This window comes from Rhinolophus sinicus, chromosome 9, assembly GCF_057876585.1.
Source record: "Rhinolophus sinicus isolate RSI-liver-muscle chromosome 9, RSI-T2T, whole genome shotgun sequence".
Classification (NCBI taxonomy): domain Eukaryota; kingdom Metazoa; phylum Chordata; class Mammalia; order Chiroptera; family Rhinolophidae; genus Rhinolophus; species Rhinolophus sinicus.
In genome coordinates this window covers 6532187-6676365 of record NC_142509.1, presented here as the reverse complement: position 1 = coordinate 6676365, position 144179 = coordinate 6532187, and the positions used below count along the sequence as shown (strand labels likewise).

General features: G+C 45.4%; 1 protein-coding gene across 9 annotated transcripts; it reads right to left on the bottom strand.

Annotated features, from left to right (window-relative positions):
• Window positions 1–54239: 54239 nt before the first annotated feature.
• On the bottom strand, window positions 54240–111739 carry IGSF9B (immunoglobulin superfamily member 9B). Of its 9 annotated transcripts, none has more exons than XR_012492722.2 (22): window positions 111218–111737; window positions 100367–100564; window positions 98419–98565; window positions 93089–93240; window positions 92693–92810; window positions 91219–91360; window positions 90759–90904; window positions 88008–88150; window positions 87548–87688; window positions 87349–87465; window positions 86917–87067; window positions 85684–85807; window positions 83210–83385; window positions 81907–82133; window positions 80953–81037; window positions 78654–78815; window positions 78234–78279; window positions 75979–77622; window positions 75256–75345; window positions 74439–74484; window positions 68175–68546; window positions 65503–65528 (listed from the first exon to the last, which is right to left on the bottom strand). XR_012492722.2 is itself a non-coding variant. In XM_019719071.3 (22 exons), exons 1-20 carry the CDS (start codon window positions 111279–111281, stop codon window positions 74439–74441), a joined length of 4119 nt encoding a protein of 1372 aa, XP_019574630.1. In that variant the 5' UTR covers window positions 111282–111737; the 3' UTR covers window positions 68175–68296; window positions 68510–68546. The 9 variants fall into 9 exon arrangements, 7 of the variants coding, with proteins under 7 accessions (XP_019574626.1, XP_019574627.1, XP_019574630.1 ...); XM_019719071.3 differs by lacking the exon at window positions 65503–65528 and having other exon boundaries at window positions 68175–68296; window positions 68510–68546; XR_012492723.2 differs by lacking the exon at window positions 75256–75345 and having other exon boundaries at window positions 111218–111735.
• Window positions 111740–144179: the final 32440 nt, after the last annotated feature.

Here is a 144179-nt window from a genome sequence, read left to right as displayed (position 1 = left end):
ATCTATGTAATTTTACTAACAATTGTCACCCCAATAAATTTAATAAAATAAAAATTAAAAAAAAAATTATTCCTAGGTATTTTATTCTTTTTGCTGCAAATGCAAAAGGAATTATTGCTTTTATTTCTTTTTCTGGTATTTCATTGTTAGTATATAGGAATGCAATGGACTTTTGTATGTTGATTTTGTAGCCAGCAACTTTACTGTATTCGTTGATTGTTTCTAGTCGCTTTTTGATGGAGTCCTTAGGGTTTTCTATATGTAGCATTATGTCATCTGCAAAGAGTGACAATTTAACTTCTTCATTCCTAATTTGGATGCCTTTTATATCTTTCTCTTGCCTGATTGCTCTGGCGAGGACTTCCAACACTATGTTGAAAAGCAGAGGTGATAGGGGACAGCCCTGTCGTGTTCCTGAACATAGAGCAAAGGGCTTCAGTTTTTCACCATTAATTATGAGATTAGCTGAGGGCTAGTCATATATGGCCTTTATTATGTTTAGGTATTTTCCTTCTATACCTATTTTAATAAGTGTTTTATTAAGTGTTTTTGTTAAGTGTTTTAATGATAAATGGATGTTGTATCTTGTCAAATGCTTTTTCTGCATCAATTGATATAATCATATGATTTTTGTCCTTTTTCTTTTTTTTTAATTTTTATTTATTTATTTATTTTTTAATTAGTTTCAGGTGCACAAGAAAAAGCAAAACTTAGACGTTTATCATTTATATCCCTCACACTGTGTGAAACCCCCTCCCCCCATCCACTATCCCTCTGTACGTTCCCAAAACTTCTCACCTTCCCCTTATCCCCACCCCCCCGCCCCTCTAGCAACCCTCTGTTTTTCCTCCATGTTTCCAAAACTGTTTCTGATTAGTTCATTCACTTATTCTTTTCTTTAGATTCCGCATATAAGTGAGATCATATGGTATTTGTCTTTCTCTTTCTCACTTATTTCACTTAACATAATGTTCTCTAGGTCCATCCATGTTGTTGCAAATGGTAAGATTTCTTTCTTCTTTATGGCTGCGTAATACTCCATTGTATAAATGTACCACAGTTTCTTAATCCAGTCATCTACTGATGGGCATTTCGGTTGTTTCCAGGTCTTGGCTATTGTGTATAGTGCTGCAATAAACATAGGCGTGCATAAAGATTTTTGAATTGGAGTTTTGGATTTCTCTGGATAGATACCTAGGAGTGGGATTGCTGGATCATAAGGTAGTTCCATTTTCAGATTTTTGAGATACCTCCAAACTGTTTTCCATAGTGGCTGCACCACTCTGCATTCCCACCAACAGTGCACCAGCGTTCCCTTTTCTCCGCATCCACGCCAGCACTTGTTGTTTGTTGATTTATTGATGATAGCCATCCTGACTGGAGTGAGGTGGTATCTCATTGTGTTTTTTATTTGCATTTCTCTAATGGTTAGTGAGGTTGAACATTTCTTCATATGTCTGTTTGCCATCTGTGTGTCCTTTTTAGAAAAATGTCTCTTCATGTCCTCTGCCCATTTTTTAATTGGGTTGTTCGTTTTTTTGGAGTTGAGTTGAGTGAGTTTTTTATAAATTTGTGATATTAACCCCTTATCAGATATATCATTGGCAAATATCTTTTCCCAATCAGTAAGATCCCTTTTTGTTTTATTGATGGCTTCCTTTGCTGTGAAAAAGCTTTTTAGTTTGATGTAATCTCATGTGTTTATTTTTTCTCTTACTTCCCTCGCGCGAGGGGATATATCAGTAAAAATCTTACTCCGGGTAATGTCTGTGAAGTTTCTTCCTATATTTTCTTCTAGGAATTTTATGGTTTCAGATCTTACATTTAAATCTTTAAGCCATTTTGAATTTATTTTTGTATGTGGTGTAAGGAGGTGATCCATCTTCATCTTTTTGCATGTGTCTGTCCAAGTTTCCCAGCACCATTTATTGAATAGACTGTCTTTACCCCACCGTACATTCTTGCTTCCATTGTCATAGATTAAATGGCCATATAGGCATGGATTTATTTCTGGACTCTCTATTCTGTTCCATTGATCTATGGGTCTGTTTTTATGCCAGTACCATGCTGTTTTGATTACTGTAGCCTTGTAGTATAATTTGAAGTCAGGTATTGTTATACCTCCCACTTTGTTCTTATTTCTCAACATTGCTGAGGCTATCCGGGGTCTTTTGTTATCCCATATAAATTTTAGGATTATATGTTCTATTTCTGTGAAAAATGTCGTTGGTAGTTTGATAGGAATTGCGTTGAATATATATATTGCCTTAGGCAGTATGGACATTTTAACTATATTAATTCTTCCTATCCATGAACATGGTATGTGTTTCCATCTATTTGTATCTTCTTTCATTTCTTTCTTCAGTGTCTTATAATTTTCTGAGTACAGATCTTTTACTTCTTTGGTTAAATTTATTCCCAGGTATTTTATAGTCTTTGGAGCAATTGTAAATGGGATTGCTTTTTTAATTTCTCCTTCTGATGTTTTATTATTGGTATATACAAATGCAACTGATTTCTGAATATTAATTTTGTATCCTGCTACTTTACTAAATTCATCTATCAGCTCTAATAGTTTCTTGGTGGAGTCTTTAGGGTTCTCTATATATAGTATCATATCATCTGCATAAAATGACAGTTTTACTTCCTCCTTACCGATTTGGATGCCTTTCATTTCTTTTTCTTGTCTGATTGCTGTGGCTAGAACTTCCAGCACTATGTTGAATAGAAGTGGAGAAAGTGGGCAACCTTGCCTTGTTCCTGATTTTAAGGGGAATGGTTTTAGCTTTTCCCCATTGAGTATGATGTTAGCTGTGGGTCTATCATATATGGCCTTTATTATGTTGAGATATGATCCCTCTATTCCCACTTTCTTAAGGGTTTTTATCATGAATGGCTGCTGAATTTTATCAAATGCTTTTTCTGCGTCAATTGATATGATCATATGATTTTTTTTTTTAATTAAATTTATTGGGGTGACAATTGTTAGTAAAATTACATAGATTTCAGGTGTACAATTCTGTATTACATCATCTATAAATCCCATTGTATGTTCATCACCCAGAGTCAGTTCTTCCATCACCATATATTCGATCCCCCTTACCCTCACCTCCCCCCCCACCCCCCTTACCCTCTGGCAACCACTAAACTATTGTCCGTGTCTATGAGTTTCTGTTTCTCATTTGTTTGTCTTGTTCTTTTGTTGTTTTTGGTTTATATACCACATATCAGTGAAATCACATGGTTCTCTGCTTTTTCTGTCTGACTTGTTTCGCTCAGCATTACTCTCTCAAGATCCATCCATGTTGTCACAAATGTTCCTATATCATCTTTTCTCACTGCTGAATAGTATTCCATTGTGTATATGTACCACAACTTCTTTATCCATTCATCTATCGAAGGACATTTTGGTTGTTTCCATGTCTTGGCCACCATAAATAAAGCTGCAATGAACATTGGAGCACACGTGTTTTTATGGATACATGTTTTCAGATTTTTGGGGTAGATACCCAGGAGAGGGATTGCTGGGTCATATGGTAATTCTTTTCGTAATTTTTTTGAGGAACCTCCACACTGCCTTCCATAGCGGCTGCACCAGTCTGCATTCCCACCAACAGTGCATGAGGGTTCCTTTTTCTCCACAGCCTCTCCAACACTTGTTACTATTTGTCTTGTTGATGATAGCCATTCTGACTGGGGTGAGGTGATATCTCATTGTTGTTTTTATTTGCATTTCTCTGATGATTAGTGAAGTTGAGCATTTTTTCATGTCTATTTGCCATTTGTATGTCCTCTTTGGAGAAATGTCTCTTCAGGTCCTCTGCCCATTTTTCAATCGGGTTGTTTGGTTTTTTGTTGTTGAGTTGCATGAGTTCCTTTGATTTTTATTTTTCGTTTTGTTAATGTGGTGTATCACATTAATTGATTTGCGGATGTTGAACCACCCTTGCATACCAGGGATGAATCCCACTTGATCATGGTGTATAATCTTTTTAATATATTGCTGAATTCTGTTTGCTAGTATTTTGTTGAGGATTTTTGCATCTATGTTCATTAGCGATATCGGCCTGTAGTTTTCTTTTTTTGTGGTGTCTTTGTCTGATTTTGGGATCAGGGTGATAGTGGCTTCGTAAAAAGTGTTTGGGAGTCTTCCCTCCCTCTGGATTTTTTGGAAGAGTTTGAGGAGAATAGGTGACAATTCTTTTTTGAACGTTCTGTAAAATTCACCTGTAAAGCCATCTGGTCCAGGACTTTTGTTTGTTGGGAGATTGTTGATTACTGATTCAATTTCCTTGGTGGTAATCAGTCTATTCAGGTTTTCTGTCTCCTCTTGAGTTAGCCTTGGGAGGTTGTATGCATCTAGGAAATTGTCCATTTCTTCCAGGTTGTCAAATTTGTTGGCATACAGTTGCTCATAGTAATTTCTTAGGATTTTTTGTATCTCTGCGGTATCTGTTGTCACTTCTCCTCTTTCATTACTGATTTTATTAATTTGGGTCCTCTCTCTCTTTTTTTTAATGAGTCTGGCTAAAGGTTTGTCAATTTTGTTTATCTTCTCTAAGAACCAACTCTTGGATTCATTGATCTTTTGTATTGTTTTTCTGGTTTCTATTTCATTTCTTTCCGCTCTGATCTTTATTATCTCCTTCCTTGTACTCCCTTTGGGCTTATTTTGTTGTTCTTTTTCCAGATCCCTTAAGTGTGAAGATAAACTGTTGATTAGTGATGTTTCTTGTTTCTTTAGGTAGGCCTGCAGTGCTATGAACTTCCCTCTTAGGACTGCTTTCGTGGCATCCCATAGATTTTGGGTCATTGTATTTTCATTTTCGTTTGTCTCGAGATATCTTTTGATTTCTTCCTTGATCTCCTGTTTGACCCATTCATTATTTAGTAACATATTATTCAGCCTCCATGAATTTGTGTGTCTTCCAGTCTTTTTCCTGTAGTTCATTTCTAATTTCATAGCACTGTGGTCAGAGAAGACAATTGGTATGATTTCAATTTTCTTAAATTTATTCAAACTTGCTTTGTGGCCTAACATATGGTCTATCTTGGAGAATGTTGCATGTGCGCTTCAGAAGAACGTGTATTCTGCAGCATTGGGGTGGAATGCTCTGAAAATATCGGTTAAATCCACGTGGTCCAATGTGTCATTTAAGGCTGTTGTTTCCGTATTGATTTTCTGTCTGGAAGACCTGTCCCTTGTTGTCAGAGGTGTGTTGAAGTCCCCTACTATGATAGTGTTACTGTTGATCTCCATCTTTATGTCAGTCAATATCTGTTTTATATATTTAGGTGCTCCTATGTTGGGTGCATAGATGTTTACTAGGGTTATATTCTCTTGTCGAATTGATCCCTTTATTATTATATAGTGTCCATCTTTGTCTTTTAATATTTTCTTCATTTTAAAGTCTATTTTGTCAGAGATAAGTATTGCAACTCCAGCTTTTTTCTCATTTCCATTTGCATGGCATATCTTACTCCAACCCTTCACTTTTAGCCTGTGTGTGTCTTTTGATCTGAGGTGAGTCTCTTGTATACAGCATATACAAGGGTCTTGCTTTCTTATCCATTCAGCCACCCTATGTCTCTTGATTGGAGCATTTAAACCATTTACATTTAAAGTGATTATTGATAAGTACATAGTTATTGCCATTTTTAAATTTGTGGTTAGATTGTTTTCATCTTTCTTCTATTTACAGAAGTCCTTTTAGTATTTCTTGCAATGCTGGCCTGGTGGTAATGAATTCCTTTAGCTTATTCTTTTCTGGGAAGCTCTTTATCTCCCCGTCAATTTTAAATGATAGCCTTGCTGGATAAAGCAACCTAGGTTGTAGGCCTTTGTTTTCCATCACTTTGAGTATCTCCTGCCACTCCCTCCTGGCCTTCAATGTTTCTGCAGAAAAGTCATTTGATAGTCTTATGGGAGTTCCCTTGTATGTAACCCTCTGTCTTTCTCTTGCTGCTTTTAGGATTCTCTCTTTGTCTTTAATCTTTGCCATTTTAACTATAATGTGTCTTGGAGTGGACCTGTTTGGGTTTATCCTGGTTGGAACTCTCTGCACTTCCTGGACTTGTATGTTGGTTTCCTTCATCAGGTTAGGGAAGTTTTCAGACATTATTACTTCAAATATGTTCTCAATCCCTTGCTCCCTCTCTTCACCTTCTGGTATTCCTATGATGCGCATGTTGTTGCGCTTGATGTTATCCCATAGGTCTCTTAAACCATCTTCATTGTTTTTTATTCTTTTTTCTTTCTGTTGTTCTGTTTGGGTGATCTCTACTAACTTGTCTTCTAAGTCGCTGATTCGATCCTCTGCTTCATCTAACCTGCTGTTAATTCCTTCAAGTGAGTTCTTTATTTCGGTAACTGTGTTCTTTAGTTCTAACTGGTTGTTCGTTATGATTTCTACATCCTTCTTGATGTCCTCTCTAAGTTCCTTAAACATTCTTATCATCAGTATTCTGAACTCTGTCTCTGACAGTTTGGTTACCTCTGCTTCATTTAGTTCCATTTCTGAAGGTTTCTTCTGTTCTTTTATTTGGGATATGTTTCTTTGTTTCCTCATTCTGGCTGACTCTCTGTGTTTGCTTCGATGTATTAGGTAGATGCCCTGGAGTTCTTAGTTCTTGCTGGATTAGTATATAATAAATGTCCTTTATATTTGACTTGCACTACTTCGTTCTTCTCCCCTGCGTGTGCTCTAAAAGTGACTCTTGTGTTGTGTATATTGTCCTGTTAAAGAAGATCCTTAATTGCTTTTCACTTGTGAGTAGGTGGAGTTAACTCCTAGGCTGACTAGTTGTGAGACTTGGCTTTGCCCACGCAGGGTATTCTGCTGCGTGAGGGTTGACCGCTTAGATGTGGTTTGCCCTTTGGCCTCTATGTGCCTGTAAAGAATCCCCTCTGAGTGTGTCACTTGTAGGTCAAACCTGGTAGTACTCTGGCTTGGTCTGGAGTTGGCGGCTGGGTATGTTGAATCTTGTGCCTCTTAAGCTGGGCACTGGTAGGGCAATTACAGAACAAAGCAAATCACCAAGCACAACAATAACAACAAGGAAAAAGTCAAATACATTCACATGTAAAAAAACAATCGACAACCCCCACTCGACACAGGCAAAGATGTCAGAAATATAAAGACAAATCAAAACAGAACAAAAAAAAAACAGCGCCAGTTGTGGCTTAATCCCACCAAGTAATCTCCAGGTTGTTCTCTGCTGCACTCAACACAGGCAAAGATGTCAAAAATATAAAGACAAGGACTTCCGGAAAAATGGCGGCGTGAGGTGAGCCTCTGTAAAGCTCCCCCGGAATTTACAAAGAATCGAACAACAAAAACTCCACAAAGGACTCCCTGCACAGCAGACAGGCAACATGAAGAGGCCCACTACCGACTGAAATCACCTACAGGTGGGAGATTCGCGCGAGTGGAGGGAGGAGGAGGAAAGGGAGAAGTGCGCGGAGACGGAGCCGCGCGGGCGCAGGACGCAGACCTATCTCAGTGCGCCGAGCTCGCTGCTTCCCGGAACTACCGCAGCTGCGGGAGAGGGAAGAACTCGGACTGCTAGGGCTCCGCCAGGGCTCCACAGGGCTGAGGGGACAGCATATACCACGGCTGAACCCAACGCTCACGGCAGAGACCTCGGAGAAAAGACTGAGGGAAAAAGGCTGAAAACGGTGGTTTAAGCCCGCACTGCCGAGCAGAGAACGGAGCCTTAGGCACTGAGACTAGCCGCCCCCTCCCTCCCCTCCCAGAGCTCGCCCCGCCCCCACCTGCCCGGTGCTAAAAGCGAAACAGTAGCAGTGTCAGATCAAAACAACAGAAAATTTGCTGTTTTGAGATCTGTGGACCGCAAACACAAATTCAAAGCCCAACTAGTTCCAGCAAAGGGGAGACACCTGTGGAAGCAGGACCGGCTGTGGTGGTGGTCGCCGCCATTGCTCTGGGCCACCTCTCACAACTCACCCCGCCCCTGACCCTACCTATCTGGGCGGATCCCTGCAGGAGTAAACAGAACTGCTGAAATATACGGGCTCTGAATCAGCAGCTGGAAGAGCTTCCGAACATCAAAAGCTCTCCGCATACCCACCGGGACACTGCGCCCTGTGACCTAGACGAACTATTAACAGAGGAGAAGCCCGTCTCCCAGGGAATCCCCCCTTTGTGTGAGAAGTTGGAATAGTGCAGAGAAAACATAGCATTACTGTGTGGGAGAAGAAAAATAAGTTGCAGTTGGAGAAATAATAAAACATTCTACCAACAAGTACTGGCAAACAAAAGAAAGACCGCTTTCTATCAACCTGTTGCAGAAGTCACTCCTGTAGATGTCTAGGAAGAGAAATAGTAAACCAGTAATCACCATGAATAACCAAGGCAACAAGATAGCTCAGAAAGAAAGTGAAAAATCTCCAGAGAAGGCACTTAAAGATACAGAAATATGTGACTTAAATGACAGAGAATTCAAGATTGCAGTTCTGAAAAAACTCAACGAGATACAAGAAAACACAGATAGGCAGTTAAAGGAACTCAGAAACTCAATCAAAGAACAGCATGAGCATTTTACGAAAGAGATTGAAATCTTAAAAAAGAACCAAATAGAATTTCTGGAGATTAAGAACTCAATAGAAGAAATTAAGAATGAAATAACCAGCTTAGGTAGTAGAGTTGACCAGATGGAGCAAACAATCAGTGACATCGAAGACAGAAACCTGGAAATGACACAAACTGAAGAAGAAAGAGACTTGAGACTTAAAAGAAATGAAAGAACTCTACAAGAACTTTCTGACTCCATCAGAAAGAGCAATATAAGAATAATGGGCATACCAGAAGGAGAAGAAAGAGAGAAGGGAACAGAGAATATATTCAAACAAATTGTCGATGAGAACTTCCCAAATTTGTGGACAGAACTGGACCATCGAATCCAAGAAGCAAACAGAACACCTAGTTACCTCAATCCCAACAGACCTTCTCCAAGGCACATTGTATTGAAGCTGTCTAAAATCAACGACAAAGAAAGAATCCTCAAGGCAGCCAGGGAAAAGAAGACGGTAACTTACAAAGGAAAGCCCATTAGATTATCATCAGATTTTTCAGCAGAAACTCTACAAGCCAGGAGGGAGTGGAACCAAATATTCAAACTATTGAAAGAGAGAAACCATGAGCCAAGAATAATATATCCAGCAAAGATATCCTTTAGATATGAAGGAGGAATAAAGACCTTTCCAGACATACAGAAGCTGAGGGAATTTTCTAATACACGACCTGCACTACAAGAAATACTAAAGGAGGCTATTCGACCACCATCAACAGGGACAATTTGTGGCAACCACAACTCAAAAAGGGGGAGAGTAAAGGCCTGAACCGGAATATGGGAATGGAGAAAGTAAGCGTGCTGAAGAAAATGGAATACTCTAAATATCAAACTTTCTTTTACATAAACTTAAGGGTAACCACTCAAAATAAATCCAGAATTGAAATATATACTGAAATAAAAGAAGAAACAGAGGGAAACATCCAACAAAAAGGCAAAGAAACAATGGAGACACAACCTTACCAGAAAACTAAGGATAGAATGACAGGAAATCCTCACATATCAATAATCACCCTAAATGTAAATGGACTGAACTCACCAATAAAAAGGCACAGAGTAGCAGACTGGATCAAAAAACTAAACCCAACCATATGCTGTCTCCAAGAGACACATCTCAGCTACAAGGACAAGCATAGACTCAAAGTGAAAGGGTGGAAATTGACACTCCAAGCAAATGGTACCCAGAGAAAATCAGGTGTAGCCATAATGATATCAGATGAAACAGACTTCAAGGTGAAAAAGATAACAAGAGACAAAGATGGACATTTCATAATGGTGAAGGGGACTGTACAACAAGAAGACATAACAGTCATCAATATTTATGCCCCCAATCAGGGAGCACCAAAATACACCAAGCAACTACTAACAGAACTAAAGGGAGAAATTGACCAAAACACAATTATACTAGGGGACTTAAATACATCATTGACAGCTATGGATAGATCATCCAAACAGAAAATAAATAACGAAATAGTAGCCCTAAATGACACATTAGATGAAATGGACATAATTGACATTTATAGAGCACTTCATCCTAAAACATCAGACTATACATTCTTTTCTAGTGTACATGGAACATTCTCAAGGATAGACCATATATTGGGACATAAAATCAGTCTCAACAAATTTAAGAAGATTGAAATCATACCAAGCATATTCTCTGATCACAAGGCTTTGAAATTGGATATCAACTGTAAAAAGAAAGCGGGAAAAAACACAAATACATGGAGATTAAATAACATACTTTTAAAGAAGGACTGGGTCAGAGAAGAAATTAGAGGAGAGATCAAAAGATACATAGAAACAAATGACAATGAAAATACATCCTACCAAAATTTTTGGGATGCAGCAAAAGCAGTTTTAAGAGGGAAATTTATCTCACTTCAGGCCTATCTCAAGAAACAAGAAAACTCCCAAATAAATAACCTCATGTTACACCTTAAAGAACTAGAAAAAGAAGAACAAGTAAAACCCAAGGTCAGCAGAAGAAAGGAAATAACAAAAATTAGAGCAGAAATAAATGAAATAGAGAACAAAAAGACAAAAGAAAAAATTAATATGACAAAGAGCTGGTTCTTTGAAAAGATTAACAAAATTGACAAACCCTTGGCTAGACTTACTAAGATAAAAAGAGAGAAGACACTGATTAACAAAATCAGAAACGTAAAAGGGGAAGTTATCACGGACACCACAGAAATACAAAGGATCATCCAAGAATACTATGAAGGACTATATGCCACCAAATTCAACAACCTAGAAGAAATGGACAAGTTCTTAGAAACATATAGCCTTCCAAGGCTGAACCATGAAGAACTGGAAAATCTAAACAGACCGATCACCAGTAACGAAATGGAATCAGTCATCCAAAACCTTCCCAAAAGCAAAAGTCCGGGACCAGATGGCTTCACTAGTGAATTCTACCAAACCTTCAAAGAGGATCTAATACCAATTCTGCACAAACTCTTCCAAAAAATTGAAGAAGAGACAGTACTCCCTAACTCATTCTATGAGGCCAACATTATCCTGATACCAAAACCTGGTAAGGATCACACAAAAAAAGAAAACTACAGACCAATATCTCTAATGAATACCGATGCAAAAATCCTAAATAAAATTCTAGCGAATCGAATACAACAATGCATTAAAAAGATTATTCATCACGACCAAGTGGGGTTCATCCCCGGGGCACAAGGATGGTTCAACATACGTAAATCCATCAATGTGATACATCACATGAACAAAATAAAGGACAAAAATCATATGATTATATCAATTGATGCAGAAAAAGCATTTGACAAGATACAACATCCATTTATGATTAAAACACTTAATAAAATGGGTATAGAAGGAAAATACCTTAACATAATAAAGGCCATATATGACAAACCCTCTGCTAATCTCATAATTAATGGAGAAAAACTGAAGTCCTTTGCTCTACGTTCAGGAACACGACAGGGATGTCCCCTATCACCTCTGCTTTTCAACATAGTGTTGGAAGTCCTTGCCAGAGCAATCAGGCAAGAGAAAGAAATAAAAGGCATCCAAATTGGGAATGAAGAAGTTAAATTATCACTCTTTGCAGATGACATGATGCTATATATAGAAAACCCTAAAGACTCCACCAAAAAGCTATTAGAAACAATCAACGAATACAGTAAAGTTGCCGGCTACAAAATCAACGCACAAAAGTCCATTGCCTTCCTATATACTAACAATGAAATCTCAGAAAAAGAAATCCAAAAAACAATTCCTTTTGCAATTGCAGCAGAAAGAATAAAATACCTAGGAATAAACTTAACCAAGGATGTGAAAGACCTATATGCTGAAAACTATAAGACATTTTTGAAAGAAATTGAAGAAGACACAAAGAAATGGAAAGACATTCCGTGCTCATGGATTGGAAGAATCAACATAGTTAAAATGGCCATATTACCCAAAGCAATATACAGATTCAATGCAATCCCCATCAAAATCCCAATGGCATATTTTAAAGAAATAGAACAAAAAATCATCAGATTTGTTTGGAACCACAAAAGACCCCGAATAGCCAAAGCAATCTTAAGGAAAAAGAATAATAATGGAGGTATCACACTTCCTGACTTTGGCTTGTACTACAGGGCTACAATAATCAAAACAGCATGGTATTGGCAGAAAAACAGACACATAGACCAATGGAATAGAATTGAGAACCCAGAAATAAAACCACATAAATATGGACAGATAATTTTTGACAAAGAAGCTAAAAACATACAATGGAGCAAAGACAGCCTCTTCAATAAATGGTGCTGGGAGAATTGGATAGCCACGTGCAAAAGAAAGAAACTGGACTGCTATTTGTCACCATGTACCAAAGTTAATTCAAAATGGATCAAAGACTTAAGCATAAGACCTGACACAATAAACTGCATAGAAGAAAACATAGGTACTAAACTTATGGACCTTGGGTTCAAAGAGCATTTTATGAACTTGACTCCAAAGGCAATGGAAGTAAAAGCTAAAATAAACAAATGGGACTATATGAAACTTAAAAGCTTCTGCACAGCAAAAGAAACCATTGACAAAATAAAGAGGCCACCAACTGAATGGGAGAAGATTTTTGCAAACAGTGCCTCCGATAAAGGGCTAGTATCCAGAATATACAAGGAACTCATGCAACTCAACAACAAAAAAACAAACAACCCAATTGAAAAATGGGCAGAGGACTTGAAGAGACATTTCTCCAAAGAGGACATACAAATGGCAAATAGACATATGAAAAAATGCTCAACATCACTAATCATCAGAGAAATGCAAATCAAAACCACAATGAGATATCACCTCACCCCAGTCAGAATGGCTATCATCAACAAGACAAATAGCAACAAATGTTGGAGAGGCTGTGGAGAAAAAGGAACTCTCATACACTGTTGGTGGGAATGCAGACTGGTACAGCCGTTATGGAAGGCAGTGTGGAGGTTTCTCAAAGAATTACGAATAGAATTGCCATATGACCCAGCAATCCCTCTTCTGGGTATCTACCCAAAAAATCTGAAAACATTTAGAGATAAAGACACATGTGCTCCAATGTTCATTGCAGCTTTGTTTACGGTGGCCAAGACATGGAAACAACCAAAATGTCCTTCGATAGATGAATGGATAAAGAAGTTGTGGTATATATACACCATGGAATACTATTCGGCTGTAAGAAAAGATGATATAGGAACATTTGTGACAACATGGATGGATCTTGAGAGAGTAATGCTGAGCGAAACAAGTCAGACAGAAAAAGCAGAGAACCATGCGATTTCACTGATATGTGGTATATAAATCAAAAACAACAAAAGAACAAGACAAACAAATGAGAAACAGAAACTCATAGACACAGACAATAGTTTAGTGGTTGCCAGAGGGTAAGGGGGGCAGGGGCTGGGGGGTGGGAGATGAGGGTAAGGGGGATCGAATATATGGTGATGGAAGGAGAACTGACTCTGGGTGATGAACACACAATGGGATTTATAGATGATGTAATACAGAATTGTACACCTGAAATCTATGTAATTTTACTAACAATTGTCACCCCAATAAATTTAATTAAAAAATATATATATATATATAAAGACAAATCAAAACAGAAAAAAAAAAAAAAGACAGCGCCAGTTGTGGCTTAAGCCCACCAAGTAATCACCAGGTTGTTCTCTGCTGTAGCACAGAGTCCCCTGCATATTGTGCAGGTAGAGCCGGTCACCTGGTGCCCAGAGTGACTCTGAGGCTGCAGCTTTAGATGTGTGGGGCTGAGGGGTCTGGACAGTAGGTTTTACAAAGTCAGTGCAGTTTCTGCCCTTGCCGGCACATATGCACACCGAGAATAGCACCACCAGCCCTGTGTCCAGCTCTCCTGAGTCTTAGGGCACCTCTTCCCTGTGTGTGTGTGTGGCCGGCCGGGAATTCCTCAGCTGCTGAAAGCTGAGTGCTGTATCTGCCACTTACTGCTGATCCCTGGGAGTGCTTCCGCCGATGTAATTGCCCCGCCCTAGGCAGGCCAGAAAGGGTGGGGGCTGGGGATGGAAAGAGGGGTCTTCTCTTTCCCAGCCCAGCTGTGTCACACCCCACCCACAGGCCAGAAACGGTGGTATCTGGGGGTGGATGAGTCTCCTGTCTCCTAGTCCAGGGCAAACCACACTCTTCTCAGCCTCTTCCCTGGGCCAGAGCCAGCGGCCAGTCTTCCCATAGCCCAAACCCCAAGGCTCCTCTGTAATCTGACACTGCTCTTCAGATCAGGAGCCAGTTCAAGTCTCTGGAAGGGTGGGGGTAGGATTGGAAGAGCGGGGGGAGGGGCCCAGGTATGGAGTTTAATAGCCTCAAATGCTAGATATCCTCCCTCTGCGGGGGGGAGAGGTCGGCTGTGGGACGCAAAGTAGAGTCCGCCACCTGGCTTTTGTGTTCTCTCTTTTGTCCTGGGAACCCCTGCGTCTCTGCAGCTGGGGATGTGGTTGCCCCGCTCTAGGCTGGCTAGAAAGGGTGGGGGCTGGGGATGGAAGGAGGGGTCTTCTCTTTCCCAGCCCCGCTGTCTTAACACTCTTCCCGCAGGCCAGAAAAGGTGGTGGCTGGGGGCGGAAGATTCCCAGCTCCTAGCCTCCTCCCTGGGCCCGCCTGTCTTCCCGGAGCCCGGGCTCCAAGGCGCCTCTGTAATCTGCCGCTGCTCCTTAGTGCAGGGGCTAGATCAAGTCTCTAGAAAGGCGGGGGTAGGGTCGGAAGAGCGGGGGAAGGTGCCCAGGCATGGAGTCTGTGTTCCTTGTCCAGCCCAAGGACCAACTGAGGTTATTAGCTGAAGTTAATGCTAGATATGCTGCCCCTGCAGCGGGAGAGGTCCGCTGTGGGACGCAGGGCACAACGCCCACCTCCTGGCTTCCGGGCTCTCCTCCATCCTGGGATATCCTGCGTATCTGTAGCCGTGGGTGTGGGCTGGAATTTCACAGGCACAGGTGCGGAGCAGATTTCCACAACCCAAGGGTGGGGGCCGAATTTCTACCGCCACAGGTGTGGACCGCGTTTCCAACCCGCGTTCCCACTGCCACCGCAGGTGCGGCGTGTCTCCACTCCGCTCCCTTCCTTCTTCCCCTGCTCACCCAATTTTTCCCCACCTGCAAGAAATCCCTGCGCGAGTCTCTTCGCTGTTCTGCGTGATGAGCAGAGAGTCCTTTGATGGGTTATAAGCTTCCCGTTTCTGATAAGATCCCACGGAGAACTCAAAAAGTGCGCCCCGCTGCCGCCATTCCTATGACGTAACCTCTGTCCTTTATTTTCTTGCTGTGATGTAACACATTGATGGATTTGCGGATGTTGAACCATCGCTGTGCCCCGGGGATGAACCCCATTTGGTCGTCATGAATAATCTTTTGAATGCATTGTTGCATTTGATTTGTTAGAATTTTCTTTAAGATTTTTGCATCTGTATTCATCAGAGATATTAGTCTGTAGTTTTCTTTTTTTGTGCTGTCCTCACCAGGTTTTGGTATTAGGGTAATGTTGGCCTCATAAAATGAGTTAAGGAGTACTGTCTCTTCATCAATTTTCTGGAAGAATTTGAGCAGGATTTGTATTAGATCCTCTTTGAAGGTTTGGTAGAATTCACTAGTGGAGCCATCTGGTCCCGAACTTTTGCTTTTGGGAAGGTCTTGGATGATTGATTCAATTTCCTTACTGGTGATCAGTCTGTTTAGATTTTCCAGTTCTTCATGGTTCAGCCTTGGAAGGCTATATGTTTCTAAGAACTTGTCCATTTCTTCTAGGTTATTGTATTTGGTGGCATATAGTCCTTCATAGTATTCTTGGATGATTCTTTGTATTTCTGTAGCATCTGTGAAAACTAACCCGTTTTCATTTCTGATTTTGTTTATTAGTGTCTTCTCTCTTTTTATCATCCTGAGTCTAGACAAGGATTTGTCAATTTTGTTAATCTTTTCAAAGAACCAGCTTTTTATCACATTTTTTTTCAATTGTCTTTTTGTTCTCTGTTTCATTTACTTCTGTTCTGATTTTTGTTATTTCCTTTCTTCTGCTGACCTTGGGTTTCATTTGTTCTTGTTTTTCTTGGTCTTTAAGGTGTAATGTGAGGTTATTTATTTGGGATTTTTCTTGTTTCTTGAGATAGGCCTATAATGATATAAATTTCCCTCTTAAAACTGCTTTCGCTGCATCCCAAAAGTTTTGGTACGATGTATTTTCATTCTCATTTCTTTCTATGTATCTTTTGATTTCTCTTCTAACTTCTTTGACCCGGTCGTTCTTTAAGAGTATATTGTTTAGTCTCCATGTATTTGTGGTTTTTCCTGCATTCTTTCTGCAGTTGATATCCAATTTCAAAGCCTTGTGATCAGAGAATATGCTTGGTATGATTCAATCTTCTTAAATTTGCTGAGGCTAGTTTTATGTCCCAATATATGGTCTATCATTGAGAATGTTCCACGTGCACTAGAAAAAAATGTATAGTCTGATGTTTTAGGATGAAGTGCTCTATAAATGTCAATTATGTCCATTTCATCTAATGTGTCATTTAGGGCTGCTATTTCGTTATTTATTTTCTGTCTGGATGATCTATCCATAGCTGTCAATGATGTATTTAGGTCCCCTAGTATAATTGAGTTTGGTCAATTTCTCCCTTTAGTTTTGTTAGTAGTTGTGTAGTATATTTCGGTGTTCCCTGATTGGGGGCATAAATATTGATGACTGTTATGTCTTCTTGCTGTATAGTCCCCTTCACCATTATGAAATGTCCATCATTGTCTCTTGTTACCTTTTTCACCCTGAAGTCTGTTTCATCTGATATCAGTATGAATACACATGATTTTCTCTGGATACCATTTACTTGGAGTGTCAATTTCCACCCTTTCACTTTGAGTCTATGCTTGTCCTTGTAGCTGAGATGCGTCTCTTGGAGACAGCATATAGTTGGGTTTAGTTTTTTGATCCAATCTGCTACTCTGTGACTGTATTGGTGAGTTCAGTCCATCTACATTTAGGGTGATTAATGACATGTGAGGATTTCCTATCATTCTGTCTTTAGTTTTCTTGTAAGACTGTGTCTCCATTGTTTCTTTGCCTTTTTGTTATTGTCTATTATTTCTGTGTAGTGGTATTCTATGATGTTTCCCACTGTTTCTTCTTTTATTTCAGTATATATTTCAGTTCTGGATTTTTTTTGAGTGGTTACCCTTAAGTTTATGTAAAAGAAAGTTTGATATTTAGAGTATTCCATTTTCTTCAGCATGCTTACTTTCTCCATTCCCAAGTTTCGGTTCAGACCTTTACTTTCCCTGTTTTTATGCTTTGGTTGCCACAAATTGTTCCTTTTGATGGTGGTCGAATAGCTTTCTTTAGTATTTCTTGTAGTGCAGGTCGTGTATTAGTATATAAACCAAAAACAACAAAAGAACAAGACAAACAAATGAGAAACAGAAACTCATAGACACAAACAATAGTTTAGTGGTTGCCAGAGGGTAAGGCGGGTGGGGGGTGGGGGGTGGGAGATGAGGGTAAGGGGGATCGAATATATGGTGATGGAAGGAGAACTGACTCTGGGTGATGAACACACAATGGGATTTATAGATGATGTAATACAGAATTGTACACCTGAAATCTATGTAATTTTACTAACAATTGTCACCCCAATAAATTTAATGAAAAAAAAAAAAAAAGAAAATTCCCTCAGCTTTTGTATGTCTGGAAAGGTCTTTTTTCCTCCTTCATATCTAAAGGATATGTTTGCTGGGTATATTATTTTTGGCTCATAATTTCTCTCTTTCAATAGTTTGAATATTTGGTTCCACTCCCTCCTGGCTTGTAGAGTGTCTGCTGTAAAATCTGATGATGATCTAATGCGCTTTCCTTTGTAGGTTACCGTCTTCTTTTCCCTGGCTGCCTGGAGGATTCTTCTTTGTCATTGATTTTTGACAGCTTCCATACAATGTGCTTTGGATAAGGCCTGTTGTGGTTTAGGTAATTAGGTTTTCTATTTGCTTCTTGGATTTGAGGATCCAGTTCTTTGCACAAGTTTGGGAAATTCTCCTTGACTATTTGTTTGAATGTACTCTCTGTTCCCTTCTCCCTTTCTTCCCCTTCTGGTATGCCCATTATTCTTATATTGCTCTTTCTGATGGAGCCAGAAAGTTTTTGTAAAGTTCTTTCACTTCTTTTAAGCCTCAAGGCTCTTTCTTCTACTGTCTGTGTCATTTCCTGGGTTCTATCTTCGTTGTCACTGATTCCTTCCTCCATCTAGTCAACTCTACTACCTAAGCTGGTTATTTCATTCTTAATTTCTTCTATTGACTTCTTAATCTCAAGAAACTCCATTTGGTTCTTTTTTGAAATTTCAATGTCTTTGGTAAAATGTTCATGTTGTTCTTTGATTGTGTTTCTAAGTTCATTAAACTGCCTTTCTGTTTTTTCTTGCATCTCCTTGAATGTTTTCAGAACTGCAATCTTGAATTCTCTGTCATTTAGGTCATATATTTCCATATCTTTAAGTTCATTTTCTGGAGACTTTTCACTTTCTTTTTGAGCTTTCTTGCTGCCTTGGTTCTTCATGGCAATTACTGATTTATTATTTCTCTTCCTAGACATCTACAGGAGGGGGTTCTGCAACAGGTTGACAGGAACAGGTCTTTCTTTTGTTTTCCAGTACGTGTTGGTAGAGTGTTTTATTTTCTCTCCAACTGCAGCCTTTTTTTTCTCTCTCACACTGTAGTGTTATGTTTTCTCTGCACTATTCCTGCCATTCACACAGTGGGGGCATTCCCTGGAAGGCTGGCTTCTCCTCTGTTAACAGTTCACCTAGGTATAGGGTGCCACATCCGTGTGGGGATGCGGAGAGCTTTTGAAGTTCCAAAGCTCTTTCTGCACCAGATTCAGAGCCTGTGTGTTTCAGCAATTCTGTTTTCTTCTGCAGGGATCTGCCCAGATATGTGGGGACAGGGGAGGGGTGGGTAGTGACAGGTGGCCCAGAGCAATGGCAGCGACCACCACCACAGCCGGTGCTGCTTCCTCGGCTCCCTCCCCTTTGCCGGAATTAGTTCGGCTGTGAATCTTTGTCTGCAGACCACTGTTCTCAGAACTACAAATATTCTGTTATTTTGATCTGACACTGCTACTGTTCTGCTTCTAGCACTAGGCAGGTGGGGGTGGGGCCTCCTCTGGGAGTTAAGGGAGGGGGCGGCTAATCTCAGTGCCTAAGGCTTCCATTCTCTGTGGCAGTGAGGGCTTAAACCACCATTTTCAGCCTTCTTTCCTCAGTCTTTGCTCCAAGGTCTCTGCTACGAGCATTGGGTTCAGCCGTGTTATATGCTGTCCCCTCAGCCCTGTGGGCCATAAACGGAGCCCTAGCAGTCTGAGTTCTTCCCTCTCCCACAGCTGTGGTAGTTCCAGCATGCAGCGAGCTCGGAGCACTGAGCTAGGTCTGTGTCCTGCGCCCGTGAGGCTCCGTCTCGGCACTTCTCCCTTCCCTCCTCCCCTGCTCGTGCAATTTGCCCACCTTTAGGTGAATTCAGTAGTGAGCCTTTTTATCTTCCCTGTCTGCTGTGCAGGGAGTCCTTTGTTGAATAATAGCTGTTTAATTTGTTGTAAATTCCAGGGGAGATTTCCAGAGGCTCACCTCATGCTGCCATTTTGATGACATCTCTCCTACCCATTTGTTTTAAACTCTATTTTGTCTAAATATCACTATTTGAGGGAACTTTCACCTTTCTGTTCATTTCTGTTTGCATGGAATATCTTTTTCCATCCCTCCACTTTCAGTCTGTGTACCTTTTGATCTGAAGTGAGTCTCTTATAGGCAGCATATGTGTGGGTCTTGTTTTTTATCCATTCAGGCACCCTATGTTTTTTTTTTTTTTTAATGGAGAATTTAGTCTATTTACATTAAAGTAATTATTGGTATGTATGTACTTATTATTTTGTTTTCATACTGGCTTTACAAGTGCTTGGTCTACTACCTTTATTATATTTGCCTTTACTAATGATATTTGTTTCATATATTTTCTTATTTCTAGTTTTGGCCTTTTATTTTTTGCTTAAAGAATTCCCTTTAACAGTCCTTGTAATGATGGTTTTGTAGTGATGAACGCTTTTACCTTTTGCTTGTCTGGGATACATAGACTTTCATATTTACCCACATATTTACTTTTTCTATGACTGTTCATTTCTTCATTGGATGTAAGTTACCATAAATTATCATTCCTGTTAGTATGAAGGAATTCCTTTAATGTTTCTTTTAATGCAAGCATGATAGCAACAAATTTTCTGTCTTTTTTTAATATGGAAATATCTTTATTTCACCTTTTATAAGGATAGCTTTGTCAAATATATGCATAAAATTCATGGATGACTGTTTTTCTTTCATAACTTTCAATATGTCACTTTACTGCCTTCTGATCGCCATTATTTCTGATCAGAAGTCAGCTGTTAATTGTTGCTGTTCCCCTTGTGAAAACCTATTTTTCTCTTGTTCCTTGTGATGGTTAATTTTATATATTAATTAGTCTGAGTTATAGTTTGCAGTTATTTTGGTGAAACACTAGTCTAGATGTTGCTGTGAAGATATTTTTTAGATATGATTAACATATACCATCAGTTATTTCTAAGTAAAGCAGATTACCCTCCATGATGTAGGTAGAACTCATCCATTCTGTTGAAGGCTTTCAGAGCAAAACCTAAGGTTCCCCAAAGAAGAATGAATTCTACTTCAAGAATGCATAGCAAAAATTCTGCCTGAATTTCCAAACTACTGGCCTGTCCTGAAAACTTTGGACTTTCCAGCACCCACAATCACATAAGTCAATTCCTTAAAATAAATTCCTCTCTCCCAAGAAACAGACAGATAGATGATAGATGATAGAAGATAGATAGATAGATAGATAGATAGATAGATAGATAGATAGATAGATAGATGATAGATAGATAGAGATAGATGATAGATGATAGAAAGGTTATATAGATGTCCTATTGATTCTGCTTATCTAGAGAAATCTGAATAAGGTACAGATTTCAGTACCAAGAGTAGTTCTAGAAGAACAATATCTTAAGAATGAGTTTTCTAGACGTCATCAAAATGGCGGCCTGAGGTGAGCCTCTGTAAAGCTCCCCTGGAATTTACAACTAATTGAACAATAAATACAACAATAATTCCACAAAGGACTCCCTGCACAGCAGACAGGCAAGACGAAGAGGCCCACTACTCATTTCACCTAAAGGTGGGCGAATCTCGCCAGCAGGGGAGGAAGGAAGAGAGAAGTGCGGAGACAGAGACGCGCAAGAGCAAGACGCAGACCTAGCTCAGGGCTCAGAGCTCACTGCATCCCAGAACTACTGCAGCTGCGGAAGAAGGAAGAACTCGGACTGCTAGAGCTCCGCATGTGGACCACAGGGCTGAGGAGGCAGCATATAACATGGCTGAACCGAACGCTCACGGCACAGACCTCGGAGCAAAGACTGAGGGAAGAAGGCTGAAAACGATGGTTTAAGCCCTCACTGCCGAGCAGAGAATGGAAGCTTAGGCACTGAGACTAACCGCCCCCTCCCTAACCTCTCAGAGCTCACCCCACCCCCACCTCCTTGGTGCTAGAAGCAGAACAGTAGCAGCGTCAGATCAAAAGAACAGAATATTTGCTGTTCTGAGAACTGTGGACCTCAGACACAAATTCGAAGCCCAACTAGTTCCAGCAAAGGGGAGGGAGCTGAGGAAGCAGGAACGGCTGTGGTGGTGTTCGCTGCCATTGATCTGGTCCACCTCTCACAACTCACTCGCCCCAGGCCCCACCTATCTGGGCGGATTCCTGTAAAAGTAAACAGAACTGCTGAAACATACCAGCTCTGAATCTGGTGCAGGAAGAGCTTTGGAACTTCAGAAGCTCTCTGCATAGACACACGGACACTGTGCCCTGTGACCCAGGCAAACTATTAACAGAAAAGGCCATCTCCCAGGGAATACCCCCTTGTGTGAGAAGCTGCAATAGTGCAGAGAAAACATAGCACTACCATGTGAGTGAGAAAAAAAGGTTGCAGTTGGAGAGAAAATAAAACACTCTACCAACAAGTACTGGAAAACAAAAGAAAGACCTCTTCCTATCAACCTGCTACAGAAGCCACTCCTGTAGATGTCTAGAAGAGAAATAATAAATCAATTGCCATGAATAACCAAGGCAACAAGACAGCTCAAAAAGAAAGTGAAAAGTCTCCAGAAAAGGAACTTAAAGATATGGAAATATGTGACTTCAATGACCGAGAATTCAAGATTGCAGTTCTGAAAAAACTCAACGAGATGCAAGAAAACACAGAAAGGCAGTTTAATGAACTCAGAAACACAATCAAAGAACAATATAAGCATTTTATGAAAGAGATTGAATTTTTAAAAAAGAACCAAATAGAATTTCTGGAGATTAAGAACTCAGTAGAAGAAATTAATTATGAAATAACCAGCTTAGGTAGTAGAGTTGACCAGATGGAGGAAAGAATCAGTGACATCGAACATAGAAACCTGGAAATTACACAGATGGAAGAAGAAAGAGACTTGAGACTTAAAAGAAATGAAAGAACTCTACAAGAACTTTCTGACTCCATCAGAAAGAGCAATATAAGAATAATGGACATACCAGAAGGAGAAGAAAGAGAGAATGGAACAGAAAATATATTCAAACAAATTGTTGATGAGTCCTTCCCAAACTTGTGGACAGAATTGGATCCTCGAATCCAAGAAGCAAATAGAACACCTAATTACCTCAATCCCAGCAGGCCTTCTCCAAGGCAAATATTGCAGTTGTCTAAAATCAATGACAAAGAAAGAATCCTCAAGGCAGCCAGGGAAAAGAAGACGGTAACCTACAAAGGAAAGTGCATTAGATCATCATAAGATTTTTCAGCAGAAACTCTACAAGCCAGGAGGGAGTGGAACCAAATATTCAAACTATTGAAAGAGAGAAATTATGAGCCAAGAATAATATATCTAGCAAAGATATCCTTTAGATATGAAGGAGGAATAAAGACTTTCCAGACATAAAGAAGCTGAGGGAATTTTCTAATATATGACCTGCACTACAAGAAATACTAAACGACTCTATTTGACCACCATCAACAGAGACAATTTGTGGCAACCAAAACATAAAAAGTGGGAGGGTAAAGGTCTGAACTGGAATATGGGAATGGAGAAAGTAAGTGTGCTGAAGAAAATGGAATACTCTAAATATCAAACTTTCTTTTACATAAACTTAAGGGTAAACACTCAAAAAACATCCAGAACTGAAATATATACTGTAATAAAAGAAGAAACAGAGGGAAATATCATAGAATACCACCACACAGAAATAATAGACAACAACAAAAAGGCAAAGAAACAATGGAGACACAGCCTTACCAGAAAACTAAATATAGAATGACAGGAAATCCTGACATATTAATAATCACCCTAAATGTAGATGGACTGAACTCACCAATAAAAAGGCACAGAGTAGCAGATTGGATCAAAAAATTAAACCCAACCATATGCTGTCTCCAAGAGACACATCTCAGCTACAAGGACAAGCATAGACTCAAAGTGAAAGCGTGGGAATTGACACTCCAAGCAAATGGTACCCAGAGAAAATCAGGTGTAGCCATAATGATATCAGATGAAACAGACTTCAAGGTGAAAAAGATAACAAGAGACAAAGATGGACATTTCATAATGGTGAAGGGGACTATACAACAAGAAGACATAAGAGTCATCAATATTTATGCCCCCAATCAGGGAGCACCAAAATGTACCAAGCAACTACTAACAGAACTAAAGGGAGAAATTGACCAAAACACAATTCTACTAGGGCACTTAAATACATCATTGACAGCTATGGATAGATCATCCAAACAGAAAATATATAACGAAATAGCAGCCCTAAATGACACATTAGATGAAACGGACATAATTGACATATATAGAGCATTTCATCCTAAAACATCAGACTATACATTCTTTTCTAGTGTACATGGAACAGTCTCAAGGATAGACCATATATTGGGACATAAAATCAGCCTCAGGAAATTTAAGAAGATTGAAATCATACCAAGCATATTTTCTGATCACAAGGCTTTGAAATTAGGTATCAACTGCAAAAAGAAAGCAGGAAAAAAACACAAATACATGAGATTAAACAACATACTTTTAAAGAATGACTGGGTCAATGAAGAAATTAGAGGAGAGATCAAAAGATACATAGAAACAAATGACAATGAAAATACATCATACCAAAATTTTCGGGATGCAGCGAAAGCAGTTTTTGAGGGAAATTTGTATCATTACAGGCCTATCTCAAGAAACAAGAAAAATCCCAAATAAATAAGCTCATGTTACACATTAAAGAACTAGAAAAAGAAGAACAAGTGAAACCCAAGATCAACAGAAGAAAGGAAATAACAAAAATCAGAGCAGAAATAAATGAAATAGAGAACAAAAAGACAAAAGAAAAAAATTAATGTGACAAAGAGCTGGTTCTTTGAAAAGATTAACAAAATTGACAAATCCTTGGCTAGACTCACTAAGATAAAAAGAGAGAAGACACTAATTAACAAAATCAGAAATGAAAAACAGGAGGTTTTCACGGACACCACAGAAATACAAAGGTTCATCCAAGAATACTATGAAGGACTATATGCCAACAAATTCAATAACCTAGAAGAAATGGACAACTTCTTAGAAACATATAGCCTTCCAAGGCTGAACCATGAAGAAATGGAAAATCTAAACAGACCGATCACCAGTTAGGAAACTGAATCAGTCATCAAAACCTTCCCAAAAGCAAAAGTCTGGGAACAGATGGCTCCACTAGTGAATTCTACCAAACCTTCAAAGAGGATCTAATACCAATCCTGCTCAAACTCTTCCAAAAAATTGAAGAAGAGACAGTACTCCCTAACTCATTTTATGGGGCCAACATTACCCTGATACCAAAACCTGGTAAGGACAACACAAAAGAAGAAAACTACAGACCAATATCTCTGATGAATACAGATGCAAAAATCCTAAACAAAATTCTAGCAAATCGAATACAACAATGAATTCAAAAGATTATTCATCCCGACCAAGTGGGGTTCATCCCCGAGGCACAAGGATGGTTCAACATCCGCAAATCCATCAATGTGACACATCACATAAACGAAATAAAGGACAAAAATTATATGATTATATCAATTGATGCAGAAAAAGCATTTGACAAGATATAACATTCATTTATGATTAAAACACTTAATAAAATAGGTATAGAAGAAAAACACCTTAACATAATAAAGACCTTATATGACAAGCGCTCAGCTAATCTCATAATTAATGGTGAAAAACTGAAGCCCTTTGCTCTACGTTCAGGAACACGACAGGCTGTCCCCTATTACCTCTGCTTTTCAACATAATGTTGGAAGTCCTTGCTGGAACAATCAGGCAAGAGAAAGAAATAAAAGGCATCCAAATTGGGAATGAAGAAGTTAAATTGTCACTCTTTGCAGATGACATGATGCTATACATAGAAAACCCTAAAGACTCCACCAAAAAGCAACTAGAAACAATCAACGAATACAGTAAAGTTGCTGGATACAAAATCAACGTACAAAAGTCCATTGCATTCCTATATACTAACAATGAAATCTCAGAAAAAGAAATATAAAAAAAATTCCTTTTGCAATTGCAGCAAAAAGAATAAAATACCTAGGAATAAACTTAACCAAGGATGTGAAAGACCTATATGCTGAGAACTATAAGATATTTTGGAAAGAAATTGAAGAAGACACAAAGAAATGGAAAGATATTCCATGCTCATGGATTGGAAGAATCAACATAGTTAAAATAGCCATATTACCCAAAGCAATATACAGATTTATTGCAATCCCCATCAAAATCCCAATAACATTTTTTAAAGAAATAGAACAAAAAATCATCAGATTTGTTTGGAACCACAAAAGACCCCTAATAGCCAAAGCAATCTTAAGAGAAAAGAATAATGCTGGAGCTGTCACTGTCCCTGATTTTAGCTTGTACTACAGGGCTACAATAATCAAAACAGCATGGTATTGGCAGAAAAACAGACACATAGACCAATGGAATAGAATTGAGAACCCAGAAGTAAAACCACATAAATATGGACAGATAATTTTTGACAAAGAAGCTAAAAACATACAACAGAGGAAAGACAGCCTCTTCAATAAATGTTGCTGGGAGAATTGGATAGTCACGTGCAAAAGAATGAAACTGGACTGCTATCTGTCACCATGTCCCAAAATTAATTCAAAATGGATCAAAGACTTAAGCATAAGACCTGACACAATAAACTGCATAGAAGAAAACATAGGTACCAAACTTATGGACCTTGGGTTCAAAGAGCATTTTATGAATTTGACTCCAAAGGCACTGGAAGTAAAAGCTAAAATAAACGAATGGGACTATATGAAAGTTAAAAGCGTCTGCACAGCAAAAGAAACCACTGACAAAATAAAGAGGCAGCCAACTGAGTGGGACAAGATTTTTGCAAACAGTGCCTCCGATAAGGGGCTAATATCCAGAATATACAAGGAACTCATGCAACTCAACAACAAAAAACCAAACAACCCGATTGAAAAATGGGCAGAGGACCTGAAGAGACATTTCTCCAAAGAGGACATACAAATGGCAAATAGACATGAAAAAATGCTCAACTTCACTAATCATCAGAGAAATGCAAATAAAAACAACAATGAGATATCACCTCACCCCAGTCAGAATGGCTATCATCAACAAGACAAATAGTAACAAGTGTTGGAGAGGCTGTGGAGAAAAAGGAACCCTCATGCACTGTTGGTGGGAATGCAGACTGGTGCAGCCGCTATGGAAGGCAGTGTGGAGGTTCCTCAAAAAAATTACGAAAAGAATTACCATATGACCCAGCAATCCCTCTCCTGGGTATCTACCCCAAAAATCTGAAAACATGTATCCATAAAAACACGTGTGCTCCAATGTTCATTGCAGCTTTATTTATGGTGGCCAAGACATGGAAACAACCAAAATGTCCTTCGATAGATGAATGGATAAAGAAGTTGTGGTATATATACACAATGGAATACTATTCGGTGGTAAGAAAAGATGAAATAGGATCATTTGTGACAACATGGATGGATCTTGAGAGTATAATGCTAAGTGAAATAAGTCAGACAGAAAAAGCAGAGAACCATATGATTTCACTGATATGTGGTATATAAACCAAAAACAACAAAAGAACAAGACAAACAAATGAGAAACAAAAACTCATAGACACAGACAATAGTTTAGTGGTTACCAAAGGGTAAGGGGAGTGGCGGTGGGATATGAGGGTAAGGGGGATCAAATATATGGTGATGGAAAGAGAACTGACTCTGGGTGGTGAACACACAATGGGATTTATAGATGATGTAATACAGAATTGTACACCTGAAATCTATGTAATTTTACTAACAATTGTCACCCCAATAAATCTAAAAAAAATAAAATAAAAAAATAATGAGTTTTCTAAATTGACTCTGGGATTTCTGGAATCATTTCTCCAGTAGTAAAGAGAGCATTCATAGTCCATGACATGATGTGGCAATAGAGATATGCAAGATACAACCATTGGATATTGCTAATTAAATCCTTATAAGAGGCTAGGTTCTGTGTGACCTTGTATTTGGTACTTTAGAACAGCTTTGTCAAATTAACAAGTATAATGAGTTTGGTTGGCTGCTCCTAATTACACTAGAGGAAATGGGGAAAGAAAAGGAGGAATAGAGATATGCCCACATTAAGCACTGCATAAATGACCTGAGAGTTTCTATGTCTGCCCTGAAAGCAACTTTTGTCTCCTATAGCCACAGTGCTGAGATTTTTTTAAGCAAAACTCAGAGTCTTTTCCTGAAAATGGCTGAATTACAACACAAATTGAATTTCAAACCTCACAAGGTGTCTACTGCTAATGTATCAATTTGAAGGTATTGATTGAGAAGTAATGGGATCCTGAAAATTGGTATGGGGACATATGGAAAGATCCTGATGAAGCTGGGGACATTGAACTCCTAAATACTTCTTAGCCTTCTTTGCCAATAGAAGCAGTCCTTCTGTTCTGTCTGAAGAGATTAACCCTGCTTTCTCTGAGGAAACTATACTGGCCTACCCCAAGGTTGCCTTGCAAGACCCTGCTTATTCTCCTCAGAATCCGTCCCCATACCCATCTTTGCTTGTAGATTTATAACTGCACTCAAGTCCCAGCCGTCCCTAACTGGTCGGGTACAAAGTGTGACCAATGAGGAGTTGCACTACACTTCAAAATAACATGATTCTTCCAACTTATACTAACACAAATTTGGGAACACGTGTACGGATGAATATTAAGGGTACAAGATAATGGTGGAAGAATCATAAAGTTGGATCTGGCCAAATTTATTGATATGGGCCTACTAAGCGGAGATTCTGCGTTTAATATTGCAGCTCGGAGAGTTAGAAAGGGCTCTAACAGTTTGGTTGTTTGGCTGAGACATGTATCAAAAGGTGACCTACACTAGATCAGTTTGAAATACCAGAACTGCCTTGGAATACTATAGAGCAAAATATTCACAAGTTTAGAGAGATTGGAATGCTAGAGTGTATTTATCATGTAAGGCATGCTCACCTACCACTGGAGGTTTGAGGGGACACAATATTCACCATGACACTGAGAAACAAATTTGTGAGGGGAACCCCAGCATCCTTGAAGAGCTGGGGTATCTGGGGTAACTCTTCTCTATAGATCAGAAATTGCAGGGGAAACTGCTGCCATTGAATTTGGGAATGTGAATGCAATGAGAATATTTAGGTTCTGGGAAGCAGGGACCAAGGGGCAACACTTAGTCACCAAAGTCAACGTGGGCATGGTTACTGTAATGGAGAGCAGAATCAAAACAGTAATAAGTAGAGCATAACTTGTAGAAACCTATGGTGTTGGCTAGTTGTCCATGGTGTCCTTAGAAGTGAAAGAGATGGGCTCTCTACTAAATTCTTGTTTGATCTATATAAGTGGAAGAATTCTAGGTCAAGTGAAAAGAACTCGAACTCACATCAAAAATCAGTCATGGCCTTTCTACCAATTCCAACTTGAACCAGAACAGAACGTCTTGAATGAAAGAGAGGCCAAATCCCCTTGAAGAAGGACCCTGCTACAACTACCAAAAATGTATATACTGTTAATCTTTTTCCCATCCTTACTCAAAGAGAGTTACAGCCTTTTACATGGTAACTGTGCATTGAGGGAAAGAAAGTAGACTTTTCAGGGATTGCTGGACACTTGTTTAGAACTAATACTAACTCTAGGAGACCCAAAAGTTACTGTGGTCCACAAGTCAAAGTAGGTACTTATGGCGGTTAAGTAATCAATAGAGTTTTAGCTCATGTCCACCTCACTGTGGGTCCAGTGAATCCTTTAATCCATTCAATGGTTATTTCTCTACTGCCAGAATGCATAATTGTTATAGGCATACTCAGCAACTGGTACAATTCGCACATTGCTTCCCTAATCTGTAAAGACTGTTATGGTAGGAAGGGCCAAGTAGAAGCCACTAGAACGGCCCTTTCAGAGGAAAACAGTAAACCAAAAGCAATACCACATTCCTCAAGGGTTGCAGAAATTAGTGCCACCATAAAGGACCTAAAATTGCAGAGGTGGTGGTTCCATTCATCTTGCTTCTTTGGTCTGTGCAGAAGACCGATGGATCTTGTCAAATGGAAGTGGATTATTGTAAACTTAACCAAGTGGTAACTCCAACTGCAGTTGCTGTTCCAGATGTGATTTCATTGCTTGAGCAAATTAGCACATTCCCTTATACCTGGTATATGGAAATATATCTGGCAAATGCATTTTTCTCAATACCTATTAGTGAAAACCACTAGAACTAGAACCAGTTCTGCTACTTGGGCCGTATGATCCAGCAGGTTCGATGATATTTGTTTGAAGTGGCAGTGACAGATGGAGATGCTATTTGGAAGCTTTGGCAGGCATCTATAAGTGAATCACAGTGGGAACCATTAGGATTTTGGAGCAAAGGTTTGCCATCCTCTGTGGATAATACTCTCCTTTTGTTATACAGCTTTTTGTTTGCTACTGTGCCCTAGTAGAGACTGAATGTTGAACCATGGACCACCAAGTTACCATGCAATCTGAGCTGCCCTTCATGAACTGAGTGTTGTCTGAGCAACCAAGCCATAAAGTTGCATGTACAAAGAATCACTCCATCATCAAATGGCAGTGGTATAGTTGAGATCAGGCAGAAGCAGGCCCTGAAGGCACAAAAGAGTTACATAAGGAAGTGGCCCAAATGTCCACGGTCCCTACTCTGGCCACTACTTCCTTTCCCCCAGAGCACACCTATGGCCTCATGGGGAGTTTCCAACAATCAGTTTCCAAAACAGAGGAAGAGAAAACTCAGGCCTGATTAACAGATTATTCCACACAATGTGTCAGCACAACCTGTAGTCCAGTGCAGCACTACAGCCCCTTTCTGGGACATTCCTGAAGGGCAACAGTGAAGAGAAATCCTCCCAGTGGGCAGAACTTTGATCAGTGCACCTACTTGTTCATTTTGCTTGGAAAAAGATAGCCAAACCTGTGATTGTATACTAATTCATGATCAGTGGCTAATGATTTGGCTTGATGGTGAGGGACCTAGAAAGAACATGATTGAAAAATTGGTGACAAGGAGGTCTGGGGAAGAGGTATGTGGATATGCCTCTTTCAATGTGCAAAAAAATGTAAAGATATTTGTGTTCCATATGAATGTTCACCAAACATGAGTTTAGCAGGGGAGGATTTTATTAATCAAGTGGATAATATGGCCTGTTCTGTGGATACTAGTCAGTCTCTTTCCCGATACCTCTGTCATCACCCAATGAGCTCATGAACAAAGTGGCCATGATGGAAGGGATGGAAGTTATGCATGGGTTTAGCAACATGGACTTCCACTCACCATGGCCACCCTGGCTACAGCCACTGCTAAGTGCCCAATATTCCAGCAGGAGAGACCAGCACTGAGTCTCTGCCATGGCGCCATTTCCTGGGGTGATCAGCCAACTACCAAATAGCGGGTTGATTACACTGGCCTATTTCTATTATGTAAGGGACAATGTTTTGTTCTTACTGGAACAGACACTCTGTCTGGATATGGATTTGCCTTCCCTGCACACAATGCTTCTGCCAAGACTACAATCAGTGGACCTACAGAATGCCTTATCTAATATAGTAGTCTACACAGCATCGCCTCTGATCATGGGTCTTCATAGCAAATTGAAGTGCAGCAATTGGCCTGTTCTCATGGTATTCACTCACCTTACCATGTTCCCTACCATCCAGTAGCAGCTGGCTTGATATAACAGTGGAATGGTCTTTTGAAGATTCAATTACAGCACCAGCTAGGTGGCAATACCTTGCAGAGCTGGGGCACTGTTCTCCATGAAGTGGCACATGTTCTATTATAAATCAGTATCCAATGTATTGTGCTTTTTCTCCCACAGCTGGGGTTCACAGGTTCAGGAATCAAGGCATGGAAATTGCAGTGGTATAGTCAATTACCCTGAGTTATCCACTAGAAAAACTTTTTCTTCATGTCCCCATGACCTAATGCTCTGCTGGTCTAGAAACCTTAGCACCAATGGATGGAATGCTACCACTGGGAGACAGCATGATTCCATTGAACTGATAGTTAAGACTACCACCAAGCCACTTTGAGTTCCTCATGCCTCTGTGTCAACAGACCAAGAAGGGAGTTACCTTACTGGCTGGGGTGATTGATCCTAATTACCAAGAGGAAATTGAACTGCTACTTCAAAATGGATATATATATATAAGACAAAATATGTATGGAATATAGGAGATCCACTAGAGTGTCACTTAGTGCTTCCATGGCCTGTGATTAAATAAAGTCCACGGAAAACTACTGCTCAATTCAAGCAGAACTATTAATCGCCTAGACACTTTTATCAATTTATCATTTTTCCCTTTATATTATACTTTCGTTTCATGCTTAATAACCCCTACCCAAAATTCATGAAGACATTCTCTTCTTTTTTCTAGAAGCTATATTGTTTTAGAAGCTTTTACACTTAGATCTATAGTTCATGTGAAATTAATTTTGTGTTGCAAGATGAGTTATGGATCAAGATTTGTTTTCTTTTCCATTCAGATAATCCCTATCCCACTGAATTGTAGTGGTGCCTTTGTCATAAACAGATGGCAGTATATGCGTAGAGCTATTTCTTTTCTTTTTTTTTAATTAAAGTTTATCGGGGTGACAATTGTTAGTAAAGTTACATAGATTTCAAGTGTACAATTCTGTATTACATCATCTGTAAATCCCATTGTGTGTTCACCACCCAGAGTCAGTTCTCCTTCCATCACCATATATTCGATCCCCCTTACCCTCATCTCCCACCCCCCTCCCCTCTTACCCTCTGGTAACCACTAAACTATTGTCTGTGCGTAGAGCTATTTCTAGGTTCTCTTTTCTATTTTATTGATCTATCTCTTTTTTTCATTAGTAGCACTCTTCCTTAATTTTTACTTTATCATTGGCCTTGATACATGATAGTGTAAATCCTTCTGCTTTTTTGTTCTTCATGATTACCTTAATTATGCTAGATCTTTTGCATTTCCATATACAGTGTATTTAAAATCAAACTGTCAATTACCACAAAAAAACTTCTAGAATTTTCATTAGTATTTTATTGAATCTGTAGCTTAAATTGGAGAGAAATTACAGTTTTAAAAAGTGAGATTTCTACCATTGAACATGCTATATCCTTTCATTTATTTGTCTTTAATTTTGTCAATGCTATTTTATAGTTTTCAGTAGAAGATTTGCATAGCTCACACTAGATTTGATATTTTAGTGCTATTTTCAATTGTGTTTCTTATTTCAGTTCAGTTCTATCTCAATTATTTGTTGGCAGTAAACAGAATTTTTTAAATTGTCCCTGTATCCAGTAACCTTATGATATTTAGTTATTTTTTAAACATATTTGTGTTTTTTCGATTTTTGCTTTTTTTAAGGAGGGAGCAGCTCACAGTGGCCCATGCAGGATCGAACCGGCAACCTTGGTGTTATCAGCACCACACTCTAACCAACTGAGCTAACTGCCCACCCTGATGTTTACTTATTAACCGTGATTGTTTATAGATTCTCTCGGATTTCCTACATTTGCAGTCATGCTACATGTGAATAATATTTTTTCTTTCTTACTGGTTATTATAGTGTTTCTTTCTTTTGCTTGCCCTTTGGTCCTAACTAGTATCTTCAGAAAAATGTCGAATAGAAGTGATAAAAACAATATTTACTTTGTTTTTAATCTTAGATGAAAAGTATTCACTATTTTACAATTAAATATTATGCTAGGTTTTTGGTAGATTTCTGTCATCAAACTAAATATAGATCCTTCTATTCCTAGCTTGCTGAGAGTTGAAAAGATATTGAATTTTACCCATCATTTTCTGCATCTGTTGACATTATAAGATGTATATGCTCCTATAAATGGCATATAATTGTGGTTTTTCGTCCAGTCTGACAATGTTTATCTATTCATTGGATTGTTTAGTCCATTTAAAGTCAATGTAATTACTAATATACTTTAGATAGTTTTAATATTAATATCTTATTTTTTCTATTTGTGTCATATGTTCTCTGTTATCCTTTCCTTATTTTATTTTAGATTGAATATTTTTATTCCATTGTGTACTGAATTATAGTTTGGCTGTTCCTTTCAGCACTTCAAAGATATTTCCATTGTCTTCTGTCTTCCTTTGTTTACGTTGCAAAGATTCTCTTTAATCTTATTGTTGTTCTTTTTAAGATAATGGGTTTTTTTTCTGAATCTTTTAATATTTTTCTTTTTTATCTTTGGTTTTTCAACAGGTTGACTATGATGTGCCTGGTGTTTTTTTCCCTTTATGTTTATCTTCCTAGTGATTCATCGAGCATCTTGAATCTGTGGCATATCTTTCACCATAGAAAGTTTCTCAGACGTTATCTCTTCCAATATTGCTTCTGCCCATTCATTCTCTCATCTCTGTCTGGGGCTCCAATTTTCCAATTAGATGTATATTAAATCTTTTAGTTTGTGTTCCATGTGTCTCTTTTGCTTCTTTCCTTTCTTTCCCCTTTCTTTTCTCTGCACTTCAGTTTGGATATTTCTTATTATCTTCGTTTCCAGTTCCCTAGCCCTGTCTCTGCCATGTCCAGTCTCCTTTCATTTATTTATTTTTAATTAAAGTTTATTGGGATGACAATTGTTAGTAAAGTTACATGGATTTCAGGTGTACAATTCTGTATTACATCTTCTATGTATCACATTGTGTGTTCACCACCCAGATTCAGTTCTCTTTCATCACCATATATTTGATCCTGTTTACCCTCGTCTACCACCCCCCACCCCCCTGACCCTCTGGTAACCGCTAAACTATTGTCTGTGTCTATGAGTTTCTGTTTCTTCATTTATTCATCCAGTTTCCTTTTAAATACATTGTTTTTGCTAGAATTCAGTTGTGCCCTTTGACGATTTTAAGTTTAGTTCATTAGGCTCCTGCCACCGTGCAGTTTCAAAATCTGGGAAATAACTTGAGGAAAAGGCAGGCTGTATACTTGAGGAGGCCTCTCTCTCTAGCAGGACGTAGTCCCCTTAGCACCACGAGATTATAGAATATTTTACTCTCCTTTTCCCAAGTGGTTGGCCTAGTTCCCCAGCTTCCTATACACAGCCCCAATCTCAGAAAAATATCCTATGGGATAAACTTACCATACATTTGGAGTTCCTTGAGTTTCCAATCTGTCTCACCAGCTCTGCGTGATTCCTAAGGCTTCTGTTTCCCCAGTAGAGTCCCTCTGATGGGGGACCAAGACTAAACATAAGGCTAGGCACAGAATCAATAAATGCCTCCAGAGAAGAAAATCACTGGCAACGATCAGCTTCCCTCAGAAGGACTCCACTCTCTCTGGAATTCCAATTCTTTTCTTTCTTATTATTTACATGATCTCCAAAGTCTATTAAAATACACTTTTATAATTTATCTGGCTTATTAAATCTGAGCTGCTGTCATTCAACCAAGAAGCAGAAATTCTAAAATCTATTCTTACTTTCCCTTCTTTCTTACTCAGAAAGTGTACACATATATACACCACACACACACACACACACACACACGCATGCATGCACGCACGCACACATGTGCTCCAACCTTGAAAGGCCCTTCCTTTCACTAAGATTCCCGCCTTCTGGTATTTACGCCAGTCTCCTCCCACTTTGAATATGACTGAACTCTATGAACATAAGCCTAGTTTATAAATGACATTGCAGGTGCTGGCCCAGTGGCTCAGGAGGTTGGAGCTCCGGGCTCCTTACTCCAAAGGCTGCTGGTTCAATTCCCACATGGGCCAGTGGGCTCAACCACAAGGTTGCTGGTTCAACTCTTCGAGTCCCACAAGGGATGGTGGGCTCTGCCCCCTGCAACTAAGTTTGAACATGGCACCTTGAGCTGAGCCGCCACTGAGCTCCCAGATGGCTCAGTTGGTTGGAGCACGTCTTCTCAACCACAAGGTTGCCCGTTCGATTCCTGCAAGGATTGTGGGCTGCGCCCCCTGCAACTAGCAATGGCAACTGGACCTGGAGCTGAGCTGCACCCTCCACAACTAAGATTGAAAGGATAACAACTTGATTTGGGGGGGAAAAAGTCCTGGAAGTACACACTGTTCCCCCACACTGTTCCCCAATAAAGTCCTGTTCCCCTTCCTCAATAAAAAATCTTAAAAAAAAAAAAAAAAGACATTGCAGCCTCTACTCTGCAATCTTTTCAGTTGTTTGATTTTAGGGAAGTTGAAGAACATCTAAGCAGTCCCGTGGACAAGTCTACATGAAAAGTTACAGGCCGTCCACCAACAGCCAGTGTCAATTTGCCCACCATGTTGAAAGCAAACCTTTCAGACCCAGGAAAGCCATCATGACTAACATTTTGGCTGCAACTCCATGAGAGACCCTAATCCAGAACCACGCAGTTAAGCTGTTCCCAAATTCCTGACTCACATAGAAGCAAAGAATAGAACAGTGGATACCAAAGGAGGAGGGAAAAGGAAAATGAGAAGTTGTTGTTTCATTGGCATGGAGTTTCAGGTACGCAAGATGGGATCTACTGTACAGTATAGGTCCTATAGTTAACACTCCTGTATTGTACACTCAAAACTTTGTTAAGAGGCTAGATCTCATGTTAGTGTTCTTACCACAAAAACAAATAAAAAGGACACAAGGAAACTTTTAGAGGTGATGGATTCACAGGTATATGCATATGTCCAAACTCATCAAATTGTATACATTAAGTATGTGCAGTTGTTTGTATATCAATTATACCTCAATAGTTGTCTTAAAAAACTGAGATAATAGATATTTCTTGTTGCCTAAAGCCAATAAGTTTAGTAGTAATTTGTTATGAAATATAAATACATATATATGTATATACATATATATATTTAGTGTATCATATTCTTTGCATCTTTTTCAAATTTAACAATATATGCTAGAAATCATTCCACATGATTTCATAAAAATCTTCCTCATTCTTTGTACAGCTTATAAACACTACATTGTTTAGTCCATTGAACCAGTTTCTTCTGAATGTGCACTTCCAATATTTTGCTTTTAGAAATAATACCCAGTTAATAACCCTGTGCATATTTGTTGTTGTTGTTAGAGATGTAGCTTCAGGGTAGATCCATAGAGGTAAGATTGCTGCTTCAGTGTGTAATATATTTGTAGTTTTATTAGGTATTGCTAGATTTCACTCCACAAGGTTGTACCATTTTTACTCCCACTGGCAATGTATGAGCACACCTATTTCCCCAGGGCCTCACCAACAGACTGTCTTATCAAGTTTTTGAACTTTTCCCAGTCTGATTAATGAGAAATGGTATCTGTGTAGTTTAATTTGCCTTTCTGTAATTATGAGGGAAAATAGCGTCTATTCATTTATTTAAAAGTCATTTATATTTTTGTGAACTCTTCATATGTTTTACCCATTTATCTATGGAATGTTTAATTCTTTTACTTTGATTCTTGAGAGTTCTTTAAACATTAGATATATTAGCCCTCTGTCTATGATATATATTGAAAATATTTCCTCCCAGTTTAACATTTTTAACTTTGACCTTGCTTGTACACTTTATTTTATTTTTGGCTATGCTTTACATGGCCTTTCTGCCATGTAAAAATTTTCTTGATTTTTATGTAGACAAATTTATTAATTTTTTAAATTGCGTCTAGATTTTGAGTCATAGTATAAAAAGGCTTTTTCATACCCCAAATTATATAGGAATTTATCTATGTTTTCATCTAGGACTTGTGAGGGTTAAATTTTTACATTTAAGTCTTTAACACTTGGGGAGTTTATTAAGAATATCAGTTTACCCTGTGCATCAGATATTGATTGCCTCAATAATGCTAGATTAAAAATCAATTATAAAATGTCAGTGGCATATAGAAATAATTGTTCATTCCTTATCTATTTGGAATCAGTTAGGTGTCAGCTATGGATCTCACCTGACCTTGGCTAGGCTCACCCATGTGTCTGGGAGTCAGCTGATCTACCCTGCTTCTAATAAAGACTGACTCCAACTGGAGCAATGTGGTTCTGCTCCATGTCTCACTATCTTCAAGCAGGCTACCATGGTCATGTTCTCACAGTGATGGCAGAAACGCAATAGAACAATCCCTAAAGCGCATGCTCATTTGAGCTTTTGCTTGTGTACCATCTGCCAACATCCCACTGGCCAAAGCAAAATACCTGATCAGGTCTAAGTCAGAGAAGGAAGACACTAAAAAGCTACATGGCAGAGGGTTTGACTACAAGAAGGGGTAAAGAATTGAGAGCATCTACTGCATCCTGCCGTTTCCTGAATCTAGTTCATCCTAGATCTCTCATCATCTTGAGCTTCTTTATCGCTCTCTATCCCTATTTCCTCATCTCTCCTTTAACCCAATCCACTGCATTGTGGCTTCTCCTCATCTTTCGACTTCCCAACAAGGTTGCCAATGGGCTGTGAATTCATAAATCCAACATGCATATTTTGGTTCTTATTTTATGTGACAGAACATGGTAGTTGAGTATAAAGTTCCAAATTCTGTAGACAGGTCATGTTTGTGCCAGATATCTTCTAATTGCCCATCAAGATCCATTTCCTACCCCTCTCTTCCTTGCTCTTCCACTATGTGGGTTACATCAGTGGATTCCTGTACCCTCTCTGGCTTCTAGTTGGCTTCAGCCTGGGGGAATTCTTGTCAGGCAATTGGAAGGAGAAAGGAGAATGAGATCATGGTATTTATTCCCTTGGTTCTTGTGGTTATCTGGGGCTGACTGTATCCCTTGTCACTGCTCCTCTCAAGGTGGTCTACTCTATGTGACTCCTTCTCCATTTCAATTATGGTGACCTTGCCTTCCCTGCTTGCCTTCAGGCCTAGGATGATATCAGTCAGCCACTAACTGCCCTGGTTCCTGCACTATCTATGTGGTCTTTCTACACTCCTCCCACACCTAGGAAAATAGTCCCTTTGTAAATAAACCTTTCTCTAATTATCTGTTTCCTGTTAGAACTCTAACTGATATAGTGTGGCATCATTCATTACTCCGCTCTTTGTCTCAATGTATCCATTTACTTTTAGGATTTGGATGCTGCTCTTTCTAATCACATCCAATAATTTATGTTGAGGTGGAGAGGGAGAAAGTGAGTGATTCCCTGATTGCTCCCCTTTGAGATTCTAGGAATTGAGGTATCTTCACAGGAAACAAAAATAAGCCCATAAAAAAGGGACCATAAGAGATGTACTAAAAACCACTGTGTGAAGAAAAGTAAGGTAAGTACAGAGAAATGACTATATGTTTGGGCTGCAGAAAAGGTAGGTAACTGATGATGTTGACAAGGGCAGGCTCAGTAGAACAGTGGGCACAGAATTCCAGTTGGAGTGGGCCACGAAAGTCAAGACAGTGACTATTGACTAATATAGGTCTAGAAGGCAGAAGGAAAATTCTGATAACATGGGGGAATTAGCTGACCACTGAGTGGAAGTTTCCCAGGACATTGCTTAAGAGTTTAGGAACAGAGTAGGTGTTATAGTGCCCCACCCAGATCCCCTGTACTGGACAGGTGCATCTATCCCCCAGATTCTTTAATTGTTGGTAGCTAATGGCTCACAGGGTCTCCATCACTAGAGTAGTGCCCTTGACTGACACGAGTCTCCTTGCCAAGAAGTTATAGACCAACCCAAGGTGACCCACAGCTAACAGCCAATAAGGAACAAAAAAGTCCAGCCCCTTGCCTTAAGGGGGTGGGGGCACTTCTATGGTGATACCATCCATGGATCAGGCCAAGGTTAGAGTTCACCTGAGATCTCATCCTTCTTTCTGCAGTCCTATCTAGCTTTCCCTGCTGCCTTACATATTTTTTCTTGAAGCGTATTCCCACCATATAACACACACACCAAAATGCCTGCCTGAGGCACTGCATATAGGGAACTCACTCTAAGACCTGCTGTCGAGAGATTATAAGAATGGTGGATGGAATGCTGGAATTGGGTCACTAGCCAACTCGCTGGCAGCAGGATTCCATCATGGTGGTAGGTACAGAGTTAACAGTCCCCAACATGTGTTAACAGTGCAATTGCTGACATATCACCTATGCTGACCTGAGCCAAGTACAGGTGAAGCGATATACAGGTGCATAGAATATCTTGTATTTGAGAGATACTAAAGAAAGAGTAGTACATATAAGAGCTGTTGAATTGAGTGGCTGTTGCAGAATGCCATTGATGATTTAAAGAGAAAATACAGGATCAGAACAATTAATCAGCGATTTAAAGCAAAAGGTGAGTCAAAATGTCTCCTTGGGAAATCCAAAACTCCAATTCAAAAATCTTTATGCACTCCTATGTTTATTGCAGCACTATATACAATAGCCAAGACCTGGAAACAACCGAAATGCCCATCGGTAGATGACTGGATTAAGAAACTGTGGTACATTTATACAATGGAGTATTACGCAGCCATAAAGAAGAAAGAAATCTTACCATTTGCAACAACATGGATGGACCTAGAGAACATTATGTTAAGTGAAATAAGTCAGAAAGAGAAAGACAAATACCATATGATCTCACTTATATGCGGAATCTAAAGAAAAGAATAAGTGAATGAACTAATCAGAAACAGTTTTGGAAAAATGGAGGAAAAACTGAGGGTTGCTAGATGGGCAGGGGGGTGGGGATAAGGGGAAGGTGAGAGGTTTTGGGAACGTACAGAGGGATAGTGGATGGGGGGAGGGGGGTTCACACAGTGTGAGGGATATAAATGATAAATGTCTAAGTTTTGCTTTGTCTTGTGCACCTGAAACTAATTAATAAAAAAAAAAAAAAAAAAAAATGTCTCCTTGGCAGCTTTAAATAGACCTCATTTCCTGTAGCAGAAGGGCAGACAAAGCTGAAGACCAGACCCAGGATTTAATTTTAAGAGTGTCAGAATTTTGGAGAAGGCTGAATTTCAGGCTGATGAGTGTCCCATGCCTAAGCCATGACTCTGATAGGGAAGGAGTGAAACCCTGTGATCTGGGGTGGAAAAGTATATATGAATGTGCTGGAAGACCTTGAACTTCCAGATTCCTCTGAAACCTCTGGTCCTGCAGAAATGGCCATTCCCCCTTGCTGAAAGTTAGAAACCTTTCCTTGCTTGAAGATAATGCAGATGCCTCAAATGAGGCATGTGTCTTACTAGAAATTCTTGACTTCCTCAGCAGCTGCCTCATTTTTCCCTTCTTATCACCAGACAAATAATGAGTCAAACCTCAGTGTGACCCTACTGGGCAACTGTTGAGTCTGCCAAGAAGATGGGGATTTCACCAAGGAGTTGCAGGACCTGGCTAACGTGTACTGAGCAGGGACTGGAAGAAGATGCCTGGGACTGGATCCTGTGCATGATGTATCAAGGGAGTCAGAATACAAAACTCTCTATGGGAGAACTGGTTAGTGACACAGGATTTTGCCATTTTTCAAGGGTCCTGGAAGGTGATTCTAGTAGCTGCTGGAATGGTTCTTGAAAGCTTGATGAAAGTGATGGCTCACATTAAATGAGATAGATATGTCAGAACTCCATTGCAGACTGTGGAAGAAGGGATCCAAAGCCTTAGCGAAGCTGGCATGCTGGAATGGATCTACTAGTACATAAAACCAGAAAACCCACCAGCTGACTGTGTTTTTTAATTGGGTTGGAGGACTCTCATTTTACCCAGGAGATAAGGGATATGTATGTGAGAAGGGGCCCAGCATGGGTGAAAAGCTCAGCAGCAGTGGCTGTCTACTATAGTCTGGGACGGGTGACTGAACGTGCTGTTACAGAACTGAACGTCTACCAGAAACCTTGCTTTTCCTCCCCTTTCATGTCTCCTCTTGCTTCAGTCTTCTCATCCTCAGTCACTTGGCTCAGAAACTTAGGAGTCATTCTCAATTCCTCTCTTGCCTTTACTTCTCACATCAACTATTTCAGCAAGACTGCCAACTCTCTGTTACATACGTATCACATTCTGGCCTCCTGTACTATGACTGCCCTAATCTGAAAAACCGTCTTCTCAACTTTGGGCTACATTAGTGGTCTTTCCCTAGTCTCCCTGCTTCTGCTCTTACCCTCCTGTAACCCATTCTCCACCAGAAGTTGGAGGGATCTTTTTAAAATATAAATTAGATCATGCCTTTTCCCAGCCTAGAACTCTCCAATGACTTTCTATCACCTGAACATAAAATCTAACTCCTAATTTTGGTATACAAAGCCCTGACTTAGCACTCCAGCCTTATATTCTGCCACTCTCTGCCACTCCTTCTCTGCACTGCACATCTCACTGCTTTTTCTGTTCTTCAAACATACCAAACTCATTCCTGCCCTAGGGTCTTTGCATTAACTGCACCTTCTACCTCCCACAGTCTTCTCTGCCGATCTTTACCTGGCTGGTCCCTTTTTATCACCAATGTGACAAGGCTTATATGTTACCTTGGAGAGGTCTTCCCTACCTACCCAATCTAAAGCCACCAATCAGTCACTTTCTTGACATGATGCCTATACAATTATTGATGGATTGATTGATTAAGTGGTTGATTGATTGGTTGGTTCCCTACAGCAGAATGTAGGCTGTGGTAAATCAAATTATTCTATCTGCTGGTTTCAGACCATTTATCTCCCCTTATACATGTTCCTTTGAGACTCATGCCTTTCAAATCTACCACCTCCTCACACTCCTTGTTGCTGACATATCCTGTCCTCAAGACTCTGTTTCATTCATTCAAGATTTTAATTCCTGCCTCATAGTTTGCTCTCCTCCCAATTCTGCCATCATCCTCAGTGATGACCTACCTAGGTGATCTATCCACCACTCTGACCTCCTAGTTCTTTGAGTTCCTCATCGTCAGTGAACTTTCCTCTCACCCTACCTGAGCCATCAATTCCCATAGTCATACCATGGACCTGGCCATTAATAGAATTTCTTCTTTCTTTAAATTATGAACACAAGCTCCTATTCTTCAACCACAGTGGCTCAACATTGCTGCACCCCTGCAAAATAAAGGTAGTAATCAAGACTGCTGGGGGCCGACGGGTGGCTCAGTTGGTCAGAGAGCGAGATCTGGGCAACGGGGCTGCTGGTTCAATTCCCACATGGGCCAGCAAGCTGTGCCCTCTGCAACTAGAATGAAGTCAATGAACTGCTGCTCAGCTCCCGGGTGGCCAGATGGCTTAGTTGGTTGGAGCGTGATCTCTCAACCACAAGGTTGCCGGTTTGACTCCCGCAGGGGATAGTGGGCTGCACCCCCTGCAACTAAGATTGAACATAGCACTTTGAGCTGAGCTGCCAGCTGAGCTCCCAGATGGCTCAGTTGGTTGGAGCATGGGCTCTCAACTACAAGGTTACTGGTTTGACTCCCACAGGGGATGGTGGGTTGCACTCCCTGCAACTAACAACAGCAACTGGACCTGGAGCTGAGCTGCACCCTCCACAGCTAAGATTGAAAGGACACAACAACTTGATTTGGAAAAGTCCCAGAAGTACACACTGTTCCCCAGTAAAGTCCTGTTTCCCTTCCCCAATAAACAAACAAACAAAAAATCTTTAAAAAAAAGTAAGAGTTGTTTTTTTTAAAGACTCCAAACCATTGGGCCCATCACCTTATTTGTGTTTATCAGTCTTGTTCTACCTTATTTACTTATTGACTTTAGATTCCGTGGTTTATTATGATTATCTTATAGTCTCCCACAACTACCTTTTTCTCTCCCTCCCTCATACTTTTCTAGAAAATCCTCAAATCTGGGTAAATCACAACGTGTCACCAACCTCAAATTAACACACAAAACAGCCCAGCAATTCTTAGCATTTCTCTAGTAGTTTTTCATATTTTTCCCACCACCACTATGACCCCAATGAACTCTCTGCTGATAACCTTGTCTCTCACATCATAAGAAAACAGAAGTCATCAAATGAGAACTCTGTTCTATTCCCATGACATCATGGCATCTTCTTGGTTCTTGTCCCAAAGGGTAAAATACTCGTATCGCACATTTTCTCAAAATTCAATTCATCCATGTGAGGACGAGATCTCCTTTACTTTATCAAGGACTTTGATACTTTCATAAATAGTTTTCTCTCTGGTACTATCAATCTCTTCCTCTATTGGTTCATTCCAACAGCATTAAAAAATATTTTAATTTCTCCCAACTTAAAACAAATAAAGCCCATCCTTGTGTCTTCATGCCCTCACTGGCTACCATCCCATCTCTCTGCTCCCCTTTGCTATGAGGCATATTAATCCTGTCTTTTATTTTCTGTACTCTGATGCTTCAACATCTGTGGCCTTGCTGACCCTGGAGGGAGTGCCCTTCCAGGGCTAACTGATTCCTAGAGGTAGTAGATAATTTGCCCACAAGTACACTTTTGAAATACAAACCAACCAACCCAAAGCTCACACTCCCAACCACCTCCTTTATCTCACACTCAGAGACACTATCCACCTGCCCTGATCACCCCAGGGCCTAGTACTAGACAACTAGAGACAGCCTCTACATCCTGGAGCCTATGGAAATTATCCAAACTACCCAATTCAAAAGCTGCTTCCCTTTCCTCACACATTCCTTCCCATGGAAACAACAATAAGGACTCTTGTCTGAACGGTCATCAAAATGGCGGTGTGAGGTGAGCCTCTAAATCTCCACTGGAATTTACAACTAATCAAACAACTATAACGCCACAAAGGACTCCCTGCACAGCAGACAGGCAAGACGAAAGGGCCACTACTGATTTCACCTAAAGGTGGGTGAATTGCGCCAGTGGGGGAGGAGGGAAGGGAGAAGTGTGGAGACGGAGCCACGCGGGCTCAGGACGCAACCTAGCTCAGTGCGCCGAACTCGCTGCATCCCAGAACTACCGCAGCTGCGGGAGAGGGAAGAACTCGGACTGCTAGGACTCCGTTTATGGACCACAGGGCTGAGGGGACAGCATATAACACGGCTGAACCCAACGCTCACAGCAGAGACCTCGGAGAAAAGACTGAGGGAGGAAGGCTCAAAACGGTGGTTTAAGCCCTCACTGCCGAGCAGAGAACAGAAGCCTTAGGCACTGAGACTAGCCGCCCCCTCCCTACCCTCCCAGAGCTCGCCCCACCCCCACCTGCCCGGTGCTAGAAGCGGAACAGTAGCAGTGTCTGATCAAAAGAACAGAATATTTGCTGTTCTGAGTACTGTGGACCACAGACACAGATTCGCAGCCCAAATAGTTCCGGCAAAGGGGAGGAAGCTGTGGAAACAGGATCAGGCCTGGTGGTGGTTGCTGCCATTGCTCTGGGCCACCTCTCACAAATCAACCCGCCACTGGCCCCACCTATCTTGGCGGATCCCTGCAGGAGTAAACAGAACTGCTGAAATATATGGGCTCTCTGCATACCCACACGGACACTACGCCCTGTGACCCAGGCTAACTATTAACAGAGGAGAAGCCCGTCTCCCAGGGAAACCCCCATTGTGTGAGAACTTGGGGTAGTGCAGAGAAAACATACCACTACCATGTGAGAGAGAAAAAAAGGCTGCAGTCAGAGAGAAAATAAAACATTCTACCAAAAAGTACTGGAAAACAAAAGAAAGACCTCTTCCTATCAACCTGCTGCAGAAGCCACTCCTGTAGATGTCTAGAAGAGAAATAATAAATCAGTATTTGCCATCAATAACCAAGGCAACAAGACAGCTCAGAAAGAAAGTGAAAAGTCTCCAGAAAAGGAACTTAAAGATATGGAAATATGTGACTTAAATGATGGAGAATTCAAGATTGCAGTTCTAAAAAAAACTCAATGAGATGCAAGAAAACACAGAAAGGCAGTTTAATGAACTCAGAAACACAGTCAAAGAACAAAATGAACATTTTACAAAAGAGATTGAAATTTTAAAAAAGATCCAAATAGAATCTCTGGAGATTAAGAACTCAATAGAAGAAATTAAGAATGAAATAACCAGCTTAGGTAGTATAGTTCACCAGATGGAGGAAAGAATCATTGACATCGAAGATAGAAACCTGGAAATGACACAGATGGAAGAAGAAATAGACTTGAGACTTAAAAGAAATGAGAGAACTCTACAAGAACTTTCTAACTCCATCAGAAAGAGCAATATAAGAATAATGGGCATACCAGAAGGAGAAGAAAGAGAGAAGGGAACAGACAATAAATTCAAATAAACTGTTGATGACAACTTCCCAAACTTGTGGACAGAACTGGATCCTCAAATCCAAGAAGAAAATAGAAAACCCAATTACTTCAATCCCAACAGCCTTCTCCAAGGCACATTGTATTGAAGCTGTCTAAAATCAACAACAAAGAAAGAATCCTCAAGGCAGCCAGGGGAAAGAAGACGGTAACCTACAAAGGAAAGCCCATTGGAGAATCATCAGATTTTTTTTTTTTCTTTAAATTTATTGGGGTGACAATTGTTAGTAAAATTACATAGATTTCAGGTGTACAATTCTGTATTACATCATCTATAAATCCCATTGTGTGTTCATCACCCAGAGTCAGTTCTCCTTCCATCACTATATATTCGATCCCCCTTACCCTCATCTCCCACCCTCCACCTCCCACCCCCCTTACCCTCTGGCAGATTTTTCAGCAGAAACTCTACAAGCCAGGAGGGAGTGGACCCAAATATTCAAACTATTGAAAGAGAGAAATTATGAGCCAAGAATAATATATCCAGCAAAGATATCCTTTACATATATGAAGGAGGAATAAAGACCTTTCCAGACATACAGAAGCTGAGGGAATTTTCTAATACACGACCTGTACTACAAGAAATACTAAAGGAGGCTATTTGACCACCATCAACAGGGACAATTTGTGGCAACCAAAACATAAAAAGCGGGAGAGTAAAGGCCTGAACCGGAATATGGGAATAGAGAAAGTAAGCGTGCTGAAGAAAATGGAATACTCTAAATATCAAACTTTCTTTTACATAAACTTAAGGGTAACCACTCAAAAAAAATCCAGAACTGAAATATATACTGTAGTAAAAGAAGAAACAGAGGGAAACATCATAGAAACCACCACACAGAAATAATAGACAGAAACAAAAAGGCAAAGAAACAATGGAGACACAGACTTACCAGAAAACTAAAGATAAAATGACAGGAAATCCTCACATATCAATAATCACCCTAAACGTAAATCGACTGAACTCACCAATAAAAAGGCACAGAGTAGCAGATTGGACCAAAAAACTAAACCCAACCATATGCTGTCTCCAAGAGACATATCTCAGCTACAAGGACAAGCATAGACCCAAAGTGAAAGGTGGAAATTGACACTCCAAGCAAATGGTACCCAGAGAAAATCAGGTGTAGACATAATGATATCAGATGAAACAGACTTCAGGGTGAAAAAGATAACAAGAGACAAAGGTGGACATTTCATAATGGTAAAGGGGACTATACAACAAGAAGACATAAGAGTCATCAATAGTTATGCCCCCAATCAGGGAGCACCGAAATATACCAAGCAATTACTAAGAGAGCTAAAGGGAGAAATTGACCAAAACACAATTCTACTAGGGGACTTAAATACATCATTGACAGCTATGGATAGATTATCCAAACAGAAAATAAATCACGAAATAGCAGCCCTAAATGACACATTAGATGAAATGGACATAAGTGATGTATATAGAGCACTTCATCCTAAAACATCAGACTATACATTCTTTTCTAGTGTACACGGAACATTCTCAAGGATAGACCATATATCGGGACATAAAATCAGCCTCAGCAAATTTAAGAAGATTGAAATCATACCAAGCATATTCTATGATCACAAGGCTTTGAAATTGGATATCAACTGAAAAAAGAAAGCAGGAAAAAACACAAATACATGGAGATTAAACAACATACTTTTAAAGAACGACTGGGTCAAAGAAGAAATTAGAGGAGAGATCAAAAGATACAAAGAAACAAATGACAATGAAAATACAACCTACCAAAATTTTGGGGATGCAGCGAAAGCAGTTTTAAGAGGGAAATTTATATCATTACAGGCTTATCTCAAGAGAAGAAGTTAAATTATCACTCTTTGCAGATGACATGATGCTCTATATATAGTAAAACCTAAAGACTCCACCAAAATGCTATTAGAAACAATCAACGAATACAGTCAAGTTGCTGGCTACAAATCAACATACAAAAGTCCATTGCATTCCTATATACTAACAATGAAATCTCAGAAAAAGAAATACAAAAAATAATTCCTTTTGCAATTGCAGCAAAAAGAATAGAATACCTAGGAATAAACTTAACCAAGGATGTGAAAGACCTATATGATGAAAACTATAAGACATTTCTTAAAGGAGTTGAAGAAGACACAAAGAAATGGAAAGACATTCCGTGCTCATGGATTGGAAGAATCAACATAATTAAAATGGCCATATTACCCAAAGCAATATACAGATTTAATGCAATCCCCATCAAAATCCCAATGGCACTTTTTTAAAGAAATAGAACAAAAAATCATCAGATTTGTTTGGAACCATAAAAGACCCCGAAGAGCCAAAGCAATCTTAAGAAAAAAGAACAATACTGGAGGTGTCACACTCCCTGACTTTAGCTTGTACTACAGGGCTACAATAATCAAAACAGCATGGTATTGGCAGAAAAACAGACCAGTGGAATAGAATTGAGAAGCCAGAAATAAAACCACATAATTATGGACAAGACTCTTGTCCACAGTTCCCGCCACCTCACTTCTGTCTCCAGACCAACACTGGTCGTTACTCACGTGGCCCCTTCTGGCATAGAATGTCCTGTCCTCTTGGAAACTGTGAGTAACAAATGATCTTTTCAATGGTAATTGCCTCCTGATCTGTGGACCTTACTATACCTCAAATTTTCTATTAATACTGTACATTTTTAAAACACTAGACTTCTTAAAAGTGTTGTCTATAGACTTCGTCTCTAACTGCTCATTTCCCATGCCTGAGCTAACTGCAGTCTGTCTTCTATTCCCATCATTCTGCTGAAGCTATGCTTACCAAGATTACCAACGGCCTCCAAATTAAGTTATGCCAAATAAAATGGGCATTTTATGAACAGTCATCCATTCTTTCAATAAGTTTAAATCTCTCTTTTGTGAGGGACACCTGGGCTCCAGTGAACAGGATAGATAGGGCCCAACCTCCAAGGAGCTTGCACATGAGTGAGGCAGACACACAAAGAGTAAGTGTGACAAAGTGTCAAAGGGCACTTAGCAGAAAATAAACCCGCTATCTTCAAACTGGCAGCAAAGGCCCCAAACTGAGGAAAACAGGAGCTAAGTACCTCTCGTTCTCAACAGGGCCAGTTACCTCCTATCAAGAGGCAGGTTGCTGACACCAGCAGCACCCCACCTTGCCTCTGCAGCTGGTAAGACAGAGGTGGGGGGGGAAGAGAAAAGGGAAGACTGCAGTCCAGAGTCGCTGCCTATACAGAGTGCCTGTATGAGCCCAGAGGTTTGTCCCTCTTCTCCTATGTGGGCAGAAATGGTGTGCTTCCCCCTCAACGCCAAATAGAATAAGAGCTCCAAAAGAATCTGTCATAGGGATTAAGGCTGCCAGTAAGAAGGAATGTCTTTTCTCTCCTTGGAATGGCTGCTGGCTGAGCTACTAAACCTTGTGGCTTAACTTGGTGCTGCTAAGGGGGTCCCTGAGAGAGCTTGATCAGCGCCCCCTGCCCTTGGAGAGTACAGAAAATGTATACATAGAGAATGTTTGAATGTGTACACAGAAAATGGATGCCTCCTACCCAATGCTTCTGGAGGAGGGAAGCTGGCAAGAGTAGCACCCTCAGAAAAGTTAAGTGATTTTCCCAAGTTCATCAGTTTGTAAATGGCAGAACCAAATAAGGATTTCTTCCCCAGGTGGCAGGGGGTGTGGGAAGAGAGAGGAAACTACTGTAAGTAGAGATGGTTTATAGACCGGGGCTAAGGAGTAAAAGAGAAAAGCAGTTTCTCAAGAGCAGAGTAGTCTACAGTCTGGGAATTTATGGTCCTGGGGAAAGGATCCTGCCCACCTCCCTTAACTGATGAAGAAACTAAAGCATCCTGAAATCCTTCTTTAACACCATGTTTGTACACAGAAGGGTACGAGGCCTCTGATCACAGAGGAAAAGGGTTCAATGGATATAGGGGAAAGGGCCTAAAAGGGGGAGGCTGGGGACACAAAAGGAAATGGGCTAGTTTACAGGTCTGACCTGAGCTGTCTCTGCACCATGTGATCTACATGATGATGAACAGCCCTGTACTGCCCTAGGACCAGCCCGCTTTCTCTCCCAAACCTAAAAGCAAAGGGCCTTGACCTCTGAAATCAGCAATGTCTTGCGGTTTATAAAGACTACGAAGCTTGTCACTTGGGCTCTCCCCTACCATTCTTTGTCACTGTAATTTACTAAATTTCCTCTAAGAAATGTATCGTCATTGCTCGACTGGTTCCAAAGTCTCATTTGCCAGACTCAAGGGGCTATATGACCTCACGTGGGGAACACAAACCTGGGACTGGGTTGTGTCCATCTGAAAGGAAGCCTAAGGGGATAAGTACTGGACTAGGATTAAAACCTGAGGCTTCGTTTTATTTTCTAGGCAACTTCTTGCTGCCTAAAAGCCTTTGTGGAACAAAGAAGGGTATGGAAAAAAGGAAAGGCTGGAATGCGGGGAGGGCGGTGGAAAGAGGAAGGGACGGGAAAAGGAAAGGAACATTGGTTGATTGGCTCACGCCCCTCCCCAATTCCTCTTTCTCAAAAAGACACCAACACCACTTATTTCACTTAACCCATAATATTACTGGGAGCACCAAATGAAATACATGTGAAAGAAATTTTTAAAGCATGGAGCACTGGGTCAACATGAATTTAGGGCCAATTTAAAAAACAGATTAAAGTCCCTTAAATAACATCATTTAACACAGAGAAAGGCCTCTTGACACTAACTGGTTTTTTTTTTCCTCACCACTTAATTTCTTTTTTACCTTAGTTTTGCCACAGAGCTGACAAATCTGCAGGGAAAAAAAAAAGGTCTTTTTTCGGTCCACAATCTCTTCCATGAGAGGCTTCAGGGGACTGTTCTTGGTTCACAGCCTAATGTGGAAGAGTTTGAAGAACTGGTCTTCGCAGAGTGGGTTTGGTAATGTAGGCCACACTCAGTTATATGTAAACAGGAGACTACAATACACTCCATGTATCTGCCTTCAAAAATTAAGACCAAAATGTATAAGCAATACCAAAATATTTTCATTATGGCATGTTAAGAAAAAGGGAAGGCAGAAGAAAGAGAAAATGGAAACTAGGTAGGGATGAGAATTGTGAGAGATAATTTAGAGAAAAGAAAGCTATACAGACACTAGAAGGCTCTCCTGGCGTAACAGCCCATCTTGTGGCTTTTAAAAGGGAATTTTATAGAGAGACTTCTTATACTACGGCAGATGTATTCAAGTTTGTAGATGGACCTATTTTTGTTTTTGTTTGGCTAGTGGGTTGACCGATTTCTTCACTTGGAACTATAGACATAAACAGGAATACCATATTTTGGTATTTGCCGTCCACCTAGAGACTAAATGAAATTGAAAATAAGCATAGAAGGAGTTGATAAGATAACCAGAGTGGATAAGATAACCAAAGATAGAACAGAAGGAAGAAAGGATTTCAAGAAACAAGATGATGTGATAAGGGAAAGAAAGTATGCTAATTTAGGCAGTTAAATCCACCCAATCAACCCTGGAGATGATAGCATAAGATATGGATGCCTGATAACCCCTTCTAGTCAAAGGAAAGGTAAAAATTCTGTCATAGAAGAGTCATTGCGTATCTGTAGCAATCTTGTGGTTACCACTGTGCTTTCTAATCCCCTCACCTTCCCCCTTATCTCCACCCACCCCTCCCATCTAGCAGCCCTCAGTTTTTCCTCTCTGTCTCTGAGACTGTTGCTGATTAGTTCATTCACTTATGCTTTTCTTTAGAGTGTGAGGGATATAAATGATAAATGTCTAACTATTACATTGTTTTGTGCACCTGAAACTAATAAAAAGAAGTTTAAAAAAAAAACAGAGCCATTGCCCCAGATTCTTGTATGTGAAATTTTGCCTAGGGCCAACCTCTGTTAGAGTCGGGGGGCCTCATTTACACAAAATAGAATCAAACCAAAAAACTATCTTCACCACATAATTGAAGAGTCAGTTTATCTTCTCCTAGTTCTTGAAGGTTTCAGGAATTGGAAAAAAATCTACAGCAGTAGACACTGAGATAAGCAACTCCCCTTTCGGTTTTTTGCTCACGTTATCCTCTCAGTGAGGCCCACTCTGAGCACTTTAGTTTAAACTGTGACCTTCTGCACTTCAGATGCCCCTTATCCTTCTCTATTTTTTTTCCCAAAAAGCACTTATCACCGTATTATATTCTATGTAATTTTCTTATTGCAATAATTGCTTATTGTATGAGGTGTGATCAAAAAATACGGTGAATGCTGCTGCTGAGTGCCATCCAATGAAAAGGCAGGGATCTTCAATACAGGAAGCAGCACGTCAAACCTTAGTAACAGTGTGTGACAAGTTCCAACTTGTTCGATGCAGTCAGTCGGGTGTGAGCTACGTTTGAGAAAAGGTGTGTTTTAAAGTGTGCCATAAATCATCCTCCATCATGACAACGCTCCGTGTCACACATCGCTTCTGGTATGTAGCAATTTCTGTCAAATAAAAACATTACTGTGTCCACATCCCCCTTATTCACCCGATCTGGCACAGTGCGACTTCTAGTTCCTCCACAGAGTCAAAATGACTTAGGACATCGAGGCAGCCACGACAGCACAACTAAAAATACTCACGAAAAAGGACTTCCAGAACTGCTTCAGAAAGTGGCAAGAATGATGGGATAAGTGTGTTCAAAGCGAGGGGGAGTATTTTGAGGGGGATTAATGGCAATGTGTCTTTTACTGTAATAAAATTTTTTTAAATTTAAACATTCACAGTATTGTTTGATCATACCTCATATGTCTCCCTCCAACTAGAATATAAGCTCTAGAAAAGCAGGAATCTTAATCAATTTTGTTCACTGATGGGTCCCAAGTGAATGGAACAATGACTAACACATATTATACCTTCAATATATATTTGCTCAATGAATGAAAAGTAGTTCCTTAATCTCCAAGCCTCAAGTCCTTTCAGAATCATTTTGAGCCATGACTTTAAATGGGTTGATTAGGGAGACCTAAGCCAGATATGAGATTAGATGACATCAGAAAATATTCCTACGTATAAATAAAAATTAGAAGTGAACTTTTTTAGCAAATGTTTATTTATATCAAAATACAAAACATTTCTGAAGCAAAGTAATGTTACATGAGACACAATTAAATACTAAACTTCTTTTAATCAGTTTAACTTGCAACACTCCCAGGATACCTTCAGGGGCTACACATCTTGTCATGTGATGTGCCTATTTTCCTCTTTTTGTTTGTTTGCTTATGTATGTGTTCTCTTGTTTTGATTTTTAACACACTATATGAACATGCAGTGTTACTGGTGATGAGTTGGTTAGTAGCCGGCAAGCCTGAAAATACCAGTGAGTGGAGCCTGGCCTGGCAGCCTGAACCACAGTAGGCCACAGATTCATTCTTTCCCTAATTGAGTTTGGGGTGTCACTCAGTTTTTAACTGGCAAGAGTGTAAGGCCAAAGGAGTCACTGTGCTCGGCAGCCAGGGCGGGCATTATTGCTTAGGGCCACAGATCAGGCCTGGCTCGGGGGTCATCTCCAGTCAGGTCTCCTTTGTGAATTGGGAGGAGTGGGGGGACTGCCAACCAGAGCCCACTTGGCGGGGTGGCAGCTGGCACAGGCCCAGAACCAGGGCCACAGGACCCTGCAAGAGGAACCCCCTTTTCCAAGACAGAGCTGAGGAGAGCTTCCTCCCTGTCTTGGAAGTCTGATTTGGTGGTTGGAGATGCCTGCCTCTTGGACGGGCCCTTTATAAATGCTTAGAGTTTGCAGACTTTGAAGAAAAAGCACCTGGTGGAGAGTCTAGCTATTTCCATACACCTCCATTTCCTGACAGCAAGGAAAGGGAAGCAGACAGGAAACAGGGGAACGAACATGCTCCCCTTTGCAGTACCACAACCACCCCACTCCCAGAACCAACCTGGATCACCCTTTGTGGCCCCCAGTTAGTGCATTCACTTTGGAATTGTGCACCTGTAAGCACACCCAGACACATATGTACACACACAAACACAGCAGCCCTCACACAGGCATACACATGCACACATACACACAAATGCCTGATTTCCTTTCAGAGTCTACTCAGAAAGCAGAATGGTGTCCCACCTGCATCATCGTCCTCTGATCCGAGGGGTCTCCTTGGCCCACAGGTCCCCAAGACCCAGCCCCAGGCTTGGCACCCGCTGGCATTCCCAGGCTTTTGAGAAGAGGGTGAAAAGAGCAAAGCTCACCAGAGACACGTTATACAGTGTATAGACTGTGTTCATATAAGGCTTTGGTACAGCACCGATTTAATGTTCTTATAGTTTGATTTCTAAGTTGTCTCTTAGAAGAAGAAAAAAAGCTTACTGAAAAAATAGTGTTTTTATTTACTTTGAGTTACATACCTGAAGTTCAAAAAGTAAGCCTCTAGTTACCATTCAAGTTCACACTCAAAGGTGTTCTGTGTGCAGCTGTACAGTTTGTTGGTTTGTCTTTAACAGTTAACCAAAGTCAGTCAACCAATACCATGAAGTCAGCTGCCCATGATAACTGACTTTAACCAGTCCATACATACAGAAAAGAGAGAGAGAACACAAAAGCCACCCCTATGTCTCCCACCCCAAACCCCTAGGGAAAAAAAAATCAAATAAAAGACAAAATACAGCAAATTGTACGGAACCAGTGGGACGAAGGAGGTTCAGCCCAGCTGGCCTCTTCGAGAACAGCACCATAAAGCACCCTAGCGCAGTTATGTTGTAATACTCGACATTCAAGAAATGGAAACGAGGTTTGAATAGTCTTCAGAAGACTTGGCATGGTTGGAGGGTAACCCCCAAAGAAAGTTGAAGAAGGAAATAAATGAGTTCGAAATGAGAGCCAGAACTCCCACGACGAAACTGATAGTCATGTCCAGACTCATTAGAAAGGAAGAACTAATGCCAGAGGCTACTGGGCATCTAGAGGTATGAAGTTTTTAAGAGGTTTTGGAGAGGCAGCATCGGAAGCCCCCCCACATCCACAATGCCTCGTCACCCCACTTTATATGTCTACAGACCACTGGGTGAGATGAGGAAAAGCAATTCGTACAAAGTTGCCTCCAGGTGTGTGATGGAAGAATTATACCTAGGATGATAAATTTCTCCTGGCCAAGAAGAAAAGTTGAAGATAAAAGGAGCCAAGTGTCACTGATATGAAGCATGATGTGTCCCTTCCAGTCAGTGACTGTGAAAAAGGAGCACCTGGTGAAAGCACACACCATCCATGCCCTCTATCTCTGGCCCCACAGATGGTAGTTAGGAAATTAAATCCGAATGAGACATTAAGACATTTTGAAATTGATGTGCACAACTTGGTAAATGGAGCTTTAAACTGCTATTCTCTCCTAAACCAGCCATTCCCCTTGTAACACCTCCGTCTAAAGTTCCAGCGATCACTATCATTCCATATTGCATCCACTCCCAGTCCCTGGACACTGTAGTTTACTAAACAACAGGAGAGACCCCACACTCCAATACCATGGCCAGTCCCTTACAGACAGGAAGTGTGCTGATAGGTTCTCCTCTTCCCCCTCCTCCTACTTTTATATTGCCCACAGTGGCTCCACTTGAACACCTACACAAAGAGGAGTGGAAGGGCCTAGCAAAAAGCCAAAGAGCAATGGACAAACCCCTCTTCCCCAAGCTACTAGTTAATGTAAAGGGGGAAAAGATAGGGCGTACACTGATCCGTGGGTGAGCAATTCCCAGTGGAACTGTCTGCTCCAAACACTCGTTCCATAGAGCAGAGGTAGCATAATTAAAACAACTTTACAGTGTCCTCCACCACCTGCCAAAGGGAAAAGCACTCAAACTCAATACCCCTTCACTACATGGGAACCAGGGAGTATGGCACAGGCACATGGAACAGCTCGTGTTCCTAGCAGTGGCTGCAGGCCTCAAGGGCTTAATCAGAGCACCTACCCCACCAACCTGTCCATTAACTGAGAGGTTCAAAGATAGGACATTTTGCTTATTCCATGTATAATCAGATCTCATTTGATTTGTGCCTTTGTGAAAGACTGGTTCTTCAGAAGAATTAGGGATCTTTGCTGGGCTATCTATCGTTTCCCCTCCAATGTACACTCTTCACCATCTTTCTGAGGGCTCATGGCCAGAATTATGGAAAGGGCAGAAGTAAGCTTTATATCCCCTCCAAGCTCCATAATTTCAAGGTATGCGTTATGTCTCTGGTCTTCACATTTCCTCACATACCTGAGGGGCCTGGTTGGAGGCTGAGGAATGGGATGGGATGGGAATGTGCAGGTCAGTGACTCCTGGTCGCATATGTTTTGATGCCACTGAGGTTTCTAAGGATCAAGCCTTGGGTTCAATGTGGAGAAAAGTAGAATTTTAGTATTAACCCTAGACCTAGTGGAGGTACTAACCCTCTGAGCAGCCTGTGATGCTCAAGTGGTTTATTCTGCTGGTTGCACGTGCACCAGAAGTGGGACAGCACGTATGAAGAGAGGAGGATTGCTCTAAGAGTGAAAAGAACAGTAATGGGTAGTGCTCTTTGTGAGGAGGCTTTGGTAGGTTGAAAGAGATTGCAAGCCGGCAAGGGAAATAGAATGTGCTGCTTTTACTCTTGCTCAACCTCCCTGAAAAATCTTACAAGAAACATCTGGCTGGACTCTCCTTTGGCCTCCTTAGAAAACGGCCAGATTAGTCGCCTCCAAGGATGGACACACAACCACTTGGCCCCAGTAGTGGCGCCCTTCCAGTACTGCATGAACAGAGCCCGTTTTTCCTTCAATGTCCTTGGGAAATGGGAAGTGCTTTGAGTGGGTAATCCCAGGGTCTCAAGGACAGTGCCTGAGTCAGGGACAGTGACCCATAAGGTCTACACTGTGGAGGCAGAAGGGTCAGGAGTCAGACTCAAGCTCCACCCCACCCTACTCTTCCCATAATACCCTCAAAATGTTAAAGTAGCCTTTCCCACGGCTGAAGCAGCTGAGTTCCTCAAGTGACCAACCTCCATGAGACAAAAGCTCTTGGACAGCATGACGTTTGGGTTGGGGAGGAGGGGTTAGTATTGCCTCTTTAATGGACACGCAGGGTAAGAGCAGAGAGATGGCAGCTACGAGTCTCTCCTGGCTGCCTGCACCATCTAGCCCTACATCAGCTTCAAACACATCATTCTCAGCTCTTGGCAAGTCAGAAGAAAGAGCTAGCACCCAGGGGACAACTGCTGAGGTTGCAAGTGCATGGCCCTTGCAGTATATATGAGGTCTTGAATTCTCAGAGAGGTATTCTTCAGGGCACACAAAGTTTCCCGCTCAAACACAAGTGAGCTCCTACTCCCCAGAATCTCCAGTTCTGGGTCAGATTCTTCTGATATATACTGTTCAGTTCTGTAAGTCTTAAGCCAGGTGCCAGAAGGAGTTTCCCCCTGGCCCCACCCTCCCCATTACGCCCAAATGTCTTCTCTCACTCCTCATCCTCCACTCAGTGCCCCAGAATTGGACCATTCCGTTTCCAATGCCATCTTATTTTCCAATTAAAAGAGTAACTGAGAAAAGCATATATGATATATTTATACTAGATATCACATTCACACTGGTTCCAAGAAACTGCAGCAAGAATAAGCAGGGTGTTCTCCAAGATTGAACCCATGCAGTCAGCCACACAAAGCTATCGTGAGATGCCTCCCTCTCGCTGCAACACCCTCCAGGAGTGCTTGAGTCAAAGTGCTACAAACCAAGTCAAGTATTGTAAGCCCCTAGGTAATCTTCACTTCCTCTTTTCTAACGCTGCTGAGTCCGATTCCTTCAGAGGAACTGAGTACCAACCCACAGCAACATGGGGATGGATTCAGCTCTCTATCCTCACTACGTTAAGCACCTGCGCCAAAGCATTCAAGCTACAAGAAATATTGTGGACCCCAGTTTGGGGGCTATTAGTCCAGGAGCTCCCACAACCTACAGCTTACTTGTCTTTTCTGCAAGTGGACTATTTGTTTTGTTGTTTTAAATTTTTTCATATATACACATTTCCATCAGAAATACCCAAGCAACTCTGAATAGTGTCTCGAAGGAAGAAGCGTAGAGGAAGGATGGGGACGGAGCGGCGTCAAGGCATGAGCTAGAATCTCAGGCCACCTGGGAAGGTGGTCCTGCTCCAAACATCTCTAAGCACAGGTATAAAAATAAAGCAAACTATGACTTCATATAGATATATAGATATATAGATAAGCTAGCTAGATAGACTTTATATAGGTTTTCTGTCTATGTATATATATGTGCTGAGGGCACCAGCCCCCACTCCTCTGGCCCAGCTTTATTCTCCTGCCCTCCCCTTTCCCACTCCCGAGATGTCTCATGTGCCTGAAGCCTCCCACTCACAACTACTGCCTTGTGTCTACCCGCCCCCTTACATAAGTTCCCCTGTCTCCTTAAAATAGAACAAATTATATATATTTATATAATTTTATTTACAATCTCCATAAAAAATACACTAAAGATCGTGTATTACTAATTTCACCCTCCTACCAAAACAGAGGTTGCCTAGCAGAGAATGAGTCAACTAAAAAGAGGCCTGATGCTCCTCAAGCGAATCAGTGTGTCCCTAAAAACCTCTTCTACACACACACACACACACACACACACACACACACCACACAACAAATACCCACACAACACACACAAACACCCACACACCACAGGACATACATACACACCCCATACACCACCAACACACACACACACCACACCACACCACAAACACACCATCCACACAATCTCATACACATACTCTTACTTGCTGAGCCCGGGAAAGGAACACAGAATAGACAGCTGGCTGGAGGTTAGAGACCAGACTGAGAACCTGGTAACCGCAGAGGGACAGGTGAGAAAATCCTATTTCTCTTACCCAGCCAGGACACAGTCTACTTATGACAGACCTCTGATTATTCATAGTAGGCAATATAAATATTTGTTGATAGAGTGATTGACAATGTCCATTCCAAAGATTGCAACATGACCATGAGGAGGTCTATTCCCCTCTACTGGAAACAAGGTTTCATAGATGCCCTAAGCCAAAGGAAGCAAAAAGGCCTTAAGCCCTCACGACCAATATGAGGAGAGTTGGCATTTGCCTCTTCCATCTACATATTTGATAACCCCACACATAGCCCAAAAGCATGCTTGTGGTATTTCTAAGGCTGAAAATGCAAATCCCCCCTCCCAGCCCAAACTTCCTCCCCTCCCAGATTCCCAGCCCAACCCAACCACCTCCCCATTGTAAACCATGCACAAATTCAAGATCCCTGGAGCCATAAAGCAGTGGGGTGAGGAAGGAAAGGGAACCTAATTGGTGTGTATACGGGGTGGAAGGGAAGAGCTTGCCCTAATTCCTAAAATAAACCCAGGAAACCCAGTGCCAGGGAGAGGTGGAGCATATTTCCTAAAGACCAGGCCCAGACAGACATTAATATCACATGTAGTGGGATGGGAAAGGCAGAGGGCCACGGGACCAAGGACAGGAACTGAGAATTTGTACCACTCTAACTCCCTAACCTAGCTCTCCGGGCCAGTGGTACAAAGCTGACAACTATGTCATCATCCCTTTTCAGAAACCCTAATTATTACTATGGAGCTACCACAGAAGAGAAAATCCAAGTGATTTCAACTGCTGCTTGCTGCTTTACCAAAATATTTAGCAATCAAGGTACTCTCACTCTTCCTTCTACGAGGCAAGGCCAGCCATTAATGATGTTTGTATTAAGGCTTAATTGCTCCTTACCCTACACAGAAACCTTTGGAGTGTAGAGGTGTCTTTGGATCAGACTCAATCTATTGTGAATTATTCTATCAACTTAAAATGAGGTCATGAACACACTTCTACCCTCTCAGCAACCCAACACACAAAACATCTGGTGGGTTTATTGTATTTGCTCATGAAAGCCTTATTGGAAAGTACAGACAGAGCGGCCCAGAAATAAAACACTGGACCAGTGTGGCCTCACTACCAGTCAGAGGGAAGGGTGGTAATAGACACCCCTAACCAAACCAAGTTGCTAAGAGTGCTGAAGTCCAATCTGAGCTTTGATCGTTGGTTTACTGACTTCTTCTAAAGAAGAGATTTTTAATTCTGCCTCTTGATCTGAAAGTTGGAAGATTTGGAGACAGCAAAGAGGACAGAGGCATGGCTGGTGTGCCATCAGGGTAAATCTCTTTCCCCTCTTATGTCAACCAGACTGGTAGCCCTGAACTATCAAAGTAAGAGAAACTGAGGACAAACCTCTAAGTAGAAAGCCGCTGTGTAGCTTCATGGTCTGAAGGCAGTCTCTGTACCTCAATAGGAAAGGGTAATAAATGCAAAAGTCAAACCCCAGTCCCTCCTGTCCATCACCAGCAGCAAAGTCTCAGGAACAGTGTCAGATCATGCAAGGCCACCTGCCATTTCTGCTTATGAGAACAAACACACGAAGCTCACAAGAATGATTCTTCCTTCTCCACTGACGCAGAACTGGTGATAGCCTGGGGAATCTCAAGACAACTATCTTAGCTTTGGGCCTGAGGAGACCCCAATAACAAATAGATAAAGTTGAAAGACATCACAAAAATATGTCCATGTTTGGTTTGGGCACTTAGTGTTATAGGCTAATTCTAGCAGAAGCAAGGAAGTCTAGCTAAGGAGCAAGACCTCTTCCAAGATCCAGTCTGGGCCTATGTGCCAAGACTCCAGCCCCACAGTCTTTTTGCAATAACAGTATCACCCTCCCAAAACTGCCCCCAAAATGAACTTCATTGCCACCCCTTCCCCACCTGCCCTCATCACAGGGTAATCACTCCTCTTCCATTCCTTAGGATGACCTCCAACCTGTATGCTGCTCCCTAAGTGGTAACTAAGTTATCATGTGCCCCAGAGAGAAAGGTTAAGGCTGTCCCCTGGCTTTGTCCTCACTGTCTTATCCCAGGATCCCCACTTTCTACTCCATGACTGCCCTAACTCTCTATTCCCCTTTCAGCCTCATAGATACCTGGCAAAAGATCTTGACCTCCTCTCTCTGCTCCAGCTCTCTAACTCCCCCTTCTGAAACACCTATGCAATTAATTACCTACCTATTCTTGATCTGGATATTAACACACCTCCTGGGCCCTCTCTCCAAAGCAACAAGTACAGCCCCAAGGGGCTCCGTGCCTCCAGCCTGCTGAGCCTGCCTCCCTTTATTCTGGAGAAGATAGAAAGGCAGAGCTGGGCCAAACAGGCCTGGTGAGAATGTGGACTCTTCCCAGAGGGAACCACCCATCTCCACCCTCGGGCTCCTTCCTGCTGCTCCCCAGAAACCCCTGTGATGCGCCCCAAAGCTCCTTTACATGCAAGCAAAGCAAGCCCAAGATTAACCTTTTCTTATGTTTCTCTACATAATAATAAAATGTACTTTATGTACAATTCTTCCCCAACCCACCCCAACTTCCAAAAAGGTTTTTTCTAACAACACTGGAAGAAACAGCTCCAGCCACACACACCTCAATCCTAGATTCTAACCCTGGGGAGTGGCAAAGTCGCCCTGGTGCTCAGTGAAGTCTGTTTCTTCCCTGAAGCTACTGTTTTGTCAACCTTGACAAAAAAAAAAAAAAAAAAAAAAAAAAAACAAAAAAAAAAAACCTAGTCAGGAAATTCTGAACTCTACCCAGTTTCCTCTGCATGAAAAAGGCACAGGAAAACAACTGAAATCAGTTCAACCCCAAATATTTTCAATCCTAAGTCAAAAATAAAGGCAGAACATTTAAAAATATTAATAATTTCTCACCTCCATCCACTCCTGCTTGAGATTCCCCCAAGAGCATTATCATGGGACATAGGCCCCTCCTCAAATGGGGACACAGACCCTGCTAGTCCTGTGGGATGAAGCAGCTTTCCTGCTGAGAAAGTGGAATCTCAAAAGGCCCCTCACAACCCCGCATCTCTCAGGAAAGGAAAGCTGCTAGGGAGAAAGACTGGGAGATGTGGTTGGCAGAGTTCACCAGCAGAGGCGGGGCCGTAGCAACAAATGACAATCCACAAACATGACCCCTCTCCTGCCATGAAACCCACTCACTGTGGTCAGCCAGCAAATCAAGACACAGGACTCCCCTTCTCCTTATTGCTCATTTTCTTTCCCCAAATAATTGCAGGCTCAGATCCCCCTAAGTGCTTTCAGCCTCAAGCCCCTTCTAGAAGCATCTGACCCTTTTCCTGGTCTGTGAAATCACCTATGGCTGAAACAGCCATAATTTCCAGTCAGAATGCAGAATGGAGAAGCAGACAAAAGACTGAGACACAGGAATAGATTTTTATCTGAGTTACTTCTTACTTCTATTGCAAGGCTACCAGACCACAAAAGGGGAAGTTTGGAAGACATTTGATCTCCCACACGGTGGATCATGAAAGTCCTAGGAAGCTTAATAGTGCTCATTGCAATTGTTCAAGGGCAGAATACAAAGGACATTTGGTCCCTAGCAATGGCTACACCCCCATCATGCACACATTCACAACCACACATGTGCACACACCCAGCACTTGTGTGTCTGTGACACCTTGACCCTCCATCATATGGACAGAGGGGGCCGTGTTCTGCCAATTTCCATCACAGTCCTTAAAGGAAAGACCGAAATAGCTCCCAGGGGTGTAGGAAGGCTGCTGGCCTTCAAAGACACTGTCGCAAGAAGGAAGCCCTCTTGGGAGGAGGAATGAGTCCGAGGCCGTTGAGAGAGGTTGGCCTTGTGTTCCCCAGCCTTGGGCATGCCCAGCAGAGCTGCCACCCAGTGGCCAGCACAAAGCAGTGCTCCAACCATTTGGTCTGAGGTGCTGAGCAGTAAGGGGCACTGCCAGTGGAAGAAGGAAGGAGTCAGCACCTTTGTTAGCACTGGAGATAGCTCACTGGTGGATCCCCCGAGTTAGCCATAGTCGGAAGTACCTCAGCCGGAGTTTGGCTCTCAGCCCGGTATGACATCCTAAAGAAGCAAAGCCTTCTACCTCACCTTCTCCTCTTCTTTTATAACCTACAGGGCCTAGAATTCCCAGCACGGAGCTTAGAAAGTTTGGACTAACTCATCCTGAAGACCTATAGCCCTGGCATCTACATTCACATTCCAGCCAGGATCTGGCCTAGAGTGAGAAATGGCATGCCCTGAAGAGTAGACAGGGGCTACCAACTGACACGGTATGAGGCCCCACATGCCCTAGGAATGGTATTCAGTGAGTCACACTGATCGGGGTACTGTGACAGAGGTAGTGCTGCCTCAGGAAAGACAGTCACCCAACCCTCTGCTCTTCGGTTTTGCTGGCGCTGCCTCCCAGTGGTAAAGTGGACTTAGATGCCCAGAGAAGTGCGCTAGCTGGAAGGTCCAGGTTCCACCCCAAGGTTGTGGGTCCAGCCCCAGAAAGATGAGGCAGTCAACAAGATAAGGGCCAGAAACTGCCACTTTCCCCCTCTTCACCATGGCTCATTGTGTTCAGAAATGAACTGAGGCTGTGCGACTTGCATGGCAGAACCCCATGGGTGGAACTGGTCCCCATTCGCTAGGCGACAGAAAAGAAGGACTAGGGTCTGTGTGGCAGAGAACTCATCCCTAAAATGGAAGCTCCCAGCAAGGAGCAGCTTCCTGGCTCTGAGGTCCAACCTGGCCGAGGTCACCGGGCTGAGCCACTGCAACTGCAATGAGACTTGCAGATGCCTCCAATGCCTTGACTTGGCCAACATCGAAGCAGGTAACTGGGGAGAGGTGGATGTCCCCAAACCCACCAAGACAGCAGCACCGAGAAGGAAATACTTCAAAGAACCTGATAGCGGCCTTTATTCTGTGGCAGCTAGAAGGGCAGGCTCCTACACAAGAAGAAGGCAAGAGAAACCAGATGCACCCCCATCTACCCTCAGGGCCGTCTGCCCTGTGCTTGGGCGGCACCATTATCTTGCTAAAAGAGCGAGAAACAGACATCTTTAGTTGTTTTAAGATGACCTCACGGAAGCTTCTGGGTGCTGACAATTTGAACTAGGACAAGACTTTGGCAGAGAAAGGCTTACCTACCACCCCTTCCACCTTCATTCCCAGGCCTCAGCCAGTTCCACTTAAATAGAACTGGGGAAAGAGAGGGGATCCACAGCACCCCCAGAACCCAGAAATCTGAGGCATCCTAGGTTCATCTGCTGCCATCCTGTTGGAGCTGGGGTCCACAGGGTGGAGGGGGGTCCAGGGCAGAGACGAGCCTGCAGGCAGCATGTGGAGAACACGGAAAGGAGCCACCGGCGGGCTCCCCACAAGTGGCAATTAATCAATCTGGGAAATTAGCTTCCACAAAAGGAAAGGAGGAACCCAGTCAGCAGCTTTGGAACAGCACTCCAGAGGGTGCCGAGCCAGAGGCTGAATATAAATAGAGCAGCAGCAGCTTGGCGATCAGCGCACACGGCTCCAGAATGGGAAGCCCTTTGGACCCAAGGCTCCAGGCCCTGGCTCTACCCGAAAGCACTGACGGATGAGCTCCAGTTTGTGCATCAGGGCCTGCCTCTCAGCCCTGCTGTGAAGCAGCTTCTACTTCTGAGCCAGAGTATGCAAGGAAGATGTCAGTCTGCCCTTTGCCTGCCACCCTTTCTCCACCCAGGAACCAAGAAATAAAGGCTTGTGTTTAGTTCTGTGGTAACTCATTGCCCAACTCCCAGTGCAGGCAGCTGGAAATCATAGCAAGCTCCAGTGTCTGCTCTGGGTGGGAGAAAGTAGAGAGTCAAATGGTGAATTCAGCTGAGAAGGCATGAATCCTATTTCAGAAAGAATAATCCCCAAGACAGACATCAGGGCACCCAGCCAGGTCTTTGCCTGTCCTACTCACAAGCCCCACCTGTCTGCTGCCCTCTTCCTCCTTCTTTCACTGACCACAGAAATAAACAGCACTTTGCTTCAATGTACATATATATACACATAGAGAAACCCACCAACTACATACCTATGCATCTGTATCTATATCTATATATATGTAGAGTTAGGAAGGCAGGATGGAGGTTCAGTCCTCTCCTAGGACTTAAAAACTGAAGCAGAAGCAGAGAGCAGTAAAAGCCATTGCTTTCCTCTTCTTCACTTCCAAAGATCTTTAAAGAGGTGAGAGAAATCAGTCTAGTGAAGGGGGGAGTGGTGGGGAGGAGGAAGATTTCTCCCTGTCCCCACTTCACTTTCTGATCTCCACCCATAGCCAAAATGTCTGCCCTAGCCCCATGTCCCAAAGACGAGGCCAGCTGGCCAGGACTTGGAGGAGACTCCCGCTCTGGCCAGAGAGAGAACAGAGAGAACAACGGTGTGAGCAGCCCTCAGAACTACCGGCCATGCCATGCCTCCGCTGATGAGGAAGACAAGACCCCAGCACCCATCACCACGTGTCCCTCCCTTGCGCTCAGCCCAGCATTCTCGCTCTGGGAGCACTTAGAGTTGTGTTGTCACAGGAGAGTGGCATGGCCGGGGTCATCATGATCCATGCTGTTGAGAATCGCCTTCTGGTCTTCTGGAAGCTGGCGGTGGCACAAGTCTGAGAGGCGGGCAAAGGGGTCTGGCCGAGAATGTCTCTTCTTCTTTCGGAGACAGACAGCTTCATCGGGCCACAGAACCTGAGAGTTTGGAAGCTGCTGAGCCTGGGAGGCAGGACCATCTAGGAAGGAAGAAGAGGTGCATGAAACAGATGAAAAGAAAAGAAACTGAGTGAAAAGGAAGACTGCAGCCTCACACACTCACCAGGGCACATATTCTGAGTTTCTGGTATTAAACAAAGGGATCACCTGAGAACATGGGGACCAGAGCAAACAGTAGCAGAGAAACCACCTTCTTCACCACCAGGGCCACCAATACCCCAAGTGCGCTCCTCTAGTTCTCAGGAAAGCTAAGAAAGTAGGGTGCATCTAGTCAATCAATATTTATGTTTTATTTAATAGTAAGTATATTTATTTAATATCTTTTGTCTAGTACTTAATTTTCTTTTTATTAAAGAAGTGTTACTATATCATTTTTTAATGCTTCCTGGGTATGAGGCATCATCCTAGGTACTGGGGTTGGGACTCAAAACATTTGTTTCATCCTCCACTCCTTCCTCTCCCCAAAGCTATGATGGATCTCAGTTCTACGCAGTGGAGTCAGCATGGCCCTTCCAGACTCCAGGGCCACTCCTGTGCCTCACGGCCCTTCTGGGGACACAGAGAGAAAGCCCTTGCTTTATAGAAGATTATATGTTAGTGTGGGGTGGGGAGGAAGAGACAAAATGTAAAGACTTTTAAAAGTACAGAAATAAAATTTTCAAATACTGTGAGTGCTACAAAAAAAGGTAAAAGAGGGTTATGAGATAGCAACTAACTGAGGCACTGCTACTCTCTGGAATAACTCTTGAGTTGAGTCTTGAATTATGAGCTTTCCCAAGATCTGAGAAAAAAGTGTACCAAGCAGAAGGAATGGCAAGTGTGAAAACCCTGAGTGAAGAGCAAATGTCACATATTCTGGAGACAGAAGGATGGCCACCGGGGCTAAAGCAGAAGGAGCAGAGGAAGTGAGGCAGGGAAGATAGACAAGGGTATCATCAGAAGTTCGAAATCTGTTCTGGTTTCAGTGGGAAGTTTCTGGAAGGTTTTAATCAGAAGTTTGTGTGTATATGTGTGTGCATGCCCCTGACCAAAGGAGAGAGTATGCTATTACATTTTCTAAAGATCACTCTAGTTGCTGTTTGTACAATGTACTGTAGAAGTGGTCAGGATGGAGGCAGGAAGACCATTTGGGAAGCTGTTTGAATAGTCAAGGCGAGAGATAAGCATGAGTCAGAATTTAGTTTTAGCAGCGAGACAGAAAAACAGTGGTCAGATTCAGGATCTGTTTTAAAAGGTGAGCCAACAGACCTTACCAAATGGATTGGACGTCAGACATAAGAGCAAGAGAAAAATCAAGAATCACGGCTGACGTAACCTGAGCAACTGGGTTGGTATCAGCCGTTTACGAAATTAGGGAAAAACTGAGAAGAAGTAGATTTGGAGAGGACTGTCAATAATTCTGTTTTGGACATCATAAAGTCTTATAAAACACCCAAGTACATGTTCAGCAGGCATCTGGAAATATGAGACTTGAGCTCCTGGAAGAGATCAGGGCTAAAGACATATTTTGGAGTTGTTAACACGTAAGGGGAAAGGACCACTGTAAACAGAACAAGAGAGAATATTGGCATCTGATGTGACTTTTTTGTAAAGAAGGAGGAGGAAGAGGAGGAGGAGAAAAAGGAGGAGAAGGAAAGATAGATGATAGATAGATAGATAGATAGATAGATAGATAGATAGATGATAGATAGATAGATAGATAGATAGATAGATAGATAGATAGATAGATAGATAGATAGATAGGTTTTAAACTGAAATGAGTTTACATGAGTTGAAAATTCAGCTTTGGGCTCCAATTTCCCACCTAAACCCAAAAAATTCATTTCCTTTTGCTCTGCCTCAGTATTCCCATCTATAAACTAATAGGATAATAGCACTGCCCAAAAGCTAAGTAAGAAATTAGAGCTCACATTCTCCCCAAGATTCCAGGGGCCTCTGTATAACACTTTTCCATAACCCAGTCTCGAAAGAAAGTTACTCTACAGTAGTTATTAAAGATCTGCCAAAAAAACCATTCAGCAGTCCTGTCTGACAGCTTGTCACATTCCTAAAACCTTTGGTAAAAAGAGAGTACATGATAAATATTAACGAATTTTCCACATCTGAAAAGGGGCTGAATAGAGGTGTCTGTCTACAAGGTGAAGAGATTTTACTCTATCTCATTGAGAAAAACCTGGTCAACCTGCAGAAGCTGGGTCCATGCCACAATGTCCCCTAAGCACTGAATAGGACCCAATAATTCCCATGACCAGCTAGAAGGCTTGATACGATAGAAAGGAAATACATAAGGTGTATTACAGAATTGAAAAAACTAAGATACTACTTATGTTGTAAAAAAAGGAATACATTAAAACAATATAATATCTTTTCTAAAGGTACACACCTGTGCACAGAAAGGTTCTGAAAACACACAGCACTGAAAGGGATGGTTTCCAGATAGGAGGAAACAGAAATGGGAGGACAACCAAGAGATTTTAACCTCATCTTTCTCATTTTTTCATGAAAATTATATTTGTGTATTACTTGAAAGTTAGTGTTAAAGAGAAACAAAGAACTGGTGGATTCAATTCTAGAGACAACCCAAGGTTGAGATCCTGAGCCAAACAATCCCATAAAAACGGCCGGCAAAGTAGAAAAAGAGGAGCATGGCATCTCCCGCCATTTACCAGATCGTTTCTTTGACTTCGAAGAGCCCTTGGATGACTTTTTGGGCTTCTTTATTCGTTGGTATTTCAGAGCCTCCAGCCTCTCAGGTGCAGCAGCATCCCCGGGTGCAGGTGGATGGGTTCTGGAAAGGGACAATTAGAGAGGCACAGGTCAGTTCCCAGTACAGGGAGCTTTTGATGCGGGACTGGAAGAAAGGCAAATAGCTGGCCCATAGGAGGACAGAGTACAGTTCAATGGAGTCCCAGGTGTCCACAAGGGTTCCTTGACACCTGTCTTTCTATTGTTCCTGGAAGGGAGAAAGCCTAGTAGAAAGCTCCAGCAGTGGGAGGCCTACCTCAGACGGAAACGAATCTGTAGAGCAATCAGAAGACCTAGAAAAGGGAGAGAGAGAGACTTTAATAGGAAGCCCCGTCACACAGAACTCAAGCTGGGAAGAGTAAGGTCAGAGAAGGAAGCAGCTTCAACTCCTGAAGTTCTTAGGAACCATCACAATCAAGACCTTTAAATGAAAAGGAAAAGAGCAGATTAAAGCAGGAGGTGAGTAACTCCAACCCCAATTAACTGTCCTCCCCCAGAAAAAAGAAGGCCAGGGCCAAATAAGAAACCCGGCTTCACTAGTGTCCTTCTGCTCCATCTACAAGATCTAGGCAGCTAACAGCAACAAACACTTGTCATCTACCAACATTTCAGCAGGACTGTCTCCATGACCCTCTGCAGATTGGGCTCAGATTTCTTCAGTCATGTTAAGAGAATAGTAGAGGGTGGAAAGAGATCACAATTGTTAGTGTCCAAAACTGGCAGCCTTGCAAAACCCATGACATCTGTAGCTAGTATCCAGTGAATCTCTATATTTTAAGATTTAACAAAGAAACCGAGGTTGTTAGGAGAGACCATGTGTATAGGTTTCTTTTTCTCCCCCAGTTGAGTGGATGTTGCCATTTGCCTGATAGATCAAATGCATGGTTAGTCAATGATTTAATTGAAGCCTATGCAGCCCAGGTGACAAAGGGGACCAAAGAAAGCTGAGAGGATAGGCTATCTGTGACAATCTGTGCATATTGGAGAGAATTTTTCAAGAGTCATACAAGAAGAAAATCTAGAAGGTATGTTATCAATGGCATTTCTTCTCAAAATAAGCCAAACTTGGAGCCTGAGAAAGCAAGGGGGAAACAGACAGACAGGTCACTCTTTCCTTCCCACCAGTGCTGACATTAGCACACAATCAGGGAAGCAGAGACATTCTAGGGCCGTGGTGGACTGAGATGAAAAACACTCTGCCTCAGTCCCCACATCTCCCTCTTCCATCTCCATCCCAATTGGTTTGGGGTGTATCCTGATTAAGAAGAACAGATAACCCTGTGAGGGGAAAAGAAGTTCCCAATGGTGAGCAAGCAGTCCAAAGTATTTTTAAAAATGACAGAGGGATGGCAAGATTGCAGTTGCATTGCCCCAACAATGGGTATCTTTGTAGGAATGAGGGAAGAAAAAACTTACAGACTAATTGTAGGTAAGCCTCTGGTCTCTGGGGTTTCCTGTATTAATTGGCAATGAAGCAACCTTCATCTTCTTTGATGGATGTCATCATTCCACAGCACTTCAATAAACAAAGTATCAAGAAGCTCCTCCAAAGTTCAGGTCAGAGACAACTTCTTGATTTTCCCCTGATAGCACGGAGCTAAGAAGTCACACCTACATGTGCACACAGGCACATACACAGTCTCATAGAGAAGTAGTCCACTCACCATTAGAAGTCAGGTCTTCTACCCCCAAAGACCCAATCTGCCAATTCCCCATTCCTTCCTCTTTCACAAACTGCACAGTCTACCCACAGAGATCTATACAGCAGCAGCAGCAGCAGCGGCAGCTGGAAGGGAATTTGGAAGGCGGGCAAAGGATGGAGATGAGTAGGGCGTGAGGGGGCTGGTGGAATGTCCTCACCCCCTTCTCATCCTTGACTAAGGCTTCTCATGCTGCCTAAAAGGAAAATCAAAGATATGAATCTACTGTTCAGTTTATCTGTCTCCTGGTGCCACCGAGCCAGCCTCTTCAGAAGAACCATACTGATGAGTGATGTGTGGTCTGAGGAGGCGTACGACAAGCAAGTGGACCCAGGGAACAGTGCTATAAAGACATAATCCAGGGTGTTTCACTAGGGCATGAGAGAAACCCGGAAAATTCCTATGGATTCTCCAAGCCAGGTGAAACTTCCAGGGATGTTTTTATTATTACAATCAACAAATTGTTACCATTATCATTTTTATCATACAGAATTTATTTACCACTTACCATGCCAGGCACCGATTTATGTTCCCTATGATAATTTTCTTTAATCTTTACAACAATCCTAAGAGGTAAATACTACATTGACCCCATTTGTCAGATGGAGAGACTGAAGTTAAGCCAGGTAGCTTGTCCAATAATCCATTTATTATGTGGTAGAGCCAAGACTGTCAACATTAGGCTAAACTGTTTTTCCAACTTCTTCCTAGTAACGCAGGGATAGAAGCTACATCAAAAAAAAAAAAAACACTGCTTCCACACATCATCTGAGAAAGTCATCTGCCCCAGAATGCACTAGCTGTAACAGTCACTGATGTTCTCAGCTGGCTGCTTTAGGCAAAAATTCCCAAACAGTAAATCCATTGAGGAGGATAAGCCAGTTTACCCTCGTGAAAGAGCCAAGCTCCAGCCCTTCCAGGACACCTGCTGTCCACCTGTTTTCGCTTTTGGCTCAGCACTCAGACACAGAAACATGACAGAAGAAGGCTCCTGGAGGCACAAAGACACAATCCCAATGCAGGAGAAAAACATAAACAAGTGTCCAGAAGGACAGGAGGGAGGGGGGAAGGGGGCAAAATGGGTCTTTATTTTTAGCAAATTATACAGAAAAGACATATGAAATGGGGTCCAAAAGACTTTACCTGCAGTGTGTAAAGCCCTTTGGAATCAACTTGGCTCCCTTTTCTAGGAAGGGTGACCATGTCCCCTGTCAATGTCAAGCCCACCTGGGGGATCTTCAGGTAATGAAGCTTTTGGTGCTGGTGTCTTTTAGACAGTAGGAAGCATGGGTTAAGCAGTTCCATCTACCCCTGGAATAAAATTGGCAAGTAAACTTGAGGTTGACCCATAGGTGACCCTCTCAGAACTGAATCCAGCCCTGGGCTCTCCAGGAAGTTGAGGCCCCAGTTCTCTTTCTAACCAGACTCAATTCTTCTCAAACATGCAGGAATTCTGCAAACTCTGTGGTGCTCCTTCTGCCAGGAAGAAAAAGCATTACTGAAAGGTGAAGACCTCAAAGCCTAGGGTTATTTCTGGATCTTCCATACCTGTCTTCCCCATAAACGGCAGTTTTCTATCCCAGTGGTGTTCCTTTGCAATTCAGAACTACCAAAAATAGCCTGGAATTTACTCTCGTTTTTTTCTCTCTCTTCATAAAATCCATAGAAAACCCAAATCATGACCATTCAGCTAAGCTTTCCTTAGCTGCTTAGCTCTGTGCTGACCCAGAGTAGTGGAAGAAAGACACAGCCTGATTCAAAATGCAGGCAAATTACAGGACAGGAAAGTCAAAATCCAAAATCCATTAAGGACATTTCCTGCCCTTAATGCCTGAATTGCTGACCGTTCTGACCCAGTTTGCAGCTATCTTCTAGTCAACAGGCAGAAGCAATGATTTAAACAGCATTTCCATCCTCTTCTTAATTGCCTGAGAGCAGACTCTGCTTATCTGACTACATATTGTGGGTGGAAGGCCGAGGAAATCTACGCACGTACAAGGTGTAGCCAGGAAAAGGGCAAATCTATTCTCCATATACAAAACAGAAAGCCAGGAGTCTGGAGGTCAGCTGCTACTCAGCTTTGCCCACAGATGGTACCTTTCTAGTGGGATCAGGGCACAAACCATGTGCTTGGCCTCAGAAGTCGGGAGAAGTTTATTCCAAACAGCAGCTCCTGCCTATGATCCATGTAGTAAAAGGGGGCCCCATCCATGCTCCCAGACCCACCTGCATCAGGGAGGCCAAGGTCGGTATTAATGGGAAAGGGTGTTAGAGGGCAATATGAAAATAGGGGTGCTACAGGTATCAGACAGGGAGCTGAGAAAAACACTCAGCCTCCCAGCCATTCACAAAAGAACAGGTCCACGCAATACAACTCCCCGTTTTGAGACGGGAGTTGGGAAGGAAAGAAAGGGGAGAGAGAGGAGGAGGAGAGGCAGGGAAACAACTGTAGGTGTGGGGAAAAGGAACAGGAAAGAAATTGAAGGAAATAGGAACAGAGTGAGAACGGACGTAGACAAGACGTGTCACATCTTCTCCAAGCAAGACTGAGTGGAGACACATGCAAAGGCGCAGCATGAAGACAGCATCTGAAGAGGAGCTTGACGCCTCCCAATGGCCCCAGCAGCTACCGTGCCCAGGGAGGCCCTCAGCAAGCAGAAGGGCGAGCGGTGGCTCCTGCTGCCCAGCACCATCAAGGTCTAACTCCAAGGCTGCGGGAGGATCTTATTCTCCTAGGCTGGGGATGCTGGGCAGGCCCAGAGGAAATAATGCTTTCTCACCAGGGTCCCTGGTTTCTGGGTTTGCCACAACAGTGAGCGTATGCTAGCTGAGCTGTCCCAGATCTGACGCAGGAGGAGAATGGGGAGAGAGCGGGCAACAGTTGGGTGGGGGAGGGGTGGCAAATGAGAATGGGGGCCAGGCACTTTCCAGGAGTGAGAGCTGGTCCTGGAGCTGTCACACCTCTGGAGGTGACAGAGGGTCATAATTGGGGCTACGAGGAGGGACAGCAGGGGAGTGGAGGACGGTCTAGTCACTGTCACTCTGGAGCATCCACCCGGCAGGCCACAGCAGACCCCTAGCTGAACTCACAAAGACTTCCTGACCCCTCCATGCTCTTTCATTGCTAACAGTGAAAGTGGGGCCCCCAGCTGGCCTCATACAATCCCACAGCCTGTTGGCTGCTACACTTTTATAACTGCAGATTGTAAAGAAACAGCATGGTATCCTCATTATGGGACGCTTTTCTTATGACTGAGTTGGAATGATCGGCCTTCCTGGACAGCTCCAGGTGGCGAAGGGAGGCAGCTGTTTCTCACCTAGGGAAGTCAGAGGCCCCAGAAGGAGGCTCTCCCTCTCCCATCTGAGTGCCAGGGGTCTACGTGTTCCCAGAAGCATGGCAATGGCAACCTTGGCAAAAAGAAGCATCTTCTCAGTTACCATGAGAGCAAGAGAGCCTAAGAGCCTCTTTAAGAGACTTGATACCCCTCTAAATGCCCAGTTCCTGAGACCCCCTGAGACCGGGAAGAAGGTGGGAGATGTGTCACCATGGTGGAGAGCAGAGAAAGGAGTGCAGTGCTGCATCCCCATGTTTGCCTCCTGCCAACTCAACTTCCTTCTGCCTGGGGAAGCCTGTGCTCTCTCTTGTGGAGCTCCTCCCAAGACTCTCTCCCTACAGCTGTCATCCAAAGGGGTCAGAAGTGGCTACTACAGGGACCTTGAGAGCAATTTGAACCTGAGGGCAAACATCTCAGTCTTGTAACAGCCAAGAACAGGCTGCAGAATGAAAGAATCATAAGAAGTGGTGACATTTCCCTGCCCTTGCCCTCACAGAACCAAAGGTGATCTGGTCCTAAGGAAGACCCAGTGGTTGAGGGAAGGACCTTGGCCACACCCCAATCCTGTGGTCTGTGAGAGGACCAACTATTAGTAAGAACTCAAGAAGACAGTGAGGGACCAGCCACCCTGAAGGTCTGTTTTGGGTGGGTTAGGGGAAGGGGGTACTATGCCTGAGGCTGCTGGGGAAACAGGGCAGAGAAGGGGGTAGGGTGTTTCTGGGTACCGGTGTGGCCCCAGACAGGTTTCCACGGGTGCAGAGATGCGAAGCGGAACTTAGGCATTCTGGGTCCCTCAGAGTGCATGCAGGGTCCCAAGGGGCTTCTGTGGAAGCTCTAGGTGTGTTGGCAGCAGGATGGCGAGGTGTCTGAGTGAGGAAAACTGCAGGGAGGCTGTGGGAGAGGGCTTGACATGTAGGGTGGGGTGATAAGCTGCAGCTAGGCAGTGCCCGAGCGTGGCCTGGTGGGACTGTTGGAGCAGCATGATGTGGGGAACCCAGAAGCCGTGGGGATCGAGGAGCAGAGGCTGCTGCCCCCACAGAGGGGGTGAGGGGATATGGTCTGGATTCCCCTGTAAAGGAAGCGATGGCCCTGCCAAAGCCCCGTCCGCCTGTCCACCCCCCACCCCACCCCAGCCGCGGAGCTCCCTTACCTATTGAGCTGAGGAGAGGCTTGTCTCGACAACACTGCCCAGATAGCTGAGATCAATCAGAAACAAAGCAGTTATCAACACAGGCTGTGGGGGAACCACCCACGCACACCCAGAGGGGAGGAGGGGAGGAGCACAGGGACCAGAGAACCGACAAGTGAGGCCAGAGAATGGGGTGAGGGGAAGGAGAGGAGAGAGACAGAGAACCAGACGGCACGATGGGACAAAGCAGATGAAAGCGCTGCAAAGCACAGACGACAGGGCTGCGCACACAGCATCTCCTGTACAGACACAGGCACGACGGCCACGGCCACAGCCCCACACGCCTGGCGTCCTAGCTAGAGCTCTCCTCCACCTCCCGAGGCCCACTCCTTTTGCTGCCACCAGGAGCAGGATGGCAGTGGGAGATGAGGCTTGCACTTCCAGGTACCAGAGAGGGTGGGAGTAAACGGGGCAGGGGAAGGGCACGGGGCTCCCTCCTCCTCAGCCGCCTCCCATCCTGCCTACCACCAGGCCAGCCTCTGGAACTCTCTGCTCCCCAGCACAGGCGGCCACATCAAGAAGAGCGACCAAAGGACGGAACCAGAGAAAAAGAGAGAGAAAGAGAAAGAGAGGGAGGGTGGGAGGGCGGGAGGGACTGGGGGGGCACTATGGAGACATCGCAGGCTCTTCTGAGCAAGTCGGGCCAACCCCAAGAAGATGGAGAAGGAAGAAAGACAGACTGGAGAAGGAAGGGGAGGAAGAGGAGAAAGGAGGAAGGTAGGGAAAGAAAGACCAGAGAAAAAGAGGCACAGACAGGCATCCAGGCTGACTCTGGTACCTGGAACACCAGCTGCTACAGTTTAGAGTGTGCTCTCTCAGGCAGGCTGATTGCAGGAGCTTGTCTGTCTGTCTGTCTGTCTGCAGCTTCCTGTGAGGCATATAGGTTGGGGTGGGGTATGTGGCTCCAGGCACGGGGTTCACAGCCTGAGATTTGGCTCTCAGCCTCCAGGATGTGCCTTCTGGAGAGGCTGTGGGAGGGGCCCGGGGCTCACTAGGCTGTTAAGGGCGGGAGTTTGGGAATAGAAGCCCCTGGCCTGATGGTCCAGGGAAGTCAGGTTTCAGAGTCTTGCTAAACAAGGAGAGGCTGGTGAAGCAAAGGAGGCTACGGCGAGGTCTCTGGGCAAACCCTGGAACCATCCCCAGAGCCAGGAGCACAGGGATGTGGTGAGCGCTCCACTCCACAAGGAACTGGGGTGACTACTCAGACATGCCATGTCCCACCCCTTGCCCATGTGTGCCCACTCCATCACCCTGGGGGGCCTCCTGGGAGCGCTGAGCTCCTCACGCTCCTGGCAGAGTACCTGGGCAGGTAAGCCCCACTCCCACCCCAATGACCACACCCTGCTGACGTCAAGACCAGAACTCCTCTCCCGAAGGGATGCTGCAGCATGTCCAGACAAGCCCTGTCATTCGGGTTGATGGCAGGGTGGAGGGTGGGTAAGGTATGGGGGCAGGAAGATGACCAGGTGAAGATGGGCAGGAGAAACCAGCTCACACTCACCCTGAAGTAGATAACTGTGGCGGGGGGGGCTCTGGTCTAAGCAGCTCCTCCCCCATCCTTCGAGTCGAAGGTGTCTGTCCAAACACATCCAGGTTGTCCCCAGGCCCCGCAGGGCCTGGCGGAGGGGAGGGGTAGCCCGTGGCCAGAGTGGTAAAGCCCACGGTGGGCCGGTAGCTGGGGCTCCCGCTGCGGCTGCTCTGGGATGGGGAGCCCGTGGACGGTGTGGACTTGCGAGAGAAACTGACAGCAGCCGGTGGCTGGAGGGTGATCTCTGACATGTCAGCCTGCTGCAGGAGGCCGGGGCGAGGCCGGGCCCGGGCAGCAAGCTCAGGGGAGCCAGTACGGGAGCTGAGGGGGCTTTGGGTCAGAGGCGAGAGCCGGGAGGGCTGTAGCACCACTTGATGTAAACTGGGTTCGGCGCGCCTGGCCTGTCGGGGGCTGGGCCGGGGCCGGGGCTCATACCACCGGGTGTCCAGGCCAAATGTACTGGGGCTGCCGTGCCCCCCCGGCTCGGCTGGCTCGGGGTAAGGCAACACGGGTATGCCCATACCTTGGCTGGTATGTCTTAGCTGCCCTTGGCTCACCAGAGGTTGCATAGGTCTGTCCTGCCACTTGGCGGCGGTGGGCACTGGGACAGGGCCTCTGCCTGGCGACTTGCCTGCCCAACCCTTTGGCGCTTCCAGAGACAGGATGCCCGGGTAGGCCGCGGGCACCTGGAGGGAGGTGGGGGGCAGTCCTCGGGGGAGGCAGGCCTTAGGCTGCAGACTCTCAGCTACATCACAGGGGTGCAGCTGGTGGGGGAACATCATGGCCGGGGTTTCCAGTCCCCCAAAGGGGAATTCTGGCCTGCCCCAGGGCTCAGGGGAGCGTCCGCCTGTGGGTGTCTGAGTCAAGGGCAGCGTGCTGTTGGAAGCATTCTCGCCATTTTCCTCAGGGATGGTGGGGTGGCCAAAAGGCCCCTCAGTATGCAGAGGTGGAGAGGACATGACAGAGCTCAAGGGGCTGCCCACTTCTGGCATGTAGAAGGGTGGTGGCTCCACCTCCCCAGGGCTGCTGCTGCTGAGGTACCCATAATACTGGCTGTGGTGGAAGGGCCGGGGAGCAGGGGGCCTGGCTTGGCCTGTCGCCTGGAGCCGACCTTCCAGGCCTCCGGGGCCCTCAAGGCCACGGGGCTGGAACCGAGGGCTGTATGCTGGTGGTGGCAGGTAGGACTCCTGGCTGGATGACAGAGGGGTCAGCTGGGACTTCAGGGCCGCCACAGAGGCAGGCACGAGTGGGTCCTCATTCTCCTCGTCAGACTGGCGGAACTCAGGGTACATGTCCGTCTCTTCTGCAAAGGGAAAGCCCTCGATGCGCCTGCCTTTCACTGAGGGCTCCACCTCGGAGGGACCCATCACAAAGCGGCCGTCAGGACCTCTGCTGATAAGCTCAATGGGCGTCGTGGCCTCAGCCTCAGCCTCAGCCTTGGCCACGCTGTACTTCTTGCTGCTGATGGCCCTCTTGGTCTTCTTGTACAAGGACAGCTCCTTCTCCCGGGTAGGACTCAGCATCCTTTTGGCTGCTGGCTGGCCCTGGTCATCGGAGGACTCCGATGGGGCCCGGAGCGTCCGGATGCTCTCTGGGCTCACCTTGCCAGAGGACAAGCTGTGGGAACAGGCAAGAGAGCAGGAGGGATGAGGCAAGGGACACACCGGTCCATCACTTATTTTCGCTCTCTTAACAAACACCAACTACAAACACTTGGGAAGATAAGACTAAGGAAAAAGACTGCAGATGGGCTGCATATTCTGGCATGAAACTCTTTGGCCAACTCGATTGTCTAGATGTGTTTACTGAGTGAACACCCACATTTCTACTTTTATTCTGCCCTGGCCCTCTTGTTGGCCATGCTCTAGTCACACCTACAACTTTACTCCCAAGTTGCTCACGAAAGGCAAGCTCATTTTAATATTAACTTATAAAAAATATATTAAGAAGGCAAATCTGTTATGATGACCCGAAAAAACACAGAAATACACTCCAAAGCTAAGAGAAATGTGTTATCTGTGAATTTGGATTGTCCTTGTTATTGCTACCTCCATGGAAGACAGTGTGGACAACTTCAAATTACTACACAGATCACTACCAGTCAACTGCTTAGAAACACTGTCATGGGGCTGAGCGAAGCAAACCATCTCCCTGTCCCGACCCTTCACCCTCCACCCACACACCACAAACAGCCATGTCACAGTTCTCCTGGGGCGAGGGACACTTACGGAGACTCCAGACTCTTCCTGCAGTGAGTGATGGAGAGTGGAGGGTCTGGAAGGAAACAAGGGGAGAGAGAGCCTGCTGAGGCCTGAGACAGCGAAACATGTACCAGCTGTCAACAGGACCTCACGCAGAGCCACAGAGGGAGGCAGCTCCTTTCAACATCTGGTGGCTTTGGGTCCACTTTAGAGTCCTGTGCCCACGCACCACCAGGCCCTACCTTCACCCTAGTTCTGGTCCACCAGACTCTCCCCACTATCCCTGCTTCCTTTCTCCCTCTTTCAAATCAAGTCCCACTGGCAGCTCTAACCATAAGATCCAGTTTCCCTCTTTCAAGGGGGACCATGCTAAAAATGGGCCATCTCTCCTGATGGGGAGCTTTTGAAACAGGGCCAGGGAAAGTGTGTGTGGGGGGAGACACCCACCTTTTTTGCGCTTCAGCTTACGCTTGCGCTGCTTGTTGACAAAGCAGGCAGCCAGGGTGCTAAACAGGATGGCAGCTGCCAAGAAGCAGATGGTAGCTACAATTCCAGCCAACACAGGCCGCGCTAACCCGTCATCGGTCAGGTCTGGCTGTGGGAAGATGTCTGCAGGGAGGGGCCGAGAGCATGTATGAGTCCTCTCTGCCCCCTCTCCCCCCACCCCAGGACCCCACCCAGTCGCCAGGTATTTCCCCTGCCTCTGTTGTACAGACAATTTTAGGCTCAGGCGCCATGTTCAATTCTAGCCCTGAAGAGGTTTGAATGGCAGGGAGTAGGGAGAAGAGGGGATAGTTTACAGAACGCAAGCAGTCACCACATAGCTAGTAAAGAATAAACACCATTTATATCTTACCCCTAGGGGAATAATAATTTCAATAATGATCTAGACTTGTCTAGAGCTTTTTACAAAGTGCTGTCATGCACATTATCAGATATTCTCACATTAACCCCATGACAGGGCACATGTTATTGTGCTCAATCTCGAAGTGAAAAATCTGTGAATGACTGCATGAGAGAGGCTTGCTTACACAGACACTGCATATCAGTGCCACAACTGCACACAGTTACTCTGACTTCTAGTTCGGTGTTTTCTACTGTCCATTATATCATCTCTACCAAATGAGAGCCTAGATGTGAAGGCTCCTTGAGGGTAAAATATTACAGCCGGGGTAGCGGCTATGACTATACAATTCTGATCCATCCATTTCTAACTCCTTAACTACAGGGTGAGCAACTTCTACAGGGAGGAAGAGCACATCTTGGTCATCTTAGGTACAGAATGCTAGAGCCAGCAGTGATGTAGTTAATAGGTCCAATTTCCTCGTTTGCAGGTAAAGAACCAAGGCTCACTTTGTGCCCAAATTCAGAGAGCTTGTTAGTGACAGAGCCATGACTAGACCCCAGTCTATCATATTATACAAAGGATAGTTATATTAGCTATGTCATTCTTTAGGTTCATCAAAGGGGAAATCTATATACTCTAATACATTTGGCCAGAATCCATTCCTATGTCAATAATAACAATGGTTAAAATAATCCAAAGCATGCTGATTGGCTGAGTAGAAGAATAACTGCTACAGTTTCTGGAAATGGGGGCTTAACTACAGGGAATGCTGAGGTTGCTGCATCCTCATTCACCCCGAGGAATCATCCAACTATGTATGTTTCCCTTTGGGAGCCAGACACAAAGCCACTGAATACAAAACAGTTCACTGAGATAAGCCCACAAAACCCTCAAGTCTTTTATCCTGGCCTTGCTGCAAGCTCGATTCCCTGTTTCTCCATCTCTCTGCATCTCTTCCCTGAAGGGAAGTCAAGACAGAAGGATGCTGGGTTCTGCTGCCTAAAGGAGGTACCTTTGTGTATTAAGAGAAAAAAGCCCCACTGTGCATAATATATGAGACAGAAGTCACATTCCACTCCTCCCAAATGCTCTAATGCCACTTCTGTCCTGTCCTACTCTCCCCATATCTGCCCACCCCAGCGCTTGGTCAAGCTCCTTGCCAATTGGTCCCAGGGGTCTTTGTGTGAGCAGCACCCATGAAAAAGGTGCCACTGCTTTATCACTAAGCAAGCACCTCTTCCCATACCAAGAACCACTCCACAAGGGGAGGGAAGGACCCTGCTATGTTTCAGTAACTGTAACTGGAGAAAGATGTGTAGAAATGGGACCAGGGCCAAGAAAAAGAAAGAGAAATTGAGAAAATGCTGGGGAATTGCCTTTACTGAGCCTGAAAAAAAAAAAAAATCCAGGGAGAGGAAGGAGTGGAGGGAAACAACACCAAACAACAATTTTCCAAATAAAACCACCATAATTATAAAGCAGTCTTACAATAGGCATTTAATAGATACGTGTTGACCTGCTGTCTCTTTGCTCCTATTCACCACCCCACCAATTACAGAGGATCGCACTGGAGGAAACAAATTTTAAGCAAAATAACTTAAAGCAAGTTCTTTTTGACTATTATAATGAGAATAGTAGCCGACTTTTTTTCTGTGGCCATCTTATAGAAACTGTCATTAATGCAGCTCTTAGTGAGAGAAATCCCATTCCATCATGGACAAAGAAACATGGATCTGATGGGCTGAAGAAGAAATACAACAACTCACAGTTTCAACTAGAGCACTCCTTTGCTTCTAATTCGGCCTCTCTTCCGGTATTAGCTATTTCACAAAGGGACTCCCGTGGAGCTCTGGGGCCTATGTCCCTACCCTTGTACGAGCACCCCCACCCCCAAAGTACCTGTGCTGGAGACGCCGGCAATGTTGCTGGGCTCGCTGATCAGATCCTGCATGACAGCCAAAACCCGGAACTCGTACCAGGTGTCCTGCAGCCCCAGGAACAATACCCTATCAGCCAAGGGACCGGAGACAGCCACTGACCCACCACTGACCCCGCCACCACTGACCCCAGCACCACTGACCCTGCAATGATGGCTCATAGAACACAGCACCCAAAGCAGTGAGTACTAGAGATGTTTAACCACCAGCTCTCGGGTTATAAAAAAAGTCCTGATTTGTAGCATTTGCCAATCACCATAGTGTAAGCACTTGGACCATGGCTGATTTCAAGTGAGGTCATTGAAGGAAGTGTTGGGAAGAGACACACACAGGGGCTCTCAGGGGCCGCCATTTGCCAATCCCAGTACTAAATGAATATTCAGGGAAGAAAGACAGAAAGAGAGATGAGATTATCTATATTCCTGAAATAAGCTGCTTCCCTCTCTCCAGCTAGAGAGACATCAAAGTTTAAAGGGGGTCAGCTGATAAAAATAATATATTCTCCAGAGCTCTAAATTGTTAAAGGGTGAAGCTAGAAGACAGTCCTTCTGAGGAATCCTTTGCCCATCCCAGTTAGGCAGCTAGCAAGGAGCTGAGGTCAGTGTCAGGTTACCGTGAGGGACTCATGCCCTGCCCTGCCCTAGCTTGTGTCAGCGCTTAGAGAAACCCCTCAGGTGATACAACTCCCCACTGCCACCGAGCTGGACCTCAATGTTCAGGACCTCAGTCACGAGGATCAGAGTACTCCAAACCTTGGTAGCAGATCTGAGAGAATATCGGAACAGCAGTGTGGCACAGTACATGGCCAGACCTCATACACCCGAGTTAGGACATTCAAAGCTTCCAGTGCCTCTAGAAACAGTCCTGTCACTTTCAGAATTTGGAAAGAAGAAGCAAGGGAAAGCTAGGTCCTCACCTGTGACAGATCCTTGGCAAAGAATTCTCCATCGGTGCCTGGGATGGCGTCATCTAACATCTCCCAGCGTTCTCCGACACGAAACTCCATGACATAGCGGTCAATAGGAAAGCTGTGGTTGGCAGGTGGGAGCCAAGACAGGAGTACACCCTGTTGGGTCCGATTGGCTGTGAGGCACCGTGGTGGGGTAACCAGCACCAGAGGTTCTGGAGTTGTGATGGGGAATGCTGAAGTGGCAGGAGAGAGAAGGGAGACAGCACAGGAGCGCTGAGGTCACCTCATCCTCATCAGCCTGGGGCCATCTTCTGGCTCAGCATGTGTCCCCGGGGGCACCATGGCCCCAAGGCGACAGGCCACAAGTCCACATGCCAGTGCATGCATCATTTCAGGGGCAAAAGTGTTACAGGAAAGAGCCCTCCTGACGCAAAGGAAGGAGGCAGGGCAAGTGGGCCCAAAGCTCCATGCTCCTGTTTTCAGAGTACTTCTAAAAGTCTTTTCTGAGGGAACTGAGTTCCTCAAAAGGAAACAAATGGGAACTACAGGGAACAAGGAAGAATTAATTGCAATTATCTTTTTAATAAGATAGTATCTTTAAAAAAAAATACTACAAAATGTATCTCTTGTTCTCCTCTAAGGAAGTAGGAATATCTTCCCACACACACTGTTCACTCTTCCGATTCCCTTCTTAGCCCAGGTGGAAAATCAAGGCCCAACACGGGAGCTCAGGAGTGGGGTAAGCCCTCTGTCACTGCTGCCCCACTTGGTGGCAGTAAAGCAGGCTGGAGTGGTGCCACCTGTTCCCAGCTGCTCTCTCTGGCCCCAGAGAGGAAAACAAACAAAACTGCAGCCAGAAGGGACAGAGTGAGCCACTGGGTCCAGGAAGGGTCAGCCACACGCCTGCCACCGAATGAGGCCGGGGGCCAGAGGAGAGAACCAGCAGGAGTACAGAAGGACGAAGGATTCCCAATTTCCCCTGTGAAGCCACATGAAGATGCAAACATGTGGCCTGACCAGGAAGCATAAAATTCAAAGCCTCTTCCTTCTATCTAAGGGTGCAACAGGAATCTGGCCCAAAAGTGCTCCGATGTTGGTCGAGGCACTTTGGTCCAGACAAACCTCACAGAATGACATGAGAAATCCTATTGGAGATCAAATGACAGGATTGTATAAAGCATTTAGCAAGGTGCCTGGCATATAGTCAGCAGTAAATGTTAGCTGCCAGGACCATCACTGCCCTCACTGCCTTTATCTACCCCGGACCCTCTGGGAAATACCCACAAGACATCACCGGCCGGGCCCTCACCTAAAGTGTTCACAGTGACCACCTCACTGAAGGCGCTCGTTCCCAGCTTATTCTGGGCCAGGACACTGAACTGGTATGCTGTCTCAGGCTCCAGGGCATCCACTAGCAACCAGCTGGGTCCTGGTGGCACTGACAAAGACAGCCAGTCATGGGGTCCAAACTGTGCCCGCTTCATCCTGGCCAAGAGAAGGAGAGAGGATCGGGGACAAGGGGTGCGGTGGGTTACACTGGAGACACAGGAGTGCAGGCCAGGTCCTCAAGGAGGTGGCAGTTGGTGGACCTGGCTTTCCCAGGTTCAAGGACGGGAAGAGGTAATGACCAAGGTGGGATGCCCTACCCAACTTTGGCTGTGCCAATCCTCACGATGCCAGGTCACCAGCTGCTGCCAGTACCTCTTCTTCTCAAAGGGACCCTTAGGTGTAAGTCATGCTCAAAACCCTGGTCAAATTACCAATTGCATTTTAGGAGAATCTCACCCTGGTCATAACCCTAAGAGTGGCTCTGCCTTGGGAAAGCGAGGACACTGGAAACAAGGCAGGTACCACAGTACGAAAGTGACGATGAGCAACTGAGCAATAGCAGGACTAAAGAAGGAACCCAAGTGACCTCGGCCACCCACCCTCCCAGGGACAGCCAAAAGTGGGACCTAGAGAAACCCAGACAACTCCCTCAGTCCAACCAGGTTTGAGTCCTCTGAGGAAGTCCAGAGCACATGACAAAGATGACCAGGGGTTACCCCACAGTGGGGACCAGGATCCCTAAGGCCTTAAGGGTTAAAAATCACAATGAAAGGGAAGGGCACACTGTGCGTGGAGAACACTAACACTTGTTCTACACGGCCCACCTAATCCCATTGGCAATGAAGACAGCCTGTCTGCACTCTACAGGTGCAGTGGCCGGCATCACCACTGGGAGGAGCCATCGTCCTGCGTACAGAGACATCAGGCAACCCTCTCACAGCCCTGTGCTACAACTTAGTGGATGCCCCTCTAAGTTAAAGGCTCACTTAGGGGTTAACGGGTTCCCCTCTAAGTTAAAGGCTCACTACCATGTATGCCCAGGAGTTGGAGCTGAGGCAGTGGAAAGCATAGCAAAAGAAGCTAAAAGCCAAATGTCTCAGTCAATACATGGAGAGTTAGAGGCAGTCAGAAAGAATGGAGGGAAGGAGATCTCCCAACATTGGCACCCACCATTTCCCGCCCAGGCACCAAAGCAAGTGAGCAAAGTGTGACAAAGCAATGCAGGTGAGCAGCAGCATGGAGCATAGCTTCAAGCAGCAAGGGAAACCCCGATCTATGCCCAGATCTGGCATCTCCAAAGGTGGCTTACCTATGCTAAATGCCCTGCCCTGGCCGCCCAGCACCCAGCAGGGTTGTTAGGAGCACCCCCCAGTTCCTGACCCCGCCCCTACCCTGCCTCAGGAAGGCTAGAGAAAAGGGGTGGGAGGGTGTTCTGGTTGCAACTCAGACTTCCCCAAGCTCACCATTTAGGTCCAGTTTGCCTCTCCAGAACTCAAAATGCCTAGGATATTCAAACTCGGAAATATCCACCAAATCACCATGACGGGAAAGAGCAGGTTCCTTCTTAACTTCCCTTGCTGTTGAGAAGTATATCAAGGGCTCTCACTGAGTTACCCTCTGTATCTGAGGTTTCCTCCTCCCTAGGCCTTGGCTGAGCCTGGTGGAGAACACCCACCCACGTGACACAGGTCTGAGAAGGAGGAAGTGAGGGGGCCCATCTTCCTCACTCAAGGATGAACCCATGACTCAGGTGGCCAGTTCCTGGCTCGTAATAGGAATGTGGTGGAGAGGGAGATCCTAAGGTGATTGGAAGTGGGTCAGCTTTTCTATACGTCCTGTCTTCATCCTGATTCGTGCAACTCTGAGATCTCTGTCTACCCCGAGGTTTGGGCAAAGATGTCAAATGCTGCATCTGGCTAAATTAATAACAGAGATATAAACACAATGGAGACACACAGTCCTACAGAGAAAGTGCGCATGCTAAAGACCAGGCCAGGAGGTAAGTGCCCCTTCATACTGGCTTCTGGAACCACTGGGGAAGGGACAGAATAAAAATTGGATTCTATGCTTCCAGCTAGGCGGTTTCACAATGCCCTTGAAGATTAGGAGTCTCTTCCAGACTCCAGAGGATAGAGGAACCTAAAGGAAGAATGAACTAAGGACACAAAAAAGGGGCAGTGAGATAAGCTGGGGAGAGAGCAACAGAGGGTAACAGCTCAGGCAACAGCCCAAATCGGCTTCCCAAACCTTCTGGGCTGGGAATACAGGAGCACCCAGAGTCCCTTAGACATGCCCATTCCCCACAAGGACTCAGTCACTGTGTCAACACAGCTCATCGTCTGGAGGACTGGCGAAGAACCATACCCTTTGCATAACCTCCACCCACCCCAGGGACTGACTGAAGTGGGGGTGGGGAGGGAGAAGCAGAGAGCAAAGCATGCGGGGCTGACTCACAGAGGTCCGTACCAAACTGAGAATGTCTGCTCGAATCCTCCATCATAGCCTGGCTCCCAGGACACGTTGGCAGTTGTCATAGAGACCTGGACCCGGACACTGCCTGGGGCATGGGGGCTGGTGCCTGGAGACCAAGTGGAGACTTCTCTCAGACTGAAAAGAACTGAGGCCACTGAGCTGGGCACCCGTAACCTTGCTGCGTATAGCAAAAGGCCGTACCGCAGGTGGAGTGACTGGGGTGGGGACACTGAGGAGCTGGCCCCCAGGCCTACTGGGTGGGAGGGCTGGAGGAGGAGACCCAGCCCGCAATGCAGCCCAGTCCATCTAGCAAGAAAGGGCATAAGCATGAAGTGTGGGCCAACGGGAAACCAGAACCCTCCATCACCCTAGGACAACGTCCTGTGCTCACCTATCAAGCACAGAAACACTCTCCGTTAAGGTCACAGGCAAAGCCAAAAGGCCCCTCTCCTGTAAAGTTTCCCAGCCTCAGGAGACAGCCATAACCACCCAAACACCAACGTGAGGGGCAGCACAGCACAGCAATTAAGAACTTCAACTTGGATTTGAGGCCTGGGCCTACCACTCATCAGTGATGTGGCACTGGGCAACGTGTTTGATCCCTGCCAGCCTTGCTTTCGATGAATGTCCACTGGGGCAATAGTGGCTCCCACTACGTAAGTTGTAAATGACAAGGCACCACTTGGTACAGAGTCTAGAACTGCTAGTAAATGCCACAAAAGTGTTGGCTGTTGTTTCAACTGTAGCTATCCCCTGAGGGGCAGGCAAACTGGTGCACACTGAGGTCCTGGGGATACATACCTCAGGTAGGTAATTGGGATGAGAATGCCTGGTGCCCCAGGAAATGTGAACATCAATTACCTGCTCAGTGCCAGGCTCAGCCCGTGGATCTCAGCGCAGTCACCCCTCCTAGATCCCCTCATTCCAGGTCTTCCAGCTTTCCCTCTAGAGTCTACCCTCAGAGCTCTGAGCAGTTGCTACTGGCCACGCAGGTGCATTGTTTCTGTGTCAGAGGGGGTTGCTGGGTACATTCTGCCTGTCCTCATCAGAAAAAGACCTATCCCGGGAAGGCCCCATGTCACCTCCCTTACACAGAGTCCACAGAGGTCTGGGGCTGCCTGTGGCAAGCTGCTGGTTCAGGGTGGAATAACTTGGGAAAGATGCCTACACCTCCCGAGCACCCAGGCCACCACCCGCCTGCCCGGGGCCCCGTACCGATGACAGTCAGGTGGGTACTGGCAGTGATGCTGGTGACCACGTTGGTAGCGATGCACTCCCACTCCCCGTGGTCCTCTTTACTCAGGGCTCGAAACTGGAGACTCCCGCTAGGCAGGGTGTTGTGCTTGCTTCTGCTGGGCTTCCCTACCTTGGCCAAACAAGGGGGCAAGGAGGAGGGCAGGAGCAGGGCGGCAGGGGAGGAGTCAGGTCGGGCAGGGGAGAAGAGAAGCCACCAACAACTCAGGGGTCGGAGAAGAGGATGGAGAGGGCAGTGCCTGCGCACTCGGCCTACACCCCTCCAGGCCCCTCTTCCAGCGCTCCCATCTGGAAGTCACCCAGGCTTCACAGCACTTGGCCCCTCAGAAGAGAGCCACTATCGGGTCCTTCCCCTCCACCATGCTTCCCGGGAGCTCCAGAACCCAGAGGTACCTTTCTCCACGTGATGACAGGGAAGGGGTCCCCTGCGGCAGCACAGGGAATAAGTAGCTCCCGGCCGGCCTCCTGCCTGTACTCCCAGCCTGGTAGCACCGTGAAATACGGGGGGTCCTAGGGAGAACACGGCAAGGCTGTGAAGGCAGGCATTAAGGGCACCTGCCACACAGAGGCTGCTCATTGCCCTGGGCCTCACCTTCAGGACAAGCCGCGCAGGAGCAGACTGGCCCATGGTCCCCAAGGTATTATAAGGCACACAGGTGTAAGTGCCAAGGGCCTCCTCTGTGGCCTCCTCAATTCGAATGGAGCCATCCTCCATCAAGGTCCAACCTAGATTCTGCCAGAGCAGACAGTAGAGCAGTGAGCCATGGTCACAGGGTGAACACTCAGTCCCAGACCCACCAGACCAGACATGGGCTGGGCCATCTCCACGAGCCAACCTGGGGACAGGCTCAGACAGAGCACCGGTTACCCTGGGGACAGGGTTGTCAAGTGCCCTGCCGGACTGCAAACCCCCATGGGAAGGAGTTTTTTGCTTCCCCAGAGGTTTTGGTGGCAAGTGGAGGAGTCCTAGCAGGAAACCAGACCCCCAGAGGCAGCATCGTAGGGTCAGGAGGGTGCATCTCATTGGGACCCCGCATGCATCTCTCTAGCACCTTCTCAACCTGCAGGGGGCGGCCATCCTTGTTCCATTTGACCACAGTGGCCGGTGGCTCTGCGTCCACAGGGCAACGGATAAAGCCATGAATTCCCACGGGCACATAGATTACGGGGGGCATGTTGAGGACACGGGCTGGGTCTGCAGAGGGGTAGTGTGGGGTAGGAGAGAAGAAAGACACAAGGGAAGTCACGAAGGGAGAAATCCAGGCAGGGGGCTGGGCCACCACACAGGCACCCCAAGGCACCACCTTTCACACCCACTGATTCAGTAAACACTGCGTGTCCTCAGTGCTCAACACAGGGCAAAGTGCTGTAACAAGATGGAGCAACCCTGACCCTCCTGGGCTGACAGCCCAGAGGCCACATCGGGCCACCGAGCACAGGCTGCAGTCTTCTTTTGTCTGTCCGGCCTATAGTATTCTTAAGCACTTCTGTTTTGAATGCTCGAAGGCACTCAAAGGCACATGCTGGCCAGCTCCAGTCCGCAGCACTCCTCAAATGTTTCTACTCGTGAACATTACTGCTGGGTAGGGGCTCTCATGCCCATTTCCTCAGCCCCTACTACACTCAAAACCTCAAAGTCAACACTTGGCCACACCCTCCCCCACCTGCTCCTTATCCCAAGTCCTTATCACCAAGCAGCACCTCTCTTTCCACATCCTAAGCCAAAAGAGGAATGGCAGTTCTATGCATAAGGTGGGCAGAGGCATAACCACAGGTGGTTCTTCTCTCCTCTCTGGTCTGCTGGTTGTCCAGTCTCCCAGGCCTCAGTTTCCCACTTGTGCAGTTGGCATACAGAATCAGCCTTGGACACAGAACAGATGCCAGGATCCCGGGACAGCAGCAAGAGCCACACACCCTGTCATATGCGTGAGTCATCACCTTTTGATTCTCCCCAATTTCCCTGAGGGCTACCGAGGAGAAAGATCCAGAACTTCCAGGGAAGCAGTGAGGATGAATGAGCTGGTATCTTTTAAGCATTTGGAGCTCTTCAGAGAACAGCATTACATAAATACCAGGCCGAGTTATATATTTAGACATAGCTTCCTACTTTTGTATGGTGGAGGGTGTTTTTTTTTCCTCTCCAAGGTTTTCAAAGGGTTTATGAATGAGAAATACTCTGAACACTGCTTTTTAGCAGAAATAAAGATCCTTGTTTCACCCACCTGAAAATCTCACCCCCCGGGTTCTCTTTGAAGGCAGGAAGGAGGTAAAAAAGGACAAGTGGAAGTGGGTGACGGTGCTGGAGAGAGACCAGGAAACCACACCCCTCTCTCAAAAACCAAATGGCCCATCGCTCTGCGAATGGGGCCTCAACCTGGTTATACTCATCACCCTTCTGAAGATCACCCCCCGTTGGCTCTCTCCCGCATCCTCCACTGTCACCTTCTTGCCCAGGCGACAAAAGCCAGCCGAGATGCTGCTCCAAGTGGCATCTTTCCTTCCCTCAGCTCCTTCATGTCCAGCACAGCTTAGGGCACATGGTAAGTCACTGATAAATAGCTTCTTGACTTGTTTTTTTCTACTGCAGTTCTGGGTGGGACAGACCTGATGTTGGATCACACAGCTTTTCATGGGCCTCATAGCTCTTAAAATCGTGGGACTCATAATGCAGCATGCTGAACGTCCTTGGAATTTGCTGAGAGCAGAAGTGGAGAAATTACGCCTATGCCCCCAACAGCAAAAGTATTGCACAGAAAAGAAAACGATGAGAATGAGAGGTTAGGAGTTGGATGGGGCTCGCCTGGCTCCACCACCACATCCATGCAGCGGTAGACAGTACAAATACCAGCTCTGTGAAGCAGGGTTGGAGAAGAGCCCCACCTCCTGGAGTTATCAACTGTTCCTCTACTTGTCCCCAGCTCAAATGCGGACTCCAGACTGTTACACTTCTCACCCTGCCACTCCACACCCCTGGAGGTGAGCAGTTCCACACCAGCCCTCAAGTGATGGAGAGCCTGTCACCTACAACAACCACATGGGGCATTTGTTGCCTGAGTGACAGGGCCAACAACAAATCAAAAGGAAGAAATTAATCCTCATTACTCATCCTTCTCTCTCACAGTTATCAGCTTGCCAGGGGGTGGGGAAACAATGACTATGCTGAAGTATTCAAGATTAGCAAACGAAATTATTCTGATTGCACAAAAGCCCTCGATTGTTCTGGCACGAGGAGCAGCTCATTGATTTGGATCTCTGGCAGCCCCAGAGAAACGCAAGGAGGAGCAACTGTTGGTAGAATTGGATCAGGTCACCCCAGAAAAGGGTTGTGTACCCTCACCCTACACACCTGTCCAAGGTAGGTGAAGGCAGACAGCTGGCAGGAACTCTAACCCTGCACAGGTTCAAGCTACAGTCCCTCAGATACCTGAGGAAAAAAGCACCAGAGAGCATCTCACTCAAGGTACAGAGGTGCTGGCTAGCATTCAATGCAAGCACAGTCGTTCAGAAGGTCTGCCAATCCTTGAATCCAACCAAAGCCCGGCTGATGGAATGAGTTAGCTAGCACATGTAGTGACACCTGGTCCACAGAAGACACACCATAAGGGCTTGTTTCATCTCAATTGATTAGCCCAGGTTTCGGCCTCTTCTTGCGCTGTCCCTCCTTCCTGCCTCAGTCATTCCTCTACCCCACATTACCTTGAATAACATTTGGTGTCTGCTGCCCTCCAGCCTCCAGTCTGGCTAGTGTGGCCTGAACCTTCTGGAACCCCCACCAACCAAAGCTCTCCCTCACCCCTACTCACACTGCACAGTCAGGTAGGCCGAGGCTGAGGGGGAGCGCCCCAGACTGTTGCTAGGAACACAGGTGTACTTCCCCGCGTCCTCAGGCTTCACCCGAAAGATTATCAGGGTCCCATCAATCAGGATCCGAACTCTCAGCTTCAGGTCACTATGAGGAGACAAGGAGACATGGAAGGGAAAGTGTTGGCAAGTGAGAAGACGGATCTTCCATGAAACACCAGAGGCAAGATAGCAATGAGTCCCCTCACTCCCCTGCATGAAAGGGACCCGGTGTGCCCTGGCATTCCCAGGGCCCCTCTGGAGTATGCAGACACTGGCCCTCACATGTGGCACATGTGGACCGACCACCCCCTCTCCAAGTTCTTAGAGGCCAAAGGCAGCGTGCAGCATCCTCTTCTCAGAAGCCTTGCCCTTGGGGACTTGTCTGGGCGCCTCCCTGAGGGATCAGGGCAGGGTGCTCACTTCTGAAAGTAGACGTTCTCATCTTGCCAATACCAGGTGTAAGTGAGGTTGCCGGGATATGCCTCCGCACGGCAGGTGAGCAAAGCATCTTGGGATATGTTGACAGTGATGTTCTCAGGAGGGGACACTATGAAAGGAGGCCCTGGGGACACAGGAAACAAATATGACCTCACCTGGGGAGGCAGGGAAGAACTAGAGCACCAGGGCCTCCCAGGAAGCTCTGAGATGCCTCAGAAAAGTGCCCTGAACCCTGAGACAGAGCTATGGCAGCACTGACCCCCAAGAGTCAGCAGCACAACACCAGGCAGTTGTCATGGAGACGCTTCCAATGCTATCAGTGCTCAGGTTCTTCTTCTCCCCATGGGTCCCAGAGATGCAGATGGTGTTGGATGTGGCCAGAGAGCCCCACCCCCTTGAGCCAGCTGTAGACGCCTTCTTGGTACATACTTGTACCCCACCTCCATGCAAAATCCCTCATAAATTCTGGCTCCCCAAACCAGCCACCTAACCCCTCCCCCATAAACACACGGGTCTGCTTGCCCATCCTGCTCTCCAGCAGAGCCCCAAGCAGGAGGCACGAAGAAGGGTGAAAGCCCGTCTTTCAGTCCAGAGCAAGGAACAATCTCGCCTCTGAAGGAGCACGAGGTTTGTGCTGCTTACCAGGCAGAGGTTAAGACGGCAAACTCAGGGGAGAGGAGTTGGGGACAGCAGAGTGAACAGAGGGTAGAATTCCAGCAGTCCCCGGTGCTGGCTTTCCAGACAGGCTGGAGCTGCCACCTGGCTCTCCTGAGAGGCCAGCTCTCCTCCAAGCTGCCACTCAGCACTCCAAGTTGGAAGGAGGCAGGAAGAGCATGTGCCTCAGCATCCCGCAGCCTGGACAGCTGCCACCAACCCTCACCTGCTCCTCCAGCAGGTGGTGGGTCAGAGGTGGAGCGGGTAGATGGGCAAAGCACAGAGAAGAGACCCCGCCATCTAGATGCCTCCCCTTCTGGGGCACTCTGGGGCCCCGGACAGAGCAGACTGACATCTCCAGGTGCGGACCATAGAGCCCCCAGCTCTACCAAATGCAGAAATGCCCTCAGTGTTATTTAAATGTCTGAAGTTTAGATGAATTCCTATCGTTATTTATTGATGCCATCTCTAATGGATGGAGACCTAAGGGAGGTCTTCCCCCCTGGGGAAGGTGGATGCATAGCAGGACACTACCTGGACAGATACAAAAACCAGAAACCCACCCAGCATGGGGCCTCATGCCAGCCGTGTGATGGCCACAGCAGGCTACCACGGGAGCTCCAGCCATGGCGCACACAATACGTAGGAGAAGCCCCATCCAGTTCCTCATGGGCTGCCCACATCCACCTGCCCCCAGCTGTTAGAACCACGCCCTGGGAAAACCCTCCTCAGCTCCGCTGGCGGGGCTGGAAGTCCCTGAAAAAGACCTGGGGCACAAAGAGGCTGGATAAATCACTCTTACCTTGGACAAGCAGGTGAGTAGTATGAACAGCCTCCCCCTGGATGCTGTATGCACGACAGGTGTAGGCGCCTCTGTCCTCCCGACTGACTGATGTCACCGTCAGGCTCCCATCACTCACCTGGGGCCAAGGTGAAACAGAGCTCAGCACCCACCAGTGGGCCCTGCCAACACTACCCTCAGGTGGAAGTGGCCTCGGGATACGGAGGCAGGTGCCTCCTTTTCCGTCTCCCTCCAGCAACACAGACACCAGCCAGTCTGCTTTCTATTTTCATTTCCCCTCTGTGCTTCTGCACAGTGTCACTGGGCACATGAAGTAGGAGACAGACTTGGAGAGGGAGAAAGAGGCAAAGGAAGACAGAAGGAAGAGCAGTGGCCCCAGTGAAGAACCACACTTACCCGGTATTTCCCACTAGCACCTAGGAGTGTCCCCTCCTTGAGCCAGGTGACAATGGGCTTAGGGTTCCCAAAAGCTGTGCAGGTCATGGTAACACTGCCACCCTCCTTGGCCTCGATGTACTGGGGGGGTGTTTCTGTAAAGGTGGGAGGAGCTGCAAAGAGACCACAAAGGCTCAGGGTGGGATTCGGGGCCACCGCCCTGCTTGCCTCGCCCACGCACCCCAGGCCCCGTGTCCGTGTGAGCGTGCACAACTCTGCACGTGGAGGATGAAGGAAGGAAGGCAGAGGCAGGTAAAACACTCCGCCCATGACTCTTACACAGGAAGGGAAGACCTGGAACTCAAAGTCAGTCTGGCTGGGTCCAAATTCTAAACTTTTCCCATTTTCCTTGGCTAATTCCTAATAAATGCATGTTTGTTGAGCATCCGTAGGGAAGCACTGAACTCAGCGCTGAGACAGACAGCTCTCCCCTGGCCCTCACAGAGCCCACATTCACCACCAGCTCCACAGGCTGTTCCATCATCCTTCCGTCTTTCACCTCATGATCTTCCAGGACCCTGCCAGGTCCTCACATCTGGGCTGTGTGCTGTCTGCTCCATCTAGGCTGTCTGTCTTTATCCATGGAAGCCAGGATGTACCACAAGCTGCACCCCTCTGAACTCTCCTCTGATTATGCTAGGTTGTCCCTGTATACCACCACCTGCATTGGAGTTTTGACCAAAATTCCATCCTATTTGCATAATCAGCATTTCGGAGGCTCTGTCTTATTTCTCTGAGCTGCTTGTAGAGGTGACCTGGTCAACCTTGCCCCTGGGACTATCAGTGCTATGCTCCTCTGAAGTGACAAGGAAGGGTCCCACTTTTGAATACCAGCCCTACATGTCCACGCCAGGCTAGGACGGGCCATTGTGAGCTCATCTCAAGGCACCCAAAGCTCAGGGCCAAGTTCAACTGTCAACCCACCACTTGTTGTGTAACCCTGGGCAAGTTACTCAGCCTCTTTGGGCTTCACCTAAACTTCCCCCACCCTCCAGAATTGATGTGAGCAACAAATGAGATAAACTGTGTGAAAAGGATCTTGTGAAATGTAAACATGTAAAATGCTGGTTATCTTGCCAGTGCTATCATTATCATCTCCCCAGGAGCCTCTGAGAAGCTTTCAGAGGGGTCTCTCCTCTCCAGACAGCGCTGACCCAAGAACTAGTCAGAGGGCTTTAGGATTTGGTCCCCCCACCCCACCCCTCTGCCAACCTCATCTATCACATTTTCCCTTCATTGTGCTCTAACCACACTGTCTTCTTTGTCTTCCTCAAATGTGCCAAGAACATCCAACCTCAGGACCTTTGCATTCGCCATCCTATCTGCCTGGAGCTCTATACCCAGATCTCCCTCCTTCAGTTCATGCAAGTCTTTGCTAAGATGCCAGCTCTGCCTCACTTGGTCAGTCAATCTGAGATAGCACTTCCAGCATTCTCTATCCCCTTTGTTTTATTTTCTTTAAAGCACTTATCACTAACCCTCCTTGAGAGCAGAGATCTTTTCTGTAAATCTCACTATATGCCCTGCTTTTAGCATAGTTCCTGGCATGTAATAGAGCACTCAACAAACATTTGTTGAATGGACGAATGAACGAACAAACGAACGAATGAATGAATGCACACACACATATACACACACCCATAGACCAATACAAATGTAAATACATAAAACTCTTCAAGAGCACGAACATGACATGATCACTTTCTTCGATAATCTCCTGAGCCCCTAGCTCAGTACGGGTACACGGGGGGCACTTGGAGAGTGAATGAATATTGAATGAATTAAGAAGCACAGTTCATCATACACACACACACACACACACACACACACACACACGCGCACACACACACACACCACAACAGACATCCTCAAGAGAGTCAAATCTCATCCAAGGTCTAATATACCAAAAACAATGGTTAAAGTCACCCAAATCCTTACAAAGGGATCCTTGGAATCCTAACTTCCAGGCCTCTCTTCCTGCCCTGGAATGTGCTGTCGTCTCTAACAGAGCCCTCCTCACCAAGCGTGCCCCTTGAAATACAGTTAATATGGCCACAGCCTCTATTACCTCTGGTGTCAAGCTTAAAAGAAAAGATAATAAATTAAATTACGTCCTGAAGTGACAAATTAGTTACTAATTACATAATTACTTTATTATTTAGGTGCTAATCAGAAAAGTACTTTGAACAATTTCAAGTTTTCAGGAAAATAATGGTTTGACTCTCAATTATTTACTGAATTATGTGTTAGCTTGCCAACTGAATTTCCAGGCTTAATTCTTTTTTACGAGTGCCCTATAATTAATAGTGCAGGTTAGAAATAGGCTGGTCTCTCCTCCAAGGAATTCACCAACCTAAAGCAAGGCTTGGCTTGGACTTTTCAGGTATTTTATATGTGATAAAGAAATGGTTGGGTTTATTTCCACCCAACTGATCTTCAAAAAAAAAAAAAAAAACACAGAAAGAGAATGAGACAATTTGTAATTCTAATTTTTCACTGGACTTTCATTTTCCAAAGGTGATCCCTGTCCGGAAATGCCTGACGTTAAACACTCTAGTTTGGAAGCAATGGGATGTTGGTGCTCCAGACGCTTTCCTTCAATAGCAGAAATATTTATGCTGGAAGGAACCTCAGAACTTGAGATGAAGGGAAGGGGACATAAAAAGGGAGAGAGAACTCACTGTCACCTTGGGACAGTGTCTGTGCTGTTCTACCTATTTGGGAGGTAGGCTCCTTGGTATTCTATGAGGAGCCCTGGTTCTAAAACCTGGAACAGGTGGTGCACATTCTTAGCTTTCCTGCTTGACACTTCCATATAAACAAGCTTTTCACATTCCGAGTGCACCGGCTCTCCTTCCTTTGGCCTTTCAGGCCTGCTGTTCCTTTTGCCTGTTATACTCTTCCCTCTCTCCCACTCTGGAACCTGGCTAACTACTTTCTGAGAGGTTCCTCAGAAAACTCTCCGTCCCCTGTGCTCCCAAGGTCCATATTGCAATTATCTCTGGATTTCCCTGCCCACTGCTGCAAATCCCCAGAGCCTGCTACAGAGTGGACATCCACGAATGTGTTTTGAATGCAAAATTATCGGTGGATTTGCAAGGACTTTCAAACTACCACAGTCCTCTGCATCTTCCAGCCTTAGGGAACCTCCTGTGTTACCACATCCCTGCTGATACATTTCCATCTGATCTCAACTGTTTTCGCTCTTGAGAAGGAGGATGGCCAGCATCTTACACATAATTACCCACATGTAATTAACGTTTCAGACACTGGGCAAGACACTTTCTCACACAGCACTTCATTTAATCCTCACAACAGCCCTGCACACAGGCATTGTTTTTGATAACTGAGAAAACTGAAGCTCAGAGAAGTGACTTAAATTGCCAAGGATCATACAGCTAACATGCAATAGATTCATGAAATAAACTAAATCTCTTCAGCGTCTTGTTTCCTGTGCATTCCACTCTGAGCAATTAGGAATTCCCAAAGAATCAACTCTCACTTGTGAAAACTAAGACAGAGATGTAATAGAACACACAATTCTACACCAAATTCTACTTCCTATTATGTGTCTACTGAACGCCTGGTGTCTCAGATTGCTAAAATGAACACTAGCAGGACGATGAGAAAGGAAAAGGAGGTGGTGCTTGGAGGAGATTTCAGCCCAGTTTAGGAAAGGGCACGAACGAGAAAGAAAGCAACATGGGGACTTCTTGCTCAGTGTTGTCAGTGAAGCTTTTAGCAGCAGATTTACCTTCCTAATTATGTTTTGCTTGCACTAATATTAAGATGAGTTTTCATTCCCAGCACACACAACAGCTGGCATCAAAAGGAAGTGACTCAATAGCTTGCTAGGTGGTGGGGACAACCCACCCAAGATTTAAAATCAGCCTCCATTCAATCTCTTGGGACTAGCTGACAGGAGCGAACTGCATCTAACGGGTCAGACAGCCTAGACTAACAATGACCTAGGGCTGCCGTCTCTAAGTTTGCTTTTCCCAGAGGCCAAAGCTCTGGCTAAAATAATCTGTGCTTCCAGGACCCTGGATAGATCCTCAAGCCAGAAGGAGCATGGCCTGATCCAACCCCTGGGAAGAATGACCCAGCCCCACAAGGCAGGGCAGACAGAGCTGTCCTTCAGGGCAGATCAACGCTGAGAGAAGTTCCCAAGCCAGGAACAACATCAATTTCTCTCTCCCAACCACAGCATCTACAGTCGCAGACATCCAAACCATAAGGACCGAAGCTGTGTGTGCACATCCAAAGCATATATGCCACTGAAACCTCAATAACTAGCATAGTGTCCACAACACAGTAGTGGCTGAATACATTTTGTCATAAACTGAATAAAGAACAAGAAGTGTCTGGCCAGAAAAACAAAACAAAAAAACTCTGCTCCCCACACACAATGGGGGACCACCCTCCTTCAAATTTTCTCCATAGTTCCAGCCTCTACTGGCTCCTTCAGAGGATCTCCTCCCAAGTCAGGACTCCCAGTGACATAAGCAGGACACTCCAACAGGGGAGACCCAGGGTGCCATCACCACCTCAGACCCAGGACCCCAACCTAGGCCAACACCGGAAACAGTTAAACTTCCCTGGGGCTTTCTGCCCAGATACTTGAAAAGCATTGCACACAGCACAATTCATTTAACCTGAGCTGTAAATAACTGAGAGCCATTAAAATTGTTACTCTTCTCAGGATTCTTCCATTTTATTAGACAGTAAACCCAGTAAAGGCAGGGACTGAGTCTGGGTTTGCTCAGCATTGTGTTCCCATCACCTGGTGCAGGACTTAGTACACAGCAGACCTTCCGTACATATTATGCAAATGACTACATTTAACAAGGAACCAAAATGTCAACCTGAAAAGGAAGACTGCAATGGTGGGGCTCTGGGAATTCCACTAGAGAGTGGGGAGGCACTTCCTGGGCTAGCAGCGTCTTCCAGGGGCTGGAAAATGGCGCCAGTTGTTACCACTTTGGCCTCCACAATGCCTTGACCCTCCTGGTTTCAAGAACCAGATTCCTACCTCCTTCTAAGGAACTCTGACGCTACCACCCACAGAAAACCCCCACCTCATGCCCAGGGAGCTACTCCTCCCATGAACTGCACTAACCCAACAGGCTCCGGGGAGACAACTCTGGGAGTGCAGGGCCCAGTCACACCGAGGCTCCTCTCTGCAGCAGGAATGGGGTGCAGTTGGCAAACAGGCTTCCCCTAAAGCAGGCCCTCAGATAGTGGGCTTTCCAGGTTGCTCCCCCATCCCCAGGAAGGAGGCCCATACTCACCGTTGATGGTGAGATGGACCCAGCTGCCATTGTGAAAGGTGTCATACTGCTGGTCCAGCATGAGCACTTTGCACTCGTACCAGCCCTGGTCCTCGGAGCGAACCTGCTCCAACCGCAGGGACGCTTTATCATGAAGACTAGCCCGACCTGGGGACAAAATGGACAAGAGCTCCAGCAGCCATCAGGGTGAGGCCAGCATCTCCACACACCCCCCCACCTCAGCCAAAGGCAGAGGGCTCATCATACCCTGCAGACCACTTCCCATGGCAGGGCCCCAAAAGAATAGCTGGTACCAACCTCCAGCCACAGGTGGCAAAGGAAACAACATGAAGCCTTCGCCATGGAGCCACAAGCCCTCCCAAGCCCTCCAGCCTCAGCTGGCCCCATCCAAGCTGCCACTGCAACTCTGTGTTTGGCACTGAGAAGAGCCTCAGTTCCTTAGAATATGCCCCTTCTTTTGAAGATCTCTTGAGACAAAGGAAAGGCATGAGAGATACAGAGTTGAGGGGGAAAAGAGAGGGAAGGAGGGAGGGAAAGAGGAAGAGAGGCCGGGAAAGAGGGGAGGTGGAAGGTCTAGGGTAGGCCCTGGATACCTCCATTCGGGTGGAGTAACACCTCTATGCAAGCTGAGGCCCACACCCCACACTTCTCTGTCTGACGACCCTGTGGCAGGGCAGAGGGAACGCCGGCTGGGGAGCAAGATGCTGGGATCTCCTCCTAGGCCTGGTGCCAGAGCCAGAGAGCTTGCTCATCTAGCCAGAGCCCAACGCCCTCAGGAAGTGAAGCCACAAGGCCTAGAAGCCTGAGAATGAGGAAAGGGCTGGCCAGCAGAGCAAAGACCCCTCCTTAACTCCATTTTCTTCCACTTAGGAAGCCATCTTTGTCTCACAGCGCTGAGGAGGTAAGAGTTGCAGCAGGAGCTAAGTAGAATGGGGAGTAGCCCCCACTTCCTCCATGATGAGGGAGGATGCCCAGTAGCCCTCAGCATCCTTTCTCCCCTCACCCACCACCTCAGCCCTCCATCACCCCAGAGTCACAACCTTCTCTGCCTTCTTCCTTGTCTCAGCACTGGCAATCTGCCTAAAAAACAGACTATCAAAACCTATCAGGCCAAAAAGAGAAACAGAGACATAGGTAGAGGAGGAAGACGGAGGGAAAGGGGGAGAGAGAGAGAAATGGAAGCTTTCTGAGAGAAATGCAATGCACACCTCAGTAGCCAGAAGTAAAGAAAAGCAGTGTCCCACAGGCTTCCTCTCTTCTTTTAAACCCCAATACACATGCATATACACACACACGTATGTACACTCACTCCCACACCTCACATGCACAGACACATGCCCCACGCCCCAGGCAGGCACTGGCAGTGACTCACAGTGAGGCCACTGCTGGCAGGAATAATTGTGGCAGAGGAGGCAGAGAGCAGGTGTCTGCCAGAGGCACAGACACACACTTACACTCAGGGACAGGATGAGGCCCAACTTCAGAACCAGAGGGAGGTGTGGGTGCAGGCAGACAGAGCAAGCCCCACAGCTGCCGCTGCCACACGACTAGTCACGGGCAGCGGCTCTGACTCAGCTTCCTACCTCACACAGTGGCCCTCTGCCCAGCCTGGCACGCCCACAGGTGGGCTTTCTCAGCTGCCTTGTCTCTTCCTCCTGCCTCTGCCCCTGCAAGCCCCAGGCTGTGCGGTTTAGGAGGGCTTCCTGTCTGCATTTCACGCCCTTGTCCCTCTCCTCCCAACCACTTAATTAAAACCTACCAGAGTCCAAAGGATGGGAATAAAGAGGCAGAGACTGTGGAAAATAGAGATAACAGACCAGTCAGAGAAAGAGAGGAGGGAACAGAGATAAAGGCAGGAGGAAGCGTGACCACTGAGAGCTGGGTCCCTGGAGGGGAGGGGCAGCCCTGCCAAAACCAAGGCTTGGAGGTAAAGCAGCCGAGACCTTACCTGCATACTCAGGGTCCACATGTGGGGGGTAGTAGCCAAACTTGATGAAGATAGGGATGGGCACCCCAAACTTGAACCACTCCACAACATAGGGCGGGGGCTGTCCTGTCACGGGGTGGATCACATCGCATCTCAGGACCACGCTCTCACCGGCTCTTGCTGTCACAAACTCGGGCTCCTCTCGCAGGCCGTGGGCAGCTAATGGGACAGCAAAGTTGGGATGCAGAGAAGGAGGTAACAAGGAGAGCCTGCCTTGGTAGCCCCAGAGGCAGCCCCCAGCCCATGTTCAAGGACCTCTGCCCCCTCCCGAAGGCCGGCTTCCCCCCAGCCTCTTCCTGAAGAGAAGTTCACTCACTCCCCAGAGGGTACCCAGTGCACCCTCTACCTCTTTCCCCAAGTCCCCCAACCATGAACTTGCAAGGGAGGAGGAGAGGGGACAAAAAAGCAGAGGGAAACAGTTCTCTTCAGTTCTACAAGCCAGCCCTTCCCTCCCCAATCCCAAAGAGCAGAGCCATGACAATACCGTCCCCTGTGACACCCCCCCACCCAAGAATTCTAAGGGTCTGGACACTAAGAAAATGGAGGGGCCTCAGCCTCTCTGTGGGGGCCCACGGCCCAGGCTGCCATGGCCAAGGGGAAACTCAGACTATCTTCCTACGCCAGGATGCTTCCCACCCGAGCCAGTAAGAAGCCGCCGCACAGCCAGCCCTCCTCCCGCCCTCCTCCTACGTCCCACCCCCACTCAGTCTGATGTTTGCAGCACAAAACAAGAGGACTCCATACAGCAGGAGGGAATCCCTACCAAGCTGAGCAGAGGCTGCTAGGGGCAGCACCAGAGGGAAAACCTCACGGGTCTGAGCTGGCCTCTCAGGCCCCGCCTCCCACTCCCTGATGTGCCTGCTGCTGAGGAGGGTGCTGGGGCCTCCAGCCCTCCAGTTTCTAAGCCCCAAACCAACCAGGCTGTGAAGCCCCAGACATCACCATTAGGAGAGCAGGATGCTGGGGACAGAGGAGGGGTCCCTGAGGCCGACTAACCTCAGCCAGCTAAGAGTAAACTACCCTACTTTGGGTAGAGGACAAAACATATAGCTGGACAGGGTGCACCCACCCTTCAGACAGGGGAGGGGGACAAGGCGGGAAGACCCACACCCACCCCTACCAGGGAGCTGAAGGTAACCCAGACACTGCTCCACATACCTAGACAGCATGCTCCTGGACCCCTAAATTCCTGGGCCCCTGTCCGAGATGTGGCGTCTCAACCTCCAGCCAGACACTCCTCACTCCCACACCAGGCCTCCGTGCCCAAAATGTCACCTTGTCCAGCTTACTTCCCAGTCAAAGGGACAGCTGGGGAAGCCTCTCCCTCCCGCCTCCCCTCGCACTACCCAGCACTACCCAACACAACCCGGACTGGACCAGGGCTTTCCACATCCCTACCCACCTCCCCTTCTGGCCCCTGCAGGCAGCACCAAGGACAGCAGCTGCTCATTGAGACTGAAAACGAGGTTGCTGCTGGGACCATCCACAGCATAGAGAGGATGCCCAGGGGAGCAGCATCTGTGCCTGTCTGTCTATCTGTCTGGCTGTCTATGTGTCGAGTGCCTCTGGGTCTGATTCTTACTGCATCTCTTACCCCTGTGCTCCTGCCTGTCTCCTCCCATCTTTGTCTCTCCCTCATGTCTGTCTCTCTGTGCCTGTTTCTAACTCTATGTGTCTCTCTGCTGTGTCTGTCTGCTCTCTTGTCCTCCTCCATGTCTCTATGTCTGTCTCTCTTCAAGTCCCGTGTGTGTGTGTGTGTGTGTGTGTGTGTCTAGCTCCCACTCTATGTGGGTAATACTGTCTACTTGCCTGTCTCCCTGTTTCTGTGTCTCTATCAGTGTCTGCGTGTGTGTGTGTGTGTGTGTGTGTGTGTGTGTGTGTGTGCACGCGCGTGTGGGGGATACGTGGATTTCTGTTCACCTGTGCAAGGGGAAGGAGTTTTGCCTGCTTTTCTGTGTGGACCTCTGTCTCTGTGTGCTTGTGTGTTTCTGTGTTTCATCTCTCTCTGTGTTTGTATGTTGTCTGTGTGTCTCTGTGCATCTCTCTTTCTCTCCCTCCCCCTCCCCCTCTCCCTCTTCTCCCCTGCAAGTTGCGGAAGGAGGAGGAGGCAAGACCTTCCAGAAGCTGATTGGCTACTGGTGACATCACTGTTTTCTAGAGAAAGAGCTAAGATCACAGAGTATTTTTGGAGCAGAGCAGAGTGTTGCACTCACCTGCCTGAGGCCTCAGCAGGTTTCCCAACTCCCCCCACCACCAACCTTGCTTCAGACTACGTTTGAATTCCAGCCCCTCAGGGAAAGCACAGAGAGGGCCCAGCTGCAGCAGGTGCCTCCCCAATAATCCCAGGGTCAGAGCCTGCCTCCCAGTATCTAATGAGCACAAAGGCTGATCCTGCACCCAGGAGGAATGGGCAAACAGTGGGCAACATGAGCGAGCAAGGGGGGGCAACATGTGTACACATGTGTGTGTGCATGTTTGTGTGCGTAGCTTTTGGCCAAAGGATGTGTGTATGCATGTGGACGCGTGCGTGTGAGTGTGTGCACATGTGTGTATAGCACAGACTTTTGAGCAGATGAAAGGAGGAAAAACAGGATCCTGGTGGAAGAGGAAGGAGTTATTCCCAGCAGCAGAGTTACCTGTGGGGTACCTGGAGGCTACCCACAAAAGGGGGCTCCTTCCCAAGGCTTTGGGCCTATAGACTAGGGCAGCAGGAAGAGGGGCCAGGGAAATAGTGGGCACTGCTGGACGGAGTGGCTGCCCACCTCTACCAGAGAAGCTGGGCTCTGGAGCTCTCCAGCTGCTGGGGTTCAGGACTCTGAGGGGCAAGCCCTGGAGGTGGGTCGGCTCTGCGCTCTGACGTGGGTTCCTACAGTGCCAGCTGCTCATTGCACTTCCTGCTCCTTCATCCTCATCGCAAGGCAATGAGGCAGCCTCATCAACACTTCTCCCAGCACTGGCACCACCCAAAGCTCACCCCCTAGCCAGGTGGCCCCATCCCAAATCTCTTCTCAAGGACTCTGTCCACTAGAAACAAGCAGCTGAGAGAGGACACAGTGAGATAAGTACCCCAAAGATGAGAAGACAAACGAGATGGAATTTGCCAAGAAGAAGGCAAAGGGGTGGGGGCCTCCACAGTCAGCACCTCCTCCTGGTTTTCTGAATCCTAAACTATCAGCTTTTTTCATCTCCTCACACCACACACACACACACACACACACACACACACACACACACATTCTCTCATTCCATCACCCACAAGCACTTCTCCCTAAGCCTGATCCTTTCTGAGCCAAAGCATGTCTAATAAAACACTTTCTCCGAAAAAGCTCACTATATTTAAAAAAAAAAAAAGTAAACAGGCTGGCAATGAAGAGGGAAGAGGGTTTTGATGACGGAGAGACAGAGGAACTCAAATCTAAGAGGACATCAAACCTAAAATGAAGGTGAAAGAGATTAAAGAAGCAAGGAAGGAGACAGAGATGGGTATAGGGCAAAGCAGACACAGGCAGAGTCCAGCCCAGGGCAAGAGAGAGTGCACTCAGGGGCACAGAGGACTCAGCCACTGAGACATAGACACAGGCCTTTGAAGGACCCAGAACCAAGAGGGGGACAGAGATAAGGCTGCTCCTTCAGGGAGCAAGCAGGCAGGCTTCTCTGGGAGGGTTGGCTGGAGCAACTGCCCACTGGTTCTGAAGGGAATAGGAAGGAAGGGAGGAGGGGGTGGGAGGGAGGAAGGGAGGGAGGGAAGAGGGGAAGAGAAGACTGGATGTGACCTGAGGTGGAAGGGCTGCAAGAAGGGTAGAGACTCCCAGATCCAGTCCCCCATCACAGAAGCCTAAGCAGCCCAAAGGGAAAAGGCTGCAACTTCATAGGGAAGCCGGCATCTGCAGGGACGAGGACAGTAGGAGGCTGTGAGGTGTCCTGGATTTCACATGCCCGTTTTAGAGAAGGCAGGACACAGCAATACCCTGAGCCTAGCAAATCTGCACCTTGAGGCTCTGCCAACCCACTTTGGAGCTGTTTTCTCCCAATAGGGAAGAGAGAGCAGGAGGGCAAAGGAGGGTGAGATGGCCCCTGTGGTCTGGCTGACCTTTGGAAAGCCCACAGGGTACAAATCTCCTGCTCCCTAGGCCAGGTGGTACTCAGCAGGGAGCTGGGTCCAGAGCTGCCATTGGATGCCCCGTGAGCACACCACCATGAGGCGTCCAGGCCTGGCACAGCCCCACACTTGACACTCACAACCTGGCGCTCTTCCACCAAGACAGGGCTCTAGGAGGAAGGGCAGCCGACAATGGGAAACACTCTTAATACCAGAGAAGGTACAGGACCCCATGCAGGGAGAGCTTCAGCTGTCAGGAAACCTAGCTTTCTCTCCACACCTACCATATGCCAGGCTCTGTGCTGGACATGTGACACGCAGTTCATACAATACCCATGATGCCCACCTGACAGAAGTACGACCATCTCCATTTCAGAAATAAGCAAACTGGGAGGCTCCCTGACTCAGCCAGGTCACACAGGCAGAAGGTGAGGGAGCCGGCATCTCCTCTTGGGCTGCACCCATTCATACCACCCTATAGATCACAGGCCAGGGATGAAGGCCTCTCCCCCGCGGCCCCAAGAAACAGCACCCAGCCCCCACCGACTGTGTCCTCCCCACCACATGCTCTGCACAGGTTCTGACAGCCAGACTCCTGCAGTCCAGGACCAGAAAAGGATGACAGGGTGGGCATTTAAGTAGGCAGCTGGCTGACTCTGGCTGGCTCTGGGCTAAGCCTCACGATGCCTGAGCCTCAGGAGCCTCTGCCTGGGTCTGGTGGTGGCTGTAATAAAACTGTGAGTGAGCACCAGCCTCCATGGCCCCCGAGTACAGGTCCTTACTGGAGCCCCTCTTCTTCTTCCTTCTCCCCCCTCCCCCTCCTCCTTTGGGCACCAGACTCCCAAACCACAGGCCTGTTGTCTAATAATACCAGCGACAGCCACCACTACCTCCATCTGCCAGCCTAAAAATAATCTCTGCTGAGTCCAAAAAAGGCACAGCCCCCGATAGTCCCCCAATCGCTCCTCCCTGACAAGCCAGGAGGCTCCAGGAGATTCCAGGGAGCCCACAGAGGCACACGCCTAGAAGGATGGCAGGAGGAAAGCAGAGGACAGACTCCCTCCTGTGCAGAGCAAAGCTAAGAACACTCTAAAAGTATGAGATGGAAAAGATGCCTGTGTCCAAAACATCAGATAATGTCCTTGTTCTCCTTTCCAGAAGGCATGTGGGCTAGAGATCATTGGGACATCATTTTGCCTCCGGCAAAGACCCCCACACCCAGCCTAGGCAGATCCTCAGAGAAGTTCCCATCTCCTATGGTCTCCCATAGGTGTCCTCATAGCCCTTCCGGCCACCACGACTCTTGAAACTTCTCCTGGTCAGAAGTCAGAGGTCAGGTAAGCCCAGACTGGACTAGCCAGTGAAGTCTCCCATCTGAGAAGCCAGGCCCTAGGGAGCAGGGACAGGAATGGCACACCTCCTTTCCCCCACGGGTACCTCTCCTTCCTATCCCTCTCAGCTGGGCTCCCCCAGCAGCTCACGAGGCAGCAATGCTATTAGCAACCTTAATTTGCTCTCGGTTAGATTGTCTTTCCAAGAGCCCTTTCCCCAAGAGCCCCTGACAGGAAGCAGTCAGTAATTCAACCTCTGCTCTGCTCCTTTAATGGCTCCTCAGCAGAAAGGCAAAGCCACACCCCACTCCAAGCCCTCCCCAGCACCTGGCCTGAGGCCTACACCTACACACTCATGCATGGCCAAATACACGTGTGTGCTCCAGGGCCAGAAGGCAGGCCTGGCCAGGTGAGGGCACCGTGGGCTCTGCCTGCCACATGCCACGCTCCTCGGGTAAGGTACTGCATAGACATGATAAGTCAGTGGGCAATCGAAGCTGTATATTTACTCACAGTGAAACATCAGCATTCCCTACTCTGAAGCCAGAAAATGAGGACAGTGGCTCACCTCAGACAATTCGTGAAGACAAGCCTGTGTGGAAGCTGTCTGCCACAGACCATCTTGGTGAGTACCTGCGACCAGGAGGGAGCTAAGGGAGATGAGGGAGGGACAAAGAGAAGGACAGGCCAAGAAAGGACTATTGCAGTCCCCTCTCCTCAGAAGACAGTTAAGCTAGCTGGGACCTCCCTCAAAGCCTGGCACACATGGAGCCATTCTCCAAACCTTAATGACGGCCTGTCTCTGCTCACCAATCTGCTGCTTATTTACACAAGAGAGAACAGAAAAGCAGGAGATTCCTAAGAAAAATAGGTCAGCTGCCTGGGGCAAACTGGACTGGCAACCGTGGGCAGTGCCCCTGAGGGGCCAGGCTATAGGTTGCCTCTCCAACCCAGAACTGTCTCCCATCTTCCCAGGGACCCCGCCCTTTTCTACACCGGGGTGTGCGGGATAATGGACAATGGTGCCAGAGCCACTGGAGTAAGACAGATCCACTGTCAGTGTCCCTGGGAGCTCTGCCTGGGTTTGTCCCTCCACTTAAGCCTCTCTCAGGGGACTCAGGCATCATTCAATCCAGAGTCTGGGTTGAGCCTCCAACTTTGAAAACTTCTGGGCTACCTCGACTCAGGTGCAGAGCCAGAGACTAAGGAAAGCAAGGCATCTGCTCTGCGTCTAGTCTCACTGCCACCCACAGCACTTGGAGAGGAATGACTCCCCACCTCGTGCCTGCAGACAGACTGCCCCCTGTCCTGCTGCATCCCACGTGCACACACGTACATACAGGTGCAATGCAAACACACATGCACACACAGGCATGTGCACATAAACACACATGCGCACACACACACATACAGACATGCACACACCTTCACACAGCTTGCACCAATTACAGTTCTTTTCATGATTCAGATCCACTCTTCACACAAGCTGCTTAACCCATCCTAGGGAGCAGACAGAAAAGAACTGCTCCCTTGAGCCCCTGGGCCCCAGCCTGAGAAGGCCATAGGGTGTTGGGGGGAGAGAGAAGAAGAGAGGTGCAGACGTGCATGGTTGGAGAAGAGAAGTACATCAAATTTTAGGCCTGGTCCCCTTTGGGGTTTACCTCCCAGCCCTCAGTCCCTGTGCAAGGTACATATGAAGGTGCCCAGCAGGCAAGAAAAAAGAGGCCAAGGGAGAAGAGAGAGTAGTAGGCCAGGCTCTGAGAACCACGCCCTGGCTGGGCAGGCAGAGGGGAGAGAGAAAACACAGGCACCAGGACAGAACAGTGCCAGGAGCCAGGAAAAAGGGAGGGGTAGGGAGATGCTGGGTTTCAGCATCACCCCAGCTAGGCAGCCTCTGCTCCTTGGGTAACTAGATCCCAGCTTTCTGTCTCAGAGCCATAAACATGAAACCACCCAGCTCTGGGACCTGACAACTCCAAGTCTAGCACATGTTGGGCCTCAGGCCAGCAGCTGAAAGCTGATTCTTCCCACTGCCCCTCCACCATGCCTCTTCTGACACATCCCCTCCTCAGCATCTCCCAGGTTCACGCAGCCAGACACACCCCTACCTCTAGAGTATGTGCGTGCTAGGAACACACACATGCACACACACACATAGCACTTGGCCACTTCCTGAGCTGAGTCCTTCTTAGCTGATAGGCTGCCCATGAGGTCTTGCTAGAAGCCTCCAGGTCTAAATCTCCCTCTCATCATCACCAAAGGGAAGAACGGAGGGTCAAGGCCAGCCAGATAGAAGAGGGCACTGGTCCAGATACCAGCAGGATCTCAGTCCGAACCCCACTTTATTTGGGGACACCTGTAGTCAGGGATAATCTAACCACAGAACCTGTGGTAGACAGGAAGAGGCAGCCATGGGAATCAAGGCCCAGAGTCAGTCAATTATGGCTCAGGGCCTCCCCAAAGCTTGCTCAGCAAATGTCTGGGATGCTGAGACTCCAATCACCATCTTCCAGGCTCCAGATACTTCTCTAGTCTCTTTTCCATACCCACCCCAACCTCTCCATGGACCTCCCTCCCCTCCAGACACATGATTCAAATCAAAAGGGGGATCCCATCCCTACTTCTGTCCCAACCCAACAATATCTAAGGGGCCTGTTCCCTTCCGTCCCTCTGCTAGAGCAACCCCTGCGTCAGGCAAACCCTAAGCATGGCATCTCAAAGTCCCTCCCCCTCAGGAATCTTCTCGGAAGTCACCTCTGCCAGTCAGAGAACAGCTGAGCTCTCATACAGAGCCAGCATTTGAACACTGCTGGTGTTTCTCATTCGAGCAGGCACCTGCCACATAGGTCCCCCTTGTCTCTGCCTGCAGAGACTGTGAGGCTATGACCTGCTTGCTTCCTGGGCTCCCTGTGTCCTTCCCACAAGCCTCTGGCCACTGACAAGACTCTGGTCAGTTTTGCAGATATTTCAAAGGCTTTCCAAGCAGCCTGCATGCCATCCACACATCTCCCTGGGCTGCTCGGTGATAAGAGGTTCTCCCCTTACAAGGTCAGCCCATGAAAGGCTACTTGGTTCCTGACAGAGGCAGCCTTATGAACTTCCCCCGACAGTCCCAGCTCCCTATGCCCTGAATGGCCCAAAGGGAAGAAACTGAGAAGAGGCCAGGAACTTCAGAGATAATGAAATAACAATAATAAAAAAACAGTAATGTTAACATTTATTGAGCACTTACTATATAACAGGTAGTCACTCATTTCCTTATAGCACTAATAGTCACACACAAAAAATCCTACAAGCTCATCCTGTTAACCTCATTTGCCATGAGTCAAGTGACATTTAGTGAGCTTGAGCGACTTGTCCGAAGTCACAGGGCCAGCAAGTGGCAGAGCCAGGATGTGAATCCAGGTCATTTGACTCTAGTCCTAAGTCTTTAACCACCACACACAGAGACTCTTTAGGCTATAAAGACCCCAAGACCAATAAGGGGTGGCAGGCAGGGGTACATGTGAAGCCACCCAGAGAGAAGGACCTCTTCATACCCAGAAAGAAGGCATAGCCTTCATGCCCAACAACATTCGGTATTAGGAAGTCATTCCTTCTGTCTGCCCATTCGGTGTGTTGCTGCAACATAAACCCATTTTCCTTTATTCTTTGCTTAAACTTGCAAAAAGTCCATTCCCCGCACCCTGACTTCTCCGTTTTGGAGGCTATTTCAGAGCCTCCCTGTAGTGTCTCTTTTTTATTCAAAGATCCCAGCATATCTTTCTGTGCTTTCAGTGACAGTCCCATATAAGTAACATACCAAAAACTGGAGGGGAGGAGGACGAGGGCATTGGAAGACTACAACGAAATAGGGGAAAGGAGGCTGAGGCTAGAGGCAGATTCTCAAGCACAACTTGACCTGCCGCACACCCATCCCCATTCCATAAGCTCCTGCAGTGTCCAGGCCTCAGTTTGCGCACTCGACAAATGGAGAGTTTTAAGACTATCGAGGTCAGCATATCATTTAACAAAATCACCCTTCACTTAGCCCTCCTCTGGTTCTGTTTTCAGACCCCGTGCCCCCCAAAATAGCACGGGAGATATTCCATTCCAGAAACTTTCTCAAATCACTTCACCCTCTCCCCGGCACACCCCCAGACCAGGTAACAAGAGGACCCTACCCCTTCTGCCCAGCGCCGCTAGGAGTGGGTTCTGTCCTCAGCGGGTCCTCCCTGCTAACTTCCACCCACCCACCCGCGGCCATCTCCTCCCGGCTTTGTGAACTTGCCCGCAGCTGGGTCGTGTCTGCGCGCTGAGAACAGTGAGCTCAGAGTCCTGGCACCCTCCCGGCTCCGCTTCTACTTCCATACAAGGGCCGAGAGCTGGGGGTGCCACCCAGAGGCTTGTAGGTCTCCTTGCCCGTCTCCAGAGCAAAAGCCCGCGCGTTCACGCGCGCATCACCCAACTCGCTGGATTCCCTCTAGCCTCTTCCGCAGCTCAAGCGGGGGGGAAAGGAAAGAGAAAAACCTCCCTCTATTCCGAGATGCAGCAATGGGAACACCCTACCCCGCTGCCCTTGCCCCCAGCCAGCTCTGCCGCGTCGCCTGGGAGGGCGGCGTGGGGTCCGCCCGGCTGCGACGCGCTCCCAGGGAACTTTTACCTGGCGGGATCCAGGTGCGGCTCAGACCTGCGCGGGCACCTGGCAGGGTTAGCCAAAATCGGACACTCCTCGGAGTCCGCCAAGGGACCCCCGTGCTTAACCAGCTCTTTACTCCCTCGGGGCTCCGTGCGCCACCTCACCCCACCCCCCACGCCCAGCAAGGAGGATCCGACCTCCAGCTGCCAAAACGTGTGGTCAGGAGGGGCGCGAGCTGGAGCGGTGGGCGCGCTCAAGCCGAGAGCCCTGTCCCTTAGCCGTGGGTGCCGAGAGTCCCAAGGCTCTGGGTCGCACCTCCCTGCAAAGGCCGGTCTGCGGAGCAGCAGCTCTGCGCGGGGCGTCAGCGTGCTGCAGCCTGCCCCAACACCCGCAAACTCCCCGGCACCCAGAGTTAGCAAAGCCGCCGATCCCCGACGCTGGAGGACGCGGCTGCTCCGGCTAAGGGCACCCGGCTCCGCATGCTGGTGTGAAACCCTAGAGCCAAAGGTGGACAAAGTCGACCCCGATCCCAAGGTGTTTTTTCCCTAGTGCCCAACAGTCCGCGGGCTGGGGCCCCTTCCCGCCTGACCCTCAGCCCCGCGGTCCCCCGCCCTTCCCGGCAGTGCCCCGGAGCGCGCCCGGCCCAAGCCTGAGCCTCGCCCGCGGAAAGGCGCGGCGCTCGCCGGGGTCGGGAGCCGGAGGCGGGGAGGAAGGGGCTGAGAGAGCCGGGAGGGGCAAAGCAGGGACGCTGCACTTCAACTCACCTTGAGCCGCAAGACCTCGGGTGCTGATCACACTTGCTATCAAAGTGGCCACATACCAAATCATAGTACTACCGCGCGCCAGCCAGGAGCCTCATCCTATCGCAAAGTGCTCCTGCGCCGCACACTTCTCTCCGGAGCTCCTGCTCACGCCCGCTCGCGCCCGCCTACGCCCCGCGCGGGTACTCCTGCAGCCCTGGCGGCCCGCTCCCCATCCCTCCGCGGATCCGCTCCGCGCGCAGCCTCCCCGGCCCCAGCGCAGCGGCACCTGCACTACCAGCCCAGGCAGAGCGCAGCCAGCGCCACGGTGAAGCCTAGCCAGCCGGGCTTCTGGTACTGCCTCTGCCTCCCGCCTATTGGTTACTGCCCACAAGCTTAGGGACCGATTGGCTCAGAGGTCTGTCCGTCACATCGCGAAGGCGAGCCCATTTCAAGGTGCGTTGAAGTGTGGCGAGCACAGAGCCGCAGAATCATGCGCATTGCCAGAGAGAAGGCGTTGTAGCGGCTCTGCTATGTTCTCCTCTCTGCTCACACTGCATGGCAAGTTTCTGGTAAAGGAAATGGTAGCTTCTCTGGCTTGATAACGGGACCCTGGGAGTCTCAATTATCCCTGACAGTTCTGAGGGGACGTCGCCCCCGCCCACCCAGGGAACACAACATCCGGTTTTCATCCAGCTAAAAGCAATTCCCGGGAGGACGATGCTGATTCAATAATGGGGAAACCCAGGAACCGGCAGCCTGGGAAAGCTCAGGAACGTCCTTTGCTGGAGAGCTTTTCAAAGAGGTCACGCGCAAACTCCCCCACCCCCACTCCCTTCCACACACGTACATGCTTTCCTCAACAACGCACCCCCTCCCACCCTAACTGATGTTAAGTTAAAGCTCCATCCAGCCTGAAGGCAGGGGAATGACTAAAATGACCTCTGAAAGTCGCTAAGATTTAGAATGAGTCATTGGCTCAGCCTCGGTAGTGTCACCGACCCAACCCCTCCCCCCCACCCCAACACATACTGCCACCCCCAATGCAAGTCAGTGTTGCTCGTCATTACTAAATCTCAACTTTGAACGATGAAAGTTTTTTCTTTCTCCAAAAAAGACTGCCTCCTCATATACAAGATTCCTGTCTTCCCCACCTAACTGGAAGCCTAGCCCCATCTTAGCAGCATGAAGCCAAGATGGATTTGGGGAGCAGTTCAGGGATCTGGGATGGAGGAACACAGGGAAAGGGGAAGGTGGGCTTCTTATTCCTACAGAAGAGGACAGATGAACAAATGGGAAGGTCTTTATACTTCCCAATCTCTCTACTCTAACCTCTCTTCATGCCCTCCCCAAATACAGTTGTATTTGAAGAAGAAATAAACGAGTGTCATGGAAACATCTACTACAAACAATCACCTCACACCAGCGTTCTGTGGCTACAGTGAACATGCTTGTTCTTTCTGGAATGAAAGCAGTGGTGAGTGGCATAGCTCCCTACCATGGGCTGTTGGCCAAGGAAGGAAGACAGAGGGGCAGCGAAGGAGAGCTTAGAAATTTCACCCTCTCAAAGTACTTCTTGGCCACAAAGCGCTGGCTCTAGGATTTGAAGCTCACCATGGAAAATGAAGGAGACTTGCTTCTGGAAATACACACACACACGCACGCACGCACACACACACGCACACACACACGCACACACAAAACATACATCAAAAGTAGACTTGAACACTGGGCGAACAGCCTGTCCTGAAACCTGAAGCTTCTTAGCTTACTGGCAGCCAGGAGATGGAAACCTGGGACCCCAGCAGAGCAGCAAATACATTGGTAAAGTTTTAGCATCTGGATATAATCTGAAGAACCAGAACCATTGAATAACCTCCTACTCTACCCACCCACTCCAGTCATGCAAACACACTCAAATGTATAACTCTGGGTACATCTCTCATTGAGCCATTACTGTAGGTTCTTTCTCTACAAAGGTGCCTTTCTTGGGGATGTGAAGTGAGTGAGTTGGAAGCTCTAGGCCCCCACTGATGGCCTACTTCCCAGCTGCATGCCCAAGAACAAGTCCACCCTCAACATATATACTGGGGGTCCCAAAAAAAACGTATATACAGATTTGTATTCATCTTTTGTTATTGGCATATATTGAGTATTACAATTTTAATACAGTTTTTCCTTTCTTAAAATGTATATACATTGTTTTGGCCCCTTCTGTATATATAAACACATATACACATGTTTTCCCAGGGTCCTAGGGCGATAAAGCCTACTGAGATCCATTTGCAGAGCTGGTGATAGCAGGATTCTTCCCCTTCCAAAACCTTTAAGCAGCTAATTGACCTTGAGAGAAATGCTGGATTCTTAAGGGCTAGCCCCAGTTCCTAGCACTTGTGAGTTATAAACAAGACAGAGGAGTCAGAAGCATCTGTGCTCAGAGAAACATTCTTCTCGTTGCCTGCAGGATAAGGAAAAGGATAAAGCCAATGTCGCCATTATCTTGATTGTATTTGCTTGGCTGTCTACTTTGTCCTACTCAGTGTAGTGTTTTCTGCTAGGGGATTAAAAATGGAGTGGTGCAAAGGAGTGAAGGCAGAAAACTGAGATACAAAGGGATAAGTTAGCATCATCCCCAGACACGTCTCAGTTTGGTTTAATATCAGCTCAAAAGAGACATACTATATCAGATCACAGTGTGGAATGAGACCAGTTAAGTCTTTTCCTCTTGGCGTATGGCTATTCTCTGGACCCAGGAAGGATGGCAGACCCTCCCTGGCATGGACACTTCCATTGAAGGATTGAAGGTGAGCCTTGATCCCAGCTGTCCATGAGGGACATGAGAGAAGAATGTAAACCACTCCCAAGAGCAGCTCATAGGTGTACCTGATTAGTCATCAATGTCTCTAATAAATGCAGTGTATGTACGTCAGATATGGGAGTGTATATTATCCCTTCTACTTTTGGGAAATAAAAAATGCTACTCTTACCAGAACCACATCCAGCCACCTACCCACACATCCCAATAGGCCCTTGGAGGGCAAGTGAAAAAGGTGCTTGACAGAAGCCTTAAGTCTAAGAGAAGAGGAAACTATCCTTACTCCCTCTTCATGTCCACTGAGCAAGTAGGACTCAAAAACAATGGTTCTCTCATGTGTCACCTCTCACCCTCCTCGGTGGTTCCAGACCTCTTTGTAGAATCTAGGTTAGGACAGTTGTCAGGACAGCTGCTTGTGAGGAAAAGAAGCAGTTCTAAGTCAAAGCAATTTACCCAAAATGAGCACCAAACAGCATGTTGAATGTTTATATCATTAAGAAACTGTATCAGTTATCTGGCCATATAAAAAAAAAATCCCCAAGTGCAGTGAATTTAACCAATAAAAGTCATTTATTTGCTCACAAATCTGCAACTTGGGCAGGGCTTGAGGTGGAGGACAGTTCTTCTCTATTTCATATGACATCTGACCAACTGGAAGATGGAAGTCATACATTAAAGATGACTCACTCACATGGCTAGCAAGTTGATGCTGGCTGTCAGCCAGGGCTGTGGGCAAAGAACTATAGTCCTGCTCCATGTGGGATTCTCCACAGGCTGCTTGGGCTTCCTCACAGCATGGTGGCCAGGTTCTAAGAGCTGGAATCCCAATACACCAGGTGGAAGGCGTATTACCCTGTATGTCCTAGCCTTGGAAGATGCAGTGCATCACTTCTGCCAAAGTCAAAGCCCTACCCCAAATTCCAGACAAAGAACAGAAACCCCTACCTCTAAACAGAAGCAATGTTAATGTCCCATTGTTACAAACAGCTCGTGGGATGGGAGGTTGTGTTGTAGCCATTTGGGAATGATGCAATGTGCCATGAGAACAGTCCTCAAAATTTAGACAAAAATGAACTGTAGAAGAAATCCCTAGAAAGAAAATGTTTGCAAACACTATCCAGATCTTAGAATTTTCTCACTTTAATTCAAGCTGCTGCCACCAGTCCCAGGCACACTGGGATGTGAGCTTGACCCTTATAAAATTCTAGCCCATCTGTGAAGTAAATTCTTTCACCTTGTTTTCTCTTCATATGTCAGAGACCAGTCAGAATGATTTAAAAGAACTTGGAAGGAGAGCAGAAAATAAACAAAGGAAATTGGATTTCCGAAATATAAATACTAATCTTAAGATCTGATACAGGAGAAGTGAAGAAAAGCTTTGCAGGATTCTCAACCTCCTTATTATAAGAATTTTCCATCTAGGCTCAAAATGCTCACAGAACTTTGCAAGCACCTTGCTTGGCTTCCTTCTCCCCCCTGTTCCTGGTTGTCTCTTGGGCAGGTGGCCTCTGAACATAAGTTGTTTTTCTGAACTTGAGTAGCTATTCTAATAGTTTGCTTGACCCTCTCCAAAAATAAATTCCTAAAGACTTTTCTTATTAAAACTCAAACTTCAATATGATTCAAATTTCCCAGAATAGCCAGTGTTCCCCTACTCAGTTGCAGTTCCCCTTTGGTTCAGTCGTAGTGACTGAGCCAGAGACAGATCCAGTCCTTCCAGGCTTAAGACACCTGTTCCAACCACCATAGAATCATTTTACGATATCTCATCCAGATGAGTCCCCAAGAATGGGAAGAGGGCCTATCAGAACCCACCCATTACAAACAAGCAGTGTGACAATGCTTAACTGTGCACTAACCATCATACACATATGGTGGATATACCACACCTATGAGAAGGTGTGAGATGACACTCTCCCACAACCTGCCCATACAGAGCAGAATTCTCTCATGCTGAGCCTTAAGTTAGAGTTCTTAAAGACATGTTTGTGGCATCTTACATAGAGATTGATTGATAAAGAAACCAGTTCCTGGAATTTTAGCCAAACTGTATTCATTTCTTGTCTGGCTGAAAGGAGAACAAGTTCTTGCCCAGGGAAGAAAGTAGATTTGTAATTCCAGATAAGTTTATCTGAAAACCAAATAGATAGCCCTCTCAGCCATACCAACTGCTCTACTCTTTCTTCTTGGCTTTCCAGGCCAGCTCAGAACAATCTCAAAAGAGACATATTTCATGTTTTTGTGGCTTTATATAAAAATGCAGAAAAGAGGTTCTCTGCTTTGCACCATTTTTTTCCTACACAACTTAGGAGCCTTAATGATAGCACTGCTGGTGAAGTGTCCCACGGGAATATGCTGCCACCAGTCTTCATCAATCCATCACTTTGCCTAGGGCTACATCATAGAAAATGTGATTTGCTGGACTCCTGGGCAACTCAGGCCCACCTGAATATGCCCTCGCCTGCCCAGGGCTAATGGCCCGAGGAGCAAGTTACTGGAATAGATGGGCAGAGATCGCCCCCAGTTACATATTCTGGCATTCAGTAGTCTAAACGACAGCTAGGAGTCAGGGCTTTGCTGAATCATCCCAGCTCTGGCCCTTGCAAGTTGAGGGCCTGGATCATTCTTTTATCTGAGTTATACTTTCTCCATCTACAGAAGGGACACTAGAAGGTAGTAGGAATGAAGGTCTTCGGAGGAGATGAATCTGAATGTTCTTATGTGCTGTTTCTTTGTGACAGACTCTCCAACAACCTCAAATAATAGTCGTTAAATTCTGTGTCCCTCTTACATCATATAGGAGAAAAATTGAACCTGGCCTTATCCCAGAGTTCAAAGACTCTTGAATGGCCAGGGATTCTAGTATAGTACAGAAGCTTCTACAGAGACATGTGAAGTGGTGGATTGGAGCTGCTGGTGCCATTGAAATTGGCAAAAGTGGGCAGAGGATCGGGCAGATATGGGGAATCAGCCAAAGAATACGTTACACTAGATTTCAAGAAATGGAGAGATCAGGGACCTAGACTCAAGAAGCATCGAAGAAGGACTTCTCCAATTAACAAGTAGCCACACCAATTTGCATTCAACACTGTGACAGACATTAAGGAGGACACAAAAGTTACAAGTCACAACCTCTATCACTCAGAAGCTTAGCATCTATCTGGAAAGGTAAGACTGACCACTTGAGCTACACTTAATAAACTCTGTCAACATGGAACCTGGAGAGAGACTGTGGTCCAGGCTTGAATTGCCGTAGAACTTCAAGAAGGTGGAGATAGTAGAGATAGGTGAGGTCTGAGTGAAGGAAGTAAGATGTGGGCTAAATCTTAAATAAAGGAAAGGAAAAGACTGGATGGATAAAACAAGGCACTGCAGTTAAGGGAAACTGATGATCTGTAGCCCCCTAATGGCAAAGAGCTGGTCTATCTAGTCTACTGCTATCTAGTACCCCTGGTGTCTACCAGGTAGTGGGTGTTCAGTAGAGATTTGTGGGGAATGAATGTACAGAAGCAATAGTAGATGACATCGCTACTAGGTCCATGCACAAGGAGAAGGCTTCCATGTTTAGAGCAGAGACTGTGTTAGGGGGAGATGAGGAAGTAGGTCAACTAGGAAAGGTAAGAAAGGTATGGAGGAGGGGGAGGCAAATAGGAGTAACACAAATGAGTGTGGGGTTAATTAGAGAGGTAAGGAGGGAGAAGGTGAGAAACAGATCTGGGCCTAAGAAAAAGCTGAGGAGGAAGCATCTCTCTTGGCTCAAATAAAACTAAGGGGTAAAGAGGTGAGAGACAGAGCGTAACAAAGGCCCAGGCAATGGTGTGGGAAGGAGCTGTGCTCCTACTTTAGACCCACAGACAGATAGGCTGTGGGTAGGAGAGGAGAATAAGCTCTGAAGCCACAGCTGGAGGACTTTAGGGGGTCTATTTCTGGCATACATTCGATGCCCAGACCTCTCATTCTTGGGCCCTCCACACTTAATTCTCAACCCCCACACAAAAGAGCCTTGTGTGTGAGTGCTATGAGATGCCAAGTGCATCTTTATTCGACTGTCTACCCACCCCCGACCCTTTCCCCAGAGTCTTGGCATGAGCATTCCTCCACCAGGTGCAGGAAATAGGAAGAAAGGGACTGTTTCAGGAAGAGAGGACCAGATAAGAGCCAGAGGTCAGATGGAAATGTCAGCCCTACCCTCCCCATCTCCAGTCTCCATTAAACCCTGCTGCCTTCTCTCTGACTCTCCCCATCAGCAGTTCCTTTATCCTCACCTCCTGCCCCGTCCCCATCCTTCTGTCACTGCCCCCTCTATCACAAGACCTCACTTCTCAATTTTTTCTCCTTCTCTTCCTCTCTGTTCTGCCCCTTGTTGTGTTTCGGAGTGTTATGGAGAGCCTAGAGACAGAGCCAGATTTATTCTTGTAAAAAAATATCTACAACGGAGGGTACCACAGCAACAAGTTTCCATGGCACGGCATTTAGACACAGGTAAATATGGTATAAAGGAGTAATTGCTGGACTCAGAGTCAGAAAACCTGAGTCCCATCCCTGCCACACCTCACCAACACTGTATGCTTAAGCAAGTTGTGTCACTTCCCTAAGCCTCACGGGAAAATCCATAAATGTCCAACCATTTCATCAGCAGCTGGCATTCACAAATATGTATTGAGTACCTATAGTGAGCCATGCACTTTACTAGTTGCAGGATGAGCAATGCAGACCTGGTTTTTGCATTTATAGAATTTACAGTTAATAACCAATAGGGTTGTTCAGAAGAATAGAGTGAGCTAAGGGGTTAGTTAGCACGGTGGCCAGTCCATAGTAAGTGTTCAAGAGGCACAATGCACAGAAGGTATAGCAGAAGCCCAGTAAGGAGAGCAGTCTGGCCTCTGTGTGCTCCATGGACGCAGCTGCTACGGCGCTGGTTCAAATTAGAAGATGATGCCGCACCTCCATCTTTTCCTTCAGCCCAATGTCTGTTTCTAGGTGATTAGAAATTAAGGAACCACATGAGATAGGGAAGAATCATCAGTAAGCAGGATTGCCCAATCTGGGAAGACCCAGCTGAATGGGGAATTCTTTTGTGTGTGCTTGGGAAGTAGGTGTTTCTGGGATAGGATGGGAAAACTATATAAATAGTAGTAGGAACTATCTGGGGAGGGAGAAGAATTCATCTAGTGCCCTAACTTCTGAGGGCTTAGAAGCTAAGCTCCCTTCCCCTCCCTTTCTAGGAAACCAATTTGGACAAGTCTTGGACTGGGGGTTGGTCACAGCTGCCAGGGAAGCCCAGGGTGGGAGGATTTTGTGGGTGGAGGCCAGTCGAGGCACTGAAAAGAGAGTCTCATAGGGAACCCAGGACAATGAGCTGATAGAAGAGGAATGTGGAGAGAAGGGGGATGGCAGGGCAGGCTGCTGCTCTTCTGGCAACTTCCCAAGGTTAATTGAGGGGCACTAAGAAGCCTCCACAACATTCCAACAAGAGGAAGGCTGGTTTGAAAAGCGCTTTTGCTGTGGGGAGAAGGGGCTTTTCTCTGCCCTAGGCTGCTTTTCCTTTGTGGAGGCTCTTTGAGGCATGAGCCCCATGAAACAGTGTGGGATGTGTGGCCAGGGTGTATGGTTTGCCATTCATCATCCAGGCAAATGGCCTACCCTTGGCAGACAAGAGGGTGTCAGTGGCTGCTTCAGCTGCCTTTGGACCCCTGAGATGACAGTCACTGGGGAATCTCTATTCATGGAATTCCAGAGTCTGACTATACCCCATGAATTATGGGTATTTAGAAGAGAGCACAAAGGCAGAAAAGGAGAGAAAGCTTAGTATTAACTGAAAATTAAGCAACGCCTTTAAAGGGAAGAGGGTCAGGAGCTGACAGTGTAGGAGAAAATATTGACACTTCCCAAGCTCTGGGCCCTGTTTCTAGGTTAAAGGGTTTGGCATAATAAAAATGCTAAGGCTTTTGTCACACGGTACGTTAATACATACAACTGAAACCCGCATCTCGCCACAAACACACACATAAGCAATACATTGCACATGTCCCCATTATAGGAACTCTCACACGTATGCAAAATCACATGTAAATGCCAGACACTCCTGTGCACGTACTCACAGGAAGAATCTCTTCAGATAACCACACATTTGTCATATCTGTATCTGTACATGTCTACAAAATCCACATCCTCTTTAGGTGCTTATATGGGCAAGTGTACATCAGATCTTCACGCTTCACAAGGTTAATACACACTGACCCACAGTTCACATATACACGTGACCTCCTGCTTTCCCATACAAGGGTTCCCAGCTTGGATGCCCATGGAACATTTTTTCCTTCTTGCCTAAGTCTGGTCCCAAGAAGTCTTGTCCACATGAAAGCCACCTCCTCAAGTTCACCTTGAGCCCAGTGTCCAGGTTGCCCTAGGCTTCACCCTAATTCTTGTTTCCAGGGTAGCCAGCACCCACCCCCAACCTGTTACAGACATTAGGTAACAGCCACCAGCAGGTGGCGCCAGCAGGAGCCTCATGTAACCAAGATTGGTGTTAAGGAGAACTAATCCACATTTCTGGGAGGAAAAGCACTCCTGCCGGTGAGTAACCCTCCTTGCTGTGTCTGGGGCCAGCCCAGTGAATGGATCTACCAAGAACAACAGGTCACCAGAAACTGCTCCCAAGGAAGAGGAGGGAGAGGCCAAAAGATTGAGAGCTCTAGAGAAAATGGGAAGCTGAAGATTAGGGACAGAAAAGGGGAAGAGGCAGCAGAGAGCCAGCTTCTGTATGGGCTGTCAGGGGTGTGGACATGTGTGTGCTCATGTTTAGTGTTTGCATGCACATTTGAGTGCTTTGCTATAATGCTGGAGGGTTATTTTTTATCAGTGGATATGGAAGAAGTAGGTGTGAATAGACTTGAGACTGTAGGGATGTGTGTGTGTGTGTGTGTGTGTGTGTGTGTGTGTGTGTGTACTGCACGTGGTATGGTTCAGGGAGGGATAAAGATGAAGCCAAGAAAATGGCTCCTCACAACTACAGTACCACCAGCATCACACCCACCATAGTTGTTAGTCCCCTCCCACACACTCTCCACACCATGCACACTCCAGAGACACACACCACACTCTCACACCACCCACGCAGACAGGTGCTATGCCGCCACTTACAGACCTGCCCACCCACACACTTTCACACATACATATATACAGACCCTGTGCAGAACCATAGGGATACATATAGATGCAGGCAAGACACACACCGACAACCAGGAGCCCACTGGCTCTGCATGCATATGCACGTGTATGCACACTTGAACACTCTGTGCTGTATGTGTAAATTCTCAGAGTCCCCACTCTCAGGACAGTGGGAGAGAGGGGTTAATAGAGAGAAAGTGACTCTTCTATCCTGTACAGCAACCTAATTTCTGAGCCTCTAGGAGTCCAAGAGACAAGTGTGAAATCTGAAAGCCCCCTTGTCATGGAACTGTAGGCGCGCAGAAAACAACCACGCTACACACCCCTCTGCTGGAGGGTGAGTATCAGAAGTACCTCCCTGCCCCACCGGTCCTCCCAAGGTCCCTCAGCACTGTAGACAGCGCCTCAACTAAGCAGGGACCTGAAGCCCCAGAGCAGTTCTCAGAGACCCAGGACACTGGAGCTCCCTTATCTGCATCCAACTGGAATCAGATACATTCAAGTCCCAACTCCTTTGATTTTGGAGTCTTCCAACCAGGAGATAAAAATGGCTGCCTCTCAGGGCTGTTGTGAGGATCAAACGACTTGAAGACCATAAAACTCCCAGCACCATGCCTGGCACATCCTATAGGAAACTCTCTACAGAGGTAACAGCTGCTCTGGTTTCCATTCCACCAACTTCCAGACAAGGAGGTGAATAGCCTGTGCAAAGAATATCAATTTGCTCAGTAATATGGTGTTTCCATGTTGTGGGACTATGAGCTGGGTGATCTGGATTCAAGCCCCAGCCTTGCCAAATTTTAGCTCCAAGACCTCAGCAGATACCCCATCTGAGTTTTAGTTTCCTGTTTTATTGACTTGGAAAAATAACGATAATAATAGCTATCTCTAATTGAGCTTCCCACATGCCAGGCCCTGTTATAAGCTCTTTACAAAGATGAAATCATTGAATTCTCATGACATTAAGTGGAATGATCTGTTATGGTCCCCATTTTATAGGAGAAGAAATGAAATGACTTGCTGAACATCACACCATTTGTAGGGGCAGAGACAGGATTGGCACCCAGGCAGCCTGCCCCCAGAATTCGTGTTCTTAACCATGAAAATACACTGCTTCCTCCATGGTGTGTCATGTACATCAAATGACATTATGTGTATAAAAGTTTAAACACTGCAAAGCATTATACAAATATGAGGCTATATTGTTATGCATCCCAGCCTGGCTCATGCTATGAGTAATTGCACAAGAAGTGAGAACCGAGAATACAGGAAACAGGATCGGAATGGGTGCCATCTGGGACTGGCACATCACACCAAGAAGAGAGAAATGGATGAAGAATGGGCCAAAAGGGGCAAGCAGCCATGAGCATCCTTGCATAGCTTGTGGTTCTCTCCTTTGTCAATCCATTATTAGCTTGGAGGTCAAACTATTTTGTAGAACATGAATGAAGGTTATCATTTTCAAGTCACCCTGAAATGTTTCTTAATTTTAACCATTATCTCACTAGCTTCTTTTCCCATCTGCACCCTCCACCAGGACTCCTCAACCACAGTCCCTAGTGTCCCTTCTCTTATGTTGTGTTTCATGACATATTTGGGAATCGTGGTTATGGAAAAAACACTGTTAAACCCCAGAACATCCCAGGTCAGGTCTCAGAAGTTCAGTCAAGTCAAGAGGCCCCAGTGGGTCAGAGCATGTCGCTCCGCTGTCTCGAAAACCAGGACATGGAGACCAGGAACTTCATTTGCAACTTACTTCAGGAAAAGGAGAACTCTGGACATTCTCCTTGGTCCCCAACCCTACTCATCCTGAAATGTCCTACTGTTTCCTGAAGAAGATTCTCTGATTCTCAGAAAATAATCACTCCACTACATGAGGAAAAGCCCCATCTTTTTGGAAACTCCAAGCCCCTCATCCTTACTTGGCTACCATATAAGGCAGAACAGTCACTGACCAGGGTGGGAGGGTCCTTCAAACCCCTCACTACCTCCACCTCCGACTTTGTTTCAATCTTCCTTTTCTTTCCAGAATCTCCCCCAGCCTAGTCCCTCCTCCCTTCCTCTCCTGGTTGATGAATCCATTAGGACAGAATTCTTTTCTTATGCCCCTCAAGCTGGAAAAATGAACCCAGGCGTTTAATAGGAAAGGCTATGAGCCTGACACTATTAGCAGTGCTGTGAAGCACTCCCAGCTCCCTATTTTGCTCTTGCTACTTTTCCATCTCCTATCATGTCCCCCTACAACTTTATCTGGACCCCCTACCACCTACAAAAGATGCAATAGCTTCTCCTCTAAATTTGAAGGAATAAGATTCTTAAGGAGCCCCTACTAAATTTGAAGAGGCTAGAAACTCAGTGAGGGAGTCCCGGTGAACCCCAGAATAGCCTGGGTTTCAAAAACTCGTCTACCCTCCCTCTTTATTCATGACTTGGAGATTCCTCACTTCTCTCTCCAGCAGCTTTCCTTCTCTTTCCAGCTGCCACAGACAGACAGGATGCCCCATCACTCATGTTCCTCTTCGCTGTCTGTTGCCCTGAGCTGGGGCTAGCTGATTCTGGAGATCCTCCCTTCTCCTTCAACTCCCTAAAGCTGTGTTTCTCTAAACATCTCTCCTGGACCACCTGCCTTAGAATCACCTGGACCATTTGATGAAATGTCAGATTCTGGCCTCACCTCAGATCTACCCCTGACTGAACCAGAACCTCCGGGGGCAAGGCCTGAGAATCTGCACTCTACAAAGCCTCCTGTGGCTGAGACTTACTGTAGTTTGAGGAACTACTACCTCAGTATAGCAAGAACCGGCCTCCAAATACATCTGGGTTACTTCCTTTCCTATTAACCTTCACCACAGGTGAGTAAATGTCCTCATACACATGCATGTTCTGTGCCTCCTTGGAGAATCCCTGGTACAGGAGAAGCCCTGTTAGAGCCCAGAGCTGGGTCTGGACTGTGGACCCATCCCTACCACTAACTCCCTATGACGAGCTTTGGCAAGTCACCTGGCATGTGTGCCTCCATTTCCTGGTCTATAAATGGAGTACAACACTCGTTCTTTCACCTCATGATTACGTTGTAAGGTTCAAATGAGAAAAGAAAAGTGAAAGCTTGTTGAGAAGCTAGAAACCTGCAATAAATGACATGTGTTTTTATTATTATGTAAGAGACACATGGGAGTGAGAGAGAGAGTATCTGTCAAGACAGCCTGTTCCAACACTGCAGATCAGTAAGGGCAAAAACCACGAAGCTCGGCCTCCAGGCCTACCACTCCACGGGCTCTCTTCTCAGAGCCTGTCCTGAGCCAGGTGGGGAAAAGAAGGCTGAATTGGCTTCATGTGTTCAAGGGAGAATTCCCCAGATTCCCTTGAGTCTCCTCTCCACCATGTCCCAGGCTGCCCCTAGGCCACCAGCCCCATCAAGGGCAGTGGGCCCAGCCCTCTGCATCAGCTCCTCTCCCTATAATTACTCTTCACACACTCTGGCGCCAGGCCCTCCAACCAAATTACAATTGATTCTTCACTCCTCCTGGATCAATGCCATCGACCCTAAGCAGGGAGGACAAATCCAAACTGACCCTCTAAGAAACAAACGGCCCAGGGCAAAGCCCAGCAGAGAGAACTCCCCACCCAAACTTAGCATGTTGCATGCATGCACATACATGCACATTCACGCACATGCACACGTGTGCTTAGTAAGGCATATGGATATGTGCACAAAATGCACGGGGACACACATAGCTATTCTCATGTAGATACATAAATGATTTGATATACATACCTGGATACTCTCCTGTATGTCTACACATGGTACTGACAAACATGCACACTCATACATAGGGCGTGTATCTGTGCTATTGACTAGAAGAAGAGGGCATTTAGAACCACAGGGCGTTTAGAAAGCATGCCCTGGTGAAGTAATAAGCAGATGTTTAGCTCCTCACCAGCTCCCTCCCACCTGCCCTCTGAGCAGCACACTCAGGAGCACGCACTGCCTGTGAGTCACAGTGTGATGAACCTGACATGCCTGTGACACACACCACGAGCAGCTCTTCTGCCAGTTGTGTAGGACTCTGGCTCCCACTCCTCTGGGACGTGCCCTGCCTGCTAATCTCTTCAGTGGTGTTGGAGAAGTGCCCAGCCACTTCTATACCAGATAGAACCCATTATAACTCAGCTGGGCTCGCTCTACACCTCCATCCTCAGAGGAGCTTGGAGCACATCTGCACCTGAGGCCCCAGACAATACGAAATGAGGCACCAAGGCTTACAGAAGCCAATTCAGAGTGACAGTCACCAGCGCACTCCCATCCAGCACAGATGTGGCGACACAAAGAGAATGTCAAGTATAAAGACAGAAGGCAGAATGAAACCACCCACTCAATACAGCGTAGGTAGATAGCCAAGGCCTCAGACTGCACTGCCCATTACCCTGTGGCCAAGTTCTTGTACTCTCCCTCACGTATACCCTGACCGCTGGCTTCATGCCAAGTCCGTCTCTGGGTCAAGACACAGGAACACAAAACATCAGAAATAAAAGAGCCCTTAGAGATTATTAGGTCACCCCTTCCCCATTCTCTCAATGTCCAAATTTCCTCAGTGACTTTGTCAAAAAGAGATTGTCCGTCACACTAAACATGTTCACAGGGACACCTTGGAGAATGGAGAACTCTCATCAAGCAGCCCGTTCTCTGGCTAAACAGCTCTACAAGTCTGACCTCCCATATGCAAGAGGAGATCTTGAAAAAGTCGAAGACAGCTTTCCACCTATGGAGGAAGCCCGATTTGAGCTTGGTCTCAATTTTGTCTGTTAATTTTCCTTGGTGACAGTGGGGACTTCCTTTCCTGGGCCTCTAGGGGTCGATTTCCCCCAAAACAAAATGACTTAATAGGATTACCACAGGTGATAATTTGTGTAAGGACTGAGGAGAACATTTTCGTGGCTGTGTATGTCTGTACACAGACATCCCAAGCCTGGCTCCAGTGTTACAATCTGAACCTGAGTATGTAAAGTGGAAGTCTCTAAATCCGTGTTCTCCATGTACATGATTTGAAGCTTCTGTGCAATCTGTTGCCACCCCGCACCCCACAGAGCTTTCCTGACACCTCCCTTGAGAGGCTGAGGACCATCAACTATGCTCCCCTGTGCCCCCCACACCCCACTAGCTATAACTGCTTGGACTGAGGGTGATTTCTTGCCATTCATCATTCACTTCAGGCAAAACAACAGAGGGTCCAGCTGATGAAGAAAACAAGCCTGTGGGAGATCTCTATGGGGGGCTCTGTCACCCACCACGTCATTCCTGCCACCTCATCATTTATATGAAAAGGTTGGAAACCATTTCCTGAATCACTTTACAGCGATGTTTCTGGATGTGAATTAGAGTCCATCCATTACATGCGCTTGCACGACATGGGAAGACAAACGGGAAATGGAGCTGATCTTCCTGTAGCCTTGGCTGTTGCTGGTTATTAAGATAATAATAGTCCATAATAGTCTTGCAGGAGTTTCCAGTGTTCATTCTTCATTTTCTAAGTTTCAAAAACTGTAGCAGCAGCCTCTTCATGCAACGGTCTAATCCCTGGATTCTAATGTCTAATTTCTCAGCTTCAGGTTTCCAGAGGTTTCTCTGAGGCTAGTGACAGGTCCAGCCTCCATGGGTATCACCCCAATGGCAGCCTCAGAGCTACGACATCCCTAATATTGCATGCATTCCAATAGTCTCAACACTGAATCTACTTCTTCCGTCCTTCCAACAGTTGTGTAAGCCCCTACATTTCGGTATTAACTCCTGTTCTGCTTAAAATCTCTAGAGTGGAGAAATCTTCCTTCACTGAACCTCGACAAATAAGGTAAAACTGGGTTAAAGCCAGTTTGGGTATCAACTCAGTCTGACAGATATTTAATGAGCACAAACCATTTACCCTGTCACTGTACCCATGGAGACACATAAGGCACCTAAAGAAAGACATAAGCATATAAGCAAGGTTTTACCACGGCAGGGATAGGAAGAGCAAGGGAGAACAGAAGTTTTAGTATCCACCTATCAGCCAAGCTAAAGAAAGGAGGCATGTGGAAGGAAGGCGGCGTTTGGAGGCCAAGACACGGGACTGGTTCCAGGCTCCAGTGCTTCCCACTAAATGAACTTGGGCAAGTTGCCTATGCTCTATCTAAGGCACCGTTTATGTGCTTTATCCTGCTTCTCCTTCTCTTCTTTGCGCTCTTTATCATTCATCCTTCAAGATACAGTATAGATGTCCTCTCCCCAGGTCTTCCTGGACCTCCTCCCTCAATGCCTCTGTTCCACCCGTATGCCAGCCTCCCTCATAACCCTTTCCACATGGTTCACACAAAGCATTCAGTAGATTGAATTAATCTGATTCCCATTCCAACGTTTCTTCTTTCACATAAACATTCTCATGTTCTCTCTCTCTCGCTCTCTCTCTCTCTCTCTCTCCCAAAATAAACTATTTGTTTTAGGTTAGGTTCCCTAGATATAGAACCTGAGATGGAGGTTCTGGCACAAGGGACTCCTTGAGGGAGGGTTCTCAGAAGGATTGAGGAAAGCACTGTGGGCAAGGGAAGAAGCAAAGGAAGGATGGGGTTCCACCTGAAGTCTAGCTTCAGCCCACTTTCGCCTGGAGTCCTGAAGTGTGACCTCCAAGGGCTCTACAGAGCTAGTCCATCTTGAGGAAAAGAGGCTGGTCTTTTTTAATCTGCATCCATCACTCATTGCTGCAGTTTACCCCAGTTGGGGGGAATAACCTCCCAAGCATTTCCCCGCAAGAAAGAGTGCAGCCGTGAGCCAATAGTGACCAACACTCGCAGCAGAGTGTCTGGGCTGGGTGTAGTAGCCCAATAAAGGGACCTGGAAGAAGAAGCCCCAATTGTCAGAGGGACAAAATGACAAATGCCCTACGGATTTCCTGAAGAAGAACTGGACAAATGGGATCAAGGGAAAGACAGCAGATTCCTGATCAAGTTGCCTTTCTCCCCCATCAGCAAAGCAGATTCCCACCAACACAGCAACACGGTCACAACCAAGAATTGGTTATGCTTGCAGGTGGTTGGGGATTAATAATGAGTTTATTAATTAAGAACATAAAGCGGCAGGGTGTTTTTTTCTATTGTATGCCACAAACAGAGCTGGTGTTTAGGTTGCACTGCATTCTGAACTGTGTGGTGGGACGTGTGAGCCACTATAGGAATAAGACATCCAGTGCTGTGCTGTGGCAGAGGGCATGCCACTCTGCCTGAAATGCTTTCCAAAGTCACATCATCTTAGCATCTTCCCAGGAGGTAATGGAGTGTCTGGCTGTCCCTCTTTTTGACCAGCCTGCAGGGACAGGTCCCCTTTCCCCATAGCTGGAAGGCAGTGCTGTTTCATCCAGAAGCCAGGCATAGACAAGAAAAGCTTTGTGTCGGGAATGCAGTGGCAGCCCTATAAAGCCACAGCCAGCAGGGAATGAATCTCCTGAGCCAGTCCTTTGTAGTCCCTTAGCCCAGAGTGAAAACGAGCAGAGCTGGCCATCCGCAGAGAGAAGAGACACGCCCAGGAGCCTGCAGAGTGACCTGGTCCTTGCACTTCGGCAGAGGGACAATGCAACAGTGACCTGATGCATGAGATTCTCTGCCCAGGGGACTGACATCAGGGTCATTTGCTACCTGCCTTGAGGTGGATCGCCATTCTTGGTTTATTTGATTTTTTTACCTGCAAGCCAGGAATGTTGAGTCCTACACACCCTACAACAGACTTCTAGGAGGCCAGAGTCACCCAACCAGGAAAAAAAGTACTCTGGGGAATTCTGCAGAAGTCTTTTCTAACATGGTCTGCTTCCTCTGCCCTCAGCCTCTCTGCCTTCTCTGTTCCCTCCTACTTCTGTCTTTTCCTGCCCTAACAGACCAGGTGGTGATTATTCTCAGAGCAGACTTGACCCAAGAGAATATCTCCTCTGGTCGAGAAGAGAAGGTGACAACAACAGGCCCCAGAGAATCTGTCTGTCTGGAGATGTTTGATTCCAGAGCAATGAAATTTGCACCTCGCCCGCCAGCCCCAGGTCCCTGGTGGGGTGCCCCACTCGTGTTCCCAAGGAGACAAGACGAATGGTGGTTCCCTGCTCACTAGGCTGGCATCATACGAGCAACCATCAGATTGGCTCTTGTTTATAGTGTGAGTGCTGAGCCAGAGCATTGAAGAAGGGGTCACATTACGCAGTAGTTAGGACACTCCCGATATATGTGAGAAACTGATGGAAAAGGAGGTTTAGCTAAGAAGATGGGACTCCAGCTCCAGGGAATTAAGGGAGATGCAGATGACACAGGGTCAGAGGATGGGGGGTTGGGGAGCAGAGCAGACACAAGCATATAATATGCCTAGATCAATTAGTCGGCCTAGTCAGTCTCTCAGGCTAAAATCTGCCCTTATTACATTTTACATCCTTCATGTCCTCCAGCAAGCATCACTCACTTACCTCTTCAACTTCTGGGATACTGCTTCTGCAATGGCAAACACGGCATTGGCTCCACTCTGACAACTGTTCTTTTTCACCTAAGTCATTTTCTTAAGCAATTACTGAAAATTGGAAATACAAAAGACTTACTGAATTTGGGGGTCATACATAGGTCAGGCCACTCATCCCCTTACCTCTAGAGATTTACACCTCCGAGAATATGAGGTGTTGTTCTGTTACTACGCATGTTATCTTAAAATAGAAGCTAATGAATGGCCAGGGACTCAGAATCCAGCACACCTAAATCCTGCCTTACCACAGCCACTCTCAACTCTATCCAGACCCTATAGTGTTCCCACAGAGAGAGGTGCACATGTGGACGACAAAGCCAGGCCAAGGCATGCTCTTGAAGTTTGTGCCCCCCAGAACAGCCCCTGGGGAGCAGGCTACACACATAGAGGTCTCCATTGGCCAAGACTAGAGGCAGACGTTCTTCCTTCTTCTATCTAGGTCTATGCTTACTTGACCAGAGAGGAGAAGGGAACCCAAGCAGAGCCAAGATGAAAAGCATAGCATTTCTTCTTAATCCCCTGCCAGGAATCCGCAGGTCTGGACAGTTCACCAGCGGTAGAGACGGACAGTCCTAGGCCCCAGAATCCTGAGGGAGAAGGACCATACCTGTAGCAGCTTGACCCCAAATCATTGTTGCTCTTGGCCCATAGAAACCCATCTTCTTCCCACTTGTGAATAAAATGAGTGAGGTAATAAGGAGTCAGAGAAATCCTGAAGCTTCCCCTGGTAGCCGCCATCCCACGCAAGCCGAGTCCCTCGGTCATTCAGCACTTCCCTGCATATACGTGTTAGGAATCTATTTCCAGCGTATTCAGAGTCCTCTTACTTTCACCTGAGCTAACAGGAAGAGAAGCCAAATTACTGATGCTGTGGGAGGCTTCAAATGGTGTTTCCTGTGGGTATTATTTCCAGCCTAATGTTGTATTAACATAGTTCTGCTTGGTGATTACTGTATTATTATATATTAATCATAGGAGAATGATGCACACTCACCCTGCTTCTCTCCTCAGTCTGTTATGAGATCCTACCTAGATCCTGAGGCATCACACCACTCTCCCTGTGTCTATACCCCCATCCCCCCTCAGGGTCAACCTTGGGCCCAGTTCCCCTTCACACAGTTAACGTCAGAGGAGGAGAATGTAATATTTTTGTGTCCTGTTCCAAGCTAACAGTGTCCAAAGCCAGTTCTGAGCCCACAAATCTTTGCTACCCATTAGCCCCTCTTTTCTACCCTCAGGTGGGAAAAGTTCTAGGAAGCAAAATAAGGTCCAGAAGAGATGAAGATAGTTTGATGGTTTGCTGGGATCCAGAAGATGGAGAAAGAGGCTGGGACTTGTTAACTCCTCCAAGTGCTGATTTAGCACTACTTTGTGCCAGCATTCATTTGTTCATTTTATAAGTATCTGTTAAGCCTTTACTTGGCAAGTAGCATTTTACGCAAAGTTCTTACCCTTGTGGAACTTCATTTCTAAAAAAGGTAACACTTAAGCCTTGGGGATACAACAGTGAAAGGTCTTGGTCCCTGACCACCTAGTAAGGACAGTCAAAGCAGTCGTTTGAAGGGTATGGTCCAGGTCTCCATTGGTGCACTGACTTAGAAAGGGAGAAAGATACCACAGAGAGAGAGAAGACTCACTCCCTGACATCAAGGAATATAGAGCCAAGTAGGAAAGAAGTAGCAATGAATAAAACAGCTGAGGCACCAAAGAACCAAGGGAATGTGCTCCTGAGATAGGCCTAATGGATCTATCAGGGAAGATGTCACTAAGTATAGTTGCCCTATTTCAGGGGTTAAACCACAGACCTGTAGTTTATATTTTACCCTTGCAGGCCTGTACATTTTTCAAGAGTCCTTCTATACTACATAGGTCATTTGTACATGCTTACCTATAATATGACCAGGGCACAGAATATGACCAGGCCTCCTGGTATTCATGATTTTATATAATCCCCTTCGTTAGAGCTGACCAGTGTTACCAATAGAACACTTTGGAAGTGGTGTGTAACTTCCATAAAGACATTGTGGCTTCTGCCTTGGTCTCCTGAATTAGTCACTTGGGGAAAGTCACCGCCATGCCATGAGGATACTTAAGCAGCCCTGTGGAGGGGTATATATGGAAAAAAAACGAAGACTCCCACCAAGAGCCAGAGCCATTGTGGCAGCCATGCAGTTGAGCCACCTTGGAAGCATATCCTCCAGCCACAGTCAAGCCTTCACATGATGACAGCCCAGGCGGACATCTGATTACAATCTCTTGACAGAGCCTAGGACAGGACCACATAGCCAAGCCACTCCTGAATTTCTGATCCATAGATACTACAGGAGATAATGAATGGGTATGATTGTTTTAAACCACTAAGTTTGGGGATGGTATGTTATGCAGCAAAGATAACTAATACATACCCCTAGAAATAACAGTTCCCAGAGCACAGCAGGCGCTCAGGGAATGTCTGATGAATGAATGAATAAACAATGTTTCTACCATGTATCCCCAAAAATAAGACCTAGCTGGACAATCAGCTCTAGTGTGTCTTTTGAAGCAAAAATTAATATAAGACCCGGTATTATACGATATGATGTGATATGATATGATATTGTTATGTTATGTTATGTTATGTTATGTTATGTTATGTTATGTTATGTTATGTTATGTTATGTTATGTTATGTTATACTATATTATAGTAAAATAAGACCTGGTGTATTGTATTATATTATATTATATTATATTATATTATATTATATTATATTATTATATTATATTATATTATATTATATTATATTATATTATATTATATTAATGACCCAGTCTTATATTATAGTAAAATAAGACCAGGTTTTGTATTAATTTTTGCTCCAAAAGACACGTTAGAGCTGATTTTCTGGCTAGGTCTTATTTTGGGGAAAACGTGGTAGCCAAGGGACCATAGATCAAATAGTGTAACCATTGGTGGGAGAGGGGGAGTGGCCATGGCAAGAACAAATGTTCAAAACTTGGAAAGATAATAAAATTTAACCCATGAAAATGGATATCCAAGAACTATTCTAATATTTGTTTTCTTTAAATCAAAATAAATTTACTCTAAGTCATCATTGTTATCCAAGACACCTCTCTATTCCTACTTCAACCTCACTCAAGACTCTGAGAAAGAACCCCACATGGGAAAAAAGCCTCTACTTCCCAGTTCTATCATAGTTACCTCTGATGCCTTCAAAGCCCACACACCATGATTCCTTAAAGCCATGTTGCTCTACAGCTAGAGGGACTTTCATGGGAGTCACAGTGTCTAGAATATCACCTCTTTGAAACACAATAAAGCCATTCTCTTCTGGGGTTTCACTCCTCATTCATTCAACAAATAATGATTGGGTACTCTATTAGTAACGATTCTCCAGACAAACAGAATCAACAGGATATATACAGAAATATACAAATATATGGATATAGATAGATGATAGATAGAAAGAAAGATTTTTTTTTAATTGGCTCACACAATTGGAGCTGGCAAATCCAAAATCTGTAGAGCAAGCCAGCAGGCTGGAAACCCAAGGAGTGTTGATGATGCAGCTTGACTCCAAAGGCAGTCTACTAGCAGAATTCCCTCTTCGGGGAACCCGTCTTTTTCTCTTAAGGTCTTCAACTGATTGGATGAGGCCCACACACTTATGGAGAGTAATCTGCTTTACTTGACATCTACTGATTTAAATGTTCATCTCATCTAAAAAATACCATCACAGCCACATCCAGATTACTCTGTGGCGAAATGTATGGATACCATGGCCTAACCAGTTAGCACATAAAATTAATTAACCATCATAGGTGCCATTAACTGATCTAGGCACTAGGGCTATAGCAGCAAAGCAAAACAGACAAAATCTTTGGTCTACTGGAGATTTCACATTCCAGGGTTGGGAAAATAGACAAATAATCACATCCATATATAATATGTAGGGTGTTCTAATGTTAAGAAGAAACAGAAATCAGGTAAAGTGAAAGAAACTAATGAAGATTGCCATTCCAGATAGGTTGGTCAAGGAAGGTCACCTAGGAAGACAAAACTTGAGCAGAGCCCTGAATGAAGTGAAGAAGCAAGTCATATGAATGTCAGGGGGGAAGAGCGTTCTGGGCTGAGCAAACAACAAGCACAAAAGCCCTGCTCACCAAAGAGTTTGGGCATGTGTCCTCCGCCCACACACCCAAAGCCCTCTCTCCCACCCACCCCCATAGAGAATCTCCTCTCTGAGTCTCCTCTCAGTCCACCTCTTCCCACCCCCAGCAGAATGCTTCCAAAAAGCCCAGAGTTTTAGGAATCAAAATACAAGAAGGATGTTTGTCTGTGAGCAATTTCTCTTTTGGTTATACAAATCTGTACAAGTAAGAGACGAGAAAACACCTGACTACTTTCTTGGAAAGGGATAGAGTGGGCGAAATATAACAAGATAAAAAATTAATTCTTCAAAATCTCCAACAGGAACAGCAGCTACCCGTCCCCATGCTCAGCTGGGATCTTCAGGCAGATTTGGGGGCAAGGAAAGGGGGGAAGATGGGAGGCAGAGCAGGAACTCTCTCATCTTTAGAATGATTCAGAAGAATTCATGAATTTCCTGACAAAAACTAAAATAATTCTCCCCACACTGTAAAGAGGCCCCTTCCTCAGGAAATCCAACAGAGTGCCTTGAAGAGCAAGAACAGGAAGAGGGTGACCCTCCATTCACGCAATCTCAGAAACTGGGACCAAGAGTTCCCTGGACAGGAAGTCATATTGAGTCCCACTGCAAATGACTCCGACCTGTCACCGGGACCTTGAATCTCATAAGCAGCCTTCTGGAAGCCAAACCCAGAGAGATTTGAAACCTCAATGACCACTCCCCAAGAGAGGGGGAGTCAGTAAGGGGCACCGGCATCCCTATGAGTGAGCTGTTATGACCTTAAAGTAGAAAATTGGAAGAGAGGTTGACACCAAACTCCTTCTCTAAGAGCAGTGAGCTTAAAGCCAGAGAGACCTGGGGGTGGGGGCTGTCAGGATAGCTAACAGCCAAATAGTAATAAAAAGACCTATTTCTTCCCTGAACCTTTTCCCTTGCTCACCCTCTTACACTGCAGCTCCAACACACACACACACACACACACACACACACACACACACACCTTCTAGAAATGATGGTATCTGGGAAATTGAAATCAATTCGATTCAACAACCCTGTGTGCATTAAATACTCTGCTCTATGCAGGATACCCTGCCAGATGCTTGGAATGCCAAGAGAAGTAAAAGTTACCTCCTGCCATCTGAAAGCTTATCCAACGGCATGGCATGAGAACTGGTATACCATTGTTATGAATAAAGTGTAATAAGGGGACAGAAGAGGAAAAGATTAATTCTGCCTGGGTTTCATGAAGAAAGGGGATAAATTTCTCAGAGAAGGTGTCATGCGACCCTTAGGGAGTGAGCTGAGGGTAGTGCAAAGACAGCAGCTTTGCAAGGGCAGGCAGCAAAGGCAGCGCTATTCTGAGGGTGGTCAGGGCGCTAGCCAGAGGGAAAGCTGTGCTCAGGGAAATGGTCTCAAATGAGGCCTAGAAAGGGCTGTGCTTCAGTTGTGAAAGCCTCTCTGAAAAAGCTTGACTTTTATCCCATAGGCAGTTTCTTAAATTAAATGTTCTTAAACAGGGAAGTGTTCCTATGAACTCCTTGATACAGATAACTCTGGCATCCGCAGTGCATGAGAGCAAGGGTGAGTTAGAAGACAGAAACATGATGAAGAGGGAATTTGGAAGACACGAGGAGTCTGGATAAATGGTCCTGGCAAGAGGTTCTGCCAGGCCCTATGAAGATGGAGAAGAGAGGGCAGGTCTGAGTGAGGTTTCTGATAGAACACCAAGGACTGGGGGACAATGGATAGCTGGATATGGAGATAGAGCACCTAGGGATCCCTCCCAGATTTCTGACTTGGTTGATGGAAGAGGCCGGTTTGGAGGAGAAGGGGCCAGAACATAAGTCCATGAGTACCTCATTTATTGCCATGCTCTAGCCCCAACAGTGCTGGCAGTACAAGAGATGGGGTAACATTTGTGGGCCAAATGAGAAGAATGAACGAGACTGATAAAGGAGGAAAAGTAATATAAACTTGCCCAAGGTGTTAGGAACTGCTATTTGATCATGCCTAGGAGTGGCTGAGCTTCACAAATGGCCACTTAACATACAGGAAGGACTTGATGTGGACAGAACTTTCAGCATCATTGTAGAAAATATTTCTCATTGGTGGATCTGCCACTTTCTTCTGCTCAGTAGAGCTTTCATGCTAGGACCCAGTGAGAACAACAGACTGTTATGAAATGAGAGCTCTTGGGAGGTAGAAGGTACAGTGGCCACAGCAGGACAGGCAAGAAGAGGCAAGTGAAAGAACTGAAATCTATTAACAGCAGGAAATCCATAACTGGGACTGAGGCCAGGAAAGAGATTTGCAAAGAAAATTTTATTTGTGGTGCATTTCCTTCTTATTGCAGTAAATGGTCTGCCAAATTGGTATTGCTCTGTACTAAAAACCTGCTGTCCTTTCAAAATTGTACGCAGATACCCATGCATTGTATCTGCTGTGTGTACATAAAGAGCAAGACATATCCACAACTCCCATTCATAAATGCAGGGCCTGAGGTATTCTGATTCAGGTGGGCTGGATGCAGTTTCTGCAGTGTAGACACCTCTCTCTTAAGCAGAATTAACACTCTAATTATAGAGTATCCTAGAACTTGTGCTTCTGGATGAACTCCACCCCTTCTTTTTTATAAAGATATTTTTATTTCTTTTAAAATTATTATGCAGCAAAACAGACTTTTATTTCCTTTGGTGTATAGTTCTATGAATTTTTACATATATAAAGATTTATGTAACTACCGTCATGATCAGGACAAGTATGAGCTCCATCACCCCAAAAAACTCCCTCCAGCTACCCCTTTCTACCCAAGCCCTCACCCAATCCATAATCCCTAGTGACCACCAATTTGTTTTCCACTGGTATAATTTTGTCTTTTCCAACATATCAAATAAATGGAATCATATATACATATATATAGCCTTTTGAGACTGGCTTTCTCACCAGCACAGTGTCTTAGAGATTCACCAAAATGTTGCCTGCACCAGCAGCTCCTACGTTGTTCTGTTGGGTAGTGTTCCACAGGATGGATGAACCGCAGTTTGCTCCCCTGCTCTTTTGGACCACTTCATAAATCCATAGTACCTTTCTCACAGAGTGGGCTGAGAAAGAAAGAAGGAAAGATACACTTTGACTTCTCATCCTCTTTCATTAGGTAAGTACAGAGACTGGAGGTCTGCCATGTGCAGGGCACTGCTATATGACTGGAGATGGACATTTGAACAAAACAGGCAGCACTTCCTATCTTCACAGGACTTCAATTCTAGAGGGAGGAAACAGGCGGTAAATCATAAGCCTGGTAAATGAATGCTGTGGGATGTTAAGAGGTGATAAGGGCTCTGGGGCAAATAGGAAAGGGCAGCAAGAGTAAGAAGTGTGGAGAAGGGGCTGCAGTTTTAGAAATGGAGTAGACATGAGGATCTAAGATGGCACAGTAGATAAATGGGCCTCCTCCCATGACCACATTAAAATTACAACTAAATTACAGAAAATCAACTTGGAGAACCATCTGAAGTCTAGCTAAAAAAGAAGTCCTATAACTAAGAATAAAAAGAAGGCACGTCGAGACTGGAAAGAGGGGTGGAGACATAAAATGAGCCAGCCCCACACCTGCATTTGGCAGTTGAGAATCGGGAGAAATATCTCCATCACAGAAGTTCCCCTGCAGGGGATTGAGCGACCCCAACCTAACATCGGGCTCCCCAACCCAGAGTACTGATGCCAGAAGGAGGAGTCCCCACAACACCTGGCTGGGAAACACATGGGGGATTCTGACTGTCCAGGTGAGATGGAACCCTGAGGGAAACTCAGATGTGCTCTGAAAGGGCCCGTGCACAGATTCACTTGCTCACAGACACTCACACTGTGTTCTGACAGAGGGGCAGTTGCTCACTAGTGAGCAGTCAGAGACATACAGGGAGAAATTGAGTTATGTGGCCTTAAGGAGAGGAATGGAGGGACAGTTGCCATTTTCCCTTTGTAAAAGCCTCTTCCTGAGCAGCTGGCAGGCAGGCGCCATCTTTCCTATGTAGAGCCCTCCCTCACATGGCCAAATCTGAATGTACCTGGTCCCTTCCGAGCTCCACTTGCCCCAGCTTAGAGACTCCCTGAGATCATGCTTCACCCAACTCAGTACCGCATGAGGCTCTATCACTAACTGAGCCTTACAAGAACTGACAGGCAACCGCAGGCCTCAGGACACCATAGGCCTTTTGCGGAGTTACCCCAGGCCTACTACTGGGGGCAGCCATCCTCAGTTCGCAGCGTGGCCTCTCACGTGCACTTCCAAGTCCAGGACAGGCAGTGACCAACCGTGAATCACGGATTGCCTGCAGGTAGTCCCTGGCCAATCACAGTAAGTGGCTGACCTGAGTCTGCACAAGAACCCCACCCAAGAGGCCCCAGAACCAACATACCTAGAGGTTGGCTTCAGACCACAGCACAGCACCACCTAATTAGCCCCACAAGTGATCTCAGAAGGCACCAGAGCCCACAGAAGCAAATTCCGCTCCACAGGTTATACCATCTGCAGAGCAGTCCATAAGCTGTGGATGTGGTCAAACCACAAACTCAGTAAGCATGAGAATCAATCTAACCCATTGGCATGCCAATAGCAACCAGGCTCAGTTATAACAGGAGAGCACACACAACCCACACAAAGGACACTCCTGGAGTACCCAACACAGGTGACCAGGAAGACTGTGTCAGGGCCCCACAGGGCACCTACAATATAAGACCACCCATCCAAGACTGGAGGACACAGCAGATCAACCTAATACATAGAAACAGAGAGAGGCAGCCAAAATGAGCAAACAAAGAGACATGTCCCAAATGAAAGAACAGGAGAAAACCCCAGAAAAGGAACTAAATAGAATGGAGGGAAGCAACCTACTGGATACAGAGTTCAAAACAATGGTTATTCCAGTGCTCAAAGAATTTAGTGAAAACTTCAACAAAATGATAGTAAGCATGAAAAAGCACATAGAAACCATTAAAAAAAAAAACAGTCAGAAATGAAGAATACAATAACTGAAATGAAAAAAATGCACTAGAAGGACTCACCAGCAGACTAAATGAAGCAGAGGACTAAACCAGCAATTTGGAAGACAAGATAGCAGAAAGCACCCAATTAAAACAGCAAAAATAAAAAACAATTTAAAATGAGAATAGTTTAAGAGGCCTCTGGGACAACATGAGGTGTAATAGCATTCACATCATAGGGGTGCCAGAAGGAGAAGAGAAAATGCAAAGGTTGAGAACATGTTTGAAGAAATAATGACTGAAAATTTTCCTAACCTGGCAAAGGAAATAGACACAAGTCTAGGAAGCGTAGAGAGTACCAAACAAGATGAACCCAAACAGGCCCACACCAAGACACATTATAAATAAATGGCAAAGGTTAATGTCATTAACCTTTGAGAATCCTAAAAACAGCAAGAGAAAGGCAACTAATTACTTGCACGGGAGCTTCCATATTGTCAGCTGATCCTCAACAGAAACTTTGCAGGCAAGAAGAAATTGGCACAAAATATTCAGTGACTAAAATGACCTACAATGAGAACACTCTACCTAGGACCTACAACCGAAGCTACTCTACCCAGCAAGGCTATCATTTAAAATTGAAGAAGAGATAAAGAGCTTCCCAGACAAAGAAAAGTTAAAGGAGTTCATCACCACCAAACCAGTATCACAAGAAACGTTAAAAAGATTTCTTTAAGCAGAGAAAGGCGCAGGGGTAGGGGAAGAGAACATAAATATGAATAATAAGTGATAGTAACTATGTATCAATAATCCTTTTAAATGCAAACAAATTTGCATTTTTTAAATAAATTTTTAAAAAATTTTAAATAATAAATTAAATTAAATTTGCTCCTATCAAAACACATTGAGTAGCTAAATGGATAATAAAACAAGACCTATATAAATGCTGTCTACAAGAGACTAACTTCAGATCGAAAGGCACACACAAACTGCAAGTAAAGGGATGGAAAAGATATTTCAGCAAATGGAAACAAAAAGAAACCTGGATTAGCAATACTTATACCATAAAAATCAGACTTTAAAACAAAGGCTATAATAAGAGACAAATGATAAAGGGATCAATACAACAAGATGATATAACAATTGTAAACACTTATGCATCCAACATAGGCGCACCTAAATATATAAAGCAAATAGTGACCAAAAAAAGGGAATGATCAACTGTAACACAATCATAATAGGGAAATTAAACACCACATTAACACCTTGGACAGATCATCCAGACAGAAATTAACAAAAACACAGCAGCTTTTAAATGACACACTAGACTATACGAATTTAATTGATATTTTTAGAGCATTTCACCCTAAAGTGCACATGGAACATTTTCCAAGATAGACCATATGTTAGACCACAAAACAAGTCTCAATAAATTTCAGAGGGTTAAAATCAGGTCAAGTGTCTTCCATGACCACAATGGTATGAAAATAGAATTCAATTATGAGAAAAAAACTGAAAAACACACAAATACATGGAGGCTAAAAAACATACCACTAAGTAATAAATGGGTCAATAATGAGATCAAGGAAGAAATCAAAAGATACCTGAGACAAAGGAAAATAAAAACATAACAACCCCAAATCTATGGGACACAGAGAAAGTAGTCTAAGAGGGAAATTCATTGCAATGCAGGCCAACCTCAAGAAACAAGCAAACAAAAATCTCAAATAAACAATATAACCTTACACTTAAAGGAACTAGAAAAAGAACAGCAAAACCCAAAGTGAATAGAAGGAAGGAAATAATAAAGATCAGAGTGGAAATAACTGAAATTGAGTCTAAAAAAAGATCAATGACCAAGAGCAGGAACTTTGGAAAGATAAACAAAACTGATAAACCTTTCACCAGACTCATCAAGAAAAAAAGAGAGAGGACCCAAATAAATAAAATCAGAAATGAAAGAGAAGTGACAACTGACACCACAGAAATACAAAGGATTATAAGAAAATATTACAATTGTATGTCAACAAATTGGACAATCTGGAAAAATGGATGAATTCCTAGAAACATACAATCTTCCAAGACAGAATCAAGAACAAACAGAAAATCTGAACCAACTGATTACTACTAACAAAATTGAATCAGCAATTTAAAAACTCTCAACAAACAAAAGTCCTAGACCAGATGGCCTCACAGGTGAATTTTGCCCCACATTCAAAGAAGAATTAACACCTATCCTTTTCAAACTATTCCAAAATACTCAAGAGAAGGGAAAGCTCCCAAGTTCATTTTAAGAGGCCACCATTACACTGATTTTGAAACAAGGCAAAGATGTTACAAAAGAAAGAAAATTATAGGCCGATTTCTCTGATGAACATAGATGAAAAAATTCTCAACAAAATGTTGGCAAACTGAATTCAGCAATACATTAAAAAGATCATACACCATGATCAAGTGGGATTTATTTTTGGGATGCAAGGTTGGTTCAATATCTGCTAATCAATTAATGTGATACACCAGTTAAACAAAATGAAAGATAAAAATCACATCAATAGATGAAGAAAAAGCATTTGACAGCATCCATTTCTGATAAAAACTCTCAACAAAGTGGAAATAGAGGGAACATACCTCATCATAATAAAGGCCATATATGACAAACCCACAGCTAACATCATACTCAATGGGGAAAAGCTAAAAACATTCCTCTTAAGATCAGGAACAAGACAAAGATGCCCACCTTCACCACTTTTATTCAACATATGACTGGAAGTTCTAGCCACAGAAATCAGACAAGAAAAAGAAATAAAAGGCATTTGAATTAGAAAAGAGAAAGTAAAATTGTCATTATGTGCAGATGACATGATAATATATATATATATAAAGAACCCTAAAGATTCCACCAAAAATCTATTAGAACTGGGACCGGCCCAGTGGTTCAGGTGGTTAGAGCTCCATGCTCCTAACTCCAAAGGCTGCTGCCAGTGGGCTCTCAACCACAAGGTTGCCAGTTCAATTCCTTGAGTCCCGCAAGGGATGGTGGGCAGTGCCCGCTGCAACTAAAATTGAACACGGCACCTTGCGCTGAGCTGCCGCTGAGCTCCCGGATGGCTCAGTTGGTTGGTGCGCGTCTTCTCAACCACAAGGTTGCCCGTTTCGACTCCCGCAAGGGATGGTGGGCTGTGACCCCTGCAACTAGCAACGGCAGCTGGACCTGGAGCTGAGCTGCGCCCTCCACAACTAAGACTGAAAGGACAACTTGAAGCTGAATGGCACCCTCCACAACTAAGATTGAAAGGACAACAACTTGACTTGGAAAGGAGTCCTGGAAGTACATACTGTTCCCCCATAAAATCCTGTTCCCCTTCCCCAATAAAATCTTAAAAAAAATATAAAAAAACACTATTAGAACTGATAAATGAATTAGCAGGATACAAAATTAATAGTCAGAAATTTGTTATGTTTTTATATACCAATAACAAACTATCAGAAAAAGAAATTAAGAAAACACTCCCATGAACAATTGCATCAAAAAAATAATAATAAAATACTTAGGAATAAATTTAACCAAAGAAGTAAAAATCCTGTACTTGGAAAATTATAAGACATTGAAGAGAGAAATTAAAAAAAAAACACAAATAAATGGAAACATATATGATGCTCATGGGTAGGAAGAATTAATATAGTTAAAATATCCATACTACCCAAAGCAATACACAGATTCAACGCAATCCCTATCAAAATACCAATGGCATTTTTTCACAGAACTAGAATGAATAATCCTAAAATTTTTATGGAACCATGAAAGACCCCGAATAGCCATGGCAATCCTGAGAAATAAGAACAAAGCTGTATGTATTACACTACCTGATATTAAATTATACTACAAGGCTATAGTAATCAAAACAGCATCGTAATGCCATAAAAACAGACAATGGAACACAATAGACAGCCCAAAATGAAATCCATGCCTATACGGTCATTTAATCTATGACAAAGGAAGCAAGAATTTGCATTGGGGTAAAGACAGTCTATTTAATAAACGGTGCTGGGAAAACTGAACCAGATACATGTACACACACTCACACAAAAATGAAACTGGACCACCTTCTTATGTCATATACAAGAATAAACTCAAAATGGAGACTTAAATAAAGACTTAAATGTAAGACCCAAAACCATAAAACTCCTAGAAAATATAGGAAGTAAACGCTCAGGCTTTATGCTTAGTAATATTTTTACTGATATATCCCCTCAGGCAATAGAAGCAAAATAAAAAAATAAACAAATGGGACTACATCAAACTAAAAAGTTTTTTTCACAGCAAAGGAAGCCATCAATAATAATAATAAAAAAGACATCCTAATGAATGGGAGGAGATATTTACCAATGATACATCTGATGAGGGATTAATATCCAAAATTTATTTTTTTAAAAACTCATACAACTCAACACCAAAAAAACAAACAATCCAATTAAAAAATGGGCAAAGGACATGAATAGACATTTCTCCAAAGTGGACATACAGATAGATGGCCAATAGATATATGAAAAGATGCTCAATGCTGCTAATCATTAGAGAAATGCAAATAAAAATAGTGATGAGATACCACCTCCCTCTGGTCAGAATGGCTATAATCAATAAATTAATAAACAACAAGTGTTGGCAAGGATGTGGAGAAAAGGGAAGCCTCACGCAGTGTTGGTGCAAATTTATGCAGCCACTATGGAAAACAGTATGGAGGTTCCTCAAAAAATTAAAAAAAGAACGACCTTATGACACAGCAAATTTCACTACTGGGTATTTATCCATAGAAATCCAAAACACTAATTCAAAAAAAATGTATTCACCCCTATGTTTTTTGCAATGGTATTCGCAATAGCCAAGATACAGAAACAACAAAAATGCTCATCAGTAGATGATTGGATAAAGAAACTGTGGTACATTTATACAATGGACTATCACTCTGCCATAAAAAAAGAATAAAATCTTACCATTTTCAACAACATGGATGGACCTAGAGAATATTATGCTAAGTGAAATAAGTCAGACTGAGAAAGACAAATACCATATGATCTCACTTATATGTGGAATCTAAAGAACAGAATAAATGAGCAAACAAAGCAGCAATAAACTCATAGATATACAGAAAAAACTGATGGTTGCTAGATGGGAGTGGTGTTGGGGTAAGGAGGAGAAGGTGAAGGGATTAGAAAGTACAAATTGGAAGTCACAAAATAGTCATTGGGATGTGAAATACAGTATAGGGAATATAATCAATAACATTGTAAACATTACAATGGTGTCATATGGGTACTGGGCTGATCAGGGGGATCACTTCAGAGATTATATAAATATC

What these genes read in the sequence shown, in the direction of transcription:
- IGSF9B (XM_019719067.3), bottom strand. Translation starts at nt 111,281, where the DNA reads ATGATTTGGTATGTGGCCACTTTGATAGCAAGTGTGATCAGCACCCGA. An exon ending in TGTGGACCCTGAGTATGCAG is followed by an intron (nt 98,566 to 100,366) that starts GTAAGGTCTCGG and finishes TTTTGTCCCCAG; the next exon opens with GTCGGGCTAGTCTTCATGAT. An exon ending in GCCCCCTGCAGGTTGAGAAG is followed by an intron (nt 87,689 to 88,007) that starts GTGCTAGAGAGA and finishes CTGCTCTGGCAG; the next exon opens with AATCTAGGTTGGACCTTGAT.